At 28.2% G+C, this 144,179-nt stretch overlaps 5 protein-coding genes, 1 non-coding gene and 3 pseudogenes across 10 annotated transcripts; 5 read left to right on the forward strand and 4 right to left on the reverse strand.

Moving 5' to 3' along the window:
* Positions 1-4,409: 4,409 nt before the first annotated feature.
* Positions 4,410-18,449, forward strand: LOC111276387 (acetolactate synthase 1, chloroplastic-like; annotated as a pseudogene).
* A 7,165-nt stretch (positions 18,450-25,614) lies between these two features.
* On the forward strand, positions 25,615-27,529 carry LOC111276386 (cytochrome P450 71D10-like; annotated as a pseudogene). The gene is made up of 2 exons (XR_016333598.1): positions 25,615-26,556; positions 26,639-27,529. The product of XR_016333598.1 is annotated as a cytochrome P450 71D10-like (transcript).
* A 799-nt stretch (positions 27,530-28,328) lies between these two features.
* Positions 28,329-31,409, reverse strand: LOC111276075 (DNA ligase-like protein). Of its 3 annotated transcripts, XM_022861847.2 has the most exons (9): positions 31,269-31,409; positions 30,455-30,508; positions 30,023-30,147; positions 29,832-29,920; positions 29,663-29,758; positions 29,344-29,438; positions 29,223-29,263; positions 28,995-29,078; positions 28,329-28,635 (listed from the first exon to the last, which is right to left on the reverse strand). In XM_022861847.2, the coding sequence occupies exons 1-9, from the start codon at positions 31,282-31,284 to the stop codon at positions 28,486-28,488; spliced, it is 750 nt and encodes a 249-aa protein (XP_022717582.2). In that variant the 5' UTR covers positions 31,285-31,409; the 3' UTR covers positions 28,329-28,485. The 3 variants fall into 3 exon arrangements, with proteins under 3 accessions (XP_022717582.2, XP_022717581.2, XP_022717583.2); XM_022861846.2 differs by lacking the exon at positions 31,269-31,409 and having other exon boundaries at positions 30,455-30,542; XM_022861848.2 differs by lacking the exon at positions 31,269-31,409 and having other exon boundaries at positions 28,635-28,764; positions 30,455-30,618.
* Positions 31,029-36,186, reverse strand: LOC111276074 (ATP-dependent zinc metalloprotease). Its single transcript, XM_022861844.2, has 8 exons — positions 35,646-36,186; positions 34,294-34,353; positions 33,789-34,037; positions 33,462-33,538; positions 32,622-32,698; positions 32,051-32,183; positions 31,771-31,969; positions 31,029-31,686 (listed from the first exon to the last, which is right to left on the reverse strand). The coding sequence occupies exons 1-7, from the start codon at positions 36,115-36,117 to the stop codon at positions 31,814-31,816; spliced, it is 1,224 nt and encodes a 407-aa protein (XP_022717579.1). The 5' UTR covers positions 36,118-36,186; the 3' UTR covers positions 31,029-31,686; positions 31,771-31,813.
* Positions 36,187-55,805: 19,619 nt separating this feature from the next.
* LOC111276073 (phosphoglycerate kinase, chloroplastic) lies at positions 55,806-59,198 on the forward strand. The gene is made up of 6 exons (XM_022861843.2): positions 55,806-56,550; positions 57,078-57,155; positions 57,252-57,512; positions 57,736-58,053; positions 58,230-58,388; positions 58,748-59,198. The coding sequence occupies exons 1-6, from the start codon at positions 56,119-56,121 to the stop codon at positions 58,955-58,957; spliced, it is 1,458 nt and encodes a 485-aa protein (XP_022717578.2). The 5' UTR covers positions 55,806-56,118; the 3' UTR covers positions 58,958-59,198.
* A 4,392-nt stretch (positions 59,199-63,590) lies between these two features.
* Positions 63,591-63,859, reverse strand: LOC149511564 (RNase MRP). Its single transcript, XR_016333912.1, has one exon.
* A 20,191-nt stretch (positions 63,860-84,050) lies between these two features.
* On the forward strand, positions 84,051-88,941 carry LOC111276072 (phosphoglycerate kinase, cytosolic-like). The gene is made up of 7 exons (XM_022861842.2): positions 84,051-84,086; positions 84,199-84,436; positions 86,792-86,869; positions 86,953-87,213; positions 87,535-87,852; positions 88,145-88,303; positions 88,518-88,941. The coding sequence occupies exons 2-7, from the start codon at positions 84,242-84,244 to the stop codon at positions 88,710-88,712; spliced, it is 1,206 nt and encodes a 401-aa protein (XP_022717577.2). The 5' UTR covers positions 84,051-84,086; positions 84,199-84,241; the 3' UTR covers positions 88,713-88,941.
* Positions 88,942-113,891: 24,950 nt separating this feature from the next.
* Positions 113,892-115,897, forward strand: LOC111276635 (hypothetical protein At1g04090-like). Its single transcript, XM_022862384.2, has 2 exons — positions 113,892-114,108; positions 114,237-115,897. The coding sequence occupies exons 1-2, from the start codon at positions 113,997-113,999 to the stop codon at positions 115,790-115,792; spliced, it is 1,668 nt and encodes a 555-aa protein (XP_022718119.2). The 5' UTR covers positions 113,892-113,996; the 3' UTR covers positions 115,793-115,897.
* A 2,202-nt stretch (positions 115,898-118,099) lies between these two features.
* On the reverse strand, positions 118,100-120,592 carry LOC111276634 (rust resistance kinase Lr10-like; annotated as a pseudogene). The gene is made up of 2 exons (XR_016333687.1): positions 119,255-120,592; positions 118,100-118,284 (listed from the first exon to the last, which is right to left on the reverse strand). The product of XR_016333687.1 is annotated as a rust resistance kinase Lr10-like (transcript).
* Positions 120,593-144,179: the final 23,587 nt, after the last annotated feature.

Here is a 144,179-nt window from a genome sequence, read left to right on the forward strand (position 1 = left end):
ATTATTATTATTATTATTATTATTATTATTATTATTATTATTATTATTTCTTTTTTCTTAATCTATTTTGCAACAAGGAAATCAATATGCATAATTAAAAGATTTTTAATTCAAAATAGAATCAAATCAGGCAGACTTGCAAAACCTAGGCCTAAATCACATTAGATAGAATCCATTCCCAAGATTTAAGCATGGTTGGTTCTATTCAGGCATAATCCAATCCTATGATTTAAGCCTGCAGTGGTTCTGTACGAGCCCTAAAATCTCTACTAAGAATTGGCTATAAATTGAGTGTAAAATCGCAAAATAAGGCAAGGTTGACTTTTGGGGAAACTTTTCTAGGTTTGAAGTTTATGGGATTAAGGGTTTCTAGTGATTGAGAGTGGTTTGAATTTCTAGGTTTTGATTTGAAGTTCTACGATTGAAAGTTCAAGTTTCTAGGTTTAGGTTTCAATTTTTTGGTTTAGGTTTGAATTTCTGGGTTTGTAGTTGAATTTTTAGGAAATCTAAAAAAAATATTGGTTTGGGTTTGAATATTTGATTTTTTTTGTTGAATTTTCCAACGGAGTTTGAATTTTTTGGTTGGATTCTGGCTAGTTTTCCAAAAACCAATAATCAAACCCAATTTCCAGTGACTTGTTCTAGGATTTCTAGAGAGAAACTAGAGAAAAAGGGAAGTTAGAGAGAGAAGAACTAAAGGCTTATGAAGAAAGGCTAAGAAGTTTGGCCTTTATACTTGTACCAAATGATGCCATTTTAGCTAGCCCAGGATCCGCGTGAACCTGTTTTAAATCTACATGTCACTCGTGGAGCAACCTAACCTAATTGCAGGTTTTTCTTTTTCTTTTTTATTTTTATATTTTGTTTTTATTTTTGCAATTTTCATTTCTTTAGCTTTTTCTTATTTTATTTTATTTTATTTTTTCTTTAATTTATTTTATTTATTTATTTATTATTATCATCATTATTATTTTACTAATTTTAAATTAAGCAATTTATTACTCTTTTAATACTTTTGTAAACTTCTTTTTTATTATCTTATTTTTGAAAACAATCTAAAAAAACTTTTCTCTTTTCAAATAAATTCATAAATCCTACCAAACTATTAGAAGATTTTTCATGAATTTAAACTTTATGAATTTTATCAAACTATTGAAGAATTTCATAAATAAGGTAATCAATAAAATATTTTATATTTTATCCTACTAAGCTATTTGAGGATTGTATCCTAAGTTAAATCTTACCAAACTATTGGAAGATTTAATGAATTTTCTCAAAAATAAAATTTTATAAATATTTTACAATAAAATCTCATCAAACTATTAGGAGATCTACATAAAAGTAAATCCTACCAAACTATTGGAAGATTTTATTAATTATTTTCTTGAGTAAAACACATTAATAAATCCGATGACAAAGCCTCTTCAAGGTGGTACATTAGTCTCCATGAATACTCCTGAGGTGAGAAAATTATCTTAAATTACTACCAAACTATTGGAGTAATCTCAAGATCAATTTTCAATAGTTAATATTTTGGTAAATTACAAATATAGTTAAGGCTTGGATAATTTGAAATCAAACAAGTACCATTTTCTAGATAAACACTGTAAGGGTGCTATAACCTTCCTTACACATAATTGCACTCCCGAATCTAAAATCTGATTTTGTGGACTAAAATTTACTATTTAAAGATACCTAAGCCAATTTTGAAATTTCTCTTTAAATAGGATAAATTAAATCAGGTAGCCAATTACACCTAAATAAAAAAGATTAGAGGCGACTCCTTTAATCTATGTCTAGCAGTAGGTCCATGGATCTATATATTATGACAAATGTATAAATTCTATATATTGTCAAAAAATCAAATGATAATATTTCATTAATGAGTAAATATCAATCCTTAAAATAAAGATAAAGAAACTTAGTATTTTTTAAAAAAGCTTACTCATTTATGAGATAAGATCATCTAATTCATCTTATTGATGATGTAATATTATCTAATTCACTTACAGTTATCAAATATGAACCCATTAATAAAATCTAGAAAGAAAGAAATGTTATATAATATGTTAGTTAAATTATACCATTTTGAGTCCATTCAAGAATGGATCAATCCTGAATTAGATTATAAAAAAAAATCCAAGGTTGGTGGGGATGGAACAATCAAAGGTGGTTGATCAGGAAATGCCAAGAAACAATAAGGAAGGAAAAACAAATTAATAATTCCAAGGCTTTATGATTTCACAATAGAAGACTACACAAATGTTTTCCTTACAACAATTTTTGCCTTAGGAATTATCTCATAAGCCTTTGTTGAACTTGGTTGAGTAAAACATCAAACTTTAAAGAAAAAAGCATGCCAAAACAACGTAAACAAATTTTCAATGAACACTTCAAAGTTCTATAATAGTTTAAATACATATAATCATGGAGCATAAGTTGGTATATGTCAAAATCATACACAGAATTAGTTTACTCCAAGGTGGAAAGGATGACAAGGCTGTCTTTGAAGTGTATTCAAATTAATAATGGTGGAGAATACACATTCAAAGACTTTGAAGAGTACTATTTAAAGCATGAGATCAAACATGAGATGACAAAACCTGAAACACCACAGTATAATAGTGTAGCTGAAAGGATGAATCACACTATTGTGAAAAAAATTAGATGTATGTTGAGAATGGTAAAATTACCAAAGTCATCCAGGAATGAAGTAGTCAACACAACTTTTTATTTGCTTAACAAATCACCATTAGTTCTTTTAGGCTTTGATATTCCAAAAAAGAATGTTGATAAGGAAAGATGTTTCATACTCTCACTTGAAAGTTTTCAGGCATAAAATATTCATACATGTGTCGAAAGAGCAAAGGTCAAAGCTTAATAGTAAAGCCACACAATATGTGTTTGTAGGATATGGTGATGAGGTATTTGGATATAGGGTATGGGATCTAGTGAAGAGAGAGACATTCAAAAGCAAAGATGTTATCTTCCATGAAAAAAAACTATAGCAAAGTTTGAGAAAAATAAGAAGACTACACTAATTACTATTGAGTGTGATATTTCAACACCGATAAGAGTTCCATAAAAAGAGCCACAGATGGTAGAATTAAGCAAGAGACAAAACTTAGAGATATAAATAAGCCAACCATAATTAGCGATGAGCCAAATACAATCAGTTTTGAGTAGAATGAGCAATACTCTCTACCTAAAAATGTTGAACAGGGTAAATAGTCTTCTCCATCAGAAAGTGTTAAAAAAGAAGAGCTACCTTCAGCATCAAGTGGTATAGAGTGTCAAAATTGAATATCTACCAAAGAGCATAGACCATTCACCAGATATCTAAGTTTAGATTTTATTTTAGTTACTAGTGAGGGGGAGCCAGAGAACTTTCAAAATGTGTAGACTATCTCAGATAGAGAGCATTGGTTAAAAGTAATGAAAGAAAAGATTGAATCATTACGATACATATGATCTTGTTAAACTTTTAAAAAAGAGGAGAAAAATAAATGGGTATTCAAAAAAGAATGTGATAAACTAGTAAGGTTCAAAACTCGATTGGTAGTAAAAGGTTTTTCTCAAAAATTTGGCATCAATTTTAATGAGATCTTTTCTTCAGTTATGAAGATGAGTTCTATTCAAGTGGTATTAGGATTAGCAACTACTTTGAATCTTGTGCTTGAGCAACTTGATGTCAAGACTGCATTTTTTCATGGTGACTTGTAGGAGGACATTTATATGGATCAGCCTGAGGGTTTTGAAGTGAGAGGGAAAAAGAACTTAGTTTACAAACTAAAAAAAAAACTTGTATGTCTTGAAACAAGCTCCGTAACAATAGTACAAAAAGTTTGATTCTTTTATGGTGAACCACAGCTATAAAAGAATGACAACAAATCCTGTGTGTATATTAAAAAATTCTCTGATGGTAACTTCATTATTCTCTTATTATATGTTGATGATAGGTTGATTGTGGGATAAAATGTTCGTATAGTTTATAGGTTGAAAGAACAATTGTCTAAGTCTTTTAACATGAAGGACTTATGTATAATAAAACAAATTCTCAGTATGGATATTATCTAAGATAAGAAAGCTAAAAAGCAATGGTTGTCACAGGAAAAATATGTTAAACGAGTGCTTAGTAGATTCAACATGCAATACACTAAATCAATTAGTAGTCTTACTAATCATTTTCATCTAAGTAAGAAATCTTATCCAGTGACTAAGGAAAAGCAACTAGCTATGTCTGGTATTCTTTATTCTTCTGTAGTTGGTTATTTGATGTATCTTATGATTCGTACACAACTTGACATTACTCATGCAATTGGTATAATGAGCATATTTCTTTCTAATTTGGGAAAGGTTTATAGGAAGCAGTGAAATGAATTTTCAGATATTTAAAAGGCACCTCAAAAATGTGCTTGAGTTATGAAGTTTCACAACCAATTCTAAATGGGTTTACTAATGCTGATATGGCAAGTGATCTTGAAGGTAAGAAATTTACTTCAGGGTATTTGTTCAATTTTGTAAGAACAGTGTCTTGGTAACCTAAGTTGCAAATGTGTGTTGCTTTGTCAACTATGAAAACTAAGTATATTGCAACAACCGAAGTAGGTAAAGAAATGCTTTGGATGTAATGTTTTCTTTTTAAATTAAGGTTGAATCAGAAAGAGTATGTGATATTTTGTGATAGCCATAGTGCTTTAAATTTTAGTAAGAATATCATCTACCATGCTAGAATGAAGTATATTGATATTAGATATCATTGGTTACATTTGGTGATAAAAAATAGCAGATATTGTTGAAGAAAGTCTATACTCATAAGAATATAACAGATATGTTGACTAAGATACTTTTCAAAGAAAAGTTTAAGCTCTGCAGTAACTTGGCCAGAATGAGTTCCTTGGCCAAGGTAAGTTTCAAATGAAACTGTTATGGAGATCAATCTCTTCCTAATGGGGTTAGAAGGGGAGATTGTTTGGAATATGTGGGGTTTAGCCTCATATAATTGGTTTTGGCCACTTAAAAAGGCCTAAAATACTTTTTTTCCTTTGACCTAAAAGAACCCTACTTAATAAAAAAAAGAGGGGGTTGTGTTTAAAAAGTGAGAGATAGAAGGTGGCACTAAAACTAAGAAGAAAAAGCCAAAAAAATAGAAAAAGAAAAAGGAAAAGAAAGAGTTAGTTGAACAAAAGTTGATTCATGATCTGATTGAGTTAAAACTTTGTCAATAGAATTATGATTTAGAGTTCTACATTTTGAATGATGAGGATCGGGTTAAAAGCTATCTAGGAACAAATTCATGGTGTATTTCTTAAATCAACTATTTGATGAGATTTTTTTAATTGTCTCTCTAGTTGTTGATTAGCTCTAGTTTTATCTAAAAAAAACTTTGTATATCTATTATTTGATAGTAGAGATTTTTTTGGTGATCTATAATTTTTTTCCTATACACTAGAGGGTTTTTCACGTAAATCTTGGTATGTTTTATTTTTTATATTTTTTTATTGTTGATTGTTGTCTATTGCTATAGGTTTATTTTGATATATTGTTTCTGCATTATTGTATTTATTTTTTCAAAGCCAACACTATTGCCATCACTAGACAAGTCTTTTGTACAGTAATAGACACTAATGCTTTCCAAGAAATTCCACTTGTTCAAATAACAAGGCCTATCACGAGAGATAATTTCCTTGTGCTTGATGTACAAAACATTCCTAGGATTGTTAATAAAGGTTTTTTCACAGCCACCTCTGGACAACCTGGTCTAGTTTTGATTGATGTGCCTAAAGATATTCAACAACAACTCATGGTTCTTAATTAAAATCAATTAATTGATTTAACAAGTTTTATTTCTAGCTTACCAACAACTCTAAAGAAGACCCTTTTATACAAAATTATGAGTTTAATATTTAAAGCAAAAAGACTAGTATTGTATATTGGAAGAGGATGTTTGAACTCAAGACATGAATAAGGAGATTTGTAGAGCTTACAGAGATACCAGTTGCAAGTATTTTATGCTAAGAATAGTGACTCTAATCTCATAAGAGATTTGTTTAAAATTGGTTAGATATTACTTGATTGACAAAAAGACTTGCAGAAAAAGAATTCTAACAGAAAAGAGATTCTTAATCGGCAAGTTTGTATACTTATAAATAGGTGAAGTCTCTATAGGGTTAAATATGAAAAGATGTAAGAGAGTTGTGAAGTTTTTATAAGATAGAAACCCCATAAGAATACTGGAGATTTATACCTTATGAGTGTATATGTTTGAATGTTTATGAATGGACTAGAAACTACTGAGAGAGTCCATATAAATATGATGTATAGATGCATATGGGTATGTGTTTGTTTAAGTTAAGAATACTCCATATGACTATAAAAGATTAAGAGGGTCTTTAGATATTGATTGTTTAATGTTGCTTGATATAGATTGTATATTTGTAATTCTCTACAACTAGTGGATCTTATTTTTTATCCGTAGACATAGGTTGGTTGAACCGAACCATGTTAAATTATTATCTCTTATGTGATTGATTCATTTTTTTATTTCTCTTCTACTGACCTAATTAATTAGAGGCCTTTTAGCCTAGCAAGTGATATCAGAGCATGGTACAAGCCATTAGAAGAAGCAAATCCAAAAGAGCTCAACTCAAGGAAGAAGTTCAAGTTCATGCTTTGATAATCAATTTGCATGAACCTTGAAAACACACAAGAGAAGATAATTGTGCGACTTCCATTACAAGTGGAGCCAAGCATATCTAGCATGATGATAGATGATTTGATGAAATTTGAGTCAATATGAAGATTGTTGAGAATAGTAACTCAAATCCCATAAGAGATTTATTTAGAATTAACTAGATATTGCTTGATGGATAAAAAGAATTACAAAAGAAGAATTATAAGAGAAAAAGGATTCTTAATAGACAAGTTTGACTTATAGAAGAAAAATTCTAATAGGAAAGGGATTCTTAATAGGCAAGTTTTATGCTTATAAATAGGTAAAATCTCCATAAGGTTAGGTATGAGAAAAAAATGTAAAAAAGTTATAGGGTTTTTATGGGATAGATACCTATAAGACTACTAAAGATTTACATGTTATGGGTGTATATGTTTGAATGTTTGTGAGTAGACTAAAGAAGATTGAGAGGACCTATAAGTATTGATTATTGAGTATTGCTTAATATGGATTATATATTTGTAATTCTCTACAACTAGTGAATTTTATTTTTTATCTATGGACGTAGGTCAATTAGACCAAACTACATTAAACTATTATCTTTTGTGTGATTGATTAATTATTTGATTTTGCTTTTGCTGACTTTGATGGATTAGGACTTTTTGCCTAACATTTTGATGGGTCTTGGACCTTTTCCCTACTTGGATAAGTTGTCATTACAAATGCTTGGGATGTTTGAAACTAATTATGTTGTGGATTAATGTGATTTATTACTAGTTTTTGGTGTAAGGTTTGATAAGCAGGTGACCATTAAGATCAAGGAATTTGCTAGTCATGCTAAGATTGTTCACATTGATATTGATATAATTGAGATTGGGAAGAAGAAGCAGCCTTATTTATTAATTTTTGTAGATTTGACATCAACATTGAATGGGGTAAACAGGATACTAGAAAGCAAAAAACCAAAGCCTAAGCTTGATTTTTCAACTTCGAAGAAGGAGCTAAACGAGATAAAAATGAAGTTTCTTTGAGTTACAGATATATGCAGGTGCTATTCCACCTCAATTTGTAATTCAAGTTCTTAATGAATTAACAAATGGAAATGCTATTATAAGTACAAGGGTTGGACAACATCAAATATAGGTTGTTCAATTTTACAAACACAAGTGGCCTCACCAATTGTTGACCTTAGGAGGAATGGGCACTTTGGGCTTTGGATTTGACACCAGAGTATCTAAACATCATACAATCTGGGTTGAGACTAATGCAGACTTATCCAAAAATAAGATGGGCCTATCTTTGGTCTAAAATCCACTAAATAAATGCATAAATAAGGTGGGTTAGAATAGGGAGATTGTGTTTATACTAGCTTAAAAAGAAGAACATGAATATGGATAGGATTGTGATCAAATTCACTATCATGTAATCTACATAAGTAAATGGGCAGATTATGTTCAAATGCAAATCCCTTGATTTTAGATACAATTCTAGCAATACAATATGAAAGTTTTTATATTTGGAGGAATGTTCCTAGTCTATATATTTCTATTATTCTTTTGTAGAAGGCAAAATAGAGTTTTCTTTATCCTTAAGCAATCTTTTAAATTGTTCTTCAAGTTTTATATCTTTTAGGTAGATTTCTTATAATGGTGAACTTCTATTATTCTATATCCTCGATTAGAATTCTTAGAGTGGTATTTTTGTATGCCTTAGTTTCTAGTCTTGGAGGTGAACTTTTATCCCTTTTAATCTAATAATCATATTCTGCCTTGATTCAAATTCTTGTGAGTTATTTTCTTTGTAAGTTTTTTTGTTTGCAATTAATCTTCACATCTCAAACATCAATTCTCGGCATCAAATCAATATCAAAGCTATGGTAGGTCATCATCAATAAGCACTAGCAGAAAAGGTTGAAGCCAACACTGACATTGCAGCAACTGTCAATGTTGACCTAACAGATGCCCTCATAAAGGAGATGCGATAATAGATCTTTTAAGTACAACATTAGCTGTATATACAAGAAAAGAGAAAAGAGATAAGGAGGCAACGAATGAGGAATGAAAAAAATGAAGGAGAAACCAATCCATACCATGGAAACAACAATGATTATGATGATAGCACTCTATTTCACCCAAGACAAGTCAGAGACTATCTATATAGAAACCAACTTTAACCTAGCAGATTCAATCTAAAGATAGAGATTCCTCAGTTCAAAGAGAAAATGTAACATGAAGAATTCTTAGATTGGCTACACATGGTGAAATGCATATTCAAATATCATGATACCTTTGAACATCACAAGGTGAAGCTAGTGGCCATCAAACTTAAAAATCATGCATCATTTTGGTGGAAAATTTTAAAAAAGCAAAGGGAAAGAGAAGGTAAGAGAAAAATTACAACTTAGGAAAAGATAAAAAGAGAGTTGAAGAAAAAGTATCTCCTAAATAACTTTCAGCAAGACATTTTATTTAGGCTCTATAACTTGAAGCAAACGGATCTTTCAGTGGAAGAATACATTAACAAGGGAAACATGTCAAAGACCAGTGTTTCTACTAAACCCCCTTCAAATTTACACCTAAATAAGGAATGAGCAATTCCTAACAAACCACAATCTAGTACTATCAATACTCAAACCCAAAGAGACTCAAGTGTTAAAGAGTTAGGCATATACATTTTGAGTATCCAAATGTCAAGATAGATGCGTTGGCTAAAGATGAAGATCTTGAAAATGCTGAAGGAAAACCTATTGAAGTACCTTAGGATCTTGAACAAGGTGTTAAAAAGACCCATGGTGATCTTGAATCCTTACTTGTTATATAATATAATGTAAGTGATATGCATGTAGAAGAAAAAAACTAGTTGCACAAGAATAAATTCCGCACTAAAAGTACTATTCATGATAAGGTATGTGATGTTATGATTGATAATGGAAGTTTTGAAACTGTTGTGTCTACTTTTATGGTGCAAAAATTAGGTTTCAAGGTAGTAGGTCACCCCCAACCATATAAGCTATCTTGACTGCAAAAAGAGAATGAAATCAAATTTAGCAATAGGTGTTTCGTTCCTTTTTCATAAGAAAGAATATGTTAGTTTTATAGGTTAGATGGTGATCCAAGAGGTGGGTGAATTGGATCTCTCCAAATTCTTCCCAAATAAATGATTTCAATATAGTTGAATGGAAATTAAAACAATAAGCACTTTTGATAAAAATATAATGCAAACAATAGAAAAACCTCTTTAAAGCTAAGTGTTTGCTAAGTTTAAGTACAAGAAAATGATGAATGAACAACAAATAAAAATTGGATACAATAAATACAAAGATATGGACTTTGAAGCTCTAAAAACTCTTGATTCTTTCAGAGAAAGAAAACATGGCTTATTGGCCCTTGCTCTCTTGATTCATAAATCTTTTTGGTGTGTTGGAGTAGCCAATATATATAGAAATTGAAGAACTAGCCGTTGGGAAAGCTTGGAGTGAAGAAATGCCCGTTGAAAGCTTAAAAAAGTAGCCGTTGGAGCATTCTAGGTAAGAACCGATTGATCCCTTCCATGAAGGGATCGATTGGTTCATGTTTTGAACCATTTTTCACATGAAAATTGCCCAACCGATCAATCCCCTATGTGGGGGGATCAATCCCTTTTCTAGAAATTCAGTCCTGGGGCATTCTGGTTGAAAACCAATCGATCCCTTCTAGAGGGGATCGATCATGTCCATGCTGGGCGGTAGTTTCCTATTTTGTACTCTACTCACTAATTTGATCATAACTTGAGTTATACAAATCCAAATTACAAACCATTTGAAGATTTATAAACTATACTTAAAAGCTTTCTATCCATATAAAGTTTATTACCTAATTCACTGTGTACGAATTATAGTGAATTTTCAAAATTACCCCTTGTGCAGTTTTTCTAACAACTGCAGAGTGTCTAATAAAAATTCAAAATCTTTTCTTAAAAAATTTGGATTTTGATTTTGTTGGATCCATTAGAAAGTAGACTCAAAGAAATTTCCAACCATATAAAATTCAAATATTAAAAATTTGTAAATTAATACAAAAAAAAAAAAAACAAATTCAATGTTAGAAAACTGTATTCTTGTAAAACAGCTTTCTTAAGTTAATCTATTTCTCAAAACCAATATTGTCAAAATTGTATTAAGCCCAAAATGAATAAGTTCACTTTAAAAACAACAATTGGACTTTCATTTAAGCTCAAATAAATAATCTTTAAAAGTAAATTTGGTTTGAGAAATATGAAAACAAAGAAAGGTTTGTTTAAGCTTCGAAAATCATATCATTTATTTAGTACCAAAATATAAAACTTAAGAACATGTACTAAATAAATCTTTTTTCAAAATCTTGATCAAGTTTATTTAGCTTTAATGTTTTCTCATTTCAAAATAAGGATGAATTCAAGGCCAACAATCTCTCCCTTTTTGATATGATAAAACTTAAAGATAAATTTGTTTGATAAAAGACTTTCTTTGAAACATTTAAGATTTTGAAAAATATTTTGGAAAACTCCCCCTTAAACAATGCATGGAAAAACTCCCCTTCAATTTTTGCATCTTAATCCAACACAACTCAACAAACATATGTTAATCAAATATATCAAATAAGCATAATCAAACATATGCATGTCAAGCATAAGCAAATTTATCTATATGATATTTCTCCCCCTTTTTTGTCATAGCAAAAAGGCATGAGCAATTAATGAGCAAATAAACACAAAGAGACATCATTAACAAATATATTCACAAAACATTTCTCTTCCTTTTTGTTTATGCTCTTTATACCAAATGTTTAAGCTCTTATATCAATTTCAATAAGCATACAATAAGAAATATCTCTAAACTTTCTCTCCTTTTTTGTCATTTCAAAAGAAAGAGAGATCAATTCAAGGCATAAGACAAAATGCTTAATACCAATAATATCAAGAGTATTTTGAATGCAAGTAATCAAGTGTAATATGCACAATGAAGTTCACATACATGTATTCAAGCACAAAAGTATAAGTGTATCCAATTTTAGCATTTTAGCACAAGTCATCAAATTTACTACATAAAATTTATGAGCAAAGGATAATGAATGATATGCAATCTACTCATAAATTATGTTATCAGAAGATGTGCTTAGAACCTAAAACATCAATAGCAATTAAGCATAAATTCAAGCACATACATACAAGTCATACCAATTGTTATGGATACCAATTGTTAAAGATATGTCATCAAAAAGCATACCAATTGTTATCACCAAACAAATCAAGCAAAATTGTATTCTAATATTGCTTCTCATTTCAAAATAAAGATTAATCAATTTAAGGCACACACAATTTTGCATGAAAGGTATAAGCTATATCAAGGATAGGCACATAAATAAGCATCTATGAAAGTTAAAAAATCTTTAGCAATTTTGATACCAATTGTTACCAATTGTTAGCAATTTTATTCAACTTTCATAGAACAAACATACTTTAAGCATATGAAAGATTCATTCAATACATGGATAAATGATAATAGTAATCTTTCATAAGCTATCATATCCAAACAAGAACCAAAAGCTCATATGTATATAATAAATCATAAGTACTAATGAGCAATGAGGTTCAAATATCATCATGTCATAACAAAATTTATATAAGCATGATTTTCCAAACATGATGAGCACATATGCTATAGCAAAGAAATAATGAATGCATAATTGTTCAATTACAATCCAAATTATTTCAATGCATAACAATGTACTTAATATAAGCATATGCAAGTAATCAAACATATATTTATTTCAAACAAAATCACACAAGCATATGCAAGAACATTTCAAAACATATATAGCAATATACCAAAAAAAATGCAAACCTTTAGACACAACATGGTACATGCTATCTCAATGGACTCAATCAATGAACATGTTCAAAGAAATCAATCTATTTAACTCATGTCCATGTCCAAAGATTCAAACGAATATTCATGCAATTAAAACTATTAATGAAAGCAATCAAGAACTAGGCATGAATATTAATAAAGGTGAATTAATCAATCCAAGCTTTAAAAAAAATATTAAGACAAATTTTATCAAGTAGCTTGGTGATTAATTTGTGCAAAGTGTTCACAAATTCAAACACAATATCTCATTTTTGCACACAATGAAAGCAAGCATTTATCAGATCATGCATTAATCATTATAAATCATAGGCACATAGCATAGATTCAATACAATTATCTCCATCCTTATCAAGCTATGTTGTTGTGCTCATTGTAGTTGAGTGAGGCTTTAAATCCTCTAATCCACATCATTTAAGCTAGCCTTTTATGTATTTGAGCTTGATTGATGAGGATGACATGCTTTGCTTGCTATACTTGAAATTCCAAAAATGTAGGCTCATCCATGCTTATTTCAAGTTCTCCTAGCATAGACTTAGAAAAGTTTTTTGACAAAAGATTTTCATTAGAAGCATCAAGAAAATCAATTGATCAAAATTATACCAATTGTTAAAAAATAATTCTATATTCCAAGTCATTATAGGCAAAAGAAAATTTATTCACTAAGCATAAGTTGCCAATTGCAAGGGAGATATATACTTAAGCTAGAGGCCATATATTAATTTAAACATCAAATAACACAAGAATGGCACTAAAGCAAAAGTTCTCTTGTAATGTACAAAAATCAAATCTTTTAGATCATTCATGAACACAAAATAGACATATTCAATATTCATGTATATTCAAGAACTCACCAAAGAAAATGTCAAAATAAATTTTAGGCTATATGAAAACTAAAAACTCAAGGAAGACATATTTATCATCAAAAACATATTCAAGAAAATTTTAGCACAAAAGCATAAATATGTCTACACAAATTATAGGCCATAATCAACAATGACTTAAGCTAAAAGTAAACATCATAAGAAAATCACTCACTTAAGTCATGTTGCAAGCATGTCAAGTATAGATAAATTATATTTACCATATATGCACACACTTGACAAGAACAATAGATGAACTAACAAAATATATCATTAAACACAATTATACTTAATCCCAAACCAAAAGATAAGTCAATTAAACACAAGTTCCAAAATATTTTACAAAATTAATGAATCAATTTAGCACAAGAGCAAGTAAATTTAAAAATATTTTAAAAATCAAGAGATAAAAATTTTAAGTATTTTCAAATCATAAGCATTAAGTTCAAGTTGAACCAATCATCATATGAGCACATATCTTGACCAAAAATATAGATGAACAAAGAATCAATATATATAACTTAAGCACAAGGTGTTCATCAATTCATCAACCCAAGAGAAGAAATAAATCTTGAATTAATAAGGATAAAGAATTAAATCATATTTCAAGATTATTTCATAAGAAGTCAAGAGATGAACAATTAAACATCAATATATATGATTTAAGCACAAGATGATCATCAAAATAAAAAAAAAATTTAAATCACAAATCAAGAGTTAAAACAATTTAGAATATAAAATCAAGTTAAAAAAAATATTTCACACTATCCAAGCATTAAAAACAAATTGAGTAATTTTAATCAACATGGTCATATAGGCATATTCAACAATTACAAATCAATATGTATAAAAAAAAAAAACACAAAATTATTTCCATTATGCCAAAATTATTTAAGCAAATATATTTATGCAAAATAAATACATGTTCAATTCAAGCTCACATTTTCTCAAGTAAAATCGGTATATTTAAAATATATTAATAAAGCATATACCAATATCCATTAAGCATCCTATGTCCAACAAGAATAGGCAACTAAATTTTCCATAATCAATCAAGCATCCAAATTTCATCAAGAATAGGTAAACCAAATTCAAATCTTTTTCAAATAAAAGTTTAAAGGTTAGCCATCTCCACGGTGTATCTAGAGTATTTAATCTTCAATCTCACATTGTAGCTCCTTGCTCTAGCACACCTACAAGAGACAATCTCATTTGATTTTTGGTACCCAAATTGCTTTGGGTCCTTGAGAGTTAATTACCAAGTCTTTTGTTCCTTTAGGAACCCATACTTGCCTAATTCTAAATGAAACTTTTCTTCTAATAGGATAAGTATGTATAGTATGACCATGAAAATTACAAAAATTGCATTTAATCATTTTAATACTTAAACTCTTGCTTAAAAGCTATTGTTTTTCATTCATCAAAACTCCAAATTTCTTTCTCAATTCTAAATTCTCTTTTTCTAGCATTTCATTTCTCTTTTGACAAGCTTCAAAATTCATTTTCAATTTATCATTTTCTTTTTCCAAATCATTCTTTGAATTCATTAAAAATTTATTTTCAACTTTTAATTTTGAAATCATTTTCTTATGTTTCAAATGCATATTTTCAAACTCAATTACTAAATCATTGTAAGCATCTTGTAACTCATCAAAAGTATAAGAGTTGAATCACAAGAGTTAGAGGTTACCTTTGGTTTCTCAATAGCCATGAGACATGGTGCATGTTAGTTGGAAATTTGTCTTTCATATAGCTCATCCAACTTTCTCCACATCTCATTTGAGGTTGAGCATTTTGAAATCAAGTTGAAGTTGTAATCATCTAAAGCTTCATAAAGAATGCACTTGGCCTTTGCATCATCTATTATTTACCTTATGTAGTTTGCATCATTTGAAGAAGTTCCAAGCCCTTTTTCAATCACATTCCAAGCTAATCTTGGGCCATAATGAACACCTTCATCATTTTTCTCCATTCATAAATTTTAAATTTATTAACCATAGGAGCTTTGAGGACTTCCTCACCATCTTGGAACCAAAATTGAGCCATAGGATCTTTTCTAAAGGTGGTTAAACCTACAAAAGAGACCAAAGCTCTAATACCAATTGTTAGCTTTATAGGTTAGATGGTGATCCAAGAGGGGGGGTGAATTGGATCTCTCCAAATTCTCCCCAAACAAATGATTTCAATATAGTTGAATGGAAATTAAAACAATAAGCACTTTGGATGAAAATATAATGCAAACAATAGAACAACCTCTCTAAGGCTAAGTGTTTGCTAAGTTTAAGTACAAGAAAATGATGAACGAACAACAAATAAAAATTGGATACAATAAATACAAAGATATGGACTTTGAAGCTCTAAAAACTCTTGATTCTTTGAGAGAGAGAAAATGTGGCTTACTGGCTTTTGCTCTCTTGATTCATCAATCTTCTTGGTGTGTTGGAGTGGCCAATATATAGAGAAATTGAAGAACTAGCCATTGGGAAAGCTTGGAGTGAAGAAATGCCCGATGAAAGTGTAAAAAAGTAGCCGTTGGAGCATTCTGGGTAAGAACCGATCGATCCCTTCCATGATAGGATCGATTGGTTCATGTTTTGAACCATTTTTCACTTGAAAATTGCCTAACTGATCGATCCCCTATGTGGGGGGATCAATCCCTTTTCTATAAATTCAGTCCTGGGGCATTCTGGTTGAAAACCAATCAATCCCTTCTAGAGGGGATCGATCATGTCCATGCTGGGCGGTAGTTTCTTGTTTTGTACTCTACTCACTAATTTGATCATAACTTGAGTTATACAAATTCAAATTACAAACCATTTGAAGATTTAGAAACTAGACTTAAAATTATTTCTATCCATATAAATTTTATCACCTAATTCACTGTATACGAATTATAGTGAATTTTCAAAATTACCCCTTGTGCAGATTTTTTGACAACTGCAGAGTGTCTAGTAAAAATTCAAAATCTTTTCTTAGAAAATTTGGATTTTGATTTGTTTGATCCATTAGAAAGTAGACTCAAAGAGCTTTCCAACCATATAAAATTCAAATATTAAAACTTTGTGAATTAATACAAAAAAATAAAACAAATTCAATATTAAAAAACTGTGTTCTTATAAAACAGCTTTCTTAAGTTCATCTATTTCTCAAAACCAATATTGTCAAAATTGTATTAAGTCCAAAATGAAAAAGTTCACCTTAAAAACAACAATTGGACTTCCATTTAAGCTCAAATAAATAATTTTTAAAAGTAAATTTGGTTTGAGAAATATGAAAACAAAGAAAGGTTTGTTTAAGCTTTGAAAATCATATTATTCATTTAGTACCAAAATATAAAACTTAAGAACATGTACTAAATAAATCTTTTTCAAAATCTTGATCAAGTTTATTTAGCTTTAATGTTTTGTCATTGCAAAATAAGGATCAATTCAAGACCAACAAAATATCAACCAGTGGGATCTTATTTTACCTTAAATAAAGTTTGCCTATAACCATTCGCCAAACCAAATCATTGGTTGCAGTCCCTTTAAGGTGGTGTATGGTAAGAATCCAAACAGTCCTTTAGATTTAGTTCCTCTCCCTACTAATCAACAATTTAGTGGATATGCAGAGGAAATGACTAAGGGTATTAAACGATTGCATGAACAAGTCAGAATTAGAACTTTGTAAAAAAATGAGAAATATAAAACGGTAATAGTCATGCATCACATACATGTGAAGTTCAAAAAACATGATTTTGTGTGGATTAACTTGTGCAAAGAGAGATTTCCTCCAAAGAAGTTTGGCAAATTACAACCTAAGATAGATGTTCCATTTAGAATTCTCCAATGCATTAGGGAGAATGCCTACAGAAAAGAGCTTTTTGACACTTACGAAATATCTTCCACCTTCAATATTGCTGATTTGTTACCCCACCATGGTGAGAATACTAGTTCAAACTTGAGGACAAGTCTTTTCCAACTAAAGGAGATTGACACCGGAGTGTTTGCACATCATACAATTTGAGCGAAGACTAATGCAGACTTATCCAAAAATAATATGGGTCTATCTTTAGCCCAAAACCACTAAATAAATGCAAAAATAAAGTGAGCTGGAATAAAGAGATTATGTTCACACTAACTGAAAAAAAAAGAGCATGAATATGGATGAAATTGTGGTCAGATTCATTATCATCTAATCTGTAGGAGCAAATAAGCAGATTATGTTCACATGTAAATCCTTTGATTTTAGGTATGATTCTAGCAATGCAATCTCAAGTTTTTATATTTGGAGGAATGTTCCTAGCCTATATATTTTTTATTATTCTTTCATAGAAGGCATAATAAAATTTTCTTTATTCTTAAGCAATCTTTTAGATTGCTATTTAAGTTTTGTATTTCTTAGATGGATTTCCTAGAGTGATGAACTTCTATTGTTCTGTATCCTCAATTTGAATTTTTAGAATGGTGTTTCTGTATTCCTTAATTTCTAATTTTTGTGGTGAACTTTTATCTTTTTTAATCCAACAATCATAGTTTGCCATTATTCAAATTCTTGTGAGTTATTTTCTTTGTTAGTTTTCTGTTTGCAGCTAATCTTCACATCTCAAATATCAATTCTAGGCATCAGGATTCCCAGCTGCCATTGGAGGTGCTTTGGCAAATCCATGCACCACTGTTGTAGACATTGATGGCGACGGAAGTTTCACCACGAATATCCAGGAGATGGCGACAGTCCACGCAGAGAATCTTTCCATTAAGATATTGCTATTAAACGATCAACATTTGGGGATGGTTGCGGAATAGGCATATCAGTTTTGTGAAACAGGTAACCACACTCCTATTTGGGTGACCCCTTGAACAAGTCTGAAATTTTCCCAGACATGCTAATGATTTCAGAAGGGTTCAAAATAGCTGCTGCCAGGATTACAAAGAATAAAGAAGTTAGAAGAGCTACTCAAAGAATTTTGGGCACTCCTGGACCTTACTTTGTTGGATGTCATTATTTCTCCCCGATAACATCTCCTAATCTAGAACAAGGACTAGAATGAATTACTTGCCCTTTTTAAAAAGAATTTGTTACTGCATATTGATAATTAAATAAATAAGTAATGTATATATTCATAAAAAAAAAATGAATTTATGTCTATTCCCATTTTATTTAAATTAATTAAAATTCGGTGTACAAAACGAGCTGATCAAATTTGTCTTTAAAAAATTATTGTTATTTATTCATTTATGTTTTTTTCACATCTCATTTTACTGAATGAGTTAGTATTTGATGTATAATTTTTTAATTTCTCAAGCTAAGAGACACATATTCTGTTTCTTACCGTATATAATATAAAAGCATTTGATATGAGGATAAATAAATTATCTGACCCTCTTCTCATTCTTACTACCACGGATTAATAAATATAAATTTATTATTTGATTTCTTCAATATTAATAAAGTCAATGGTAGAGTACAACATTGGCCTTTTTAACGAGGAAACTCATGCTTAAGATAGATTCCCTACCCAAACATTTTGATTTATTCGTTGTAGTTGTTAAATTATTGAACTTCATTATATTTATTGTGATTAATTTTTATTTTGTATAAATTACATGCTTAGTCATTTTACATTAAGTGATTTTTTTTTATTTTGATCACTCAATTATAAAAAATTATAATTTAACCACTAACGTTTATGAAATTTTTTTATACCTAGACTAACGGATACTTATGTGGAATTGCAACATCATCTATCAGAAATCATGTGACAATACTATGCCATTTAATATATATTGTGACATTACTGATATTTTAAATTTAAAATTTTAAAAATAAAAAGATAAAATGCATTTTTAGCCTTTTAACTTTTTTAGAGTTTCTATTTTTATCATCAACTTTAAAATTCTCACAATTTGATCATAAACATTCGTGAAATTATTAATATTTTGGTCTCATGATGTGGCGTCGTAAAGATTTAATCATAAAATATTTGTAAAATTTAATACAATAAATTATTTTACTATTTTTGTCATATATATTTCTTTTAATGTTTTAGTACACCAAATTAGCAATATGAACATTCATTGTAATTATAACTGGGATTTAAATTTTCTTGTTCGGTTGATGTAATTTATATAAAAAAAAAATACTAATTTGAATTTATTTGGATAATGAGCTGAATGACAGATAATTGAAGCAATGTTTTTGTAATAATTTTGGCAATTAAATGTATTCATCCACTTTTAAATTTAAAGGATATAATTACGATTACTTCAAATTAAAAAAGATATAAATACAATAACATTTAAGTTTATAGTTTTAATTTCAAGCAATAAATATATCCCAAGATATTTTTATATAAATAAGAATAATAAGATAAATTTTACAAACATTTGTGATAAAAAAAAAAAAGATTATAAAAGTGCGTCGACAATTAGCTATTGACAATGGAGAACAAATATTAATAAATTTCAGAAACGATGGTGATCCAATTGTGAAATTTTCAATAACAAAAATAAAAATTTTTAAAAAAGAAATAATAAAAAATATTTTTTTTATTTTTCATTTATTTATTTATAATATCATATTAGTAATATCACATAAAATGTCAGATAAAGTGATAATGCCACACGTCATCTAACAGATGATATAATAATGCTTAGTCAATATATCATTAAAGACTAACAGCTAGATAACCAAAAAAAAAAAAAAAAAAAATTCATAAACCTTAGCAACTAAATCATAATTTTTCTAATTGAATAATCAAAATAAAAATTGCCTAAACTTTGATGACTTAACGTGATACATATAGTAAGAGAGAGATTAAATTACGCCAAAATAAGACTTATCAGATTTACATGCTTTTATAATTTTTTAACGGAATAATGTTTTGAAAAAAAAAATCATTCATTGGATTTAATAATATCTTTATGCTTATAGTGCACATAAATTTTCAATTCAATATTATATTTATGTCGTATCAATTGATAACATTCTATTTTATAATATATGTGTATCAGTTAAATTTTGTTTTTTATCCTAAAAAAAAAAAACTATGCTTTTTTAATAAATTAATTGTAAATTTTGTTTCAGCTTGTTATGTCTGTTGATACATTTCACGTTTATCTAAATCCAATATATTAAGAAAAGCTTTTCATACCAATATTAATATCGGATTATTTTGATTGATTTCAGATGTTTCAATTAATTTCGTATCGTTTCATCGAAATTATAGATTTCAGTCGGTGTAAAAGTTGCTTATTAGAGACCTTTGTTTTATACTATGATATTCTTCAACTTTTATAATGTTCATTTTTCTTTGGGTTAAATAAAAAAATATTTCTTGTACTATACATTTTTTTGTCAATTTAAAACCTAAAGAAATAAAAATTTTAATTTGATATATAAACTTTCATTCTATCAAACACTTTAATACTTCAATCTAACATGTTAGTCAACTTACTTACGTAATAATAATATCTAATAAAATGATGATACAAGACATAACTAATTCGGTAATCGGTGCATTATCTTTTTTCTACATCAACATTTATATAAAAAAACTCAAAAATTTTTAAAAATATTTTTTAATTCAAAATAAAAAAGAATAAAAATATCTTTAAAAAAAAAAAGAGAAAAGGAAAGAACCCAAAATTTAAAAAAAAAAAAATTTACTGACATGATAATAATTAATGTAGTGATAACTAAACATTTATGACATATAATATGATTTTATTGTGTATTCATGTAATGTTAGTCACTTAACTAACGATAATAATGAAAAGTACTAAAATGTTTGATAAAATTAAAGTTAGAGTACTAAAATAAAAATTTTATTTTTATAAATATCAAATTGACAAAAAATATATATATAATACATGTAACATTTTAAATATTAACCCTGCTTTCTTTTCTCTTTTTTTTTTTTTTTTGGTACTTTACTTTTCCAACACCATTCCAAAAGTTCAAAGCCAAACTCATAGTCTTTTCAAGAAAATAAATTCTCAAAAAAATCTTAAAAGAAAAACAAAAAAAGAAATATTAAAATTAAGTAAAAATTTTGGCAATTGGGCATTGGCAGTGAAGATTTGAGGTCTTAGATAAAAACAATGGAAAACGAGGCTGTGGGGTATTGGAAAATAAAGGGGGATGGAAGAAATAATCATGGCTCGAAGGAGAGATGGCAGCAGAACTAAGGAAAAGACAAGAGGAACAAGGAAGGGACAAACTTTGAAATAAAATAGCTATGGTAGATGAGGCGGTGGGAAAGAAAAACTTGAAGAGAATGGATTATTTCTATTCCCATGAGATTAGATAGTAGAGGCTTACAACCTACTTATTTTACTTTTATAAGTATATTTAAAGTTTGAGTTAAACATTTAAGAAATTTACAAGTATCATTATTTAATTAGGTAATTCAAACTATTTTTTAGTTTTTTTCTTTTCCCTTTTACCGATTTTATTTTTTTTTATTTTTCTCTTTTTGATTTTTCTTTTTTTACCTTATTTTCTTTCTTTATTTTTTTCCACATTTTAATTATACTAGATTAAATATTTTTGAGTTAATAATTCTTAATTATTAAATTTAAGTGGTTTTATTTCCTTTTTTAATTTTAATTATTAAAAATTTATATATAATTTTATATTCTCCTATCATATCTTTATCTTGTGCATAATCCTAAATATTTAATTCAATGAAAGATGCACATTTTCCATATTCGAAAGGTTAAATGGTTGAATATATATATATATATATATATATATATATATATAGAGAGAGAGAGAGAGAGAGAGAGAGAGAGAGAGAGATTGTGGTTGCCTAGATTATGGCATAAACTTTCAGCAAGACTTATCCAATGAATTGGGCCTTTGATAGAAAATTTTAAATCCTAATATCACCTGACATGACCGGTATTATTAGTTTATTAATACAAATTATTTTTATTTAAATTTAATTTTAAAATATATTTTAAAATTAATATAATAAATTTTAATATGCATAAAATAATTAAAATTTTCCCAGTTTTAAATTATTAGACAAATCATATGTGTCATAAAAATATTGATAAGGGTAATTTAAGAATTTTATCCCTAAACTTCAATTTGTTACCAAATTAGTAATTTCCCTGTTCATATAAATGCCAACTCAACAAAAGAAATGAGAAGACGCAAGAAAGTGAGGGGATTAGGTCTTAGAAAGGAGGCAACTGCGGGAAAATTAGTGAGAGAGAAGAGAAAAAAGGGTGTAGGATTTTGTTTTTCCGATCTTATTTTTCCAATTTTGTTTTTTTTTTTTTGGAAAGAAATAAAAAATAAAGAAAATGGGCCATTTAATGCATTTAATCAATATTTGTTGTCATGACTCAATAAAAATGGTCTACATTAATGGACTTATATATTACATATTTATTTAAAAAAAGCCACACCAAAGGATATTTTGATTATCATTTACTATGTTTTTATTGTTCCTTGCAAGTTAAATTAATTTTTTATTTTTTAAATAATAATATTAATAAAAATAAATTTTAAAAGCTTTTCAACAAAATAAATTTTTAGACAATTTATGTGACATGTTACTAGACAAAATTTTTAAAATAAAAATAATATAGTAAGTTAACTTCAAAAAATAACATTATAGTATTTCACTCAATTTAAATAAAAAATAAGCTAAGACTTCATGCTTGACATATATGATTAGCAATCAAAAGTATAAAAATATATATTAAATTGAGAGAAGATTTTATTTATTTATTTATTTTTAAATTTTATGCATGAATTAAGATTTTTAAATCTCAATAAAAAGAGTCAAGAATAAAATATAAATAAAATTAATAATAGAATAACTTAACTATTATTATTTTTAAATTTTAAAAATTAATATTTTAAAACAATTATCTTGATTCATTATTATTGTTATTAGTATTTTTATTGAATATTATTATTATTTATAATTTTTTAATTTAATAATTGTTTAAAAAATCTCACGAGCAGCGAAGGCATCATTCTAGTTTTTTGATAGTAACTGAACCTATTTGGACTTAAATGGGTGAGTAAGGGTTAACATAGGATAAGGCTTTGAAAGTGACAACATGTTTTAGCGTGGCCATCAACACCTTATCCTCAAACTCAACACATTATAACGAGGGATATCAATAGGAAAGGTAAAATAATTTTTATCTTTATTCTCAAATTTTTATTTTATATTTATCTCTATATTTATATTTAATAAATATTTTAAATTTATCTTTATTTTTATTTTTATGAGTATTTAATAGATATAAATAATTTTTATACCCATAACTTTTGAAAAAATAAAAATAAAAAAAAATTTTTTTTTAGTTTTTTAATCTTATATATTTAGATAATTTTTTATAAATATATATTAATATATTTTTTAAAAAGATATATTAATTTTAATTAGTCTAAAATAACAATTTATATTATAATAAAATTTTATTTACTAGATATATATACATATATTTATAAAGTACAAGTACAAAATGAATGTTATATTATCCATTCCTATTTTTACACCTAATAAAAATTTAAAATCATAGATATATCTATAATGTAATAGGATTTATATTCAAGTTTCAACAATTCAATCTTACATTTTTTTAATTGTAATGCCAAAAAAAAAAAACTAATAAATAGTATTAGTAAGGTACATACAACAATAATATTAGAATGAATTATTGAAAACATCTCAAATCATATTTTAATCAAATATTTACTTTTATGAATTGTCTACATGCATTCATATATTGTTTTTTTATCACTAAAATTTGACTATGTAATTAAAGTAAATTTTATAAAGGTTTTTTAAAGTGATTTAATAAAAATTTCAATAAAAGTTTTAAATCGATAAATTGATAGAATTCAACATAAAAATCAAAAATACGTAAAAAAAATTATTAAAAATATCATTTATAATTTATATTTGATAAGTATTTATTTGACGGTAAAAATTTTATCAAAATTTTTATTAATAATGTCTATTTAAAAATTTATATTAAAATTTATTAAATTCTTTTTTTCAAAATTTGCACTCAATATATATAACAAAAACTTTCAATTTATAGGTTTTATTTTCGGTTTTAGCTTTTACTTAATCATTTCTTGCAAGAATTTTATGAACTTCACCTAAAAACTTCATCTAAATTTTTTCCTATAAAAAATGACAAAAAAACCAAATTTAATGAAAAAGGAACAATTGGACTAAGAATAATGCCCCTTTACGCAAGCCACACTTTGGGCTGCAATCTAAGGATAAAAAAAGATATTATATGTATTGAGATTCGAACTCAAAATTTATTAGATATTATTTCTTTTGAATTGCTATATATATATATATCAAATGAATTAAGTTTTAGATTCAAAATGTCCTATTTGATCATGCATTGAATCCATAGTAAGGAGCTTCAAAGCAAAATTAATTATAATAATTATTGGAAAATAATTGATTAATTAAGATTTTATATTTAATGTACTATCAATGTATAAACTCTATACACTGTTAGTAAATCAAATGATAATATTTCATTAATAAATAAATATCAACCCTTAAAATAAATATGAAAAACTTACTATTTAAAAAAAAAAAACTTGCTTATTAATGAAATAATATCATTTTATTCACCTCATTAATAATATAATATTTGATTTACTGATAATGTATCAAATATAAACCCATTAATAAAATCTAGAAAAAAAGAAATGTTGGGTAATATGTTAGTTGAATTATACCATTTTGAGTCCATTCAGGAATAGATCAATCATGAATCAGAAACAAAAAAGTCCAAGGTTGGTGGGGATGGGCGGCTGATCAGGAAATGCCAAGATACAATAGGGAAGGAAAAACGTAAGCAAATTAATAATTCCAAGGCTTTATGATATCACAATAGAAGACTGCACAAGTGTTTTCCTTACAACAAGTCTTGCCTCAGTAATTGTCTCACAAGCCTTTGTTGAACTTGGTTGAGTAAACCATCAACCTTTGAAGAAAAAACAAGCCAAAACAACGCAAACAAATTTGCAATGGACACTTCAAAAGTTCGGCAACAGTAGAAACACATATAATCATGAAGCATAAGTTGGTTAATTGTCAAAATCATACACAGAATTAGTTTACTCCATATGAAAATAGATTTGACATTCAAGTCTTTGAACAACGCAATCTAAAAACTATTGAAAAAGGAATGATCCAAACAAGTTTTTGCTGATATGCTCGTTGCATTTTCTGCAAACCCTTCTTATTTATATTTTATGCAGTTCCATATACCCTGCTTCCAAATCCTCATAGCTTCCATCATTGTTCTGTTTATGGTAATCAGAGGGCTAAGATAAGATCAAAAGCCAAGAATTCAAATCAAAGGTTGATTCCAGGGCCATGGAAATTACCTGTAATAGGAAACCTGCACCAGCTTACTGGTTCCCTACCCCACCGCTCTCTATGGGACTTGGCCAGGAAACATGGACCATTGATGCACCTGCAACTTGGTGAAGTCTCCACAATTGTAGTTTCTTCACCAGAAATTGCAGAAGAGATTATGAGAACTCGTGATATAATCTTTGCTTATAGGCCTGCTCTTGTTGTTCCTAAGGTAACCACTTATGACTACAATGATATTGCCTTTGCACCATATGGAAATCAGTGGGGACAACTGCGAAAAGTTTGCTCGACAGAGCTTTTGAGCGCAGCTCGTGTTCGATCCTTTCGATCAATAAGAGAGGAGGAGGTGTCAAATCTCATCGAAACAATAGTTACAAATGATGGGCTGCCTGTCAATCTCAGTGAGAAAATTTTCTCAATGATATATGGCATTACAACGAGGGCAGCATTTGGTAAAAAATGCAAAGACCAAGAAGTATTTGTAGCACTGATTTCAGAACATTCGAAGCTGTTATCAGGCTTCTGTTTAGCTGATTTTTATCCTTCAATCAAGGTGCTTCAACTTGTTAGTGGTCTAAAGATGAAAATTGAGAAACTTCATAGAAAGAATGATGAACTGATTGAGAACATCATTAATGAACATAGAGAAAGCAGAGCAAGAACAAAAGGCGAGGGCAGGAAAATGGAGGAAGATCTTGTTGATGTTCTCTTAAGGCTTCAGGAGCAAGGTGACTTTAAACCGGCTGACAGCAACATCAAAGCAGTCATCATGGTAAGTAAGCACTGATCTCCAGTATTTAGAACCATTAAGAATTCCAGTTTTCATTCGGAAACTCTTTTTATTATGGTTTCAGGAGATTTTCAGTGCAGGAAGTGATACTTCATCAGCAACTATAGAGTGGGCAATGTCAGAAATGATTAGAAACCCAAGGGTGCTGAGAGAGGCACAAGCTGAGGTAAGGACGCACAAGCTGAGGTAAGGACGGCTTTTAAAGCAAAAGGAATTGTTGATGAAACAGAGTTTCATAAACTCAAGTACTTGAAGGCGGTTATCAAAGAAACACTGAGGCTCCACCCTGTTGCTCCTCTGTTGCTTCCAAGAGAATGTAGCAAGACATGTGAGGTCAATGGATATGAGATACCTGCCAAGACAAGAGTCATTGTAAATGCATGGGCAATTGGAAGAAATTCTAGTTACTGCCTGATCAATCTGAAGGTTTCTTCCCAGAGAGGTTTCTCAATAGTTCAATGGACTACGTCGGGACAAATTTTGAATTTATACCATTTGGTGCAGGAAGGAGGATATGTCCAGGCATATTGTTTGCAATAGCTAATGTTGAACTCACACTTGCCCGGCTATTGTTCCACTTTGATTGGAAGCTGCCAAACGGAATGAAGCATGAAGATCTCGATATGATTGAGTCCTTCGGCTTGTGTGTGAAGAGAAAAAATGCACTTCTCCTAATTGCAACTCCTTACCATGCTATTTCATCTACTGAATAAGAGCACATATATATTGCACTCTTCAATATCATGTATAAGTCACCGAGGAATAATAAGATGGTTAAGAAGAATGTCAGTTTCCAGCCTGATTTCATTGATTATGAGTTTTCTTTCAACTTATTTTCTAGTTTGATGGGTTGAACTTGAGTTACATTCATTTTATTTTTTATATATTCTAAAAACTTCTCTTAGAAGTTCACATTGCTAGGGAATATTTTAGCAGGAAGTGTAATACAATTAAATAGCATATGAACACATATAAATTTTTCATTTATCTTACATATGTATACTATCTCCATCTCAGAAAAATTCTCACGATTTGACTTTTTGTGATCAGTTTTATCAACTTTGACTTAACTAATTTTAAATATTTTAATGAATTAAATTTTTAAAAATACATATCCAAAAACTACTTTATTCAAAGTTTTTAAAAAGTATTTTTTTCATATTTTAATCAATAACAAATTTAAAATAAAAAGAAGTCAAATCTATAAAAATTTAATCATAAAAAGTCAAACATTGACAATTTCTTTTGGAACAGAAGGAATATTATTAAGGGTGACCCATATATGATAGGTATAATTGACCCTAAAAGTTATAGATTCATTGATGATGTAGGCATCTAAGTTTACATCCTAGTTAGTACTTAATGTCTAAGAGATTTCCAATTGATTTGGATGAAATTAACCTTCTTTTCCATAAATTTAGGGGTTTAAAATACATTATTGTTCCACATTTCAAAAATTAGGGACTAACTTTATAAATGGGATTTTGATAAGGTTTCTATTTCACCTCTCCTAGTTGAGAAATAAGTTCTAAGGATGACACTGTTAAACTTTTAAAGTCGAGCTGAAACCAAGCTACAAAGACATTGGGTAAAGATTTTTTTTTTTTTTTTACAGGTTGCAAATAATACAAACATAAACCGAATTATTTTATTTTTTTCTTTAACATAAAAAACCATAATTTGGAAATAAAAAAAAAATTACAAATATTATGATTTAAATCTTACATTTATTAAATGTCACTTACTAAAATTAATTGCATGAATCAATTTCGAATTCAATATAAATCGAACATTGATAGTGTGAATTTTGAAAGTAAAATCCAAGAAAAACTCCCTAAAGAGAATCACACATGTTTTAAGTACAAATTAAATCAACTAAAGTTGATTTGGAGGGGATCGTTGTTTCTTCTCTTAATTGATTTTAGGACAGAGATAAAACTTTGAATCTCTGAAAAACCGTACAATTGTCTCAGCTTTTTCAGCAGAAAGATCTGTAGCTTCCAAAATGAATTCCTTTGATGCTTTAGCAATCCCTTCAATTGAACCAATTGCTTGATTTAGCTGGAAAGATAACCAAGGAGTTATTCAACCAAGAACACTTAAGATTTAAGCCCTTTCCTTCTCCGACATGGATGAAGTTTTAGTAAAATGTTTCTACCATTTCAGACAATTTCCACCAGTAAATCACACCTTGGAAAAAAGAAAAAGACAGAACACTTAAAGATCTAAGCCTTTTCCTTTTTGTCGTGGATAATGTCATAAATAAGAATTGCATGAACCTAGGACCTCAGGCACAAAGATGCATGCATGAACCTATGAGCACAGGCAAGAAGTTTTTTCCAAAACACAAACGAAGGAAACTAGAAAGAAGGGGAAAAAAACACTGAACAAGGTGGAAGCATTAAGGTCAACTTCAATACCGCATTTGCATCATGGTTATCGATCCCTGGTATGGATGTGACCACTCTAAGGAAATTTTCCATCCCCTGCACTGATTGATTCCTCTTCACATGCAAGAACACAAAAAAAAAAAAAAAAGAAATAAAATTTAAATGGAAAATGCAGCTCAAAACCTTGTCAATAGATTATGCTTCAATATATAGATCTTAATATTGATAATGAAAACAAGTTATGATCCACCAACAAACCTCAGCTTTCAACTTTGATTTAACCTCCTGCTGTTTGCAAACTGTAGTTACATAGTAATTTATCACTTAATCACTCTAAAGGGACCATTCAAGTGAAGTTCAGTGGATAGGATCTTCTTACCTCCACAAGAGTGGGCTATCTTCACAATCTTTTCAAATCCCATCTCAATGTCTTGAACTGGCACAAATGTTGGTCTACCAAGCTGCATTTCATACCTTCACAAAATCGCAAAAGCCATTCAAATTAGTTCTTTGAGAATTATATAGTTAAAAAAGTTGGTATTTGATACACCGATAGTAAATCTGAACATTCGCTAATGGAGTCTAAAGCCTTTACTGATAGTGAAAGAAATAATTTCTCTAGTTAAAAGAGTTAGCATATGAAACACCAAAGAAAAAACAAAAAAAAAAGAAACAAAAAAGTAGTTTCATGAAATTACTTGAAGTAAGAGCGGACAAAAGAATCATTTTGGTCCCTAGTTGGAAGGTTAACAACAACATAAAGATGAGCAAACTGTCCCTTTAGTTTTTTTGCCCTGTACAAATCAGATCAAATGAATAAGAAGATGATGATAGAAGGTCAAATAAGAGCAATTACAAATGTTGCACCTGCAGAAAATTGTTTCAACATTGCAGCAATCCCATTGTGTAACAAAAATAAATGCTACTGACAGTCCTCCACAATTGAAAATGAAGTCCTACACATGATAACAACTTGCAGCTGATGAATGAGTAACAAAGCAGTAATCATTAAATGAAACAGTAGTAATTAGGATGAAAAGGGAAAGAAAAGTAAATACAGGGGAAATTGGAACGAAGTTGAGGCGGAAAGAATTTGCAGTGAGGAAGGAGGAGATGAAATTGATGAAAGATGTGTGTTGTTGGTCCCTCCAGGAATTGTTCATCATGCAAACACCGGCAGTAACTGAAACAGCAATTATATAAAACAAACTAATTCATACAAGTGAAGAATTCCGATAAAAGCAATTACAAAGCTGATAATCTCCATATATAATTATATATATATATATAGATAAAAAATGGACATTGATCGAGCACTTGTTGAGCAAAGCAACTCTCTGCTCACAAACACAAACAGCAGCTGCATTTTCTATGAAAAGATTGATTCCTCGAAATCATTATAGCAATGCATAACAAATGATTGAACGATCAAAATCCGGGGTACAAACAAAACACAAGGAGAAGCAGAAGCAATCAATCTGAGTTTCTACCTGAATTCCTCTTAACCTTGGAAGATAGGTTTTCAACCATGGGATCTCCGTAGCCTGCTTTCAAATTCGCCATTTGCAAACGATTGCACCATCAAAATTTTGAATCTTCCAATTGAGAAATAAAACAAACAGGGCAAAACTTGGCGGGAATTCAAGTAGCTACCCTCCGGGTCCAACCAATTTTTGTCCTTTCTTATTTTTGCTTTTGACCCATAAAAACAATTCGAAATAGGTAATAACGGATAATTCGGTTTGGTTATTTAAATTAATGTTATAGCATTTTTAATTTTCAAATTTCAAATCTGAATCAAAATTTTTTTTAGTAAATCTAATTGACCTGAATCAATCGATTTGATTTTATCCATTTTTTAAAATTATTTTTTTAAAATTTTCGTATTTTTTTATATTCTTTTAACTATATTTATATATATAATAGTTTTTTATTTTATATAAATTTAAAATTTATATAAAAACTAATAAAAATATAAATCAATTTAACTATAATTTTTTATTTCGTGATTTAAAAATTAGTTTAAAACTATATTTTAGTATATAATATCCTATTCAAATTAAATTAAATAAAAAAAATCGACTTAATCCGATTCAAATTAAATATTACATTTTGATTTAGTTTTTTCACCAACCCTAAAGATTAGGCAAATACTTCGGTTAGATTAAAAAGTAAAATCCCATAAAACAAAATACTTAATACCCAAAAAAGAATAAAAAGTAAACCCCCCTCCGCTTCTAGGCTGGAGCCCTTGCCCTCTTATGAACAAAAAAAACCTAAACAGAACAGCCAGATAACTGATACCTTCAGCCTGTCTCATTTAGGGTGACAGCCAACCTATCACTTTGACCCAACAAAAACACGACCTTTCTTGGGTTTCTCAGAGCTTTATTTAAGTTGATTGCAGAGAGATAAAGGCCATGGCTTTCGTCTCTCTAGACCATATGCATGTCGGCAGCACACGGCGCGACTGCACGGGTCTGCATTCTTCCTACAAGAATCAGAGTTCCACAATTAAAAAGTCCCATTAGAATAAACCTATGAAGATTATTTTCCCCACACCAGAACTCCTCACAACTCTTTACTTCTTGAAGTTCGTTTTGATCAAAGTGCAAATCAACAGCATTCACGAGGAAGAACAAATTATAATCACAAAAATGACTGTTGTAACTCATCATTATTGCTTGCTTCTGATGTTTTATGACTTCAGTTTCATTTTGCCCTGTCAGACAAAAAGAGTATTCAAGTTATTCAAACTGAATGTCAACAAAGAAAAGTCAGAAAACAGGTCATACTGAATCATTACCTCTTGTTAGAATGTAAACAACAAAAACCAATACGTTCAAACTTCATCTGCTCGAAGACATCACTTCCTCAATTTTCATAATTATGACACTAAGACTGCCACCACTTTCCATAGCTTTGTAAGCAGCTCGATGAGCATGTCTATGCCATTTAAGCAGATTGTAAGACTGTAGCACTGACCACCTTGCTTGATTTGACATCTTCTCAAAGGTAATGTGGACACTCAGTCAATATATATCAAAAGAATAACATCACAAATCCATGCAAACTCAGAGTGGTACCTGCGCTACAGACAGTGGAGGTTGCAGAAGAACACAGATGCTTCTAAACAAGTTTTCATCATTCTCACCACCCTCAGCCTCACCATAAACAAGAGCTTCAGCTGCAATGCCAGCAAAAAGTACCATGCAGTATCTGAACATTAAATCATACCCCATCATAATTATTTCAGGCTTAAGCCTTCACAAAACACTTAATTAAAATATAAAAAAAAAAAAAAAAGATACTACTGCATAGATGCTGATTCCAATAATGACTTTAAAACCTGCCATAAGCAGGTGTCCAGGCACAGAATTGAAGATCATGGGCAATCTAAATCAATCTGGTTGTGAAATGATGAATTACAATGGAGAGCTAGTTATATAGAATAAAGTAATGCTTTTTGAAGGAATCATCAAGAGAGAATATGGTTAACATTTCTATACATAAGCTGGAAAAAAAATTCCTTTTTCAATCAGTTTGAACAGAATATTTGACATGAAACATTTCGTAATGAGTTTAGGAAAGATGAACATTACAAATCAGATGACCAGCTAAAATCAACAGTTTTATCTATGAACAACAGAAACCAACCTGTCAAAGGTGGAACCACTCAAATGTCCTTCTGCCATTTCATTATTCATTTTTTCATCCCAAAACTGAGTTCCAGCCTGTACAAAAGTGCACAATTTGAATTCTTATCACCCCAATAACACTGACGTATAGCAAGCCAAAATAATCTGATTCCTAAAAATGCCATCCCAAAGAAAGACAAGAGGGATTACAAAGGCAATGCATTATCAGGAGCCATTGCCTGGAAAAAGGAAAAAACCGCCCAGGCTTAGAAACAGAAGACCACAAGTTTGACTCAAGAAGGCCACCAGCCTCCAGCTTCATTTCATGTAAAAGTTATCTAGTGATAGAACCATATCCAGCTTAGCGGCTCACAACTAGCAATAGGAATTTAATTTTTCTTTTTCAAGTGTGATAACTAATACATAATTCAACATAGTATAAAGGACAAATTAAAATGAGAGAAGATTTTGAGATACCAGAAGAACTAACAAATCCAAAGTCAAACATGATAGAAATATCCCAACGAAAGATATTAACTGATTCACTATATAACATATAAATGTCAAACAACCAACTAATTTCTGGACTCATTCCTTTGATTATTCATCTTTATCTGACACTGGAAAATAAAACCTCTAAATCTTTTGCTCAGATATAAAACTTGACCTTTCAAATTAATATTCATTCAAAACTACAGCCTTATGTTAACACTATTTTTGATAAACTGTAGCCAAAAGTAGTGAAATTTGATCACATGACCATGAAGGATACAGTGCACAATAGCATGTTGCCAATGTTAAGATAAAATAAAAAACAGAGAAGAAAAGGTCCATGAAAAACAAATGATAACATAAATACCTGCCCTTGAATGCCCATTTGCATTGCAACAATTGGGTCTAAAATCACTCCACGAATAGGGCAACCCATAAGATATGCTGTGAACAAACTAACAAACAATTAATTATGCTGCTAACATCACAAAAGCAAATATAAAGAGCAGTATTGCAGAACCAAAAGAAAGCATAGTAGGTGTTAAATGTGAGAAAAATCATCTTCCAAGCATGAATACAAGACATCTAGTGATGGAACAGGCATAAAAATTTCATACGTACAGGTTCACAGTCAATGTTTTGTTTTGTATGCACAAGTTGCTCTGATGTCAAAAGCAAATAATCGATCACATACCTACCAGCAGATGCCCTGCTTCATGAACTAAAATTCGACGCCTATATGGAGGCCAATAACTTGAGATTTGAGCTAAACAGGTACCACCAAGTAAGATAGAGTCTGTGAAGGCTAGCCCCAATATGATTGCAAGTTGAGGCCTGATATCAATTCCTTGTTGAAGTAAATAGGACACTCCACCAAGAAAACCGACCAATACAACACTTGAGCTTCCAGAAAGACCCCACTTCTTTGGAGAAAATTTAGAAGCTGAATATGAGAAAGAGAACTTCATAAACAACTAATTTAATGGGATTCTTTTTTATCATTTTATGGTAAACAGAAACTGCAATGTGCCAAACATGAGTACAACTTTAGCTCATAGGGAAATCCATGACAAAGAACCAGAAACAAATAGTAAGATATATACATTTCCACACATGTAAGTGCAAATTCATTCAAATTAAAATGAGGTGAGGTCATATAGAACAAATTAGACCAATTCGGGAAATTAATATAAATATACCTTCTAGGCCAGTAGAAGACTTCAACACAGACGGTGTAACATCCCTAGTCCCCTCCAAAACTGCAGAATGTAGGGAATAATTTAGGGACCATCTTATCAGAAATAAAATAAAATGTAGTTATTATAAATAAATATATAGAGGGATGTCCTCATTAGGCTGTAGCTAGTCCTAGTCACAGAAGGATGTAGTTGGGATAATATTGCACAAATATTATCAGTAAAAACATGTCCAGTAGACTATTTATTGCATAGAATGATGAGAATCAATGCATCCTTTCTAAGAACTAAGAAATATAAGAAAAGAAGAAACTAAAACAAGGAGCATATCACCTACAAATCTTTTGGCTACAATCCTACCGTTGTCTAATCACAATAAAGAATTTATGTAATTGTCCACGACTTATTAGTGATTGGTTATTTGTACCACAATGATTGTAGGTGAAATGCTCCCTTTAAAACAACAAGAAATATACATCAACATCCCACACATAATAACGACCAAGGCATTAAGCTTGCATTTTGATAGTCAAGCATGAAAATAATGGCTAATTGGGAAGACCAACAGATTTGCAGTAAGATAAATAAAAAAGTTGTAAAATACTAGTCCACCCACCCTATCACCCGTTTCACTTAATGACATTTATAAAGCATAGTTAGCATTAGAAGCCTGGTATAAAGCATGGCTCTTTAGAAGCAAGGAACCAAGCAGTGAATGGACAACCAAGCCAACAAATACAAGGTTGCAATGTTAATTTATATAAAGAATCAAATTTATTTAGTTTATTATTCATTAATAAAAGGGTTAATGTCACAAATGGACCCGGAACTATGGTGTAATATTCAATGTGATACTTGAACTTTATAAATTTCTAAAATGATACCTAAACTATTAATTTGAACTATGAACCTGTTAACTAATATGAAACTCATCTCCAACACCATTAGCTCTAATAGATGACACATGGTTGTCAAAAAGCCCTCTAAGTACCACATTAGTTAATAGATTCATAATCCAAATATCACCTTAGAGGTTTTTAAAGTTCAAGTATCACATCAACATTTCCATATTTTTCATAGTCATTCGTGACATTATCCCATAATCCATCAATATGACCAAGATGTAACACAAAATTATGCATATCAACAATACTTAAGTTGCTAAAAAGCAAAATAAATTTATCAAAAGCTTAAAGAGAATCTTTTAAATTCTCAGGCAATTTGTCTATATTTGCCATTCGCACATGTTTCTTTGACTTATTTTAATATCTATACCATTCAACAATCAACAAAATTAAGACAGCAAATTATCAAACGAGCATCCAAAAATTTCTGAAAAACCAATATTGATTTACCAATGCTATTGAATCTTCCATAATTGGGTAAGAATCCTTTGTCCTTAAGGAAGCCGTAAGCAGTGCCTACAAGCCTCATATCATCAGCATTAAGACACGTGTCTAACACCACCCAATCACTCATCGACCCTCTATCACCAACAAAACCCAAATCGCCGACTTGTGACCGAGTGGACTCAGTGGGTAAGGAACCATTTTGCTCAACTAGGTTGTCGCTGTTGTTTTTATCAATGGATATGAGGAACCTTAGAGCTGTAGCTAAGTCCTTTCGCTTCACTGCTTCCTCGTATTCTTGCCATTCCCTCAGAGCTCTTGGTCGGTGGTAGTAGATATTTCTTGATGCTGCTGATAGTGGTGTTTGGAAGAAAAGAAAGGAAATTGGATAAGGGCGAGAAAGAGGAAATGATTGGGAACAGAGAAAGTGTTGTAAAATTTTGGGCCAGGATAAGGAAGAAGAAACAGAGAGAGCCATGAAAAAAAAAAAATTTAAATGCTTAAAGAACTCTTTAGCTTAAGAAAAAATGCATACAAACCAAAAAGATCCTCGTTTGCTGATGAAAAATTACTTAAATAGAAGCAAAAGGAGTTACTATTACTATCAGATATTTCTATACAGAGGACAGATATTTTATTCCTTATTGTCCTATACAGGTGAAATAAATAAATAATTAAATGCAAAAAATTAATAAAAAATTAATTATTTTTATTAAACTGAAAAAATATTGAAAACTGTGTATTTTTAAAATTTTAATCTATAAATAAAATATATAAGAATAATTTTTTATCCACTATGTTTTGGATTACAACTTTTTGTTTTAGAATAATATGAATAATTTGTTATGTTACTATTTTCATTTTTTTTATATTTAAGGACCAATTTTTAAAAGTAATAAAATATTATCTTTATTAAATACATGAAATATCACAATAAAAATAAGATTACATAAAAAAAAATTAAAACCTAATATTTAATATATTATCCATTAGTTTGTAGTTTTTTTTTTTTTCCTATATATAAATAGAGGCAAATCTATGTTATTAGGCAAGGAGGTAAGTTATCTATAGACAACTTTAAAAATAGAAAAACAAAAAAATTTGAGTGAAATTTTTTTTTGAAGTTTTTTTTGGACACTTTAAAAAAAATTTTGGATAATTTTTTTTTTTTGAAGAATTGATAAATCTGTTAGAATAAATTTGATACTATTAATAATGATGTTTTGTTGAATAATTATTTAGTTATATATATTAAACATAATTAATTATATAATATTAGTAATAATACAATTATGTATTTTTTTCAAGACAAAAATTTATCCTAGATAATTATAACAATATAGCAATAAATTATTTTAAATTTATGTTTACAGTTTTTTATTTACATTATAAATAAGCATCCTCTGAAAAAATTTTGAATTTGTCACTATCTATAAACTATTTTATCATAAATTATAAAATATGAAAAAATAAAACAAAATAAGAAATTATTTTTATTTTACTATAGATCAATTTCATCATTAAACTTAATTTGTTACCCATGATAAGATAAAATAATCTTATGTTTATTGTGTGGTTTGTTGATTAACATTTATTTTTTATGTAATTTTTATTATTTTGAAAATTTTATGATATGTGAAATTGTTTACTTTGATTTTATATTTTTTATATTTTTTATTTATAATATTTGCAATTGTTTATCATAATTTTCTTCTTTATTTTTTTTATAATATTTAAATAATTCGTTTTTGTATTTTATAATTTTTGACAAATTTAATTTAATTCCGATGCATTATTCTCAATCTATCTTAGATGCATGTTAAGAAGGAAAGAAAGTAAAATAACAGTACTTACACGTTTTTTTGGAGTGAAAAAAATAGGAAGAAGTCAGTTTAAAAAATGATTATAATTCTTATTTTAAATAAAAAATAAAATTACTTATATGATCTTATTAATATATGATTATTTTATAATTTAAATTTGATCTTTTTTTAATTAAATTTGTGCCATTTGACGCATAAAACAAATTTAATCAAAGGCTTTTATAGATGTATAAATTAACTTTTGCCAATTGAGATATTATGAAATAATAAGAGAAGTGCTACTTATAATTTTCTTTTTTTCAAATCTCATCCCTTAAAAAAATTTGGCTGAATAAAGTATTTAACTTTTACTTCCAATAATCACATTTAATCCAAGTCTCAATTATAAAAAAAATAATAAGAGAAAAATGTAAAGATAAATTATAGCCAAGTCCTCGAATGTTACCCCCTTTAACCTTCAATCTCTTAATTTTAAATCTGATAATTTAAAATACGATAAGGTGATACAATACGAAAACGATATGAATAAAGGACACAAAAATAGCACAACTTAAAATTTTAAAAAAATCATAAATAAGTATAATAAAACCAAAATTGTATTTTATATTTTTGTGTCAACATAAATTATTGTTGGGATTTGCCTTGAATCTCAGAATCCCACATCGAAAGTTAAGTAAGTTTGAATTTGTCTTGTATCCCACATCGGGAGTTTAGTAAAGGTATAAAGGGTTTCACTCCTATAAATAAGATGTTTTGGTTTTAGTTTAGTAACTCCAGAGAGTTAGACACCAAGAGAATAGCTAAGTGAGTAGGCTATTAAAAGGGTGTAATTGGGTTTTGGGTTAAGTTTTGAGTAAGGAGTTTTATGAGACTTTTCTCATTCTAAAAGTCTCACAATTGTAAAGATTTATTTGATAGTGGATTAGGTTTGGAGTAGGCCATTTTGAGTTGGGCCGAACCAAATATATTTGTGTGTTCTTATTCTTGATTTGAGCTTATTATTTTGTGTGTGGTTGCTGCGCGTGGGTGTTGTTTTTTCCCAACAAGTGATATCAGAGCGAGGTTCGAAGTTCGAGGTTTAAGGTTCGTGGATTCAAGAGATCGTGAAGCAGTGTTTGAAGATGTCTGAAGAAAGTATGTCTGGTATGTCTATACCTAAGTTTGAGATTCCGTTATTTGATGGAAAGAATAATTTTATGTTATGGCAAAGTACGATTCAAGATCTGTTAGTACAACAAGGGTTGGATCAGGCATTAGAGAGTAGTAAGCCTGAGGGAATGTCTTATGCTAATTGGAATAGGATTCAGAAGAAGGTTGTTAGTACTATTAGATTGGCGTTAGCTCTAGAAGTAAAGTACAGTGTGTTGACTGAGAGTACTCCGAAGAGTTTGTGGGATAAGCTTGATGGTATTTATGCTTCGAAGTCGTTAACCAATAGATTATGTTTGAAAATGGATCTGTATTCTCTGAAGATGGAAGAAGGTATGAGTCTTCATAATCACCTGAATGAGTTTAATAGATTGGTTTCTCAATTGCTAGCGATTTCTGTTGATGAGTTAAAAGATGAAGAGAAGGCTTTAATTTTGCTGTCATCTTTGCCCAAGTCTTATAGGCCTTTAGTTCATACTGTGTTAGTAGGCAGGTCTACTTTGAAGTTAGATGATGTGACTGCCCTGTTGCGTGAGAATGAAAGGTTTATGGGAGCTCAGAACTCATCACCTGGGGGGAGTACACTAGCTGTAGAGGGTTTTGATCGAGGGAGGACTCAAAAGAGGATTGATAGATCAAGATGGAGATCTAAATCAAGAGACAGAGATTACAGTGATGTAGAATGTTATTATTGTGGTGAGAAGGGACATATCCAAATATGCTGCAGGAAGCTGAGAAGGGATATGGCTGCTTTTAAAAGGGCAAATGATGAGAAGAAATCAGATGAAGAAAAGAGTGATACTGTTGCTGTTGTGTCTGATGATGATGTTGTTTTGACAACTTGTGTGGATGAGACCCTGACTTTGAAAAGTGATAAAGGTTGGGTTTTAGATTCAGCTGCTACAGTTCATGTTTGTAATGATAGGAGCTACTTTGTAGAGTTGAATGAGAATGAAAAGTATGGGGATATTATGGTTGCTAACAAAAAAAAGGTGCAGATTCAAGGCATTGGGAGTGTTCGCCTTAGATCTCACAATGGTGTTATTAGGACACTTCGTCATGTAAGGTATATACCAAATTGTCACTACAATTTGATTGCTTTGGGTGAGTTAGCTTCTCGGGGGTACACATTTTATGGTAGTAATGATTGGTTAAAAGTGTACAAGAATGGTAGTGTGATTCTACAAGGGAATAAGGTCAATCACTTGTACATGTTTGATGGAAGCTCAGTTGCTGGAATACCTGTAGTGAAAGAAAAGAAGAAAGGTAAGCATGTTAGCTTTGCAAATACTGTTGAAGTGTTCGGAGATTCAAGTCAAGGGAGGATTTGTTGGGATTTGCCTTGAATCTCAGAATCCCACATCGAAAGTTAAGTAAGTTTGAATTTGTCTTGTATCCCACATCGGGAGTTTAGTAAAGGTATAAAGGGTTTCACCCCTATAAATAAGATGTTTTGGTTTTAGTTTAGTAACCCCAGAGAGTTAGACACCAAGAGAATAGCTAAGTGAGTAGGCTATTAAAAGGGTGTAATTGGGTTTTGGGTTAAGTTTTGAGTAAGGAGTTTTAGAAGACTTTTCTCATTCTAAAAGTCTTACAATTGTAAAGATTTATTTGATAGTGGATTAGGTTTGGAGTAGGCCATTTTGAGTTGGGCCGAACCAAATATATTTGTGTGTTCTTATTCTTGATTTGAGCTTATTATTTTGTGTGTGGTTGCTACGTGTGGGTGTTGTTTTTTCCCAACAATTATGACACATGATCTTCGTATAAAATATAACATGAATATAATATTTTACATGACATGATAACACGAATTACTAAGTCTACCTAATTCAACTCCAATCCTTTAATTTATGAAATATCTACCCAATCTCATGTTATTAAAGAAAGTTAAAAAAAAATTGTAAAATTATCAAAATACCAATACAAAGCCACCTTCATAACAAGCAAAAGAAAATTGATGGTTTATGTTAAATAATAAGCAAAATCGATTAGAAAAAAATTTCTTAATGGCTTCATCTTATAATTAGGAAAAAAAAATTGATTGCAATGTTGAACCAACAACAAGATTGGAAATGTAGAATAAAGTGTAATGCGAGAATTAGAGAAACAAAAGAAAATCAATTTACAAGTACAAAGTGTCAGAAAATATCTTCTCAAATTGCAAAAGATTCAAGAACAGAAAGAATTTAAGATTTTCTCTTAGAATCTTATTTGTGGGTATGTGATTTTTATATTTAGTTCATGGATATCTTATTTTTAAAATAATTTTAGATTCTCAATAGTATCCAAATGTTTCAAAATAAAAAAATTCATCTCTCCTTATAATTTTGTAAGATTTCAAGAAAAAAGTTACTTTTGTTCCACATTTAATCTAAAGAAAAAATATTTTTTCTATTCTACATTTTTGAAAATCAATGTATGGTAAGAAACTTAATTATTATTATTATTATTATTTTACAAACGTTGTATTGCAAACAAATAGTACAAATATTGCATTTGTTAAAAGCTTAACATAGTTTTTTAAAATTCATCTCTCCTTATAATTTTTTAAGATTTCAAGAAAAAAGTTACTTTTGTTCCACATTTAATCTAAATAAAAAATACTTTTTCTATTCTACCTTTTTGAAAATCAATGTATGGTAAGAAACTTAATTATTATTATTATTATTATTTTACAAACGTTTTATTGCAAACAAATGGTATAAATATTGCATTTGTTAAAAGCTTAACATAGTATTTGAGCTCTTTTTTTTAATGTCTAATACGATATTTCTAAAGAGCAAAACATAGTAATTGTGATACTTTTTTCCCTAAAATTTTTTTTAATTGAATACTATTCTTTTTTTGTTTTCCCACTATAATATTGTGTCTTTAAAACGCCATAATTTTGATTATTTACTGCGTTTCTTTAAACAGAAATGTAATATTTGACAACTTGTTTTATTTTCTTTATATTCTTCCACTCGAATACTATGTTTGCATGATTTGAAATGCAGTATTTATTATTACTTATTGCATTTCTTTGAATAGAAACTCATTATTTGAAAACATATAAAATTTTGAAATTTTTCCGCTCTAATATTATGTTTAGAGGCTTAGAAACGCAATAATACTTGTTAAATACTACGTTTTCATTTAAGGAAACATAGTATTTGACAACTCGTAAAATTTTTTTAATTTTCTCACTAGAATATTGCGATAAAAGTCTTTAAAACGTAGTAATTATGATTATTTACTGCATTTCTTTGAATAGAAACACAATATTTAAGTACTCATAAAATTTTTTTATTTCCGTCTCGAAACTGAGTTTCTGACACAATAAACATTCTTATGTCTAATCAAATAAAAGCCAAATTTTTAATAACAATTACGATGTTTCTAACATAAAAAACATCATATTTGGAGTCTTTAACTTTGTTGAATAACAAGGACCATTTCTTTTAAACCACATCGCAGATCTTTAAGCAAAGGCTTTTCTCTTTCAACCAACCTCAGCTTCAACCTTTAAGATTTTATCTTCGTGCTATTCAGTTTATCTTCTATTTCTCAATAAATGGTATGTCTACTATTTGTTAGATCATGATCTATTCTGCATTATTTGTTTGATTCAAATGTGTTCTTGTTTTATTTATTTAGATCTTATTTATATTTTAATTAAAAAGATGTAGATCTATCATATATGTTTTTCATTTTAGTTTTAGTCTTTGATTCGCAGATGTTTTGTTATTGGTATTTTTTTTTTTTTGGATGTGTTTTAGATTCCATCTATGAAATGCAATATATTTGCTTTAGACACATGTTTTCAACATTATCTTTCTTGTAAATAATTAAGACTCGTTTACCACTAAAAAAGAAGATACATTTGTTAAAAGTATTTATTTTACAATTGAACTAGATGGAGATTTTGTTTCACCTGCTACTTATTGTTGCTATGACATTTAGTTGCAATGAAACTTAGTAAAAGACAAACTATCTTATGCTGATAGCATTAATGATAGGGTACAGATTAGAAAGTTGAACTTAAATGCAATGGTTTTTTATAGCAAAAGATAGTGTAGATAAATGTAGAATGGATAAGAGAACTTTTGTTAAATTATATCATTTACTTCAAACACAAGAAAGATTACAGGCATCTAAGTATATGTCAATAGAAGAAACGATTTGTAGCTTCCTTCACACTATTGCCCATCATACAAAAAATAGAGTTATGAAACGTCAAATAACTAGATCTAGAGAGACAATTAGTAAGCAATTTCATGTTGTGTTAAATTTTGTTCGAGACTCAATTCCTTGTTATTTAAAAAAACCAAATTAATACCGAAGAATTCAACAAATAATAGATAAAAATGATTCAAATGTTGTTTGGATGCCGTAGATAGTACATAAAGGTGAATATAGACTCAGTTGATAGCTCTAAATACAGGACTAGAAAAAATAAAATTATTACTAATGTTCTTGGTGTTTGTACACCATATGTGCAATTCATATATATTTTACTGGGATAAAAAGATTCCATAGCAAATGGCAAAACGCTAAAGGACGCAAGTTATCTATAGACACCTTTAAAAATAGAAAAACAAAAAAATTTGAGTGAAAATTTTTTTTCAAAGTTATTTTGGACACTTTTAAAAAAAATTTTGGATAAATTTTTTTGAAGGATTGATAAATCTGTCAGAATAAAATTTGATAGTATTAATAATGATTTTTTGTTGAATAATTATTTAGTTATATATATTAAAAATGATTAATTATATAATATTAGTAATAATAGAATTACGTATTTTTTTCAAGATAAAAATTTATCGTAGATAAATTATAATAATATAGCAATAAATTATTTTAAATTTATGTTTACAATTTTGTATTTACATCATAAATAAGCATCCTTTGGAAAATTTTGAATTTGTCACTATCTATAAACTATTTTATCATAAATTATAAAATATGAAAAAATAAAACAAAAAAAGAAATTATTTTTATTTTACTATAGATCAATTTTATCATTAAACTTAATTTGTTACCCATGATAAGATAAAATAATCTTATGTTTATTGTGTGGTTTGTTGGTTAACATTTATTTTTTATGTAATTTTTATTATTTTTGAAAATTTTATGAAATGTGAAATTGTTTACTTTGATTTTATATTTTTTATATTTTTTATTTATAATATTTGCAATTGTTTATCATAATTTTCTTCTTTATTTTTTTATTTTTATAATATTTATAATATAACTTTTAATTCCAATAATCACATTTAATCTAAGTCTTAATTATAAAAAAAAAAAAAAAAGAAACATAACAGGAGAAAATTTTAAAGAGAAAATTTTAAAGGTAAATTATAGCCAAGTCCTTAAGAGTTACCCTATTTAACCTCTAATCTCCTAATTCTAGATCTGACAATTTAAAATATAAGAAAATGATACAATATGAAAATGATACAAATAAAAGACACGAAAATAACACACTTAAAATTTTAAAAAATCATAAATAGGTATAATAAAACCAAAAAATTATATTTTATATTTTCGTGGCGATACAAACTATGACATATGATTTTTGTGTAACATATGACACAAATACAATATTTTACATGACACGATGACACGAATTATTAAGTCTACCTAATTCAACTCTAATCCTTTAATTTTTGAAATATCTACCCAATCTCATGTTATTAAAGAGAGTTAAAAAAATTGTAAAATTATCAAAATACCAATACAATGCCACCTTTATAACAAGCAAAAGAAAATTGATAGTTTACCTTAAATAATAAGTAAAATCAATTAGAAAAAAAATTCTTAATGGCTTCATCCAATAATTAGGAAAAAAATTGATTGCAATGTCAAACCAACAAGATTGGAAATGTAGAATAAAACGTAGTGCGAGAATTATAAAAATAAAAGAAAATCAGTTTACAAGTACGAAGTGTCAAAAATATCTTCTCAAATTGCAAAAGATTTAGTACCGAAAAGAATTTAATATTTTCTCTTAGAATCTTATTTATGGGTATGTAACTTTTATGTTTGGTTCATGGATATCTTATTTTTAAAATAATTTTAAATTTTTAATAGTATCTAAAAGTTTCAAAATAAAAAATCCACTTCTCCTTATAATTTTTTAAGATTTCAGGAAAAAAGTTATTTTTTTTTCACATTTAATTTGAATAAAAATATTTTTTTTTATTTTACCTCTTTTAAAATCAATGTATGCTAAGAAATTTTTTTAACAAACGTTGTCTTGCAAACAAATAGTACAAATATTATGTTGTTAGAAGCTTTAATGTAGTATTTGAGTTTTTTTTTTTTAATGTCAAATATGATAATTATAGAGAACAAAACGTAGTTGTGATACCTCTTTCTCTAAAATTTTTTTTAAATGAATACTATTCTTTTTTTATTTTCTCACTTTAATACTATGTTTGTAGGCTTTAAAATGCAGTAATTGTGATTATTTATTATGTTTCTTTAAACAGAAATGTAGTATTTGACAACTCGTTTATTTTTTTAATATTTTTCCACTCAAATATTGTATTTGCATGATTTAAAACACAGTATTTGTTATTATTTACTGCGTTTTTTTTAACAAAAACTCATTATTTAAAAACTTATCAAATTTTGGAATTTTTCCACTCTAATATTGTTTTTAGAGGCTTAGAAATGCAGTAATAGTTGTTAAATATTACGTTTTCGTTCAAGGAAACATAGTGTTTGACAACTTATATTTTTTTTTATTTTCTCACTAGAACATTGCCATAAGAGACTTTAGAACGTAGTAATTGTGATTATTTACTGCGTTTCTTTGAATAGAAATACAGTATTTGAGTACTCCTAAAATTTTTTTATTTCCCTATCGAAACTGGGTTTCTGACACAATAAACATTCTTATGTCTAATCAAATAAAAGCTAAAATTTTAATAACAATTACGGCGTTTCTAACATAAAAAATGTCATATTTGGAGTCTTTAACTTTGTTGAATAATAAAGACCATTTTTTTTCAAACCACATCGCAAATCTCTAAGCAAAGACTTTTCTCTTTCAACCAACATCAGCTTTAACCTTTAAGATTTCATCTTCGTGCTATTCAGTTTATCTTCTATTTATCAATAAATGGTATGTCTACTATTTGTTAGATCATGATCTATTCTACATTATTTGTTTGATTCAAATGTGTTTTTGTTTTATTTATTTAGATTTCATTTGGATTTTAATTGAAAATATGTAGATTTATCATAAGTGTTCTTCATTTTGGTTTTAGTCCTTGATCCATAGATGTTTTGTTATTGTTTTTTTTTTTTTTTTAGATGTGTCTTAGATTCCATCTACGAATTGCACATATTTCCTTTAGACACATGTTTTCAACATTAACTTAAATATTTCTTGTAAACAATTATGACTCGTTTATCATTAAGAAAAAAGATACATTTGGTAAATTTGCTTATTTTGCAATTAAACTAGATCGAGACTACATTTCATCTTTTTTTTTTTATTGTTGCTGTGGCATTTAGTTGCAATGAAACTCAGAAAAAGATAAATTATCTTATGATAGCACTTATGATAAGGTACAAATTAGAAAATTGAACTTAAATGCAATGGTTTTTGACAATAAGAAATAGTGTAGATAAGTGTGGAATGGATAAGAGAGTTTTTGTTAAATTATGTCATTTGCTTCAAACACAATAAGGATTACAAGCATCTAAACATATGTCAATAGAAGAAATGGTTGTTAACTTCCTTTACATCATTGCCCATCATACAAAAAATAAAGTTATGAAACGTCAAATAACTAGATCTAAAGAGACAATTAATAGGCAATTTCACATTATGTTGAATTTTGTTTTGACACTCCATTCCTTGTTATTTAAAAAACTCAAATTAATATCGAAGAATTTAATAAATAATAGATGAAAATAGTTTAAGAGTTGTTTGAGTGCCTTAGGTGGTACATAAAAGTGAATATATACTCAATTGATAACCTTAGATATAAGACTATAAAAAATGAAATTACTACCAATGTTCTTGGTGTTTGCATACCAGATATGCAATTCATATATGTTCTACCAGGATGAAAAGATTCCATAGCAGATGGTAGAATGCTAAGGGATGCTATTCCATGCAAAAATAGGTTAAGAATCCCCCAATGTATTAGCTTTAATATTTTGGTTTTAATTTTGCATGAACCATATTTTTTATGTGTATTAATGTTGTGACACTAGAATAGATTATTACTATTTGTGTAATGCTAGATACATAAATAAGAAAGGTTTTTTGTCACCTTATAAAGGTTAAAGATACTACTTGAATGATAGGAGGTCAACACACCAACCAACGACAGCCTAGAAATACTTCAATATGAAACACTCTCAAGCAAAAAATTGTATCAAAAGATGTTTTGATTTATTGAAAGCTAGATAGGTAATTTTAAGGGAGAAGTCATTTTATTCAATAAAAATACAATGTAGAATCATTTTTACTTACTGTCTTATCCAAAATTTTATTAAGTTTGAAATGGTAGTTGATCCTATTGAAGTTGATGTTATTGATGAGTAGTAGCTAACCAAATAGATATGCATATCAAGATTTAATTAGACATATTGAGCCAAATGATACTTGGACTCAATTTATAGACAATCTAGCACAAGAGATGTTCATGACCTAGTTGTAATCATAGGGTTAAGGACATTATAGGTTTTTTTTTATTATTAGTCAAATTGATGTTTGTACGACATTTTTTTTTTATGAGTGTATGATGCATTTAATTATTATTTGCAATAATATTTGTTAAAATGTGTAGATCCATGGACTTACCACTAGACATGAATAAAAACAGTTACCACCAATCTTTTTTGTTTAGGTGTAATTGACCACCTGATATAGATTCTGATCTGCAAAAATAAATGTTAGGTTCGGGAGTCGGTTATGTATAGGGAAGGTTATAGCACCGTTACAACGTTTATCCAATGGACGGTATCAATTTAATTTTAAATTATCCAAACCTTGACCATATTAGAAATTTACCGAATTAATTTAATATTGAAAATGTATTTTAAAATCTTCTCAATAGTTTGATAGTAATTTAAGATAATTTTTTCACCTCAAGAGTATTCATAGAAACTAGTGTCCCATTCTGAAGAGACTCCGTCATCGAATTTATTAATTTACTTTATTGTGAAAAATTTGGCAAAGCCTCCTAATAGTTTGGTAGGGCTTACTTCAAAGCAATTCTCCAATAGTTTAGAGGATAAAAAAATTATTATTATTTATTTGAAAAGAATTTGTTTTTGTATTGAAGGGATTTTTTTTATTTCTTTTATTTTTTAAAAATTTTATTTGAAAATATTTTTTTTATTTAAAAAGACTTTTTTTAAAATATATTTTTTACTTTCAGAAACAAAATGATAAGAATAATATCTTTTTTTTTAAATAAAGTCAAAAAAATAATATATAAACAATAATAATAATAAATAAAATGGTTTAAAAATCAAATCAAATCAAAAAATAAAAATAAAATAGAAAAAAAAAACTTACGATCGGATCGAGTTAAAACGCGAGTCAACACTCAGGTCGTTGAGTCTGCACACAGATCCTGGCTTATCCAAAATGGTGTCATTCTTTGTTACTATATAAGTCACCTCCAATGCTTTTGCTTCAAAATCCTCTTTGTTCCCTCTCTCTCTAGACTGAAAAGCTATTTTTTCTCTCTAGAATTTTTCGAGCAATCTATCGAAAACTAAAAATTCTATCAATTTTTGAAAAAGTTATCAAAAAATTCAACTGAAAATTAAAAACCCATCAGTTTCTGGAAAACTTACTTGAATTTGATCGAAAAATTCAATCGATTGTGGAAAAACTCATCGAAAAATTTGTGCTCATCCCTAAACCCAAATTTTTGCTAAAAATCTCAAAATTTTCAAATTTTTTCAAACATTCCCTAAATTCCTCCAAAAATTTGCCCAGATTACTCATAGAATTTTCTTGAGCCCTAATTCTAACCCAAAAATCTAAAATCAAACCCACAATTTTAGATTAAACCTAAAATGAAAAAATTAAACTCCCATAACCATTTCTGCCAAAATTTTCCAAACCATTTTTCTCTAATAATTTTTTGTGTCCATTTTCTGTAGAATTAATCCAATTTATAGGCAGTCCTAAGAATAATTTTAGGAAACGGACAGAATCAATCCCAGGCCTGAATCTTGAGATTGCATTCTGTCCAGCGTGATTTTTGGGTCTAAACTTCCAATTGATCATATTGATACGATTCTGTGTTTGACCAAGGGATTCTGATCTTGATTCCTCTTTTCCATCCACATACAAATTGGAACAAAAAAAAGAAAAGAAAAAAAAGAATGGAGAAAAATAAAAATAATAAAAATATAAATGATAGTATTGATGCTAGTATCCTATTTTATAATAACAAAATATAAAAGAAACCAGCCCAATTAGGCTTGGACACAAATGGGTGTATATAATATTTGTTTTATTTTCAGGTCTATTAGTTTACTTTATACATTGATTATATGTTCATTTTCATTAGTTTTTGATTTGATATGCATGGTGGTGCATGGTGTCTAACTATATGATTAGGATATCAATATGTCTTTATGTGGTGCTACTTCTGGATATCTTGTAAGAAATACATCCGAAAAAAGAACACAAAGCTCATCAGTAGGTAATCACTCATGGACAAAACAGAAGAATGCATATGTGGTCCAATGCCTATATGTTTGTCAGATGATTTTAAATAGAAAGCTGATAATGCAATGTTCAGAATTGGATATCTAGGACATCTTGAAAGGATGTTGGAGTCATTAGTTCCTTAATCCCAACTTAAAGCGAACTCATACATTGAGTTAAGGGTTAAGCTACTAAAAAAATAATATCATGCTATTTGTGATATAACAGATATTAGTGGATTTGGTTGGAACAATCGAAAAAAATGTATTACTCTTAAAAAGTCAATTTTTGATTAATGGGTTCAAGTAAGTAGTTTAGCATAACATATAAGTTACTTTTAATGTTGATTTCTATTCAAAATATTTGATATGTATTTAATTTAACTTTTGTGTAAATTTATCCATATTCTAAAGGGTTAAGGAACAAACATTTTTTTAATTTTGATTATTTTGTAACTATATATGGAACCAATACAGCAATTGATCAGAGAGCTGAAACAACAGTTGATACAGTTGAATCATTAAATGTTGGTAAGGATGTTGACTTTGGCTCTCAAGAGATTAAGCCTTATATTGCAGATAGGGAGAAAAAGTAGATGAAGATAGAGAAATAGTTCAACTTGTGCACCAAATTTGTCCACCACTAGAATGTTGTCAAGTAAGAATCGTTCTAGAGGCGATGACGAATTAGTTGAATTAGTTAATGAAATAGTTAATATAAGAGTTGCATATTGTGAGACTATAATCGAAATCAAGGGCATTTTATCTTTTTTCAAAAAATAAGCTAAAAGTAGTGATAGAAGAATGTTGTTTTTCAATGAAATAATGCTACTCGATGGTTTCTTAATTGATAAAATGCTCTCTGCTTGTGAGTATATGTAAAAAGATACTTATAAAGTAGATATCTTCTTTGTACTATCACATGCATTTAGAAAGGATTAAATACGAAAGTAGTTACATGAATGTAATACCTATTGTCCATCTTTTGACTTTTCTAATCTTCGACACATGTAGCTTATTTGTACTATTGACAACATGCATATATTATGTATTGTTAAGTTACAATTTTTAAATTTGGATACGACAAATATAGATTGATTTTGAATATGAGTCACATATGAATAACAAGATTTTATCTTGTATAAATAACCATTTGGTTATTTATATTAATAGAACAAATTTAGACTTGTATAAATGATACAATTTAAACTTGTATATACAAACAAATTGTTCATAGTTATATAAATGAAACAATTATGAATTGTATTAATAAAAAAATATAGATTCATATAAAGTACAAAAAATTTGGGGTTCTATACATAAATTTACAAGTAACTTATTATCCCCAATCCACAATATCCAAATGTAGATACGTTGTTACACCATTCATGACAAACTTCATCAATTTCATTTTGCATGAATTATTCTTTTTGAGTACACTATTAACAAAATAATGAATGAATGTTTATCAATTTGCATTTCATAATTATGGTTGATAGAAATATGTATCAGTAGTTTAAATTTAAGCTAATCTTATATGTCGTTCTCATAAGATGTTAATAATAATCTTTTTTATAAAAAAAAGGATATAATATCACATTCTGTCATTTTTGGTTGACGAAGAACTTTGGTTGACGAAGAATTTGCAAAAAGGTTGTTGGTAGTTAAACTGTTTTTAAACAAATAAAAAAAATTGACATTTACCAAAAATGTAATCCAATTTATTCTTTTCTTTTTATCAACAATACCCAATCCCCTAAAACAATAAAACAGAACACAAACATAAATTATACTTATAAAAAAAATTTGTAAATATAACAGATATTAGTTTATATAACAAAGATGAATACCTCTTTATTATATTGACTAACTTAGGTTTAGGCTTCGACTCTTTTTTTTTTCAAGTCAAAAAAGTAAATCGTAAATGTTGTGTACTTAATAACAATTAGCTATCGATGACCCTTGCAAATCATAATCACATCTCTAATGTTAGAATGTAATGCTTGTAACAAGTATAAAATTTGTATATTAAACATAGTTAAGTAATTAACAAAGTATTAACATATGTAGGATTATAAGGCACCATAAAGTATTGGGACTATTTTTGTAATGCTTGAGCCAAAGTACTAACATGAACATTTACAGAGCTAACACCATGACTGATACAATTTGGGTGAATGAATCTGTAAGTATTAGCCATTCGTCTTTCCTTTAAACCTTTGCAAAGGAGGTTGAATGATGAAAAAAATTCAATTATTATACCATTAATACACAATATATGAAAATATATTCATCATATATATTTAAATGAATATATAAGCTAACCTCATGTGTATAATAATTTTAGCAACTGATATCTCTCTCATATCATAAAATTTAAGAATCTCCTACTACTTAATCCACAATATTAAAGGATAATCAAATAGTCCATCATCAAGATCGATGTTAATAATCAATCTTTTTAGTAAATGTTGATGTGCATAATTGGATAGTGCATGTATACTAAATTTCATAGGTGAGATTATCTGAGGCTAAAAACCTGTTACATACAAAAATCAAATAAAAAAATCAAATAAAAAAATAAATTCACAAATATCACAAGAATAATGATTATCGAAGAAGGGTTTGCTCAAACACTTGATCCATGAATTCATTTCCAACATTGTTGATAAAAGAATGACCCAGAATCGTGTTAATTTGCTTTAATGCTAATTGTACCTCTATTTCAGTAATTCGTTGTTATTGTTACTTTATTATAGCTTCATATTTAACAATCTTAAAGGTGCAGGTTTAGGTTGAGTTTTGAAATAATTTGTTGGAGAAACAAAGCTCACAACCCCCTTAACACGGCTAGGTACATTTTTTGAACCAAAAGTTTAAATCATCATATTTTCACCAAAACCAATTGAAATTTCACTAGATGTGAATCTCATAGCAATGTTGTCTTAAAATACAACATGCAAATATAAATAAATACAATATATTAACATGCATAAATGGCGATGTAGTAAACGAGATATAAATACTAATTGAACATACAATCTTTTTACTCATTTGTTTAGTTGTTTCCTTCTCATAGTTTTCAAATTTTGACTTATGTGCATTTTTTTTTAAACATCTCATCTTGATATTTCGTTATTTGAGCTAGATGTTTCTTGAAACCATATAAAAATATAAATTGGTAACTTCATTAAATAAATTTTAAAATCATAAACCATGTGCATAATAACTAGTTAAAAATACTTACAAGTTCATGCTTCCTATTTGCATACCATTTTTTCACTGCTCAATGGTGATACACTTTTTGGACTCGTATTTTTTTTGTCTTTTTATTTTTTGCAAAAAAAAATCAATATCAAAAGAATAAAGATCTCATTTTAAATAATGTATTATAAAAACAAAAAAAGATTGCTATGCATATAATAAATTCATCTGATAGATGAGCTAAAACAAACTTTGTCTATTTTTCATCACCGATAGCATTTGAATATGTAAATAGTGGATGATCCAACAATTCAACAATGTCAGTATATGTTAAAATATATTTTGTTGTCAATCTACTTTTAAAATTTTTGAATTTTAACACAGCAGATTGCAATATAAACTTCTTATACTTAATTGGGACGTCAAAACGTTCTTATAAAATATTAAATAAAGAGATCTCAACAAGCATAATTGCATTTCATACACAATAAACATAAATGATCAATAAGTTTCTATTTGATTATTTTAACTTACTATAACAGAATCCTATATACGATTTTTTGAATCTGTTAGAACCTTTCTCCAACTATCATAGTTTATAGTTATTATCTATCAGACAACACATCCAATATGGCTAGCCATCTTCGATGCACCACTTAACACAGGCTACCCATCCGTATTGAAGTCAACATGTATTTTTTTTTTCAATTGCTTCAAGCAACTTTCCATATCCCCTAATTTTTTTTTTCTTTAAAAAGAATATGTCAACTAAATGATCTTTCTCATGTTCAGTAGAGGTTGACATGTGTTTTTTTGAAATCATAATATCAAATAATCTATACAAATTTAAATATTAAATGAGATTAACATAAAATAATATTGAATATATCAATTTATTAAGGAAAAGGAACAAACAATGAGCAAGCATCATCAACCAAAAGGTAATCAAGCAAAACAGAAGCATCAAACAAAAGCAAAACAAGGAAGCATTCACTAAGCAAACAACTAAAAAAGCAGCATACTACAAATTAAAGTAACATATTTGATAGCATCGAACTTTCATCCCAACGACCATTTAACACTAATTAGTAAACATTCTTCATAATTTAATGTATTTAAATCTCCATTCAGAATTAAATGAGTAAGGGCATACTTATAATTAAGTTAATTATGAATTGATATTGATAAGCTTTGTTACAACCTAACTTATAATATACAAACACAAGATACATTAATAATCATAAAGCATGTTTGCATGTTCTTTTTACCACATGTAACTTCGATGATATAATTTAGGGATGCATTATTACAATTTAGCTTGTATATGACTAATCAGTTATCGAATTTGAAAATGATCAAATGTACACAAAAGTTGAGAAAAGGATTTTGAACTTAAACACATAAATGCTTATGTTACAAGTATCCTTGTTTGGACTATTGAAAACCATTTATCCATGTACTGTAAACTAATATAAAACTATGTGTTGTTGAGTTATATAAACAATGGGAAAACTAGTAGCATTTATTATTCATAAAAGATTCAGAATCTTACAATGATGCTCTTTGAATTAATTATATCAAGTAAAGTACATATAAATTAGGTTATTCCATCATCTATTTAATGAATAAAACATAATAGGTAGATTGACAATGTTGAAAAAGTAAAGAAATTCACTCATGATTAAAGAAATAGATAACAAAAATAAGCTATCAATTCAAGTTTATTTACCTCAATTGATGGAAAGGGATGAAAAACTTGGTTGCGAAATAAGGTAGCATGTGGTATGGTGACAACAACGGCGACAAAAACAAAGCGGCAAGAGAGTTCTACCAAAGGTTGTGGGGTTTAGGGTTAATCCTCTGTAGAAAAGGTTAATTAAATAGTGAGTTCAAGGTTTCTCTTGTATTTGTTAATTAAAAAGCTCAATTACTATATTTTTGTAAGCTAAAAGCAGTAATTGTTCATTGTAATTTTTTAAAGCATTTAAAAAGCTCAATTACTACGTTTCGTTAAAGATAAACGTAGTAATTGATCATTGTAATTTATTTAAAATAATCAAATACTGCATTTTTTTGAAGCTAAATATAGTAATTATTCATTGTAATTTTTGTAAAATAATAAATTTCTACGTTTCAATAAAGCTAAATGCAATAATTGTTAATTGTAAATTTTTTAAAATATGTAAAAAGCTCAATTATTGCATTTCTTTGAAGATAAACGTAGTAATTGATCATTATAATTTATTTAAAACAATAAGTACTATAACTTTTTAAAGTTAAAAATAGTAATTTTTCTTTTTAATTTTAAAAAAAAATCAATTACAATGTTTATTTAAAACTTAACGCAATAATTGTTCATTGTAATTTTTTTTAAAACATGTGTATAATCAATTACTACATGAATTAACGCAGTAATTGATGGCTATTTTTTTTTTTTTAATTTGACACTCGAATAATGTGTTTCTACGATTTGAAACACATTATTTATTGATTATTTTTGTTAACAAATTGTTGTGTTTGTTATGTAATGAAGGATATTATAGTCAAAATACATGATTAAGTAATCTGACTCTCCTCCCAACCAAATACAAAATTCTAATAATCTTATGCCATGAAAAATCACCTCTTGCCAAGAATTCACATTTTTTTGAGAATCATATTTTTTCATAAAATCTAAAATTTCGTAAATTAAACGACTTTAAGAGATTTGTTCATAGACATTATTTGATAACAAAAAATACTTAATAAGGTTATAATTCCAAAAAAAAAATGATGTTTGGTGGGCAAAACTTATAAATAGTGAGAATTTTTTTAATAAGATTAAGTAGGAGAAAAAAATGTAAAAAAGTTATAAATTTTATGAGTAGAAAGATTAGGATAGAATGCCTAAGATTATCAATGTTTGAATATCTGTTGTGACGGATATTTTATAAAATTAAAAAAGAATGAGAAGGTCCATAAGTATATATAGTGACGGATCTTGAATTTTTTTCAAGAAGTGTCTACTATAATATATAAAAGATTGTTATAAAATTTATTAATTTTATTGATAGAAAGAGTGCTCATGAAAAATTTTAAGTGTGTCCAAGGAAAATTTTTGTTCAAATTTTCTTATTTTCAGTTTTTGAGATGTCTAAGAAAAAATTTTCCTTCAAAATTTTTTATTTTTAAATTTTTTGGGTGCCTGTAAATACCCTACATCATAAATATTTAAATTTAAATTCAAATAATGAAAAAAAAAACTTTCTTCTTTTTTTTTTTTTTTGTTTTTTTTTTTGGCTTTAAGTGCCTATTGAGATTGAATTAGTTTACTAATCAAAACAGGATAGAAATTAGAAATTTACAAACAAGAAAAGGAAAAATGTAAGTGGAGGAGAAAGAAGAGTCCGACGAAGAAAAGAGTGAGGGAGTATGGGGCAAATCTCAAAAGCATCGAACATCTTCAACCTCTCCTCAACGATAAGAGAAATCTGATTTCCCCACACTCACATCCAATCGTTTCCCCCTATGCTCTATACGTCCACATCTTTCCCCCATTCTTACCCACATTTACATAAACACCCTTCCCCACCATCAAAACACAACTTCTGAGCGCCTCTCTCTTTGGGACATCATTTTCTAACGCGATGGCTTCAGCCACCACTTCCACCACTCTCTCCCTCCTTAAAACCACCGCCTCCACTCCGACTTCCTCTGCCACGCGCACTTCTGCAAACCTCATCCCCACGCGCCACCCCCACAAATCCGTTTCTCTCCGTCAGAGCCTAGGCTTCTCCTCCGCTGCTTCTGGGGACTCTTTGCTTTCCCTTCATGTCTCCTCCAAACTCCGATCTTTCAAGGGAAAAGGATCGAGATTGGTTGTTTCAATGGCGAAGAAGAGTGTTGGGGACTTGAGTGGAGCTGATTTGAAAGGCAAGAAAGTGTTTGTGAGGGTTGACTTGAATGTTCCATTGGATGATAACCAGAACATTACAGATGACACCAGGGTTCGTGCTGCTGTTCCCACCATCAAGCATTTGATTCGGAATGGAGCTAAAGTCATTCTCTCTAGCCACTTGGTAAGTTGATTAATAACACTATAATTCTTATATTGTTGAGCTTTTTGTCATTCCATGGCTAATTGGCTTAATTGAATCAATTCTCATCGCTCAATATATAATTGGATGAAAAACTAAGTTTCAAAGTTCGATTGAACCAAATAGAGTTCAATGGCCTAAGTGCATATGTTGAAAAAGTTTGATGGCTAAATTAAGCTTTAAACCTTCAAGGTTAGTGACCATATAGTTTATGTAAAGACTGTGCTTTTAGTGAAATTTCTATTTCAGCTCTATTTCTTTTCTTGTATACTTCTGATGCTATGATGTTCTTTTTTATGTATACATAAACTGTTGGTCAGGATGTGTGCATTCACCGTGATATTGTAACATTTTGTTTGAAGCAAGAATTATCGTGGTCATGATATGCATGTGTTTAGTTTTCCTCATAACTATGTTTGCATTTCACCCTCCTATGTGCAGCATATTTGGTACTTAACCATTGGGCCTTGAGCTGTAAGAACTGAAGTAGTGGTTCATTGATTTTTCAGGGACGGCCAAAGGGTGTTACTCCAAAATTCAGCTTGGCTCCCCTTGTTCCCCGGCTCTCTGAACTACTTGGCATTCAGGTAATCATTTTCCTGGAAAGAAAGCCTGAAACTTTTTCCAATTATAAGATGTGTAGTACATCTGTTATATGACTTTAACCCCCATTAACTGAACAGGTTGTTAAGGCAGATGACTGCATTGGTCCGGAAGTAGAAAAGTTAGTTGCTTCACTTCCTGAAGGTGGTGTTCTTCTTCTTGAGAATGTTAGATTTTACAAGGAGGAAGAAAAGAATGAACCTGAATTTGCAAAGAAGCTTGCCTCCATAGCTGATCTCTATGTTAATGATGCATTTGGGACTGCACACAGAGCCCATGCATCAACTGAGGGTGTTACTAAATTCTTGAAGCCATCAGTTGCTGGTTTCCTTTTACAAAAGGTAGGATTCCAGCATTTTATTACCTTGTGAAGTTGTTGGAGAAGGTTTGTTTATTTTCAATTGCTGTGTTCAAATAGACATCTTTTCAAGTAAATTATCATTGGTTTAATTCCGAAATTACATTAAAACTACTATGAGGTTTTCATTTATTTATTTATTTATTAATGTTGTTGTTACCTTTTTAGGTTTTAGCTTCCGCTTATATTCATTTGCTTTATTTCAGGAACTGAACTACCTTGTAGGTGCAGTTTCAAGCCCAAAAAGGCCATTCGCTGCCATTGTGGGTGGTTCTAAGGTCTCTTCCAAGATTGGAGTCATTGAATCACTCCTCGAGAAATGTGACATTCTCCTACTTGGTGGTGGTATGATTTTCACATTTTACAAGGCACAAGGTCTATCAGTTGGTTCATCCCTGGTAGAGGACGATAAGCTTGACCTTGCAACATCACTCCTTGCTAAAGCCAAGGCAAAAGGAGTGTCTCTTTTGTTACCCACTGACGTGGTTGTTGCAGACAAGTTCGCCCCTGATGCAAACAGCCAGGTTTGTTTCTACTTTCTACTCCTGCAAAGTTTGTAATGCAATCTGTGCGAAAGGAAGCCCAGTAATCACAGTAGCTTGGAACTGTAATTGGAAAGAAACTGTACTTATATTACGTTTTATCCCCTTGTCTTTTTAGTAGTATTATGAGCAAGGAACGAAAATTTTGCTTCTTGCAGATTGTGCCAGCATCTGCCATCCGTGATGGCTGGATGGGATTGGATATTGGACCAGATTCTATTAAGACCTTCAATGAAGCTTTGGATACTACTCAAACCATCATCTGGAACGGACCGATGGGAGTGTTTGAATTTGAAAAGTTTGCCACTGGGACAGAGGTATGCTTAAAATCCTTGACTATGGCTTTAGCACTTGGTGGTTATTGCAGGCATAGATTTAAAGTATCTCTTTTCTACTAGTTATATACAGTTATAAGTTAATATCTACTTGCTTTCTAGACCAAACTAGCTGATGCAATGCCTTCATCCAATTACCTTTGTAAATTATAAAATTACATTTACTAACCCTAATTTGAAATATTGATTTAAGATTATGCTTAGAAGTTGCCAACCTTTAATGAATATGCTTCCGATCCCTCTCAATCTCTAGGGGAGTGGCAGGGTTATGACATGACTACTTTTCCTTTATGTTTTCATTGAAAATGTGGATGGATATTAAGACTGCTTTCTGCTTGTAGGCTATTGCAAAGAAGCTAGCAGAACTTAGTGGCAAGGGAGTGACAACAATCATTGGAGGTGGAGACTCTGTTGCTGCTGTAGAAAAAGTTGGAGTTGCTAGCGTGATGAGCCACATATCAACTGGGGGTGGTGCTAGTTTGGAATTGTTGGAAGGGAAGGAGCTTCCGGGTGTCGTTGCCCTGGATGAAGCTATCCCAGTTGCTGTGTAAGATCAAATCAATTTTCCCCGTTGTCACTGTTTAGTGATTTATTCGGTTTTGTAATCAAGAAATGAAATGTTTTAGGAAGAAATGAGTAATTAATGTGAATGTACACATTACTTCAATAGAAGGGCCCATTTCTGCCTCTTCCTTTCTTGCTCCTTCCTAAAAAGTTGCCAGAAGAGTGTTATGAATGGGCAGACAGAACCTTGTGAACGATTTCAAATAAATTGGTTCATTTTTATCAAAACCATTTTCTTGCATTATGCTTATATTGTTCTGAAAGTGATGCAACATATCCTTCCTATATGTTTTCTTCTGTAAGTATCATAATATACCTCCTTTTTCTTGCCCTTTCATTTCATTTTTTATATTCTTTGTATTACAAACCCATATAAAAGCATGATTCATGCTTATGCTTGTTTACCTCCATGATGATACTGGTATTTTCATGTGACAAACGCTTGCAGACTCACAATTTGAATTTGATATCATTGTAGTGCCAAACTGTGAGGTGAACAGGTCTGCAACATGAAGACTAGAATCATGCCTTCTTTGTTACTTGTTTCAGTTTGACCTGTTATAAATCAACCTAAATTTTCAATCAAGAAGTTTCATGCTAAAACTACCACCGGAACCAGGAGTTTACTTTGTAAGCATTAAAATGTTACTTTTGCACCGGAATAACAAATATATATATATATATATATATATGGTCTAACTAGTCTCCTGTAGGTGGAGAAATTATTCAATTACAGTTACAGAAAATACTTCATTTGGAGCATTATCCAATTCATGGTGAATCAATTTAATTAAGCTTCGATTTTTCTTTTGACAATGTTTTGCTACAAACTTTGTCTGGTTTCAGCTTTGCAGTGCCGCTGTTTCTCCGTCTCTTTCGTTGCCAATGGTTTTGGACCTTTGGTGGTTTTATTTCAACTGCCTCGGACATTGATATTGAAACTGTAGAAAGGTATGGACATATCAAATCTGATCACAAATCTCTCCTCAAAAAGCTAAAGCCACATAAAAATGAGGGGCCTCTGCTACTTGTGAGCACCGACTTTTCTTCTAGTCACGTTATATGTCCTGCACTTGCAAAGACAAAAAGCTATCGAGTTAGGACATGTAATACAAGTATAATACAGATATAATAATACGAATATTTTTTAAAAAATAAAAAAAATAGATACGACAGAATATGGTAATAAAAAATTATCTTTTATAATTTTTTTAATGTGAAAAAAATTTAATATAAATATAAATTTTGATATTTTTCATTAATATATAATTAAATTCTTCACAAAACTCTCTTGCCATTACACAAAATATATCATAGGCTACTCAATGTAATTAGCTATCAATGTTTCATGTATAATATAAATATTATATATTTCTTTGTATTTATCTATTAATTATTTATTTATCTTAATAATGATTATTTATCCATTAATTATTTGTAAAATATTTATATATTTCTTTGTATAATATTTATATAATTGTTATTTTTTCAAAAACTAGAAATTTCACTATTTAATTTTTTAATGATGATTTCTTTTTCAATTTAATTCATTTTAAGATGATATTTTATAATTTTTTACATATAAATATTATTAATTATGTAATAAAAGAATTCATTTTTAAATATATAAAATATATAATTATCTTATGTAATTATTTAAAAAATGTTAAGAGTCATGTTTGACTCAATTACTTAATAAATTGTCTCCCATTAGAAGCTTTATAAAATTGAAAACTCTTCCCCAAACATGTCTTTCTCAAAATCAAGACAAAAGGGATACACTTTTTTTTTCTCTTGCTTTTTCCATTTCCTTGCTCTTTCCTTTTTTTTTCCCTTTCTTTTTCTTCTTCTCTCTTCTCCCGCCCTTTACACAATTCCCGTCATCGGCCGCCACTTCCTTGCCATCCTCCACCATCGGCTGCCGTTCACCAGTGTTAGAATGGCTCCAAAAAACTCAGAAAACTCGTCTTAATCTCCTCGTTCTTACTATTCAGTTAAATTATCCAAAAAAAAGGAAAAGCTTCGATTTACAAAAATATATGCAAACCTCCATTTTTTTTTCGGCGCTTAACCATGTCCAAACGTGTCTTGACTGTTCGGGACCGTGTCCAACATGATTTTTATTTTTTTGACGTGACCCGACATGTCCCATACATATTTCGGCATGTCGATGGTGTGTTCGTGGCGGATACTAGTACGACACCGGTATGGAGAGGTTGAAGCCATGTTCGTGCTTCATAAACAAAAAGATTTGACATTTGAAACTATCCAATTCCGTAGAGCTAAATTGAGTAGGAGTTCTAGTAAAATACAGGTGGAACTTATAACCTACCCAAAAAACATTAGGCATTATTCATTTTCCGTCAATTTTCATTCACAATTTTTTTTGTATGAAAGATAATGTAATTTGGGATCGAAAAAGGGCTGCAACCGTTAACATTTGAACCTTAAACCTAGTGAACGTGAATATCATCTAATAATTATATGAATTAATTAAATTAAATTTTATATTTGATTTTCATTCAATTTGTATGTTAAAGAAGAAAAATGATCTTGAGACAAAAATGGTTATCCATGGTCGTGCTTAATAAAAAATTTGCAAACTAAAGAGAGTTAAATGGTTTTGATTCAAAAAAATTCCCTAACGGTCAAAATAGGAAAATAAAATAATAATGATAAAATTAAGAGTTTGTAGAGTGTGTAAAAGGTCAAATTTTATATGAGTTTGCCAAAATTTGAAATTTAATTCTTATATTACAATCATAGAAATTTAGTCTTTATCATATTTTAATTTGATAATCTTAATCTAATCATTAACTCTGTCATCGTAAAAATTTAGTCAATATACGATAGTTCATATAATTTTAATTCTCATTATATTTTGATTTGCAAATCTTCATTCAATAATTAATTCTATCAAATTTAGTTGTTAAAAAAGTTAATGTTGTTGTTGATTTGATGAAATAGGCATTGATTTTGCTAACATGATAATTTGGATGGATAAAATCAACTGTCAAATTATGAAAATGGTTTTTGTATTCAAATAAAATTTAAACTTTAGTCCTTTTACTATGATTCTTAAAATCTCATATTCATACAAGTAAAATTTGATAATATTGGTCCAATTACTAATTAAACTAATATTTTTTGAATTTTTAAAATCATATATTTTAATTTTTTTTAATTTATTATTCCAAATTTTTTTACAATTTTTTTATGTTTTTAAAAAATTAAATTAAAATTTTTTAATTTTTTAAAAAATAAATTTCTATTATTTTAAAATAAGATTTTTTTTTTAAAAAAATTAATATTTAGATGTTTAGAAAATTTTAAGATTTTCCAAAAATATTAATTTTATTTTTTTCAATATTTTAAATTTTAAAATTTCATTTTTAAAGGTTTTATATTTTACAAATTTTATTATTTTTATTTAATCAAAATATTTAATTTTATTGTTTTTAATTTTTTGGAATTTTCATGAAATTTTCTATATTTTTAAATTTATTTTTTTCAAAAATTTTTATATTTTTTTGTTTTCAGAAAAGCATTTATAAATTTTAAAATTTTCAACATATTTTTTTTATATTATTCAAAAGAAGAAGATATCATAATTAGAAGTTTTTCATGCTTCACCATTGCTTTATTTCTACCCAAGTTTTTTTTATATTTTTTCACTTCGAATATACCAAAATAGAATAAATTTGGAAGACTCGTGTCTTCTCCATACTTTATTGATTTTTTTCATTTAAATTTAAAAAAATAAAAAATTTCTAAAAAATAAAACATATAAATATATAAAATTTTAAAAAAATTTAAAAATAGAAACAAAATATTAAATATTTTGATCAAATAAGTGTTAAATTTTGAAAAAGTGTAAAAACTAAAAATGAATTTTATTTAAAAACATTTAAATTATTGAAAAAATAAATTTAATATTTTAAAAATCAGCAAAATATCTAAGAAATTTGAAATATTAATTTTTTTTAAAAATCTTATCTAAAATATGATTTTTAAAAATTTTAAAATTTAAAAATATATTAAATTTAATATTTCAAAAATATAGAATAATTCAAAAATTTTGAAATATTTATTTTAAAAAATTTTAAAATATGATTTAAAAAAAAAATAAAACATATAACTTTTATTAATAATTAGACTCATATTATCAAATTTAACTTGTACAAGCATAATATTTTTATAAATTATATTAAATAAATTAAAGTTTAAATTTTATGTAAATATTATGACCATTTGTATAATTTGATAATTGATCTCCTATATCTAAATTGCAACATCAGCGAAATTAATGTCACATTAACAAAATCAATGCCCACATCAATAATTTTAATAATAACAATTTTAATGAAATTAATAATTATATTAAAATTATTAAATCAAAAATTATAATATTATGAATTAAATTTATATGAATCATAAAGCAAACAGAAAAGACTTATTAAGGCATAATTTGTTCATTGTAGATCATTGTAGATCAAATCAAGAAAAAAGACTTATTATGGCATAATTTGACCATTGTAAATCAACTCATGAAATTGCTTGCTTAAAATGTAAATCAACTCATGAATTGCTTGAATCATTATCCAAAAAAAAAAAAAAAAACACCACAAGATCATAAGCCCCGTTCTGTTAGTCCTCAGGGAACCAAGCGAATAACTGTGTAGTTCGGCCACCTTGCTTCGGTGGATGGGGTCAAGGGCTCCACACTTGTCTCAGCCCTATCTTACACAAGGCAAGAGCAAACCCCATCAACTCGAAGATTCCTCGTTTCCGAGTGTGCATCTCTGCACTTTAGAGCCCAGGGACTTTCCTGGGTTTGACAGTGCAAGTGTCGCATCTGTTTTGGTCCCAATCTCTTCGTCTTGTGGCTGCTTGCAATCGACAGGTAAATGCCTCTTTTATTAAACCAAATTAGTATTTCTACATGGTCGATGTGGGATAAACGGCACTTTTAGATTAAGGACTAGTGGATTGCTTACTCACTCACAATTTTTGGGAGAAAAATTTCGACCCAAATATTTTTAGTAGAAATCATGTAATTAGTAGTTTTTTTTAATCTATTAAATATAAAATAATGGTTGCATTATAAATGCAAGCTTTTTTTGGTTGACCTTTGGTTGTTGTTGGCTTCATGGATCTATTTTCTGGAATTAGAATATCCCGTCATTATATGAATTCTATCATCGAGAATTATCCTTTTTATGATAATGATTAAAGCATCACCTTATGAGCAAGAGTCCTATAGTGTGGATTTGGCTTCCTTCTATTTTTTTCATTACTTTTTAACACATTTAGCAGCCATAATAGTCGCATATGTAAAGATATAGTGATGAATTGTAGACTATTTGCATTTGAATGATGATTAAAGATATATTAATAATAACAAATGGTAGCTGGAGACAATCATTATTGCTAACAATTTTACTTAAAATACATCTATCTACCCATAATTTTGAATTATTATACCAACTTTAATAAGCATAATCATATATCATATAACTATATAAAATTTAAATATTTTACAATAAATATCAGATTTTTTTACATAAATTTAAAATCTATATCTCTTAATTTTTGTTTTACATAAAACATAATAAATTTTTGGTTACTTAATATTTTTATAAATTTGTGACTTTTAAATTTCTTGTGTTCACATTCTTTAAGACAGTTATTTGTTAAAATTTATTGAAATTTTTAGTTTTTTAATATTTATATCTTTTACTTTTAATTTTCTTGTAACTTATGATTTTTCATTCTTTTAGGTGTGACTTATATGAGTGTCTTACATATCTTTATTGCATTTTTTCTTCCAATTCTTATTTTCATATTATTAATCAGAAAGTTTATTTTTAATTATGTTTTCATTAGTAAAATTTTTAAATATTTTTATCATGATCTTTTTTTTTTTTAACATTTCAAGTTTGTTAATTTGCCAATTGTTGTGTGTTTTTAAATGTTTGCATCTTCATATTTTTATTTTTTACCACTATCTTTTTTTTTTTTTTTTGGAGTTTAAGCTTGCTTATTAAGCAATTGAAGTATGTCACGATTGATAATTGTCTTTTGAAAAAGATAATTGAGGATCAAGATTCATGTTTGTTGATTATGGGGTGTTATCATTATATGACTAAACAAAATGTTAATGCATAAATGATGTTGATTGATGAAAAGGTATGTAATATATATCTTTTCTTTGTTTTTGTCATGCTATTTTATTATCTTTAATTTATTTTATTGTTTATTTGGTAGAATCATAAGCATGGGTGTTATTTTTTATATTATTTATTTGTGATTATCTAATTTTTTTGAACTATATAAATATTTTCAATGTTTCTACATATTTTTAGGTTCTTGGTATGTAACATGTTACTAATCATGAGATTTGTTAGCAATTTTATATTAGCTGTTTTATAATTTTTTTTATATGATCCATGATTGATTCTTTATCTCTTAATTTTCTTGCATAAAACACAATAAACTTTTGGTTACCATCATTTTTATAAATTTGTGATTTTGAATTTCTAGTATGCACATTCTTTAATACGGTTATTTATTAAAAGTTATTGAAACTTTTAGTTTTCTAATATTTAAGTTTTTTACTTTAATTTTATTATAACTTATAATTTTTCACTTCTATTTTTTAGGCGTGGGGTTATTTAAGTATCTTACATATCTCTATTACATTTTCTCTTCTAATTCTTGTTTGTCATATTATTAACCAAAAGGTTTATTTCTTATTGTGTTTTCATTAGTAAATTTTTTAAACTTTTTGAATCACGATCTATTTTTTTTACATTGCAAGTTTGTTTATTAGTCAATTGATGTGTGTGTGTTTTTTTTTTAATGTTTGTATTTTCATATTTTTTTAGTTTTTACCATTATCATTTTTTTGGAGTTTAAGTTTCTTTATTAGACAATTGGAATATGTCACAATGGATAATTATCTCCTAAAAAAGAAGATTGAGGACCAAGATTCGTATTTATCGATTATTGGATGTTATAATTATAAAACTAAATAACATGTTACTACATAAATGATGTTAATTGATGAAAATGTATATATTATGGCTTTTTCTCTATTTTTGTCATGCTATTTTATTATCTTTGATTCATTTTCTTGTTTGTTTGGTAGAATCATAGGCATGTGTGTTATTTTTATATTATTTATTTTTGACTTTTGATTTTCCTTTTTTGAACTATATAAATACTTTCAATGTCTTCTAATTTTTTTTTTTTGGATTCTTGGTGTATAACATGTTACTAATTATTAGATTTGTTAGCATTTTTTGTGTTAGCATTTTTATAATTTTTTTAAATTTTTTTTATGATTCGTGATTGATGTTTTTGCAATTTAAACTTATCTGTTGGGCATTTGAGAAATATTTAGAACCATTTTTTAAAAAAATTTTTCTTATGATTTTTGAATTTCTTCTTTTAAGTGATAAATTTATTGTTGTAAGAAGGGTTCAAAATTTTGACTTATTAACTACATTATATTTTTCATTTTGTTTTGTAGGTACATATTAATATTTTATTTATATCCAATATATTTTGATGGGGTCAAGTTATACTTAAACATAAAGTTTGCCTTTTTTTTTTCCCTTTTTTCTTCGTTGTGTTTATTTTTTACAAGAACTTTAAAGTTTTTGTTATGTATGATCCATTGACAATGGAAGGTGGTACCCAAATTTTAATATTTTGATTAATTTTTTATTCCTTTTCTTATCTCATATTTTTCTTTTTTTTTTTTCTCTTAATCTATTTATTGGTATTTTTCCTCCATTTCTTTCTTTTCAAACTTTTCATGTGGTTGTTAAACTATTGAATATAAATATTTTTTATGTTGTCACATGCATTTATATTGTTAACAAATTTATATTTTCTTTAAAATATGTTCTTTTAGATTTATTTGGTGGCTTCTTTATGTGATTACAGTTTTATTTTTTATATTAAAGTAGTAGAGTGAAATTCTTCAAAAATTTGAAATTAATGTGGTATTTTTCTATAAAAAAAGTATTATTCGTTTTTCAATTAAGTTATTTCACATTTTCTTTTTTTGAAACTAATTAAATTAATTAAAATGATAGATATAAAGGTTTACGAGGATAAAATTAATTAAACTAATTATAATATGACTAAAATAATCATATAATTCTTATGATTTTATAATATATCATGTACAATGTAAGTATAGAATTAATCAGTTTTGAGGAATCAATGCATTGCAAGATGATAATCTTTTTCTTTTAAAGTTTAAATAATTACAAAATAAGGTGTTTATCAATTATACTTGCAAGTACATTAATGGTATAAATTCATGTAGTTTATGTTAATTATTTTCAATATATTTAATATTTTAATTTTTTTAATCTTAAATTTAAAGTTATAATATCTATTGTATTGATTTTTTTTTTCCTAAAAAGGCTATCAACAATATAGTCATTTTTATGGAAGAAATGACGAAAAAGGTTAAACCAATTTTATATATTGTATTTGTGGAGTACAAATAAAATTTTTTTGAAATTATTATATTATTTATGGTGCTATAATTTCAAGAGATATAAAAAATGAGCCTTCTTTTTAATTTGAGATTATGAACATTTAAAAATTCATGTTATTTTCAAAGTTGTTACCTATTTCTTAAGGATGTTTTTACATTAGATTATTATTGATAAAAATAGTTAAAATTTTTTTTGCCATCTACATGACATCATGATGATGATGATGATGATGATGAAAATGATGATGATGATGATGATCATAATAATAATAATAATAATAATAATAAAGATTGGCAATTTCCACCTAAAATATAAAAACCTTAACTAAAGTTTTCAAAAATATCCAAGAATTTGAGTTTTATTTTTTCTACTTAGCAATTAGAACTTAAGACTTTTAATTTAAAGGTCTTGACTGAAATCGAAGGGATGAGTTTTGTTGGATAGAAAAGAATTACACCAAATTATTTAGTTAAAATATTTATGGTTATTTTACTTAAATTTTACCATACTCCTTTCTTAAACACGAGTATTGAGTGGTAATGGCTTGTACTAATAAAACTTTTTTATAGATTTTTTTTTAAAAGACACAAACATACAAAAAAAAAAAAAAGAAAGTAAAAATTGTTGGTAGTTTAAATATAGTGCATCACACATTGGATAGAAAGATTTAATTATTGATGAATAAAATTAATTTTTGTATTAATTTTATTCATATTTTAAATAATTATGTTTGAACAGAAACAATTATCTTATAACAAATGGTCGTAACTATTTGAATATAAATAGATTATTATTCATAAAGGTCATGATTATATAGAAGGTCATAACCATCTAAATAAAAATTTATGTCTCTTTATTCATATAAATAAATCTTTTAGTATAACCATTTTCACTACTTTTGATTGGAAAGTATGAGGCTTTGTTGTATCTTAAAAGTATAATTGCTTTTAAGAAAATGTTATTTACACCTCAAAGCCAAAATTCTTTTTATTATTCCTCTTCTCTTATTTATTTTTTTAATAATTTAAAGGGAATTATGAAAAATTTATATTTTGAACAAAAAAGATACAGGAAAAAAATTGGCATGATTTGGAGATCAATATTAGAGAAGGCTCAATGTGTCAAAGGATTAATGTTTCTATAGACCAAAATGTTGATTTTCGTAAAGATATTCATTAGAGGTATGTATTTTATTTTTTGCATAATTACTGATAAAAAGATTGATTGAATGAGATAAATACGTTAATAATTAATTTCATTAGTGTGTAAAGTCAAAACACAATATATAAAATATTGATTATATTGCATAATTTTATGCATATACTGAAATTGGCTCCACAATTAGGTTTAATGAATTGTATTATATTTATTTGAAAAATCGATGCTTATAAAGATTAAGATGGGAAATAGCCTGAAAATATAAAAGAGAAAAACATGAATTGGTCTACAATCAAAAGAATTATCAATTGTTATCAAGTAACGAATTAGATTGAGTTATAATGAAATGATCGATTGTTTAATTGTCATGTCTTGGTTATATATAGAATAGGCAAATTTTCACATAGTTTCTATGAAAAATAATTGGAAATGGGTAAAAGAATTTACTATGAAAAATTATATGTAAGTGGAGAATATATGCAGAAAATAAGATTTGGTTGCAAGATTAATTTTATTTTTAAATCATGGCACTAAAATTGAGATAATAAGTTGAGTTAAGCTATTTGTTTAGGTCTATTTTTGTTGGTTATTTATAAATCAAAGGTTGATATATATATTTTTTTAAATTTATTATTAGTTCAAATTTTGACTAGTGTTCAATTTTTGTGAAAACCAATTAAAATTAAATTGATGTATGCAAATAATTATTATTAAGATATGGTGTTTCATAGATTAATTGGTGGATAATAAACTAAATAATTGTTATTATCATAAATATCGACAATGTGATATGTATTTTGTTTGCTGGATGTATTACACTAGAAGTAATTTTACAAAATAAAATTTTATTGTGAACAATCACAAAGGAAAAGTTTAAGGTACAATTCAATTTGTGTTTGATGGTTAAACCAAGTAAGACAAATAAACAAAAGAATTTGGAATATAAATATTCTTGTTGTATAACTATGATTGATGAAATTGGTTTACGAAAGGTAGGAGATTAAAGAGATGCCTGTTTAAAAAGAAAATATCAAACTATTATAACTATGAGATTTATAAAGGTCTGGGTTTTGAAATATTATTCCCGTTAATGATAGCATTTATAAATGATTTGAATTTATAATATAATAAGTTAATACAAGTTTATTATATGCAATGAATTTATAATTTCATGAAGAATTGTGGCTGGTGGTAATGTAAAATACATTAAATATGTATATCTATGGCATCCCTATATTTTGTAAATTTTATGTTAGTATCACTAACTAAATTTTGGCCAACAATTTGGGCTAATTAGATGATTGATTAAAAGAAAATGCATATTATTAAACAATATTGAAGCATTTGTCTGATACTAGCATTTTGAAGGATGCTTATCAATGTCTAATTAGGCGTGTTTATAAATTAGAAAAAAAAATACAAATTCAATGTTCCAAAGGCACCAATACATGTATGTGTTTAATTTCATTTTACGTTGGCATGGAGAACATTGGTACAATTTGTCATATATTATGAAAATGAATTGAATAGGATGGAATTTTCTTTCTTATACATATAAAAAAGATATAGACTATGGAGATAAAATGCCATGATCCAATTAATACATTATTGGTTAAAGACAATGAAGGTATTTTTGCTTTTTGTACCTGAAAAAATGACCTTTTGTAGGTTGTTAAAATGAAAAGTGAACAAGTTTATGAGATTTTCAAAATTTTCACGACAATGGCAAGGATGTGGCTAGTAATACACCAAATTAACATATGAGTTTAGATAATAATATTGGTTTGTAAAAGTCCTAAGCCTTGGAGTTAGCCAATCAATGATTTAACCAATGCAAATTCATCATGAGTTTTTACATGAAATATGTATAGAACTTATATTATAATTATTGTTTATACTATTTTATGAAAATGATTCTTGGGATTTATTTTTCATGACTTGCATTGATATGGTGATCTAGATATGAACATATTGATCACAAAATAATTGTGAAAGTTTTTGAAATTGGAGTTAAATATACTATGAACTCTTATTGTATATAGGCATATTGGTCCTATGAGCAAAGTTTGAATTTATTACATATCCAAAAATGTTATGATCAATTAAAAATGGTAAATAACAGAGACATATAAGCTACATAATGGTGGAGAAATAAAGTTTCCATAAAATTTTGAAATCAAGTTTAGAGGTTTCATTAATCATGAACTTGGAATTGACCATTAGGTAATTACTATATGCATTGAAAACTCATGATAACATTTGATATAGTTGGTTTTCACTAAAAGCCATCACTATAAATAAGATAACTTAAAGAGCCAAATCTACATGATTTGTAGGTATGATGTGGATTATTATGGTTAGCTTAGAATAGCCATAAGCCAAAATTGATGCCACAATGTTGATCACGTTGTAGTAATTTTTTGTTATGTATATGGCCTAATTCATAGATTCTTCAAATGATTTATCATCTATGGTTTTATATAGTGAAAATTTCAAAGTATATTTACTTTGAAAGCCATGAGTGATTCTAAGAACGTGTGAATTTGAAAACTTTTGTAATAGCAAAAAAAATGCTATTTGATCAATTTGGGTGATGGAAATGGTTTTGCTTATGATAATAAAAAAATTATTATCAATAGTGTCCATGATGAAATAGATTCATATAAATATTTATGAATTGACATAAAAGTCTTAAAAGGAGACTATAGAAGTATGATTATATTTAAAATCTGTTTATTGATGTAAACTCTTATATTGAGTTAAAATATAAAAGTTTTGAAATTTTTATTGAAATATTAAGTTATCAGCTAGTTATCTTTCACTAAGGGTGGATTTGGAGGCCTCTTATTTAAAAAAAAATCACCAAATAATGAAAAGATAAATGAAATTGAAACATGATTAAGTATATATGATATCTTGACAATTGAATGAGATATTCTTTAAAAAAAAGAATGTATACTTACATATGCTGGGGGTGATAAGAATAAAAAGAAATAAAAATTGCTATAATAATGTTGTAAGATTTTAGTATAATATTATGAGCAAATTATACAAGCTAATAAGTTTAGACACTTATCAAAGTAAAATCATAAAAAGTCTTTAAAAATCTTAAAAGGACTAAAATGATTTGGTTTATTCATTGAATTTATCCAATTGTACTAGAAGTATAATTGTATTAAAGATGTATAAAAGTATACAAATAGAATGGTTGAAATTTATGAGTATAGATTTGTGGCCACAACTAAAACCAACTATTTCTTAAAATGATAAGAATAAGCAATAATGTCTAGGGCATATAAATGATAAGCAAAATAAAAAGTTTGGACATATTAGCTTGAAGTGATTATATTAGAGATTCAATCTAAAGTGGGGATAATTACCATAAAAAAAATTAGATTCCAAGATATTTGGTTAATAGTACTACAAGTAGAATGGATTTAAATCCTTATTGTTAGACACCAATAATGGGAACCCAACTTTGAATTAGTAACCTTTAATTACAAAGTTTAATGGGTAAAGACAAGTTATTGTTATGTGTCTGTTAAACACTAGTAAAATCCATTCAAATTTTAGAAACTAGTGTGACCCATTACATGAAGAGGATGAATTTTTATACTCTTAATGGAGTTTTAAATGTCTAAAGCAATAGAGACATAATGGAAACTCTACCTATATATAAACATAAAAGTGATGTCGTTTCAACAAGAAGAATTGGGGTTTCTCTTGTAAATGTTTATGAATAGGATAAGCACATAGCCATTATAGTGCTAAAAGTAATTATAAATCTCTAATAGAAGAATAAATAAGTATTATATGTGTTATATATTCAATTCTAATATTAGGAGTTGAGGTTTAATCTACAAATACCATCAACTTCGTTAAAATTCTAAGATATATACGCTAATTAAAGGTTTAAATTGAGAGATACCTTATTGTATTCATAATATTTATTTGTGTGAAAGGTAAAAATTAAACACCAACATTCCAAACTAGTGGGGGATTATTGGTAGTTTAAAATTTGGTGCATCCCACATTGGATAAAAAGATTTAATTATTGATGAATAAAACTAATTTTTGTAGTAATTTTATTCATATTTTAAATAATTATGTTTAAACAAAAACAATTATCATATGACAAATGTTCATAACTATTTGAATATAAATAGATTATTATTCATAAAGATCATGATTATACAGAAGGTCATAACTATCTAAATAAAAATTTATGTTTGTTCATTTATTATAAATAAATCTTTTAGTGTAACCATTTCACTATTTTTGATTGGAGAGTTTGAGGTTTTGTTGTATCTTAAAAGCATAATTGCTTTTAAAAAAGTGTTCTTCACCCCTCAAAGCCAAAATTCTTTTATATTATTCCTCTTCTCTTATTTATTTTTTCTAACAAAAATGTTAATATTAAATACATGTAGGATCCATAAATTTTAAGACTAAATTTATTTACTTTTCTGTTTTTTAATCTATACCTTTTTATCTTAACTTATTTCATTAGCTTAGATAGTGAATTATGGTTACGTAGGATTGCTGATGAAATAAAAGCAATGCATCTTGGATTTTCTGAGTTGATGCTTTGTTGTTCGGGGTTCTTAGAATGATGATATGTTGCTGTCGTATTGATTTCCATTTTTAGGATTGGTTATTGGCAATATGAAGCTTAAACATGTGGGGTATTCTTTAAACTATTTTGAATGATTTTTGGTCTGGTATAAATTGTTTCTTATTTAATTTTTTGGTGAAAATGTTGTCGTTTAGAGTTTTAAAATTTAGCTTGAAACAACATTTAAAAGTTTGTGGATCACATCAAAATGACTTGGGTGGAATTCAATTCATCGTGCTTTTCCAAATTACTACAGCTAATTTGTTTGTAGTTTCAGCAACATTGTTTGATTCCATTCGTGTTGTTAATTGGTGTTACAAGGAGAATGATTGACCATGGTAGTTCTAGTTCCCTTTTCTGATACTAATATTCTCATAAGTTGTTTTGATGCTATTTGTTCGGTAATCATTCTCTATGAAACAATGGTTTCGCTGATGCCTTAGCTTAAGTTGGTGTAGTTAGAATGGAGTCCCTTATGGCATGGTAGTGATCATTGTTCTGTATTAGTTGGCAGTATCTGGCTTTCCAGTTTTTATAACCTAAGGCAATGTGTATGTTATCCGTTTATTTTATTTTTTTGGGTGATTGTTTTCCAAGAGTTATACTTGTTGGTGTTCTGATTTTTGTTTTTAATTTGACTCTATTTCTATTGGGAGAGAACTTTGTACCTTTATGAGGTTTTTGATAATTTTTTTAATAAATATTTGACTTAGAAAAAAAAATCTTAACTTGATTAACAAAAATGGATATATTTGTTTTCTTTTACATCAATTTGATTACAACATATGCTTAATTTAATAATAAAATTTTATATAGTTCTTTTGCTTCTAAAAAGAAAAAATGCAAATAAAGACCATCTTTAAAAAATATTCATATAACATTTGAATTTGTATCGAAGTTAGGGGTTTAATATAACATTGATAAATCTTATACAAATCGTGAAAATTTTATTTATTTTTTTACATAGTCTTTTTAATATACTATTCATAAACACATCTTAACTTGGTTAATAAATGTTTTTATTTCTTTTCTTTTGTACCCATTTTTAATTAAAATACACATTAGAATAATGATTTTAAAATTAAAAATTTTATACAAACAAAAAGTGGATAATGTTTATATTAGATATATGTTATAAACTCGATTATATTCTAATTAAGGGTTTAATATCAATTGTAGATATTTCAGGGTTAATAAATTAAGAAATTATTTGATATATTGTCAGTAGAGTTTTTTAATTTTACAAGTGCAATTAACATGGTGGCATATGTCTCATTTCTTTTTTAATTAGCTTTTTTTTTTTATTTTTAAAATACCTTAAAAGATATTTATTATCATATTAATTTCACTTGTAAAGTTAAAAACTTCCACTATTAGTGTATTAGATAATTTCTTTAATTAAACTTTTTATTTATATTTTTCACATTTCTTGTGTAAATCAATTTTTTAAGATAACATCTTAAACAGTTCTTTTTTATTTCTTCTTATTTGCACTCATAGTTGAAACAATAGTGGATCTTGAAATTTGGTTTTAAGAGGCCAACTTATATTGTACTTAATCTTATTTTTATAAAATGTGTCCTGTTATATTTATTAATATATATACATATGTGCATGCATATACTAGCAAAAAATTCACAAAAAATATAAATTTTATTAATTCATAAATAAATATATAAAAAACAAAATATAATAAATAAATAATTTTATTTAAAATTGTGAGTGGCATTTTTTATAAATAAATCAATCTTTAAAAAATGTATTTTTTTATCAAAAAAGGGAAAATATAATATATATATATCTTTAATGGAATAAAATTAAAATTTTGAAATTAAAAGTTAGGTTGTTTGTTTGACATGTACAAATTGCTCTCCAGCTTTTGTAAGATAACAAGAGAAAGAGATCTAGAGTAGAATTAAAAGTAATTTTTATATGGAGAGAAGTTGTAGTTTGCTAATAAGAAAAAAAAAATGTTTGATAATTGGTTGGAGATTTGGAATCTAGTTGAGAAAGTTGGAGAATCAATTTGGTTTTTATTAAACTTAAATGATTGTAATTAAATGCTTGTGATAAATTTATTGATTTTAAGGGTTTAAAAATATTGATTGGTGAGTATAATAAATAAACAAATAATAATATAATTTTAATCACTTTATAATGTATAAAATTAGATTATAAGACCACATATAAAATATAAAAAATTACATAATTTTATCTTAAGGGAACCAATTTAAATTTATTTAATATAAATACATTAAAACTTTTAGGGAGGCCAAGGCCCTCTTATGCTCTTTAGATGATCTGCTAATGAGTTGAAAACATGAACTTAAACAAGTCATAAAAATCACAATTGAAACCAAGACTAAATTTATTAAATTTTTTTATATTTCTTTCTCAATTTAATTTTTCAAAAAACACCTTAAATTTGTTTATGAGAATAGTTCTCTCTAATTATGACACTGATTAACGGGTCTAAGATCAAGTTTAAGATCTCACATTCTTAGACAATTTATGCTTCTATTAATTAGCAAAGAGATAATTGTTTTGTATATTCTTAGACAAGTTTAAGATCTCACATTAAAGGGATTCCTTCTTCTTTTGAAAGATAAATAAATTTAATAATCAATATTAAATAATAAATTTCTTACTTTTTCATATTCTTTAAGTATAGTTAATTTATTAAAATCTTTTTTATTTTTTTAAATTTGTTTATACCTCATTTTAGAAATTGATCAATCTCTCAATTAAATCACAATGTTAAGAATTTTAGAAATCCACTAAAATTTTTTAAACAAAATTTGTTATAGCAAATACAAATATAACCATTTAGAAGAATATTTTTAATGATTATCTAACGTTTCAAATGTTTTTCTTTACTTAACCAGATTTTTTAACCCATGTGTTGCACGATTAATTTTTTAATATATTATTTAATATTAAAAATTAAAGATATCTTTACAAATTTTTCAATACCATACACTAACTAAACTATTATAGTGAAATTTATATTTGCAAGAATTCAGTTGTAAATATATCTCTATATTAGTTAAAAAGTTTATACATATTTTTATTTGAGTCATGAAATTTATTAAATACATATTAATGTAGATTACATGAAAATCTCATTAAATAAATAAAGGGTTTAAATAGATATATACACACACATGCCTATATATTTTTAAGCTTGTCAAAAATCAAAAGGTAAATAAAGCAATACACAATCAATTTAATATGTATAATATATATATATATATTTAAAATGGTGAAAAATCAAAAGATAAAAAACCCAATTATCACAATTTTTTAAATAGATATTATTTTTATGAAAATAAAAAAAATTAAAAAACAAAAAAAAATAATGATCACAATTAATCCAATTTAAAATTAGTAAATATTATATTTAAAGCCATAAAAAAATAAAAAGTACAAAAAACAAAATCAATGATTAGAACTAATAAATAAATATTATTTTTAAATCGAAGAAAATGAAAAGGAAATGAAAGTTAAAAAGCTATAATTAATAGATAAATATTATTTTTAAAACCCAAGAAAAAAAAAGGTAAAGATTACACCAATTACTTATTAAAACTTATTTTACATAAATATATCTATTATATAAATTCTATGATCATTAATATACATATTTATTGCTCAAAATCCAATTATATATATTTATATATGAGTTTATATTTGATATATTATCAATATGTTGATTTTATAAACTATTAATGAATACGATGATGTCAACTTATTAATAAGTAAATATTAATCTTTAAAATAAATATATAAAAAATTAATATTTTTTAAAAACTATTAGTAAGATGGCATCATCTAACTTAACTTATTAATGAGATGATATCATCCGATTTATTAATAATATATAAAATTTATATACTGACAATGTATTAAATATAAACATATAAGAGCTAGCATACTTCACATTTTTCTAGAAGTTAATAAGGAAAAATAAAGGAGGTTCCCACTAAACATTATAGTTTCAAATATCATTTACAAAGATTCAGCATCTAGACGTATACAGATTACACGTAAATCAAGGATTGATATGTATGCACTAAACCAATATATCTACTTTAGTTTAGCTATTGTGGTGCTCACCACTTTAGTTTTTCAACTACATATTATAATGAAAAATAGATTTCACCAATTGGAGAGGTGTCAAATGATCAAATTGAGTTGAGACTTTTCCTTAGAGTCTTGAAATTATTACGCATTGAATAAAAAAAACAAAGGATGTATCTTGTACACAATTTTTTGATAAGTGCATTGAAATTTTAGTAATACACTTCATTTGTCCTAAGTCATTTGTTTAAGTTGGATTCTTTTGTTAAATTAGGTCATTTTTTAAACTTTTTTTAAAATATCAATGAAATTGTTAAAAAATATATATCTAAAAATTTTTAAATAATGATTAATCTTATTTCTCAAAATTTTCATAAAACAATCATTTGACATCCATTTAGTTGATTACTTTTTAATGGTAATTTAGGATAAAAAATATGACACTTTTTAAATTGTAAGAATTTATAATGTAACTTATTATCCAAATTAGTGGAATAATGTTCGACCATAAGAAATTTTTACTAGTATTCTCTACACTTAGTTTTGCATTTGTATTTATCAATATATAATTCGTATCATTTGAATTAGAAATAAGATATTCTCTTTCTCTCTTTGAACAAATAAAATACATTGTTAATTTATCCTAAAAGTTGAATTTAAATGGGATAAATATGTGGTTCAAATAATATCTTTTTCATTAATAAAAAAATTAGCCTTTGTATTTTAATTGTTATGGCAAAAGGATAGTTTAATTCATATTTACTATAAGGATTTACATGTTTCTATTTAAAATTTAGGTACAATATTGATAAAAAGAAACAAATATGATCTTGATGGTACAATATATAATCATATAATTATCAAAATTCTATAGATTTTGATACTATCTAATTATGAAATTAACTATCCAGAGCACATGCATAAAAATCCTGGTGTTAAAGTGATATTTATTTCAATTTAGATGTTATCTTATATAGTATCATTCATGGCCTAAAACCCAATAATTTACACATACATAGTAATTTTTGTGATGTCATTTTGGTGAGACCGTTTGCCATAAAAAAGCAATCTTATTTCTTCATATCCCAAACCAAAACCAAGAAAATGTCTCCTCCCTTTCCTCGAACAGATATCAATGGTCATATCCTTTTCTTCATTCGGTATTTCTTCAATTTTTTTAACAAAAAAAAACTAAATTCTTTTCGCTTGCTTTTACAAGCAGCAATAAAGATGAAGCTCCTCCTTCCTCCAAAGTAAAGTCTAGAAGGGGAACTTAGAAGAAGAAGAAGGTAAATATATCTTTATTTGATTTTCTGCATTTTAGAATTAGATGAGTTTCTTTTTCTTTCCTTTCTTTTTCTTTTTCTCTATTATAGGTACAACTTGAATTCGATTATGTTATCAAGGGAAGTCGTGATGGTCTATACCATGGTCAGTATGAGTCATTATTGATCCCTAAATGGAAAGATGCCATTTTCATACCTTGCTATGAAGAAGAAGCAGCCAACATTTGCCAATCCTTTAATACTTTTTGAAATTCGTATATTATTAACCACTTAGATATGGTTTGTCGGCATGAAAAGTGGCTCATTGCTGTTGAACCATGTGAGAGGGTGGTTTATTTCTTAAAAAAAAAAAAATGAAGGAATGAAAGGTTATCTCTTATCGAAGAACTAAATTAAGCTGGTGGAATTATATCAATGAGGACTATGTTAATATTTTTCGGGATGTTATATGGGCATTTTTCAGTATCCTTCATGAAATTGAGAAAATGAGGGTATACATTAACATAGAAAAGTCTTTAATGATTTCTCTTAATAATAAATGTGTGGAGCTGCTGCCAGCTTGGGAGGTAAATATGTGCATAGGAATCAATGTGGACAAATTACAAAAATACATGTCTCGGATAATCGAGCTTTCCTTCGGGCTGAAGGAGGTTGTGGCATATCATGATTTTAATTTATCGAACGATCTGGTTTCTCTTCTTCACTGTTTCTCAAATTATAACCTGTAAGTTGTATTCCCTTTCGCTATTTTTGTCACTGTTTTCTGTTTTTCATTTTTTAAATAATCATTATAATCGTAACATGTCCATCAGTTTGAGAAAGGCTGCATGGTATCCTCGTTTTAACAGTAACAGTTCCCTATTAGCCTGTTTTAAATAGTAAGCTCTGTAGACACCTAATCAATCTCTCCGGGTTTTAATTGATTTTATTTTTGTTAATAAAAGATTAAAAAATAAAAAAAAAATTGCCAGGTTGAGTTTGTGTGAAATTATATGTATGGATTGAAGAGTTTAAGTTGAACTTAAAATTTAAAGTTAAAAATAAAAGAGGATTAAAACCCTTTCTACTTTAGGGTTCTTTGAATTTAAGCCGTATAAATATAAACATGCATCAAGCTTAAGAAAACGCACATAGAGAGAAAGAAACAAAAAAAAAACACAAAAAAAAGTTAGAGAATACAAGATTTTTTGGAGATTTTTTGTTTGAAAAGAAAATTTTGTAATTTTTTTTTTTAAATTTTCTAGAAAATTTTCAAATTTTGGTGCAATTTTTCAGTGACATTCATCTTTTCTGACAAGATTCTTAGTTTCCAACGAGATTCTCAATTTTCAATGTCAGTTTTTTAGAAATCGATGAATTTTTTTGTGAATTTCTAGTGATTCAACCCAGATTTCAGTGAGATTTTCAAAATCTGATGAATATTCAATCAAAGTTCATCTGAGTTTTAGAGAAAAAGGGAGAGAAAATAGAAGATGAGAGAGAAAGAAAAGAATTTGATCTTTTATACTACTATTAAACGACATCGTTTTGGGCATTTAAAAAATCCAAAATCCATGTGTTTTCTACGGGTGACCCGACCTATAGTGCTTAACCTGTTTTCGACTTGCATCCCTGTCCTTGGCTTGAGTTGAGTTGTGTCATGAGCCGTGTCGTTTCAGTCGTTTCCCCTGCCTACAGTTGAGTCGAGTTCTCTAGCCGAGCCAAGCCATTTTCTTACTTTGGTATTTATTATTTTATTTATTTTTAAGTTTTTTTGCATGATTAAATTTTAAGAAAAGTAAAAAAAATATAAAAAATAAAATATATATTTTTTAGAGTATATATTATATAAAATTTTTATAAAATTCTTAGATGAGAAATTTTTTTCTAAATTTATCCCAAAATGATAGAATAATTTAGAGAAAGTTACAATGATAATAATTAATATTTATTTTTAATTTAAAAAACATAAAAAAATAAAAAAAATAAATTTTGAGAATAAATAATAATTACCCAATGATAAGAAATTTTTTTGAATTTCTCCCAAATGGTGGAATAATTTAAATGAAATTTTAATAAAAGTAATTGTATTCCTTTTTAAATAAAAAAAATTTTAGTTGAAAATATTTGACAATTATCCAATGATGAGAATTTTAAAATTTTCAAATGGTAAATTTCTTAAGAAATCTGTAGGTGAGAAATTTCTTTAAATTTGTCCTAAATGGTAGAAGAAATTAAATAAAACTTCAAAAAATAAATAATTGTCATATTATTTTCTTTTCAAAGATTAAGAAACTAACAAAAGTTTTTTTTTTTTAAATAGACCTAAAAGATGAAAAATTTAGAAATAAAACTTATAAAAAAAATTTCTAAATAAACTCAAATGGTAAAAAATTTAGAAATAAAAAAACAAAAATATTTAAATTAGCCCAGATGGTGAAAAAATTAAAAAAAAAAAAATTTCGATGGTGAAATTCTTATTAATCGCAAATGATTGACTATTTAAAAATTTTTAGGTGAGAAGATATTTTTAATTTTGGTCCAAATTGTGGATAAATTAGATATATTTTCAATAAAAAAACTAAAAATAAAAAATGATTAAACCTTTTTTCGATGATGGAGCTCTCTAAGAAAACAAATAAAATTCTTGAATGTACTTGAAGTGAGAAAATATTTTTAAGAATTTTACTAGATTAATGGAGAAATTTTAAAAATTATTTTTAATATTCAACATTAAAATTTAAGACCATTAGAATCAAGACCTTAAGATAATTTAAAATAAAACGGTACCATCCTTTGGATAGGCTTGTAAAGGTGCTAAAACATTTTTCATATGTAATTGAACTCTTGAACCCTGTTTTGATTAGTAACCCAAAACTTATTCTTTTATGGACCTTTAGTAAAGCTTATGATTTCCTTAAAAGGATAAATTCATTAGGTGACCAATTACACCTAGTTAAAAAAGATTGATGGCAAGTCTTGAGGTTAAGTCTAGCTATAGATTTATAAAACTATATGTTATGACAGTTTGACGACTCCACTGGAGATTGCTATAGATAGTCAGATCGTAAATTTTAAATTTATTCTATCTTTTGATATAATGGTTTTAAAATTGCAATGATTGTGTTATCTGTTTACTAATGTTTTTATCTTTTCTATCTTTTATTTTTGAGGTTTGAAACTTATATGTTCCTTCACATACACTATCATATGTATTTTCATTATATGAACTTTGTACCCAAGCTTTATCTCGCTTAGGAGGGAGTAAAGTATCTATGCTCTCGTAAGATAATAATATCTATAATGGCTAGTGAAAGACTCTCACTCAAATTGAATCTTTTTTGTTAATAGCCTATGTTTGTGAAGATTGGAATACCATACTAGTATGTGAGGAACCATAATGTAAGGAACAATTTGGAAACCTTTGATAGTCAAAATCACTTAGCCTACTATATACTCTACACTTAAGAGGCTAGCCTTAAGATAAAGTCATTCCTACCCGTTCTTACCTGTTGATAGACTTAACCCAAAATTAGGACATAAGAATGAACAATTTGTTTGATATATTGATTATCTAATCATTTTATTTGTTTGACTTTGTGCATTTGCATCATTCTGTGAAGAACTTTTGTTGTCAGATTAACTTAAAATTTTATGAAAAAGTTTATTTTATTTTTATTTTTGATTTTACCAACCTTTTATTTTTTTACTAAATATTTTATGAAAAGTAAATAAATATTTTTTTATTGGAATACTTCAAGAATCTTTTCCAATACTTTTTGTAAGATTTTAAACAAATTCCTCACATAGGAATTTCTAGAATAACTTGCAATTATCATTTAATTTATCATTGGAAGAATATTAATTTATTTCCAAAATTTTTTAAAATTTATATGGTACAAATAAATAAATTTTAAAAAAATTCATAAATTTATTTGTCTAGCATATATTTTAAGCTTTTTTTTTTTAATATTTGTCAAACAATCAAAACATGTTCCTAATCTAAGAATTTAAATAGTTATGTAAATAAAAATAAAAAAAATTAATAAGCAAATTAATAAATAAAAATAAAACTAAAAAGAAAAATAAAATAAAATAAAAATACCAAAAAAAAAAAAAAAACAAAGAAAAAAATTGATTGCCATATGTCCAAAACAAAGAAAAAAAATACCAAAAGCTTTTTCTCCAAATCACCTAACCAGTTTATTTCATGCCTTAATTAATTTTCTAATAATTTTTTATATTTCATATTAGGTGTTATTGAAATTGAAAAATGGGGGTAACTTTAAAAGGTATTTGGTTTACTGAATTTAACTTTTCTTTTGAGAATTTAATTTTTTTCATTATTTAATTCTTTAGTTTGGTTTAGAAACTTCCCCATGTTAGTCTAACAATCCCAGTGTCAAAAAAGGAAAAAAATAAAGGAAATCTAAAACTCTAATTTCTCTGAGATTTTTTAGATTTTTGAAGGAAAGTGAAAATTTTGCATAATTTACCTTTATTTATTTATATTTTCAGATTATATAAATAACGTGATTTACTTTAGAAACAAAGTAATTTTATATGTTACTTTTTATTTAATTTTTAGAATTTAATAAAAATAATATTTTTAAAATAAAAATACAATCTTTGTTTAAAGTATAAAAAAATATTTTTTAAAATTAAATAAAGATGATATTTTTATGATAAAAATATAACTTTTATAAAAAATATGAAAAAATTATTTTTCAAAAATTTTAAATTTCAACAAAAAGGATGTTTTGTAAGATTGAAAACATGATTTTTATTAAAAATATGAAAAAAAATATCATGATAAAAATTTTATTATTACATACAAAATTTATTATTATATATATTTTATGTGTAATAAAATCTAAAATACTTTTATTTAAATAATTTAACAAAATATTAAATAAATAATTTATATGTTGAATAAATAAAAATTTAAATAAATCTTATTTATTCACTGTTTTTCAAGAGTCACATGTTATGAATATCACATATTATAATATAATAAAAATTTTATTAAATAATTTTATATTCTTTTAATTAAATATAAATATTTTATATTTTATATTTTTTAAGATCAATAAAATTAAAAAATCAAACATTCCCTTTCAATAGATAAAAAAACTAAATACGAAGCAAAGTGCTATTTGCTTTACGGATGCTTTTGTTATTTATATTTTAATAAAAAGTAAAGTAAAAATAAAAATAAATTGAAATTAAGCAACAAATAATAAAAAATAAAAAGTAAAAGCACAAACTGAGGTAAGGGAAAAGTAAAACCAAAACCAGATGCAATAAATTCCGGCAGTTTCGAAGCCCACGGAAAAAAAAAAACCCCAACTGGAAGCCCAACGAATAATCTTTTCCGAATCTTCCTCTCACCGTGAACTGTTTCGCTTCTATTAAAAACCTTCACGAGCTTTCCTTTTTCTTTACTGTCTTGATCTCTCCGCCTGTTTCTCTCATCTTCGTAAGCTCTCTCTCTCTCTCCCTCTCTCCCTCTCTCCCTCCCCCTTCGAATAGTTCCATTTCATCATCAATTTTTACGATTGTGTTTTGATCATGTCTTCATTTCTTTGTAGGTTTGTTTTCTCGTTTGGTTGTTGTTGAACAAGTGGTAATACTATGGCTACAAAGAAGAGCGTTGGGGATTTGAAGGAAGCTGATTTGAAGGGAAAAAGAGTTTTTGTAAGAGTTGATCTGAACGTTCCATTGGATGATAACTTAAACATAACTGATGACACCAGAGTCCGTGCGGCTGTTCCCACTATCAAGTACTTGATGGGTCATGGCTCTAAAGTCATCCTTTCCAGTCACTTGGTACTTTTTTTTCCCATTTTATTCAGATTTAGTTTATTTTAAAATTTTTATAATAATTTGCTTCTGGGTTACTTGATGTACTTGTTTTACCTTACTGAGTTTTTTGGGTTTTTGTTTGTTTTTCGATTTATTTGCGTGTTCGAATCTGCTGTTTATTGAGCTCTGGTTTACTAGTTTTGATGGAGATATGCATTTTTTAAATCTGTTTTATTGGACTAAGCTAGATCTGTCTGATTCTGATCTATGCAGTTTCAATTCGATTTTTGTTTATGTTTTCTTTCGTTTCAGTCTGATTTTCTTCTCAACTTGTATATTTTTATTTTGAAAACGCTGTACTTATCGTGTATTTTTGAGTCTTGATAGATCTAAGAAGAATATCCCCTTGGCTAATGTTTTCATTGTTGCTATTAATTCTTTGATAAGTTTTCTACTATTTGTTTTTGACTCCCAAACATTTTATGATCTAAGAAACATTTGGTTTATTATTTTCATCGTTTGACAGCAATAGTGCATCTATAACTGTAAGATTGTTTTAGCAAATGTTAAGGTAGAATGGCTATCTTGAATGCTAGTCAATTTAGTCTACCTTGTCCTTAAAACGGGTTTCACGTGCAAATCCCTTGCCGTCATGTGTAGGAGTGTGCCATTCAATATCGAAAACGAATGGTAAATTTGAATCTTTTTAGTTTTAATATCATATGGAATGATTTTAAGTCGTAATATCATGCCAATTTGCAATTCAAAACAATGTCTTTAGTATAATTGTTATCTTTAGTAAAGCAAACAAGCCAGCTGAGTGCTAAAAAAATGAAAGCCTTTTTAAAACAATAAAGCAATGAAAATGATTTAATCGCTAATTGTGATTGGGTTGCCATGCACTTTTCTTGAATTGAACATTGGGTTTTAACACTCCTGCTATTGCTATTTTGTTGATTTTTGAATCTTACTGCCCTCCTTTGAATTATTTTGATTTGTTCTTTCTTTTATAGATGATGGCCTTGATGTCGTTTTTCTGCATATAAAAAAAGAAGCTTAAAGGATGTAAAAAGTAAGATGACTTTATAATTCTTTTTCGGGATGAAGTTTGTAAAATTTTGATCTATGTTTAACCTTTTAAATTGTTCACATTTTTCTGCATACAAGGCTTAAGTGATGTAAAAAATAAGACCAACTTTGTAATTGTTTTTGTACTTAACAAAAATATAGTGAAATTGTTTTTTCAGCAAGAACTCGGTAATTACCTTAAGAAATTTTGAACTATTTTATAATTTACTCTTGAAGGTAATCCAGCACATATATTAGTGTATAATCCAGCATATATATTAGTGTAGATTCTTGTTCTTTAGTTGGTTCTTTAGTGATCTCTATTTTCTGCCTTATTTTCTGTATCGTAGTGGATGGATTGGTAACATAAACTGCCTTCGTATGTTCATATGTCCCTGAGCTTTTCTTGGAAGCTAGGATGGCCTTATTATCAGTTCAGTTTCCTTGTTTTTAAGTGAGTGATTTCATTTTGTTAAGGCCTGTTTGGTTATGAGGCATCTTTCTGTCTTTTTGTTCACCAATTTATCTATTTGTCTGTTGTAGGTTTATGAATGTCTTTACTGCTTACAATATATTACCTTTTATTCTAGATTTTTGAAATAGATTTGTATCCTTAGTTTTTATTAACATTTTAGTTTTTACATTTTGTTTTATTCCATGTACTTCTTAGATTGCAAATGACTTTATAAAATGTTTGGCAAAAGATCTGAAACATTCTATCATTCACTAATCCTTGTCTAAACCTGTTTTTGTCGTAATATAGAATGATATTTTTACGGTTTCGTTTTCCCTGAACCTTATCTTCATCTTTTGTTAGTGTCCTTTTAGTTGGCTTAAGACACGTTAATAAAAGTCCTCTTCAGGGCTAGTAATTTATTAGGGGTCGTTATCCAGCTTACAACATGAAATTGAGATATAAAAATTAAACCAATTATCCAAATTTGATGGAAAGAATGGAGGTTACCACTTGATGTAACCAAAATTTAGATTTTATTTTAATTTTTTTTTATTTAGTTTGTAAATGCAAGCAGTTCTGCTTCCTTTGATTTCAAGGATGATTTGTAGGGATGAGTGGCTGAGGATGTAGAGTGTTTGAAGTGCTGATAACATAGGGAGTGCTCTTTTTTAACTTTATTCTTTCTAGAAGTGTATGACTTGCATAACATCATTTGCATATAAGGTTTATACAATATTATATGGGCCATTGTTGAGGTTTTCTTGATTTTTCATTTTGCATGTGTTTTTTTTTCTCCCCATCTTTTTTTTCCTCAAGTTTAAACTCTCATAATATGTTTCTGGTTGCTTTTTCAGGGCCGTCCAAAGGGTGTCACTCCTAAGTACAGCTTGAAACCTCTTGTGCCAAGACTATCTGAACTCCTTGGAGTTGAGGTTTGTCCTTAAAAATAACACTTTAGACGCCTCAGTATTCAATTTGCTTATTTTTTATTAAAAATTTGTATGTCTTGCGACAGGTTAAAATGGCAAATGACTGTATTGGTGCAGAAGTTGAGAAATTGGTGGCAGAACTTCCAAATGGAGGTGTATTGCTGCTTGAGAATGTGAGGTTCTACAAGGGGGAAGAGAAGAATGATCCTGAATTCGCAAAGAAGCTAGCATCTCTTGCAGATGTCTATGTTAATGATGCATTTGGCACTGCTCACAGAGCCCATGCTTCCACAGAGGGGGTGGCTAAGTTCTTAAAGCCTTCTGTTGCTGGTTTTCTTATGCAGAAGGTATTGTGAATCATAAGTTTGAAAATAAGGTGTCATTCTTGTATGATCCAGTAGGTTGGTTTACCATCGATTTGTTGTTATTAACTTAGATTGATTATTTGAAAATGGTGTCATGTAAATTTTATCTGACAGCATGTGATTTTTGGGATCTGATAGATGCAAATTATCTGGTATGCTGGCCTGTGCCAGTTGAAGCATATCCTCCAAAAAATCTCATCTGACACGGTTTTTCTTCAAGCATTTTGATAAGAACACTTAAAGAGTTATGTGGAGTTTTTTGTTGGGTATCTATTGACATGTGAAGTTCTTTTCTCTTTTTAGGAACTTGATTATCTTGTTGGAGCTGTGGCAAATCCCAAGAAGCCATTTGCTGCAATTGTTGGTGGGTCTAAGGTATCAACAAAGATTGGAGTGATTGAATCCCTCTTGGCCAAGGTTGATGTTCTCTTATTGGGTGGAGGAATGATCTTTACATTCTACAAGGCCCAAGGATATTCAGTTGGATTATCACTTGTGGAGGAAGACAAACTTGATCTAGCGACCTCACTCCTTGAGAAGGCCAAGGCAAAAGGGGTGTCTCTCTTGCTTCCCACTGATGTCGTTATTGCTGACAAGTTTGCAGCTGATGCTAACAGCAAGGTTTGTGCTGCTGCTGATCTCTATTATTTTTGGCCAATGAAATTCCTTGGGTGGTCTATATTGTAGTAACACCTAATTTTAGAGCTCTAAACCACTCCAACAGATAATACTGTTCTCTCTTTCTTCTCTGTGCCCTTCCCCAATCGCCATCTCTTAAGCAGAGTGTACATAGGTTTCATATCTAGTATATGGTAGTCGGATATGGAGAATTGCTGTATCAGCGGTTTTTTCTGTTGATGCTCTGTGTAAGAAATTTGTCTCAGCTTTTGAATTTTTTCAAATATATTTTCAGGTGGTGCCGGTATCTGAGATCCCAGATGGTTGGATGGGCTTGGATATAGGACCCAACTCCCTGAAAACCTTCAATGAGGCTTTGGACACTACCAATACAATTATTTGGAATGGACCCATGGGCGTGTTTGAGTTTGAGAAGTTTGCTGCAGGCACTGAGGTAAATTGTGGTTTACTTTGGGAAATTAGGTGTGAAATTTGGTCTTAATCTGGTTCTATTCCCAATATTTTATTGGCATTATGTAGATTAACCAATGGTTTGGAGTAGAGGATTTGCATGTTAAACTTGAAACTAAAATTTCATTTTTGGGGTTCATCTAGTTGAAATTCTAATTGTGAAAGAATAGCTTTTTTAAATACTATTTTCTATGCAGGCGATTGCCAAGAAACTTGCTGAGCTTAGTGGCAATGGAGTGACAACCATCATTGGAGGAGGTGACTCTGTTGCAGCTGTGGAGAAGGCTGGGCTTGCTGATAAGATGAGCCACATCTCCACTGGTGGTGGTGCTAGCTTAGAGCTTCTTGAGGGAAAACAACTCCCTGGAGTCCTTGCTCTTGATGATGCTTAAGCTTAATTTTGCACCTTTATGCTTTTTGTGCATTTTTTACTGCTGTAATGTTGCTGGTTTTGCAGCCAAGAGTGAATTAGTAGTAATAGCAGAGCTGATCGTATAGAGTCTTATATGGTGACTTAAAAAATAAAAATGGTTTCTCCTATGCAACAATCATAGATGCATTCGGATTGGATGTTATTTGGGACCATTGTTGATCCAATTGCATTAGTGCTTGTTTTGTTTATATCCTCTTGATAGCTTATCGAGTATTTGAGGCTGGAGTTGCATTTTTTGTATGTTGCTTAAACGAATACTTTTGGTCAGAGTTGCTGTTGCATTTTGGAAAATGAAAAAAATTTTTATGGGAAAAAATGCATTTAAAAAGTATGGTTAGTCTTTCATTGCTATTGCTATTGCTATTGCTATTGCTATTGAAAAGTGTGTTGAAGTAACTAAAATTTTAAAAAATATGTATAAAATTTTAAAATATTAAAAATGCAGAAATATTAAAGTGATTTTCCATCTTAAACACAATATATATATATATATATATATATTACTTCAAAACACTTATTTAGGAGTTAATTTTGTTAAGTTTGAAAATCAAACTTTTAATAGAAAGGTTATATTTTTTGTTTAATTTTGAAGATAAGTAAAAAATAGTATCTGCAGGCAAATATTATTTTAAAACTTTTGAACACATTATTTTGAGCAGTGATGCAAAATTAGGCTTAAGAAATGATGCAAAATTAGGCCTAAGTAATGATGGTAATTAATTAATCTTGAAGATAGGGTCTTTTCTTACCAATCAACTGCAGCATTGTTTTCTTTTTAAAAACCATTGAATTTATCTAAATCTTGCCTTCCATCAACCTATGACCATATTATAGATGACGAATGGGCAAGTAAGATCGGATTGAGATTGAATTATTTTGGATTGAATTATTTTGAGTTAAGAAAAATTGGTTTAATTCGAGTTTGAATTATGTCAAGTTTGAGTCAAAAAATAATTGAATTATTTCAAATTTGAATTATTTTGATTTCAGATTAGGTAGGGCTTGCATCAAGAAAAATTAAGTTATTTCGAGTTTAATATATTTTAATTTAGATTAATTCAAGTTCAGATTAATTTAGGTTTGGATCATTTCATGTTCGTGTTAGATTTTTCTAATTTGACCCATAAAAGTTAAATAATTGAAAAATAATTTGTTAATAATATGAAAATTATATTAGGTTAAATATAAAATTAATTTTGTTGATCATAAAAATTTATTAATGATTTTTTGTTGACTGATATTTATTATTTATTTTCAATATTTCATGTATTAACTATTAATTTATTATTGGTAATTCAATATTGTTAAAATTAACGAATTAAAAATGAACAAATAATTAGATAATTTTAAAAAATTCACCATTAAAGCTATAATTAAATAGTACATTAATATAAAAAAGAATATTATTGGTATTGATTACTTAATTGACATAATGATCTAATTTTAAAACTTTAAAAGTTTTTCTAAAATATCAAAATTACTTATACATAATAATAATCTAATTTAAATAATTGACCCTTTCGATAGAAAATAGTGCAAATGTACAATGAAAAACAAAGATAACATAACCCTTAGTTGAGACTAAAATATCAAATGAAATTATTATAAAAATTTAAAATTAAGGATGCATGTGTGTATTCACTTAAAAAAAATTAACCAACTTTTTACATGTTATTCTTTTTCAAAACACAAATATTTTTAATATTATTTTTTTTCACCCATATAATGGATGTGTCAAATTCTAATTTTATTAATTTTAATATTTGTATAGAAATGGAAAATTAAAAAAAATTTATAAAAGGCTTAAACATTCTTCGTTTGTGTAAGACCAAAGAGTTAGATGGGAAAAGCTCTCAATTCCTAGTTCTCATGTAGCTTGAACCTCTGGAATTATGAAAATCTTTAGATAGAATGAGATTTCAATTCCTCACCTTCTGAAAATTTGAGCGTAGCTGTTCCAAAGCATAAAACAATAAAAATTGTAAGCTATGTATAGAGGAGGGGGAGTTATTGTCTATTATCGGCCTCTACAATAGAATCAGTCAAGGACCTAAGAGATTGTGCTTTACCTTATGATAGATATCAGCGTTTCAAGTCCACTGATTTCACACTCGTGAACTTAGCCGAACAAAGCTATATGATAGCATCCAACTTTTTTCATTTGTAAGTTCAATATATGATTTATTATTCATGGACATTGATAAATTCCCTTCATTTCATTTAGCAGAACCTTAAGATGGCATAGCCTTAAAGTTAAGTGTGAGGTCAAAGAGGAATTCCTTTGTATTTAAGGGTTGTTTGATTCGTGGATTCTTAGATTTTGAGAAAAAAAAAAGTGATTTTGGGATAAAGTGATAGTGAAGGGGAATGTGTGATTATTGGTTTCATTAATTTAACGAGTGTAAGAATTTTGTATTTAATTTAGAGGAATATAATATTATCTAATAAAATCTTTTACTATATTATTCTTGATGATAAGTGAATAATACATTATATTTATAAGATTGATATGTGAACAACACATGACACGTGAATAACACATTATTTTTGTTGAAATTAAAAAGTTTTGAAAAATACTATATATATATATATTTTCATATTTTTAATACAGATAATTTTACAATCTTAATTACTATCCTAACGTTAATTGTTCCTATGTAGAAAAAATATGCAGACTACGTTTATTATAATATGTAATAATATTAAGTAAATGTATTTTAGATTTTATATGTAATAATATTAAGTAAAAATATTTTGTGTTATTTTAATTTTGTTACGAGTCGTAACAAAGATTATGTTTTTTATTTAAAAATACGGTCTTTCTTAAAATTTCAAATTTTTGAAAATAAAATTCAACATCTACTATATTTTTATCTTAAAAATACAATTTTTGTCAAAATTCAATAATTTTGAAAAAAAAAATTTCAACATCCAATATAATTTTTATCTTAAAAATGCAATCCTTGTTAAAATTCCAGAATTTTGAAAATATAGTTTTAACATCCACTATGTTGTTATCTTAAAAATGCAATACTTATTGAAACTATAAATAACAAAAATCTTATTTACTTTGTAATTTTAGGAGATTAGAAATAATAATATAGTGTGACAATATGATTAAGTAAGGGCAAATGGGGAAAAATTTTCTCTTTCTTCTTCACAATCTTAAAAAAACCTCAGAAAGAGAAAAGTTTTTTATTTTCCATACTTTTTCCCTTTTTGAAACTATTAAAAATCTCAGAAAAAATTAGAAATTACATTTCATGAACCAAATTAAAAAAAAAATCAAATATCAAAAGTAGGATTCCAACCAAGATTCTTATTTTCCTTGAATCAAACGCTTCTTAATGATATAAAATAACAGTACAAGAAAAATGAGTAAATTTCACCAATAGTCACTGAACTTGAATTTTATTTAGGTCATTGAAGTCTAATTTATCCCAATCAAATCATTGAAGCTTTTTAAGTATACCAAAACACTCTAATAGATTTCATCCAAATTTTGATAGAAAAATAACATGACAACCACGTCATCAGCCACATCATTTGTCATATCAACTAACTAAATCCATATAATTTTATGAAAGGTTATTAAACTTTCACTCAATTTCCAAATAGGTCACTAAACTGTAATTTGTCATTATAAGGTCACTAAAATTTGTTAAGTTTACCAAATTTTGTTACTTTAATAAATTTCATCTAAAATAAAAAATTAGATAAAATTTAATTGTTGAACTCAATCAAACAACATTTAGATTTTTTATATAACCTAAAATCCTTTCATATCCCATAGAAAATAAAAAAAAAAATTAAACAAACCCAAAGTAGACACACCTTTAATGAATATTTATTTTTTTTGAAATATTATTACTTTTATTTAAATTAAAGAGCATAAATATTAAAATAACAGTTAAAATCCTTACAATTTAATTAAAGCATTATTTATTAAAATTTACACTTTTTATTGTTGTTTGAATTTGAATTCAAACAACTATGCAAATGTCGATCCCCTTTCTATAAAAATGGCATTCGACCATATTGAATAATGATGTGAAAAATTGTCAGAAATAAAATAAAACAAAAAATAGGAGAGTTTGGTAGTGAGGAAGAAAAAAATTTCAAGAATTTCTTATATTCAATGTTTAAGAATTTACATTGTGAATAATAAATAATTTTTGTTTTGTGATTTTATTCTCTATTAGTGAATTAAGTTGACAAACTCCTACATTCATACAAGTTTTAATTTGACATTTGATAATTCGATTATCTCAATGATTCCTACAAGTATGATATTGTGAATCCAAGACATACAATGGCTTTTTGCTAGTTGAACTAAGAACATATTGTAGCAATGTTACTAGAACAAGTAATTACATACCTATATTAGAAAATAAGAGAAAATGCATTTTGATTTTGATGTTAGATGATGCAATTTTATTTTATTTGAGTTTATGATAACTTCACTAAGCTTACCGTCTCATATTTCTTATCCATGCTCCATTATAGGTTTTGTCTTTGGTTGCAGTTTGGTTATCCCTTTCATGAACAATTTGATTTTGGAAGCAAAAGTGAAAAATCTTTAAGTTTTATCTTTGTATTTGGAGCTAGCATTTGCAAAACCAACACTAACTCTTAATGGATGGCCTCTAAAAGTCAAATTTTGTATAATATCATGAAGTAGTTTCACGATACAAGAAAGAGCAAAGCAATAAAAACCAAAGAAAAAGAGCTTGATGTTGAAGAGAGGTTGAACAATGTCCAAAAATATGTTAAAGGCAGTTGGGTTCCTTGCACATTACATTCATTGCCCTTTCTCAAGTGTTCTTTTATTAACATAGCTTCAAATTCCTTTTTTGTCTTTCACAATACAAAATACGCTAGCTTTATTCTTCTTGTAAGTTTCACTTTATTTTATCACATATATCTTCACTTTCAATCTATATACCTTTGAAAAGTGAAAGGCTTGCCATTTTACTTAATGTCAAGTTCTCAATTTAAGTATTTTTTTCTCTAATTTTTTTTGCTTTTTTTGCACTATTTTTTCTTTTTCTTCTCATTTGCTTTCCCCTTGATCAATCAATAACATTTAGATCAAAATCTCAAACAATCTCAAGTTTGCCTTAGTTTAATTCATGATTCTTTACTTCAAGTATTCTCATTTGATTAAAATATACTTTTAAGAAATGTAAAGTAAGATAAGGTGAGGGGTTATGAAAAAAATTGATAAGATAAGCCTAAAATGTCCTTGAAGGGTTATAAACCAAAGAATCATTTCTCATTGTGTGAAACACCTTAGCCTTTCATCAATTCTCTCATTCTCTTTTCCTTTTCTTCATTTTTTTTTTTCATTTTTGATATTGTATTTTTTATTATTTTTGAAGAAAGATCTAAACATCAAAGAGTTTTATCCTTGAAGTCATAAAAGACTTTCACTTTTCTTTTTTTCTTTTTTATTTTTCTTGTGAACAAGCTTTTTTCAAACTTTTGCCCCTCGATGTGGAGAGTGATTCCTAATGCGTTTCTTTCAAATAAATTTTCAATAGGCTCAAAAGCAGTAGCAAATGGATAATTTTACTCATTATGTGAAAGGTAAAAGAAAGATGGCTGTTTCTTGTTTCAAACATGAATACTTTCAATGAAGAATATTTATTGACTAAAAGTAAACTTGTGATCACAAAAACCACATGTTGTATTACTTTCATTAGAGAAACTCCTTGCCAGATTTGACTCATTTCATAAAAGTTATCTTCTTTTACTTTAGTAATCTCAACAAATTAAAAGTTTCAATCTATCAGTTTCACCAATATGAATGATGCTTTTAAAATTGAATCTTAAATTATTGTCATGACTATCTGAACATTTATTACTTAAAACATGGAAGTGGGTGAAATATGAAAGACATATATAAAAGGTAATGAAATAAGTGAGGACATGTAATGAAAATACATCTATCATTTAATTGAAATGATGAAAGATAAATAAAAGATTGACATAAAAGACTTTCAAATGTTTAAGGCTTGCATTAGTTCTTAATGTGACAGGTATTCCTAAAACTTCCTTAAAATTATGCCCATATGTGGTTAATGTTCAGCCCATTTAGCTCATCAAAACTCACCATGCCTGCATTAACCAAACCTTGACCTTATGCTTGAAAGCATGACAATTTTCTATAGAATGACCTACATTCTAATTATGATAATCACATGTAGCTTTGGCATCATACCATCTAAGATAGGATGGCTTTAAAGGCTTTAGCTGAACAAGTGTTACCAGGTGACTTTTAGTAAGCTTTGAGAATAATTTAGTATATGACATGGTGATAGGATCAATACAGGTATTTACAGATTTCCATTGTTTCATAAGTTCCATAACCAGGGTGCCATTATTGATGAGATCTTTGATCTTTTCCTTTAGTTGCCTACATCTTTTAGTTGAGTATTACTTCTATGTAATAATCGTATCTACCATTCGGATCACAGCTAATTGTTGATGCATTTGGAGTTGTTTTCAAAGGCTTAGGGGTGAGAAACTAGTGCTTTATTAGTAAAAGCAAAAGGTCAAGAATTGGAATTGGAATTAGAATTCTCTTTTGATTATTCCTTGATTTTCTTTGATTGCTTAATGGTTGGGTAGCAGGTTGAGTGGTAGTTGTTTAAGGATAGGGATTTGCATGAAAGCCTAACTGTTGCACGGGTTGGTAAAGATAAGGATTTTAAGAATGGTTGTTTATAAAAGGATAATAAGGTGGGTACATCGGATAAGATTGATATGGGATGAAGCTTCTTGTAAATGGCATTTAATGTTAGGCCCTTTAAGATGCTTGTTTTAAATGTAGGCTAAAACTAGAAGGATATAGTGGATTTTGGATCCCTGTCTCTTCCACCACTTTCTTTTTGTTGTTCATGTTTTTCAACAAATCAACAATAATCCCCAGTTGTTTTTTTGTTCTTTTTGTGCCTTTTCCACCTTTTGAATGTGAAAAGCTAATTCTGCTTCCATACTCTTTGCTTGATATCTAGTGTTGTAGTGATTCAGATTGTTTAAAGATTGGGTTATCCTTGAATCTTGACTTACCACAATTAGGGTGCATATTTAAAGAGATATTCATGAAATCATCCTATCTTTAGTTTATGCATGAATGCAATAAGGAGGATTTAATGATGTAAATGCATGCATATATAGTAAAAAAAATGGTTAGTAAATATATAATATATAAGGAACAATATAAAAAGTTAGTATGCACATAATATATGCAAGGAAAAATTTATAAATTTATAAATAGAATAATAAATGTCCCATCATGTATCCTATTTATGGTTTTTTAGCAAAAGGAAGGATAGGGCTTTAACTTAGGTTTAGATCTTTAGGATTTATTTACATGATGGGTTTAAAAGTTTGATAATCTAATGACTCCAAAATTATTCTTTATGTCATTGTTCATTATAGACTAGTAAGACACCCCAATTTTTACCCACCATTATAAGCTTATACAAAAAGGGTTTAATTTGAATGAGAGTTTTGCTAGCTTACACGAAGGTTATCACCTTACAAAAGTGTAGGTATTTGCTTCCTTCCAATAAACGATAAAGTTTAGATATAGAGCTTATGCATTAATGCAAGTGTGGTGTGTGTAAAGGACATGCCAAATAATTAAATAAATTGGTGTACATAAAAATTAAAATCTGCAAAACAAACAAATAAGTTAGTCTACATGAATATAATAAATAATCACAATAAGACCATCAAAGCAAGGCACATAACTAACTAATGGCTTGACTTTCATAGTTTCTCGATGTAGTTGCCAAACTGTCATAACGTTTAAGCCTAAGAACCTATCCATTAGACACAAAAATCATGGAGTCACAACCATTTTTTTTTACCTAGATGTGATTAGTCACCTATGTGAATCTATTTTTTTTAAAAGCTATTTTAAGTGTAAACTAAAGATTCCTAAAAAGAAAGGTTCTAGTCTACTTCAATAAAACTAAGTTCGAAAGTAGATTACATGCAGGGAAGGTATTAGCATGCCTAAAATTGATACCAAATTAATAATTTATTATTTGATTTAAGCTTTAATCAAAGATGGTTTTATATCATACAAATAAATCAACTCTAACCCTTTTATTTTATTGTCATACAAAAATTTTATCAAAAATCATGCAATCATATTAGAATATATAATAAATCATACCGATAATCATACAAAGATATTATGCAATAAATTAAATTCATAAAAGCCATCATATAATAGATATATAAAATTATCATGTAATAAGTATAAACTCATGCAACAATCTTTCCAAAAATATCATACTAAATCATGCAAAAATAAACATGTAAAAATATCGTGCAAATATTTAATAAATCATGCAAATAACAAATCATACAAAATAATAAAGCATGCCGATATATCAATAATCAAGCAAATATATTAATAATCATGCAAATATATAAATAATCATGTAACTATATACATAATCATGTAAAGTTTTTTCTTTTTTTTTTTATTTTTAAAATTCAATCACAATTAAATAACAAAAAACTGAAAAGGGACAAAAACTAAAAATATCAATTAAAAAATAAGAAAATAAAACAAAAGTAAAAAAATACAAACCTGCGCTTGGGTCAGATCCTAAGTATGTTAGCACATGGGTCTTGATGAGTTGCACATGTATCCTGGGCTCCTTTAAACGGTGTTGTTTTGGCTTTGATATAAAAGCCAAGTCCCAACTTCTGTCTTTAGATTTCAACTCTCGTTCTCTCTCTAACTTGATTTTTTCTCTAATTTCTCACCAAATTCCAATGAAAAAAACCAACAGTCTAGCCAAAATCCTAGATTCCGATGTTGAAAAATTTAAACAATGCTGGAAAGTTTCAAGCCAAACCTAAAAACTTCAAAGAACCTTGAAATTGACCGCTATATATCCTTCCGGTCACCATGAAACTCATTAAAAAATTCATACAAAACCTAGAAATTCAAAGCCAATTCTAGAAAACCACAACAAACCTAGAATTTAAAACAATCACAAAAATTCAAAGCAATTCCAGTAAAAAAAACCAGCAATTCTAAAATTCCAAAACTTAAAAAAATTTAGATTAATTGAAACCCAAAAATTAACCAAGACTTGAAACCAAACGAGAATCAAATTAGGATACCAAAAAATTCCAAATTCCAAATTTAAAGAATCAAAGAAAAAACTTGAAAGCCCCAACTCAAAAACAAATTTCCAAATCATAGAAACTAGAACAGATCCAAAAATTGAAACCTTTTGATATTGAATCCCAAAACTATAAACCAAACCTAGAAAATTTTAATGCTTTTAAATATTATTATTGCTTCTGAATTACCAATTGTTTTCTTGATTATTGCCTCATTCCCCTTTTGATTCACAAGTTAGGGCTCTTTATATAGAGATTCAACCCTTTCTAATTTGGAAAAGTTTAAATCTTATTGAATTTAGAAAAATTTTCATGATTTGATTTTCTATAATCTTTTTCTTTTCAGTGGATTAAGCCCCAAGAATTTCCTGTGCATGATTAGTTAATAAATTCCATAATCTGAGATTGCATATAGGATTTGGATCCAAACACTACAAGAAAATGGCATATTAGAGGCAGTTTTGTAGTGGCCATTCACTTACAAATGTTGTTAGCTTCTGTGTTTTTATAAAACTTAAGGCGTTTATTATTAAAATGTCACTAAATATTCAAATATCGGTGTTGTTACTTATAAACACTACCCAAGACTTAATATCAATGGCGTTTTCGACTAAAACGTCTTGAATAATCCTGCCTTAAAAATTTAAGTGAATAGGAAAGGCATTTTTTTAACAGACAACGCCTTCAATAATCACTTAATAAAAAATTATATGAGATTATTAAAGGTGTTTTCTACAAGAAACGCCTTTAATAATTGGACAAAAAAATTTCACAGGTCTATTGAAGTCGTTTTTGTTAAAAAAACACCTTCAATAAATATCATATCAAAATGTTTGGATCATATGGATATTAACCATAAGTTTGTAGGTTCGATCCCTCCCTTTAGCCTTTTTTGAGATTTTGTAGAGATTATTTGTAATTGATTATTGTAGGCATTTTCTTGGCAAAAACGCCTTCACCAATTGCTTTAAAAAATTTTGTAGAGAATATTGAAGGCATTTTTCACAAAGAAACGCCTTTAATAATCCATAGAAAAAATATGGAGCTAATTTTTAAAAGTATTTTTGTCTGAACTCACCTTTTATACTCCAATCAATAAATTTTTGTTGTGATTATTAAAGGCAATTTTTGTCAAAAACGTCATCAATAATCTATAGGCAAAAGTTTGAACGGATAATTGAAGGCGTTTTTGGCTCAAAACGCCTTTAATATTCTAGACGATAACTTTTAATGGTTGGATTATTGAAGGTAATTATATCCATAAACGCCTTCAACAAAATTTTTTTAGGGATTATTCGAGACATTACCCCTAGGAAAATGCCCTTCATAATCTATTTAATTAATTTTTAATTGGCATTATTGAAGGCGTTTTTTTAAAATGCCTTTAATAATTTATACAAAAAAGACTCGACAGATTCTTAAAGGCATTTTTTGCCTAAAACGCCTTTAATATTCCACACAATAAATTTTTGGTTGGATTATTGAAGGCAATTTTGGTAAAAACACTATTAATATTCTAGACAATAAATTTTGATGGTCGGATTATTGAAGGCAATTATATCCAAAAATGCCTTCAATAACATTTTGTTAGGGATTATTCAAGGCATTACCCATAGGAAAATGCCCTTCATAATCCATTCGATTAATTTTTAGTCAGTATTATTGAAGGCGTTTTTTTAAAATGCCTTCAATAATTTATACAAAAAAGACTTGAAGAATTCTTAAAGGTGTTTTTTGCCCAAAACGCCTTTAATATTCCACACAATACATTTTTGGTGGGATTATTAAAGGCGATTTTGATAAAAAAACGCCATTAATATTTCAGACAATAAATTTTGATGGTCGAATTATTGAAGGCGGTTATATCTAGAAACACCTTTAATAACATTTTGTTAGGGATTATTTAAGGCATTACTCGTAGGAAAATGCCCTTCATAATCCATTCGATTAATTTTTAGTTGGTATTATTGAAGGTGTTTTTTTAAAACGCCTTAAATAATCCATACAAAAAAAGCGTGACGGATTCTTAAAGGCATTTTTTTCTCAAAACACCTTTAATATTTCACACAATTAATTTTTAGGGTGATTATTGAAGGTGGTTTTGGTTAAAAATGCCTTCAAAATTTTCTATTAGGGATGATTCAAGGCATTTTCTTACTAAAAATGCCTTCAATAATCCTATTGAAAAAACATATTTGATATTGTATATGTCAAGTCAATTGTAGGTTTATGCCCATAAAACGTTTGCTATTAGTTGTATATTAATGCTCAGAAAACATTTAGTTTTTATATGTGATACTACGAATTACATTTTAAAATTTACATAATGAACATTATTGTATTTCAATAAATTGACCACACATCCAAAATTAAAACTAATAACGTTGCCATATTAATATATTTTTTTGAAATAATTGTACTCAATAATTTATTAAGTACACATAATGTATTCATATTAAGTATAACAATAATATTAAACCAATACCCCAATGTACAAACTTAAAGTTTTCATTCAACATGGCATGTTCAAAACTTTATAACATTTTGTATCTTATATATTTACAATCAACCAACAATGTCTAACCTGAAGGTTTATCAACATTGATAAATGATAGTTAATAATCACACCATTCTTTACGGACTTCATCCACTTTCTCTTCCATGAAGCTTTCTTTATTCTACCACTAAAAAAAAATCAGAAGTAAATGCAAAAAAATGAGAACATAATGTACCTTTTTATTTTTTTGAAGATATAATAAGTTTATGTGATTTATACTAACCTTGAATGGTGTGGTCATAAAATCATGCAACACTATCTCTCGCATAAAATGAAGGACATAATATCCACATTCAGTATTATCGGATTGATGAGGTACTTGAAAATTATATTGAGTGGGTTTAAGAAATATTTAACTACACAAACTCATTTTTTGAAGATATAATGAGTTTATGTGATTTATACTAACCTTGAATGGTGTGGTCATAAAATCATGCAACACTATCTCTCGCATAAAATGAAGGACATAATATCCATATTCAGTATTATCGGATTGATGAGGTACTTGAAAATTATATTGAGTGGGTTTAAGAAATATTTAACTACACAAACTCAACATAAAAGAATATATTTCACATTTACTGGTAATGACACCTATTTCAGTTTCTTTATCTTCTTATTGAATGTAGATCTTACCCTAAATTGAAAAGAAAAAAATTACTTAATACATAAATAAAATTACTTATGAAGAAATAAAAGATATATAATATAATAAAAGTGTAATATCTCTTTATAAAAATTTGAATATCGGTGTTAGGCATCGTCGTTGGATTAACTGAATTAAGTAAGTATGGCATTAAAGATTTGGTGTCAATAAAATAAGCACCAATGACGACTGTAAAAAAATAACAATGATATACTCAAATTACGCATCAGATCATATTTTGGTAAGGTTAGAGTAATTAAGGTTGGAATACAGCTTACTACACATTATACGGGAGCAAATAATAATCAGTCGATGTTTTCATGCATAGGATCACATGATTAGCACGATAAGCGACTGTCTCACATTTCTCACTAATGAAATTGGGGTCAATGAATCTAAATTTGTTGATCAACTGTCTCCCCTTGAGCTCTCTATATAGGAAGCTGCATGATAACAATCAATATTGCTAGTTAGTATTACAACCTAATATAGATTACTACATATTGAATGCACATATTTGTATTTATAAGCTAACCTTATATAAGTAACAATCTCAGCAGCTGATAATTCATCCAGTTCACAAAATTCTTTAACCTCCTTTACACCAATGAAAGAAAATGATAGTTTATCAAAGAACCCTTCCTTAGACTCAAAGATTATGAAGTTTCCTTTAGAAAAATGTTCCAACGAATATTTGGATAACTCATCCATGAAAGCCTGAGCAAAGGTCATACTATGAGTCTGAACATCCTGTTACAATATTTAATGAAATATAAGTATTAAAACCAAATCAATCAATATAATAAACAAATTAATATTAAAATTATAAATAATATCATACTTTTTGGGTGGTAGCTGAGGATGGAACGATTTCCTTACTTGTAATAAAAGCTTCTCCTATAGGGATGATGCTATCAGACAGGTATACTAGCATGTTATGCTGCATTGCTATCAACATGGACTCCAAAGCAATAATTCTTTGTTGTTAGTAATTGAGGCATTACTCCTGGTCATCAATTCATTGCTGTTGTTGCTCAATGATTGCTTCATATTGTACATTTATCATTCGTAGGATTTTTTGTTGATTACCAAAAAACTTTGATGGCAAGACAAATTTATCAATCCAACGAACTTGACTAGGCCTTTCTTTACCGCCTAATCCTAAAGACAAAAGATCTTCACTATACTGGATTGCTAGTTCACTAGATTGGACTTTGGCAGCATAATCATCCTAAAAGACAATAATAAGATGGGCTGTAACAACAAACTATACAAGTTACTATACACTCATACATACAACCACAATGCCAATCATACATTATATTAAAAAAATAGTTATACATACAAATTTTTTTACCGTTTCCTCAGTTGCTGCATCTGTAAAGGATCCATCCTTTTGTAGATATCCTTGTTTCCATACATTCTATATGAAAACTTTTGTACCAGAGCTCACTGATTCCTATTAAATTATCACAATAAAAGAGTCAGAATATATGAAATGAATATTTATAAATATTCATTAATAATTATAAAACAAATATGCGAATACATACAAGCTCATACTCTACATTTGTATATCCTTTTTTTGCTGTCCGATGGTGATATTGTTGTTTGGCCAAAATGTCCTGTTGTTGTTTTTTGATTTTCTACAAAATTAAGAAATTACGTCAATCACATATGAAGATCAAAGGCTATATTGCATAAAGACTTACAAATAATTTTTTTGGTAAAGGATTTGCGTACTGAGAAATCTTTTGAAAGTCGATATTGAACAAAATTTATCTAATCTTCAACACTATCACATCTGCATATGTCGCAAGTGGAATAACCAATACATCACCTTCATCAGCCAGTGATAAAATATATTGGATTGTCAATCTGCTTTTAAAGTCTTTGAACGCTTTCCTAGTAGATTGCAACATAATCTTTTTACAGCTAATTGGGACGTCGAATCATTCCTAAATAAGTTAACACAATTAGTATGAACACATTAAATTTCAATAAAATGATCATTTAACAAATTTTACGAAATAGTTGAATAAACATATCATAACCGACTGCCATATCTCATCTTTTATATCATTAGGAACTCATCACCAATCGGTGTACGTAATGAAAATCGTACGACGGATGATGGCTCCAATATGAGTAGCCGTCTTGGCAGCTCCTTCAGACATAGGTTGCCCACTTTGATTGAAGTGAACATGAATTTTTATGTCACTCACTTTAATTTATTTATTTAGGCCCCTTCTCTTTCTTTTTGGCCTACAACTATGTCTTGTGCATGTTCATTAGAAGGAGAATGATGTTGTTCAGAGTCCATGATACCTGTAATATTGATTATAATTATACGAATTACACAATATGACCATTTAAATTTAACACTATACGTTATTAAATACAATCAATACCATACTATGTACAGAAACACCATTCAACACACCAATCAACAATGTGCTCAGACACACCCTTCAACAAACCATTTAGAAACACCATTAAGCAAACCATTCAACATACGATCTAGCCCCCCAATATCATACAAAACCATTTAGCAAAATAATATTAGACAACTAGGCTCAACAAACCATTCAGCATATGATTCAACCCTCCAAAATCATACAATACTATTCGGCAACACAATATCATACAACAAGGTTCAAAAACCATTCATCATATGATTCAGTCCCCCAATATCATACAATACCATTCAGTAAAAAAAATCAAATAACAAGGTTCAGCAAACCATAATATTTAAGGCGTACTACATAAAAATAACATATATGCAATGAAAGGTGCTTGGAAGACTTTGCTTACAGTGAAGTTAATGAAAATATATAAATGCATATGTAAAATTAAAGAACCAAAAAAAAAAAATCTCTATCGAATATTATAAATAATACAATAACCAAAAAAAAAAAACTTACCAATAGAAAGAGAGGTGTGCACCGTTGATTTGTTGAGGGTCGGTGGTGATGATAGGGGTAAAAAAATGAATGGTCTGATATAAATGTATTTAAAGGTTTGGTTTGGTTGAATAACACAGCTTTTAATCATTCTGTGTACTAGCAGTTTGTCATTCCGATGTTCAAGGCAGGAAAATGAATATATAAATTATTATTAAAGGCATTTTTTACAAAAAGACACCTTTAGTAATCCAAAAAATAATTTTTCAGTGAAATTATTGAAGGCGTTTATCCTTAAAAAATGCTTTTCATAATTCTTAAAAATTATTGAAGGTTTTTTGAGTAGAAAATCGCCTTCACTGATATGCTCGTGATAAGGATGGAGGGAATTATTGATGACGTATTATGTAAAAAACACCTTCAATAATTATGGACTTTAACAATTTATAACAAATTATTGAATGTGTTTTATAATAAAAGACGTTTTTAAAAACCCCAAAAATTTTTTTTATAGGAAAATTATTGAAGGAATGTCTTGTCAACAAACGTCTTCAGTAATTATGTACTAAGTTTAAAGGAATTATTAAAGGTATTTTTCTGGAATAAACGCTTTCTTTAACCATAGTGGTATATTGAAGGCCTTTTTTAGCAGAAGACGTCTTTAATAATTTTAAAAATTTTTTTAAAAAAATTATTGACGACGATATCTAAAAGTGCCTTCACTAATTATCTAAAAATTTAAAAAGAATTATTAAAGGTATTTTTCTTGAATATATGCTTTTAATTGCCGTGTTAAAATTTGTGTTGTTGTATATTGAAGGCGTTTCACAGTGAAAGACGCCTTTAATAATCCCAACAAAATTTAAAAGGCATTTATTATCAAGAAACACATTCAATATTTATGTAGATAATTTATAATAAAAGATATTTTATTGAATATATGCCTTTATTAACGGTGTTAATATTTGTGTGGTGTTATATTAAAGGTATTTTACAGTAGAAGATGCTTTTAATAATTCTAACAAATTCTAGAAAGAAATTATTGAAGGTGTTTATTATAAAGAAACACATTCAATTTTTATGAAGATAATTTAAAATTTATTTATTGAAGGCTTTTGTCAATAGAAGATACCTTTAATAATTTCAAAATTTTTTTAGAGGGAAATTATTGAATGTGTGTGTTATTAGCAAACACCTTCAATAATTATGTACTAAGTTTAAAGAAATTATTAAAGGTATTTTTTTGGAATAAACGCTTTCTATAACCATAGTGGTATATTGAAGGCATTTTTCAGTAAAAGACACCTTTAATAATCCCAAAAATTTTTTAAGAAGAAATTATTGACGGCGGTTGTTATTTAAAAATGCCTTCAATAATTATCTACAAAATTTAAAAGGAATTATTAAAGACGTTCTTCTTGAATATATGCCTTCAATTACCGTGTTAAAATTTGCGTAGCTGTATATTGAAGGCGTTTTGCAGTAGAAGATTCTTTTAATAATCCCTAAAAAATTTAAAAGGCGTTTATTATTAAGAAAGGCCTTCAATATTTATGTAGATAACTTAAATGGAATTATTGAAGGCCTTTGTCAGTAGAAGACACTTTTAATAATCCTAAAATTTTTTAGAGAGAAATTATTGCAGGCATTTTTATGGAATAAATGCCTTCTATAACCGTAGTGTTATATTAAAGGCATTTTCTAAGAGAAGACTCATTTAATAATCCCAAAATTTTTAAACAAAAATTATTGAAGGTGGTCGTTATAAATAATGCCTTTAATAATAATTACATAATGAAATGTAGTAAGTGAAGGCGATTTTCTAGAATAAATGCTTTCACTAACTGTTAAAAATTTTAAATTCTCAATTATTGAAGGCATTTTTCGTTAGAAGATGCCATTAATAATACCAATAATTCTAATTAGAAATTATTCAATGCATTTGTACTTAAAATAAAATAAAAACATTTAGTAATGGTGTTTTTCTACAATAAACGCCTTCACTATCTGTCTTAAAATTTGAGTAGTATGATATTGAAAGCATTTTGCACTTGAAGATGCCTTTAATAAATTGCTTCAAAAAATAAAATGAATTAGTCAAGGTATTTTTCTGGAATAAAAGCCTTCAATAACCTTTTAAAATATAAGTCCTATAATATTAAAGGTGTTTTCAATAAAAGATGCCTTTAATAATCCTAAACAAATTTTAAAAAGAAATTTTTAAAGGTATTTTTTTTTGTAGAAAATCGTCTTCACTGATATTGTAAGATAGAAACAAAGGAGTTATTAAATGTGTATTATGTAAAAAATGCCTTTAATAAATACATAAAAAAATTAGATGAAATTAGTGATGGCGTTTTTGTGGTGTAAACGTTTTTAATATTACACAACTTTTCTACTACAACTCTGTTGAATGTGCCTATAATATATTAAAAAAATATTTAGGATGGAATTATTGTAGGCGTTTTTCTTAGTAAACGCCTTCTATAATCTAGTCCAATAAAAATCTTTCCAAACTTAGCGCATCCAATCGTCAACTTCAAGCTTCATCTTCATTATTATACTATTTCTCTTTTCAAACCAAGTATAATTTACTTTCCCTTTCCTTTTGCTTTTAATATTCGAGCATTGTCTTTTAGAACCCTATTTCGACTATTCAATACTTATTTACTTTAGCTTTTACTTCATTCGACTATTCCTTCAGCTTTTGTAAATCAAGAATTTATTTTTGGTGTAAACAATTTTCTCCAAAACCCACCTTATTTCACCTTATTTCAACCCCAACTACAAATACTCTTGGGTACTGTCTACGTTAGTACTAGAGTTTTAACATTCATAATATCTGGTAGCTAATAAATTACTCCACAATAAGGAGTTCTCATTTTGTGTAAATACAGGTCTTGTTATTATCTTTTGTTTAAAACATAGTAAACTTAAGTATTGTATATGTTCATTTTCATATAAATTATTTATATACATTTGGTTTGATAATATAGCAAGCACTAAATGGATAAGAGTTGGATGCAAAAGTCAAGATTAAGTCAAGAGTACAAAGATGAAGAGGAAAATTTTCTTAATTTTGCATTTGAGAATACAAGTGAAGATAATATGATATTATGCCCATATGTGAAGTGTGCTAATATCGAGGGGCAAATGCATCAATTTATTTTTGAACATTTAATTTGTATTAGATTTCTTTTAGGATATATTAATTGGTATTTTTATAAAGAGTCTATACCGTTAAGGTCTTTCACTAGAGTTCTTTCAATTTCATGGGCTCTTCAACACCAACATGATCCTTTTATAGTAGATAACATTGAAGGCATATTGCGAGATGCTTTTAACATTCATAACCAACATTTTCATAATCCTTCTCCCTAAAATGAAAAATTTAATTAGTTCAATGTTAAAATGCATGAATTTGGTGAACCTGGGATAGGTGTACGTGACCAACCTAGAGGAGAAGCATCAAAGTTTTATAGGTTGCTTGAGGATATGAATGAAAAACTTTGTGAGGGATCGAAGCATTCAAGGTTATCTTTCTGTGTTCATCTTTTTCACTTGAAATCTTATGTGGATGGATAGAAAACTCTCTGACTTTATTATTAGAGTTTATGAAAGAAATGTTTCGTTTTGCAAAAATCTTTGAATCTTGTAAAGAATCAAAGAAGATGATCAAGGATTTAGATCTTGGATATGAGAAAATTCATAGTTGTCCCAATGATTGCATGCTGTATTGGAGGGATAGAAAAAATCAAGAATCTTATCATTTGTGTGGTATTTCTCATTGGGTGGACAAAACTTTGATAAAAGATTGAATGAGGATGGTGATGAGGTATATGTAAAAAAGAAGCCTGTTAAGGTTTTACGCTATTTTTCATTAATGCCAAAACTTTAACGACTCTTTATGTCTTTCAAAACTACAGATTCAATGAGGTGACATCATGAGAAATAGATGAATGATGGATCATTGAGGCATCCTGTAAATTCTTTGGCATGGAAATTATTTCATTCTAAGTTTTTAGACTTTGCATCTGATTCTCAAAATGTTATGCTTGGACTAGCATCTGATGGATTCAACCCGTTTAAAATGATGAGTACTTCTTATAGTACTTAGCTAGCTGTATTGATTCCTTACAATTTACCACTATGGATAGTTATGAAGCAACAATCATTTATATTGTCTATGATAAATTTCAGGGAAAAAAGTCTGGATAATGATATAGACGTCTACTTACAACCTCTTATTAAATAGTTAAAGCAATTATGGAAAGGAGTTGAGACCTATGATGCATCAAAAGAAAAGAACTTTAATATGCATGCTGCTTTATTATAGACTATCATTGATTTTCTTGCTTATGCGAATTTATCTGATTGGAGTACAAAAAGTTATTTTGCTTGTCCATGTTATGCTGTATAGATATGTTCGATGTGATTACCTAATGGTAAGAAGTTTTGTTATATAGGACATCATCGATGGTTAGATAATAATCATCGATTTAGATTCCAAAAATATCTCTTTAATGGAACTGAAGAGTTGAGGAGATCACCTTTACCCATTAGTGAGTCAAATATCTTGTTTAAGTTAAAAGATATCAATTTCACTTATGGAAAAATGACTCTATTAAGGAAAAGAGTGAGGGATATGTTTGAAGGTGTATGGCCTCGTATTACGTAAGTTGGTGACACTCATACTCAAGTTGACGATCTTGATGTTCAAAGTGATGAAGAAGATGATAAAATAGATGACCCCAATGAGTTTGAGTTGTGAAAAAAAAGTATCTGTTTTGAGTTACCTTATTAGGAATATAATTTATTATGCCATAACCTTGATTTGATGCACATAGAAAAGAATGTTTGCGAAAATTTTATCGGGACAATTCTTAATGTGAATAAAAGATTCAAGGATGACCTAAAGAGTCAGCTTGACCTAGTTGATATGGGGATTTGCTCAAACCTTTATCCGAAGTTGCTTCCTAATGGCAAATATCGATTACTTGTTGCTTGTTTTGGGATTTCTAAAGTTGAAAAAGATGTGTTTTGCAAGGTTTTAAAAAATGTCAAAGTTTCAGATGGCTATGTGTCAAATATATCAAGATGTGTGAATTTGAAAGAGCAAAATATTTTTCATTGAAGTCACATAATTATCACATTTTGACGTAAGATTTACTTTCGATTGCTTTACGTTCATCAATGTCAAACCAAGTCACTCTTTAATAATTGAATTGAGTAACATATTTAAATCTCTATGTTAGAAATGTATGAATGTGGAAGAGCTTGACAAACTTCAAGATCGAACCGTGATTACTTTATGCCATTTAGAGAGATCTTCCCTCCAAACTTCTTCACTATTATGATGCATTTGGTTATCCACCTTCCATATAAAGCAAAAGTTGGTGGGCTGGTTTATTATCGATGGATGTATCCTATTGAAAGGTATTATTTGTTAATATATTGATTACATTTTTTTTTATGATCAAGCCACTTTACTTAAAATAACATATGACTAATTTTTATGCTATAGGTTTTTGGGGAGGTTAAAGTCTTATTGTCTAAACAAACACTATTCGGAAGGTTTTATTATTGAAGGATATTTAGCAGAAGAGCGTATGACATTTTATTCTTGTTATTTAGAAGATATTGAAACGAGATTTAATACACCATCAAAAAATGTTGGTATGCAGCATACAGACTCTACCTACAATTATCTTTTTCAAAGTTTTGGACAACCAATAGGCAAAGCTGAATTGGTGGAGTTAGATGATAAATCTTAGACATAAGCACATCAATATGTTCATTTTCATCATGGCTCAATTGAATCATTTCGCACGTAAGTTTTTTTAGCATGAAAATTATTCATTACATTAAGCATAATTTATTGTCTTTTATTTTTTTTTTTGTTAATACTTTATCATGATACTTTATAATGAGTATAGAAATAATTTGAGAGATCCTGCACATTATTGACGATCAAACCCTTGAGAGCTTGATAAGTTGTTCATTGAAAACTTTCATGAATGGTTAGGAGCAACTGTAAGTAATGCCATACTTCCCATTATGAGAAATCTACATAGAATGCTTATGGTATAAATAACATTAATAACATCTATATATTTATTCCACTTTTATAGGTTTTGAGTGGAAGGCTTGTTAGTGAAGAGGTGAAGTGTCTTTCACATGGTCCAAACTAAATTGTGAAATGATACAAAGGTTTCATTATCAATGAATTTAGATTTCACACTAAATCCCGTGAGAGATTTAAAAGTACACAAAATTTAGGAGTTGATGTGACTTTATCAACTACTAGCTATGCTAGTGCTAAGGACACAAAGCCTTTAGAGGGAAATGTTAACTATTATAGCATGATTAATGATATCATTGAGTTAGATTATTATGGCAAGTGGAAAGTTGTCTTATTTCGGTGTGATTGGGTTGATGTGAATAGTGCGAGGGATATTAAGAAAGATCAATATAAATTTACACTTGTGAATTTTTCTCGATTAATTCACATTGGACAACAACTCATCGATGAACGTTATATTTTTTCATCTCAAGTCAAACAAGTATTTTACATTATATTTGTATTTTTATCATATATTTGTATTTTCCAAGTATGTTATATTTGTATTTTTATCATATACGCAATTATTTTTTATGACAGGAAAGAGAATAGATTGGGATTGGTAGCAGAAAGCAATAGAAATATTCCCACACAAGTGGATTAAAAAGTTTTGTAAGAAAGCAAAAAGAAATAGTAAGTTTATGATAGTAAACTTATTCCAATGAATGAACTTTTTCTATCGTAAAAAGGTAAATTTACAAATTAACAGTTATTTTTTTGTTTTAATAGTTTTGATAGTTTCAATACATGATACTAAATTTATCAAAAGTTTTGAACTTAGTTGACAAGGATGATATGTATGAAAATGTTATTGTTTACATATATTTAGGTAAAAATACAAATTTGTTGTTATTGTTGTATTTTAATAGTTTGGATAGCTTCAATACTTGATATTAAACTTGTCCAATTGATTGAACTTGGTTTCTACAGTTAATATGGGAGAAAAAGTTGTCGTTTGTTTCTATTTGAGACTATTTTTGCATATAAAAGGCAAATATACAAATTAAACTGTTGGATGGCTTTCAACATATTGAATGGCTTCAATCCATGATATTAAATCGAGAGAAAATAATTGAATTTGGTTTCCATGATTTATATGTGTGAAAGCCCAAAATGCTTTTAGGTGTGATTATGTTTAAGACTATTGTGTTATTATGGGGCCAAAATATAAATACATTAGATTAAAATTATTCGAAATGTTAATACTTGATTGACAAGCTTGATATGCATGAATAAGTTGCAGTTGATATGTATCCTATAAAATAACATATGTTTTTGTATAGGAGAATGAGATGGGCGGTACAATTAGACATGTGAAACTTTTTCGCATAACACACATAAAAAAAGATGGATCTTACATGAATGTCAAAACACAAGAAATTATGATAATTTGTATTTTAACAGAAAGTAAATATTTACTCTTTTTAATATACTATCAATTAATCATTAAACTTGACAGTTGTATATGACAAATTCACATGAGAAAGCGAAAGAGAAAATAACTACTGAGATTGAAGTAACATCTGATGATTCTCTCAACATGTAAGAAATAAAAAATCGGATATTCATAGAAGTTGCTAGAAAAGAAAGGCATGGATGGGTTCAAGGCCTTGGATTGGGTCCAACACCATTTGCCTACTATGGACATAGCTCTCGACAATTTACATCCTCAGCAAGTCAGTATTGGCAAGACATTTTAATATTGAGAGGGGAGTTACAAATTATGCAACAACGTTTTCAGCAAATGAAAGCAGAAAGAGAACATGAGCGTGCCAAAATTGAAGAAGAACGTGCTAGAATAGAGTAAAAGCATGCAAAATTTTCAGCAGTTGCATGATCAATTTAATCATCTTATGAATTTTGTGCAACAATAATTTTCAGGAAATGATATTGGTGCTCCATCAACTCAGGTATTATATTCAGTAAATATTTAAATTTTTAAATATAAAAAAAGCTTATAATGAAGTGTTAAAAATTATATGATATTATTCAGTAAGTTTTTGAGCACGCTAGTGACCAAGGTGGAAAATTTTCTTCATCAATTGGCAACTAGCAAAATGTATGCAGTCATTTATTTCATACATTTTAATTTTTATTTTCTTAATGTATTAAAAATATTTGAATGTTATTATACTAATTATTAAACTTTGTATTAATTATATGCATATTTAAATGTGAATTAAGTTTATATTAATTTTAGTTTTTTGAATTTATGCTCTTTAATGTAATTAAAATTTATTAACAGAAATTAGAAAAAAAATACATTTTTACATAATAGTGGCGTTTGCGTTCAACAATGTCACTATATGAATAATTTAGTGACATTTGTATCGTAAAGCACCATTAAAAGTAGTGGCACTCTTATCAGCAAATGCCATTAGTAAGTGGCATTTTTGATACAAACGCCACCAAAGCAACGATATTTTTCTCATAAAAATGTCACTAAATTAACGGCGTCTCAAAGACACAAATGCTGCTAATATAAAGGCGTTTTCATATACAAATGCCTCTAAAGTAGTAACTTTTTCATTTACAAATGCCACCAACGCAATGGCGTTTGCTCATAAAAACATCACTAAATTAGCGACGTCTCAAAAATACAAACACTATTAATATAAAGGTATTTTCAAATACAAACATCTCTAAAGTAGTGACGTTTTCAGTTATAAATGTCACCAAAGCAAAGGCTTTTTTCTCATAAAAATGCCACTAAATTAGCGGCTTCTCAAAGATACAAACGCCACTAATATAGAGGTATTTTCAGATACAAATGCCTCTAAAGTAACGATATTTTCAGTTACAAACGCCACCAAAACAACGACGATTTTCTCATAAAAACTTAACTAATTTAGCGACATTTCTAAGACAGAAACGCCGCTAAAATGACGACGTTTTTTTGAAAACGTTGTTATTTTTCGCAATGTGTGTATAACCGGTACTCTGAGTGGTATTTTTCGCAAACATCGTAAATCTGTTAGTATCGTTTATAAACGTCGCTAAACGTTATAAAAAATGCTACTAAAAATCTAAACCCTTGTAGTGAAAGCAAAACAAAATCACACATTTATCTTTTTTGGTTTTGGACCCCATTTTTATTTTATATCTTACCAATTGACTTTGATTAGATGAAAGGTAAAAATAAAATTAAAACTAAAATCAAAATTAAACGAAAATCAAAATTAAAAATCAAAATTAAAATCAAATTAAAATTAAAATAATGAGTTTTTAGTCGTTGGGTCTGAAATATATTTTTTAATTTAAGGCCGAATTTAAGATTAAAATCTATTTTAGTATGAGAAAAATTTTTAAACAAAATGAGGCGGCTATAAATTATGCAATTTTATTTTATTTGAGTTTATGATAACTTCGTTACCGTCTCGTATGTCATATCCACGCTCCATTATAGGTTCTGTCTTTGGTTGCAGTTTCGTTGTCCCTTTCACGAACGTTTTGCTTTTGGAAGAAAAAGTTAAAAATCTTTAAGTTTTGCCTTTGTATTTGGAGCCGGCATTTGAAAAACCATCTCTAACTCTTAATGGACGGCAGCTAAAAGTCAAATTTTGTATAATATCATGAACTAAATTCACGATCCAAAAAAGAGAAAAGCAATCAAATTCAAAGAAAAGGAGCTTGGTGTCGAAGAGAGGTTGAACAATGTCCAAAAGTATGTTAAAGGCAGTTGGGTGCCTTACACGTTACATTCATTGCTCCCTTTTAAGTGTCCTTTTATTCGCATAGTTTCAAATTCCTTTTCTTTCACAATACAAAATATGCTAGCTTTATTCTTCTTGTAAGTTTCACTCTGTTTTATCACATATATCTTCACATTCAATCTATATACCTTTGAAAAGATCGTAATGGGGAATTGTCCTAGACTCTCTTCTCGAACAGATGTCTCCAAAAGAAAGAAGGCCTTGCCAATCGAAACCCCCTTCAAACTTCCCTCTCCCTTACCAACATGGCCGCCAGGTACCTTATTTGATCTCTACCAAGAAAATATTAGTAGACTTTTAGTTTTAGTGATCTGACAGTTTCAAATGAAAAAGAAAAAAACACTTCGTTTCTTGACGTTTGATTGACTTCATGAATTGCCACAGGTGAAGGGTTTGCAGGTGGGACTATTGATCTTGGTGGAATACATGTGCGCCAGATATCATCTTTTACAAAAGTATGGGTAACTCACGAAGGCGGGCCAGATAATCTTGGGGCTACTTTTTTTGAACCATCGTCAATACCAGAAGGGTACTATATGCTAGGCTGCTATGCCCAACCCAACAACAGGTTGCGTTTTGGGTGGGTTCTTGTAGCCGAAGATGACACGGGTGGGGCTTTACTAAAACAGCCCATTGATTACATCCTTGTTTGGAGCAGTGAGTCTTTGAAAATCAAGCAAGATGGCAATTGTTACATTTGGTTGCCCATAGCTCCAGAAGGATACCAGGCTGTCGGCTATGTTGTCATGAACACTAAGGACAAGCCTTCCCTGGAGAAAATACGTTGCGTTCGATCTGATTTTACTGATCAAAGCGAGAATTCTGTGTGGATTTGGGGACCCGGTAAGGAAATCAATTCAAAAGAATTCAATATTTTCAGTTTAAGGCCCATCAATAGAGGATCTCAAGACATGGGTGTTTGGGTGGGCACATTTGTAGCGCAAAATCCTAATAATGGCTCCCCTGCTCCTCTACCTTGTTTGAAAAATGTTAAGTCTAATTTATCTTGCATGCCTAATCTACGCCAAATTGAGACATTATTTCAAGCTTACTCTCCTTGGATTTATTTCCATCATGATGAAGCTTACCTCCCATCGTCCGTCAAATGGTTTTTTGTCAATGGGGCATTACTGTACTCAAAGGGAGAAGTGTCGAAACCAGTTTCAATAGACCCAACGGGTTCAAACCTTCCCCAAGGCGGTTCAAACGATGGTAACTATTGGTTGGATCTTCCCATGGAGGATGCAACCATGGAAAGAGTAAAGAAAGGAGATTTGCAGAACTCCCAAGTTTATTTGCATGTAAAACCAATGTTGGGAGCAACCTATTCGGACATCGCGATATGGGTGTTTTACCCCTTTAATGGACCAGCAAGGGCTAAAGTAGAATTTATCAACATTTCACTAGGAAGGATTGGTGAACATGTTGGCGATTGGGAGCATGTGACTTTGAGGGTCAGCAACTTTAATGGAGAATTACAGAGTATGTATTTCTCGGAACATAGTGGAGGTTCATGGGTGAATGCATCAGACCTAGAGTTTCAAGGTGGGAATAAACCTTGTACCTATTCATCCTTACATGGTCATGCCATGTATTCAAAACCTGGACTAGTTTTGCAAGGAAATGGAGGGATAGGAATCAGAAATGACACTGCCAAGAGTAAGATTCTCATGGATACTGGCCTCCAATTTTCTTTAATTGCAGCTGAGTATTTGGGTTCTGCTATTATTGAGCCGCCATGGCTCAACTATTTCAGGGAATGGGGTCCGAAAATTAGTTATGACTTGGCAGATGAGATCAAAAAGGTGGAAAAATTATTGCCTGGAAAGCTTAAATCTGCTTTTGAGAGATTTGTGAAAAGTCTTCCAAATGAACTATTGGGGCAAGAAGGGCCTACGGGTCCTAGGATGAAAAGGAACTGGACTGAAGACGAGGTCTAAAATGTTGCTTATACAATTATGCAGGCATCACTGTTAAATGCATATAAAATGTCAATGGGGATGTTAAAAGTATTGTTTACATTGTGTTAGAATATTTTTAAAATATAGTGAAAGATAATTGATTAAAAATATTGTTTTAATCAATGGATTGAGAAACTAGTGATTAAAAGTTATAAAATAGCCTTGGAAAGGTTCCATAACAAAAGGAAATTCATTTAAGACAAAAAAGAATTGAGACTTCCAATATAGGCAGTTGAATGCTCATACATATGGTTTGATTCTGTTTCAAATTTACATAATAATTGTTTTTTGTTTCACATTTACTTTATGGCAGTTGAATACTTGACCTATGGTAGTCAACTATCATGCCATGAATAGTTAGCCATTCCAATGATCAACTAGGAAAGTCTGTTGCCATGACTGGAAAAGTATTTTGTTTCAGTTTTACCTAAAACAATCGAATGCCTTGGGCAAAAATCTCGATTGCTATGTTAGGAAAAACTTACTATTTCAAAATTATACCATGATAGTCGAATGTCTTTTATAGAGAAAACGATTGCCTTGACCTTGAAAAGTGTTTTTGAACAAAATTATAAAAGGAAAGTCGAACGCCTTCCACAAGCATTCAACTGCCCTAGTTCATAAGTGATAACTTTTGATTGCAATGCTTGTTTCATTTCATTTGACTTCTAACCTTATCATAAGGTGATCTTTCACTTGTAAATTATTGTCATTGGCATCTATTGAGCTTCAAAAGATGTGAATATATTGAAAAGACAACTCAGTTGAATGAATCAACAAAATTAAAGAGTCATAACTCTGAATTTAAATATCTATAAATAGAGATGTTAGAAATTAGTCATAGAACAAAATTTTGAATGCTTGAACCTATTCTTTATTCTCTGTTATTTTCAATCAAGAGCAAGTCTCTTAGACATTCAATACAAAGGTTTTTGACAGCGGTTTTTTATAAATTTAACTGCATTTGATTAACACCGCAAAACAAAACCTCAACTATTCTGACGTCAAAAAATTAGCATCCTTTTTAATAATGTAGCAGCGGTTTTAAGTATATTTAGCGATGTTTCTAAACGTCTTAAGATGCAATTCTAAGCTGAGGTTTTCTTTTTTTTTTTTTTCTTTTTGCATTTAGTGGCCATTACAGTATACAAACGCCATTAAATTTGTAAATTTAACAACATTTATCTCACAAACACCGGTAATGTGCCACTTTTAATTTTTTTTTTATTTTGTGAATATAAATGAGAAATTAATATTTGAAATAATAATTTGTTTCCATATTTACTGCTATAACTGCATTAAATATCAAAATATATTATTGAAATGCAAAAAATTTAATTCAAATTTATTAACTTAATATTATAAAATATTTAAATACATCAATTGTTCGACTAAATTAACAAGTAATAAACGTACAATAAAATTTAACTTATTTTCAAACTACATAAAATAAAAATTCAACAAGCATGAAATTCATGAATGTCAGAGTTAGAATTCTAGAATTAAATGATTGATTTTTTGCACCAAGATCACTTTGTTTGCAACAATCTATTGAAAAAGTAAACAACGTATTTAATATGATAGTAATCTAGACGGATAAAAAGAACACTAAATCATCGATATAAGTCTAGATTGAAAATTTCACACATATTAAGAGTGGAAGGCAGGCTTAATCATTTGAATAAATGTAATATCATATAATTGAGATATTTAAATCATTAAATCAGAAATATATAATCAGATTTATGTTTTTGCCTTTAACGGTAAAAAAGTCCATCAGAACACTAAAACCATAATTTTTTTCAGACATATCAAAAGTGACAACTAAGTTAAACCGTTAAGGCAAGTTTAATATTATAAAATTGAGATATTCAAGTCACTAAATAAAAAAACATATAACCAAATTTACGATTTTGTCATTCAATGGTACAAAATGTCCAAAAACACTAAAATCATAATTTTTTCACACATATTAAAAGTGACAGTCAAGTTCAATCATTCAGATAAATTTAATATCATATAATTGATATATTTAAGTCATGCCACATGGATATACAATTCGATTTATGATTTCATCCTTTAATGACACAAAAAGTATAACAAAATATAAAATTATAACTTTTCACACATATCAAGAGTGATAGTCAAGTTCAACTATTCTACAAGTTTAATATCACAAATTCGAGGTATTCTAGTTACCAAATTAGAAATATAATTAGATTTATGATTTTGTCTTTTAATAATACAAAAATCCAAAACATATTAAAATTATAAATTTTTCACACATTAAGTGACGGCAAAGTTCAACAATTCAGACAAATTTAATATAAACGATTATAATAATCTATGATATACAAATAGATATTGTTTTATGTAATAGATATATCCAAATAATATAAACAATAACTGTAATACCTCGTCGTACTCTTTTTTATCAAATTTGGGTCGCTTTAAAGGCTTCAATTTGTCACCTAAAAAAATCCTAACAATTATTAAATGCCATCTTTATTTTTTAACAATCAATTATACAATAAGGTTATAACAATCATTTAAAATATTAGATAAATAATAAATAAAAAATTAAAATTAAGGAGTAAAATGGATATTCTGTAAAATTGGATGGATGTCTCATGAATCATTGTAATATGAATGATGAATAATGGTATAAAATAATTTAACAATATTAGACATATGTCATAAGAAGAATCATTATGGGATACTTTTAATCTGGTGTAGTGCTATTGCAGTATGGATTATGTTTTTATTTATTTTATTTCCAAGGTCTTACCATTTTCTTAACTTTTTATACATTAGTTTTTTTATGTTGAAATTTGAATTTTTTTACGTATATATTAAAAAATTATAATAGTTTAATTACATATAATATATTCGAATTAAGTCGAGTTGGATTCGAGTTTTAATTTTCCTGTTTAAAGTTACAACATTAATTTTAAATGGCTTTAAAGTTTTTGTCTAAGTTTATCCAACAAATCCTAATTTTTTTTCAAAATTTTTTAAAAATTTAAGCGGACCTTTAAATTTGAACAAATAGTTTAATTTTTATACAATTCAACTTACAACTAAGAAAATTTATTATTGTAATTAACTATTTCAAATATAATAAATTGGGTTTTATGAATAGCGAACTAAACATAATTTATTCTGAATCGTTTTGAAGTCTTGCTAAAAAGAAGAAAATAAAATTGAAAACATTTCAATAAATAAAGTTTAAGATTTCATCTTTCACAACGTAAGATCTATGAATTGCAGAAAGAAAAATGAAAACTTCCTTCGTTTAACCCAATAAATATCACATGTTAAAAAAAGTATGTCATATGTGACTTGCAATTATGTCCTAGCCATGATCCTAAGAATTTGTATAGTTACCCCGTAAAACATGGAAGATCTCTTGCATTAATTAGGCTATGTTTATAAACTTACTCAATGCTAAGAAGTTGCATATTGAATCGCATATCTTCTCATGATTGTGGTATCATCCCTGTAATCCTCATCATAATCTGTTGTTGAGTTTGAGCTGCTACCATGCTTGAAGGTACAAGAGCTGATGAAATCAAGTGCTGAAATGGATTTGTGGGAGTCGCAGCTTCAGCTCCACCTTCTAAAACCTTTACAACATTCCACATGGAAGGTCTAGCCTCTGGCAAGTATTGGACGCACTGCAGAGCCACTGTTACCATTGTCTTGGCTTTTTCCCTGTCTTTTTCTTCAATTTCACATTTGTCCCAAATCTCCTCCAATTCTCCGTTTTCAAACTTTTCCCATATTTGTTTCGGAAGCCACTTTTGACTCTCACCCAAATTCAAATCAAAATTCCTCCTCCTTCCAACAATCTCAAACAGCATCACCCCGAAACTATAAACATCGCATTTGTAGCTTACGGAATATGGCATCCAAACCTCCGGTGCAGCATAACCAGGAGTTCCTCCAACGTTTGACATGGTTACATTTGTGCTTTCCGGATTACACAACTTTGCAAGTCCAAAATCTGCAATCTTTGGGCAAAATTTAGAATCGAGCAAAACGTTTGCAGGTTTAATATCATAATGGATTATTCTCCTATGGCTGAAATGATGCAAATACTCAAGCCCTCTGGCTGCCCCAACTGCTATCTCATACAACTTGTCCCACTCAATTTCATGTTTTGTTTTCAAACAATAGCTTGTCAAGAGATCCATTTTCCATGTATTCATAAACTAGAGCTTTGGTCTTTTCTTCAAAGCAGAAGCCATAAAGCCTTACTAGATTCCTATGGTATGTTCTTCCAATAGTGTTGACTTCAGCCATGAATTGCTCGTCAACTCTCTCGTCTAGGCCATTGTTGTTCAGTACTTTAACAGCTATCTGATCTCCATTAGGAAAATATCCTTTGTAAACTGCTCCATACCCACCTTCACCTAATTTGGTAGAGTAATTTAATGTGAAAATTTCAAGCAATTGAGATGAAAACCTGGCTGGTTTTTCTTTGAGCACCTGATCTATGAATCTCTCTACTGTTTGTTTCTTTGTTAAACCTAATTCCTCATCCATCGTTTCCTCAACCTTTGGCCCTGATGGTTTTTCATGGTTATAAGCCTCCATTACCGTCTCTATGTCCTGGTCCTTATTCTTTGTCTTCTTTTCCTCCTCCTTTGGGTCCCCTATGATTCTAACAATTAGTAAAAGACCCACTAGCCCTGAAATTTTGTTAAGAGGACATCACGGCTTTTAGAATTCAATCATAAACATGAACAAGATGCTGTTTTGTTTAAAGAAAGAATGCTAAAAAATTAAAAAAAAAATGGGACATATATATTTGTACAACAATATATTGATTACACCAAAATTTCTCACCTCCTAGCAATCCGAGGAAAATTTTAAGGTCCTTTGACATAGATAAATCTGAAGAAGATAATTTCTTCCTTTTATCTTCCTTTTAACAAACGGCTTGGAGTAGTCTTGAGTGATTAGATGAGAACTTATGAATAACTAGAAATTATTTTAACTAAGAAACTGTACTCTATGACCATATAAAGTTATTACCCAAAAAAAAAAAATTATAAACAATATTTGGACAACACAAAGAAGCTTCTGATCACTAAGATTAATTATTGTTGTCACCATCGTGTTATTTCAATGTGATTTAAATTGGATCTTAACCACTTGTTAAAGATTTGGATTTGCCAATTGTGGCATATCGATATTAAGTATGAAAAGTATCATAAATAAAATAAACATTTAAAAAAAAAATAATTTTACGATCGAAGATAATAAAATCTCATTTCTACAATTTCTTACTCTATGAGATAAATTATCTACATATTTGAAAAGTCAGTAATACTTTTCTTTTTATGGAAATTTCTCTTCTTCTTCTTGTTGATAACGTACGGTTGTGCTTTCCCCAATGTTCCAATGGCAAAAAAATGAATGACATGAAAGCTACCCTTTTCATACAAATTAATAAACATTATCTTATGCAAAAAAATGTCAAAGGCTTAAGATAAGATATATTTTCCATCTCTACTAAAAAAAAAAATCTTTTATTTATTTTCTTTGTTCTTTGCTCTTACTGAAAAAATTATAATATATTTTTTCAAGAAAACTCCTTTTTTTCTGAAAAAAATTGGTATAATATCACAGCCGGCCTTCAATAAACCATATTAGGTTCATCCATGATTGAATTCAATTAGCAAAAGATCAAAAGTTAGTAATAAAACTTTCAAGAATTATTTTTCCCATTATTGCCGGCCTATCATTTTGACGTATATAAATTTTGAAGACCAATAACAATCGCATGGGAACAGCACAGCATTCAATAATTGATTTTAAAGGTAGGGGAAAAAGAAAACAAGTCAAGAAGCTGTCCATTATTCTTATTTAGCTTTCACAAAGCAAAGCACCACCTTTAATTTATCTCGAATGAATATATGTGTGTGCACGTGTATATTGTGTATATGTATATATATTATTTAAATATATTTTTTTAAAAAATAAAAGTTAATTGTGCAAAGTAAAAGTTAAAACACATAATTTGATCTAGAAATAAAATATTTTTATTAGATTAGGTTTTTGAACAGGTTTAATACTAATAACTTAACAGAGCATTAGCTTCAATTTCATATAATCTATCATAATTCAAGCAATTATATCAATCAATATGGTAAATTAGAATTGTATATAGTTATAGGCCTTATTATCTTTATTTTTGGTAAAGCTTACTGTATATAATTCTTACACTATAATGAGTAATATGTGAGTCTTCTCCTATTTCAATTAACCTATACATGGTATTAGAACCACATTGCTCCAACGAGCATAGCTTCCTCATCTTAACCACAACCCATCCCTTTTGAAACAACTTATGCCTGAGATTTTTACTACAAAATCTCAAAACACCATCACCAAATAAAGGTGAGAAAAAAAACGAAAAATTCAAAAAATTAAAAATCGATTTAAAATTGTAGTGTTTGATTTGATTCCGATTGTTTATTTTTTTATTTGATTTGTATTAAAGTCGGATATTAAATGTATATATTAAGTTTAGATTAGATTTTGGATCAAGATATGAAAAACTAAAAAAAAAATGAACCAAACCAAAATTATATATTTTTATTAGTTTTCATATATATTTAAATTTTTATAAAATAAAATAATTATTTTACATATAAATCTATTTAAATATATTAAAAATCCTATTAAAATAATATATAAAAAACAAAAAAGAATTAAATTTTAAAAATCAATAAACCGAATCAAATGTAACTAGTAGAATTCAATTTAGATCAATTTCAAAAGAAGATTGGTTTGGATTAGATTTTAAAAATTTATAATATTATATATTATCCAAAAAAACTGAATTGAATCTGATTCGATTTAAACCGTTATCACTCCTACATCCAAATAGCTAGCAACAACTCACCAACCAACACTTTAGTAACCTTCAATGTAGCCTCACAAATCCCTTTTAAACTCACAAGCAACAATACATACACAACTTGGAGAGCACAAATCCACCTTACTTTATGGATATGATTTAATGGGTTACATTGATGGCTCATATCTATGTCCAGCCGAACCAACCACTTCTAAATTCAAGTTATCGACTAGATAGAGTAGCCTCCTTTGAAATGCCATCATGGCCTCAGTCAACGACACCATCGCTCCTATAGTTGCGGCAGCAAAGATTGCTAAGCAGACTTGGGACAATCTCACCATCACATATGCCAAAAAATAATGAATTAAAATCTACGGTGCACGTGCAACCTTGGCCAACATTGTCAAAGACACCAAAACTGTTGCTAAATATCTAAAAGAAATACAAATCATTGCTAATGAACTTGCACTAATCAGATTTCCTTTCAAAGATGAAAAATTGATGATAAAAGTTCTTATAGGTCTTGGACCCAAATACAAGGAAATCAACGCTGTTACGTGCACGAGACTCACCAATAGCATATAAGGAATTGTTTGACAAACTTACTAATCATGAAACTTTCTTCAAAAATGAGGCCAACAAAAAGGAACCGGCCACCATCATAGCTCAATCCAACCAATGCTCCAGTAGTTCTAACAAATCCAAATAAGGTAGCAATAACAATAACAGAAACAGGAAAATTTTCTACCAAATAGGAGGATAACAAAACACCAACACTTAGTAAGGGAATTATGCTCTAAGAAACCGTGGCTTCAATCTCAACTGGTGTACCCATTCACCAAACCTCAATGGTGGCTATACTGGAGGCAAAATTTAATGCCAAATCTGTAATATGTTTGGACACTCAGCTAAAGTATGCAGGTCTCGAATGCCATTTGAACCTTAAGCCAACCTCTTAACTTGCACTCCACCATCACAAATTGGCAACTGGATTATGGACTCTAGCTTCACCTTTTTGTTTCCATTTTTCTAAGCTAAGCCATTACCAAGTAGATTTGGAGGTTAATAACTGAAATCTTAAAAAAATCCCAAACTCTAAACTTCAAACTGTCTATAAACCTAATATATTTCTCCCACTATGATTTTTTACTCACCTTGATTGAACCCCAAACATTAAAGAATCTAGCTAACCCGAGATATATCCATTTCCCTTATTTTCAATTTTCTTGCTTTTGTGTTGTTGAAAGATGTTTATGTTGATGATGGAAAATGGCTTGGCTTAATGAAATTAATTCAAGCCAAAGAGGCAAAATTGGGTATTTTGTGTATGTGTATCGGAAGAAGCTATAATGGCACTAATGGGGAATGATAAATGATAGTGGTTGATGGTGTAATTGATACTGATCAGGGTGTGGGAATGTTGTTCTCAGCTTGCTACTGTCTTTGTGTTGATTATTGTGTTGTTGTCTTCCTCTCTGGCAGTGAATTACAAATCCTATTTATAGGATTCTATAGGACTCAATAAGAATTTCATATGAACTCTAAGTAAAAACTAAAATTATCATGAAAAAATAAAATTTATCTGGACAAGTTTAAATCGTGATAATAATACCAAACTTATCTCCACATTATCAACATCCTTTCTTCGACTATCCAACATTTTTTCATTATCCTCTTTTTTTTTTTTTTGAAATAACCATATCAATAAATAAATAAATAAATAAATAAAAGGTGAAAGACAACAAATAAACAATATAAAATAAAAAAATCATATAAAAAGACAAATATTCAAAAATAAATGAAATTAAAGATAAACCATAATAGAAATAAAAATTTAACATAGATAAAAATAAATAGGATAAATAAGATAAATATGTACATAGATAAATACAATAAAAGTAAAATATAAAAATAAAAATAAAAATAAAAGAAATTCAACAATTGGTCATGGAATGGGTCTGAGCCCAACCAATTTGGGCTTGAAATTAAATCGGGCTTAATTGACTTAGACCTTGGACAAAATAGGGTGTCTACATTACCTCTATTGAATTCTTTCCATTTTACTTTGTGGTGTAGGATTTGAGCACAAGGGCATCACTCATACACAGTAGATGGAAAGGGAACCTTTATGAGTGGCCATTATCCACAAAAACAACTATCTTTCTTAATTGTAGGTCTATAATATCTCCATCAAAAATACTGCCAGTCGTCCAACCATTTCTTTCTGGCATCAATGCTTAGGCCATCCCAATAAAAAAGGCTTAATCTTATTGTTTCATCTCATTGTCTTCCTGTCTCACAAAATGTTTCTTTGGATCCATGTAACTTTAGTTTTTGCAATAAAAAGTCACAAACTACCTTTTGGTATTTCTTCTCTTCATAGCTCTAAACCACTTGAGTTACTTTACATAGATATATGGGGTCCCATTCCCATTACCTTTTTTTATCACTTCAAATATTATGTAATCTTTGTTAATTACTTTACCAATACACTTGGCTTTATCCTCTTAAACAAAAATATGATGTTACAAGTGTTTTTGAGCAATTTAAGAACCTAATCGAGAAATGCTTTTGACTACCAATTATTACCATTTATTTTTATGGAAGAGGAGAATATCAAGGTCTTCATCATGGCTTTCATAATTGTTAACATGGCATTCAACATCTTTACTATCCTTATCACACTTCTCAATGCGTTGGCATTGCAAAAAGATGATATTGTCATCCTTAAAATAATATTAACTCTTCTTCATCAAGCTTTTGTTCCATTCAAATTTTGGAGTCATGCCATCAAACTATAGTTTACCTTATATATTGCTTACCTACATCCATTATCCAACAACAATCCCCGTTTGAAGCTCTCTTCCAAGATAAGTCGAACTATCAAACTTTCAAGGTATTTGGTTGTTTTTGCTATCCTTAGCTTAAACCATATACTCACTATAAATTGGAATCCAAGTCTAAATCCAATGTTTTACTTGGCTACTCCACATTTAACCATTGCTACCAATATCTTGATCCTACCACATCATGTATCTACCTCTTAAGATATGCCATTTTTTTGGAAAATCCTTTCTTTTTCAATCTATGTCTTTATATGCTCTTGGAGTAATTGAAGTAAACCAATTTGCTTGGACTTCTTCTTATGATCCTATTCCTATACTATCTCTTCCTAGTGTCTCTCTTAATTCATCCATTACAAATCCATCACCATCTTCATTTGATCTCATCATCTCAACACCTATCTTAGCTTTTATTATTATAGCCTCTGTAAGTCTCAAATTGTCTCCTTTCATACCTTTAGACTCTTCATCTCTGGCCTTATATAATGTCTCTTCTAAGACATTTCCTTTCTCACAAGTAAGTTTTTCTCCTTTACCACCTCCCTATATTCTTACTAAATATAAAAACAACATTTTTAAACCTAAAAAATTTTTCAATTACCTTACAATTTTTGAAACTTTTGAACTCTCCACACTTAATAAAGCTAAAAAACACTCTCATTGGCATAATGCCATGTGTGACGAATTTGAAGCCCTTGTTAATAATCACATTTACAATTTGGTTCCTCTTTTTAACACACAAATCACATTTACAATTGGTGTCAACCTATTGCCTAATCATGCTGGGGGTAAAACAAATGTAGTAGAAAGGGACAAGGGAGTCAAAAGGTGCATAAAAGAGGTAAGGACCCCTTTGGAGAAGGTATATAATTGCTTGATCAAAACTAATATAATTCAATCGATAGTCTTTGAAATTAAAGATAGCCATCAAGATTTGGGTTTGATTGGTATATATCATGGAGCAAAAATAGGGCATTTGATTCAAGATTATGAACATTTCAAGCAAGTTGTACAAGAATTGATGAATTATGAGACAATGGAGTTTTATAATAAATGAGGAAGAAGAGAATGTTGTGAACATGATATCAAGTTAGCCTTGGATGCGATTCAGTCTTTCATTAATGCCGATCCTATAAGATTTAAAGAAATGGTTAATGGCTATGATAGTCGAATAATGTGAGAGTCAATGATCAAAATTCTAATGATAGGGCAGTCTTTTAAGTTTGCATATCTTTGAGAGTGTTGGAGGGAGGTTTGAATATTTGCACTGAATAATAGACTTTAAATATCAGTTATGATACATTGCATTGTCTCATAAATTTGTGAATATTTTCATTTAAGGCTTTTAATTTCTTTTAAGTTTTGGATTTTTAAGATTTTTCCTAAAAGAAAAAAACAGTGAAAAAAATTGTTGAATTCGAATAAAGCCCCATATAATTAATTTCAAAAATCATGAAAAAGGAAGAAAATGCTTTGAAAAAGAGAAAAAAAAAAAGAAAAAAGGAAAAAGAGAAAAAAAGAGAAAAAAAGTTTTATTTTATAATAAAAGGCGGAAAGAGTATAAAAAAAATTGGTAATCTCTATTAGAAATAAAACCACCAAATGCCTTCAAATCATTTTCAAATCATACAAATACTTTCATCAACCATAACCCTTTAAGAGACTTAAACTTGAATTCGTGAATCTTGCCTTTACTTGATAATATTGTGATATAATAAATGATAATCGTTTCTTAAGTAATGAACAAATGAGACAGCCAATTTTAAAAAAAATCCTAGAAGAATAAGCAAATACAACATTGTTTCTCAAGAATTTGAATGTGGCAATTTGATATGTCAAGGCTATACTAAAGCCCCAAAAATTTTCAAAATTAGAGCTGCCCAAATCTTTTAAAATGATCTCAAAACACCAGCCTTTCAATCATCTACCTTAAAAATTATCTTTATCTAATATCTTGGAGCATGTTATCCAAAAAGAAAAACTTTGTTCCCCTTAAAATAACCTAAATTATGATAAACCATTGTAGTAGAGTAATATGGATTCCTTGACACCTTAAATGAATTCACTCAACAAGACTCATTTGTTCACATTAACCTTCAATAGGGGTGGATTGCCAAAGCAAGGTATCTTTTTCAATGGTGGTGGCGGCATGTAAAGAAGAAAAAAATGAGAAGAAAAAAAGAAAAATGATGAAAAAAAAAAGAAAAGAGAAAGAAAGGAAACTTTTGATTATGACATAATGCATTTGAGACATTCAAATAAATCTAAAAATAAAAAGGTCTCAGAAAATTTATGAAAAAAACCAATGAGAGAAAATCAGAGAGCTCAAAGAGAGTTACAAGCCAAAAAAATCCTAAAAAAAAAAAACTTTTTTTCAAACCTTTTTTTTGAAAAAAATTGCTCTTCAAATTTGAGTAACTTATATTTAAGATGATAAATGATCATATTTTATCATTCCTTCATAAATATAAAAATTTATCCCTTACTACCCTTTTAAGCCTAGTAAAAATTTTTCCAAGATGAATCCTGACCGAAGATCACCCTTTACACTAGAAGGCTAAAAAGAATGTATCTAAAGGTTTAAATAAGGCAAAGTCTAAGGAAGGAACCTTATATACTAAAGGCAAATGTCCAATAAAAGGTTTTGAAGTTTTGAATCCACTCAAAAGAAAAAAAAAAGATAGGGTGAAGGAATGAGAAAGTAAAAAAAGGAAATGAAATAAAGGAAAGTAGGAAAGAAAAAAAAATGAAAGAACAAAAATAAAAAAGAAAAAGATAAGAAGAAAGAAAAGAAAAGAAAAAAAAAATAGAAAGAAGAAGAAATGAATGATTAAGTAGAGAACATGGGAAAACAAAAAACATATGCCTTAAAGTGAATCCTTCAAATAAAAAATGATCCTTGGGTTAATAGATAGGCTCAAACACTTATTTTGAGCCTATCTATCCTTTTTTTTTTGGCAACCCTAAGCCTTGGCTTATATTACATTCTTAAAAAGTTAATATTTGATTAAGTATGAATGCTTAAAGTTAAAGAGTTTTTTTAAAGAATGGCCATAAAACTTGTGAAATTTTTTTACCTTCTTTTATTATTTAATTACTTTTTAGACCTTTAATCCACTTTGGATAAGTTTGAATTTTTAAATGTATGGTGTAAATAATAAAAAAGAAGTAAAAATAAAAAAATAAAAATAAATGATGACTGTGACTCTAGGTGAAAATCCTACAAAAAAGCAATTTAAAGCAAATCTTGAAGGCCTGAAAATCACTTTTGATACAAACCAAAGGTAAACCAAACCCCTTTGAAAGAACTGAAGCTACCAAAGTCCTAAAAGAGTTGAAATGCATAAAAAAGAAAGGGTTTATTTTGAAATTTTGAGCCTTTTTTTCTCATGAGTTGCCAAAATTTTGAACCCACCATAGCTAATCTTGGCATCAATTAAAATGCCACATTCAAATACTAAAGAAAGTGCCAAACCTATTTGGTTTTCATAAGATTCATGCTTTAAAGAAAATTTTATGTCTCATTTTGTGAATCAAGATGAAAAAGTATACACCATTTTTATTCCCTTCAAATAGTAAAGTCCTTATGAATAAACTAAAATCTTGACCTGCTCAGCCATCCAATTCAGTTGAAAAGAAAACTATCACATCTTTCATTGCACTAGAAATTATTTTAACTAAGAAACTATACTCTATAACAATATAAAGTTATTCCTAAAGAGATTTATAAACAATATTTGGACCACCTAAAGAAGCTTTCAATAGACTAAATCTTCTGTTATTATTATTAGTTTTTTGATGCACTGATAAGACTAATTTTTTATCAGTAAAACATCTTGTTATTTCAAATTGTCATTATGAATTATAAATTTAGAAGGCACGACGAAATTGGCCGGTCAAGTCCGGATGACATTGGATTTTGGTTATTTGGGATTCGGGTTCTTACAATGATTAATTTGATTTCATTTTATTCAAATAAGTGTAGATGGATTTTTAGTTTTATATTACTATTATAACATAAAAATATGAGAATTTGATCATTAAATACAAAAGAATCGACATCAATTTTTTTCTTTAAATGCGATTAGTTATTTAATAAATTTATTTTTTAAAAAAAGTTTTAAACTTGACTCAAATTTTTAAAAAAATAATTTTTGATCGATTAAACATAAATGAATTCAAAAAATACAATTACGTTTAGAGAAGACATTAAAACCCTCACAACATCTATTCAAAGGACAATATCAATTGATTTTGAGTTATTTATTGTCTTAAACTTTTGTTAAAAAAATGTTATAATAATTTAATATGAGAAATTATTCTTAAATTATTTCAACATTTGATAACAATTTTAATATGTTGGCAACATTTTAAAAATATTTAGTCACCTTAAGAGTATTCAAAGATATTATTTTTTTCCTTGAAGAGGTTTTGTCTTCAAATTTTATTTTCAAAACGTTTTTTGTCAAATTAATAAAATCTTCAAATAATTTGATAAAATTTTAAATTAGATCAATACAAATTGCTAAAGGGGGTTTAAATTGGATATTAATCACTTCGTTAAGATTTAATTTCATAATTGGGGCATATCAATATTAATTATGAAAAATATATCATAAATGTGATAAACATTTTTTTTTAATTTTTTTTATTGAAAATAAAAAAATATCATATCTACAATTTTTTGTTCTATGAGATAAATCATCCTTAGGCCTTGTATTCTACATATTTGAAAAGTCCGTAATACATTTTTTTATAGAAAAAATATTATTGGAAAGAGAGAACAATGGATGGTTTGGTAGTCATCGTCATATGTCCTTGCGGAAAATATATACTACTAAAATAAAAAGATTACTTTCACACATAAGAAGAGCAAGGAGAAAGTAGCATGGAGATGGGCTCGTCATTTTCTTTGTGGAAACACAACTCATTGGTTCTGATCTCATGTCACTGAGTAAATTTTTTCTTTTGGCTGTTGGGGTTTGTCCAGTTTCAATTAATTAACTCTTTCTGTTTTGTCCCCTTCTACGCGAAAGAGACTGACTTTTTTTTTAACTCACAAATAAACAGATTTAATAGAGTTAATAAAATTCTTCCAAATAAAAAAATAAAGTTAATAAAATGATAATCATTTTTGAAAATAAATAAATAAAATATAAAAATTTGTTAAAAATAAAATATTTGTTAATCTCTTATTTTGAATATAAAGTTTAAAAATTAGACTAAAAAAATGATTAAAATTGAACTCATATATGAATATGATAATTTTAAGCTTAATATAATGACACAATATAAAAATAGTATATAAAAAAAATAAGAGTGATACGATTTAAAATTTAATAAAAATTAAAAAAAAATTAATATTATGAATGATTTTTAAACTATATCAAGATGTTCAATATGATATTTGAATTTTAAAAATTTTTAATGTGTTAATGGTCATTTCAAGTTATGGAACATGTATTAGTTATTAATTTCCAAATTAAAAGTTAAAATGATCATTTTATAATAAAAGACATGTGCCTACCTCTAATCTCTTTGATATTGTTTTAGTATAGAGTATATAGATTCTTCAAGAAAGTTTTGTTTTTTTGAAAAAAGAATGTGGTATAATATCACAGCCGGCCTTCAATAAAGCCTTCTTTCTTTTTTTTTTATTTTTTTTCATTTATCCAAAAAGAAATAAAAATAAAACCATATCTGAAAAAAAATGTGGTATAATGTCCATCCACGTTGAATTCATTTAGCAGAAGATACAAGGTATGTAATAAAACTTTCAATAATTAATTTTTAAAACAAGTTGAAAAGAATAATACTAATATATATAATGAGAAAAGTATAGATGAACACAAGAATTTAAGACAATATACAGATTTTTTTAATACATAAATTTAATACAAGAATACATGGTTGAACGACAAGGGAAAAGAAAAATCCTTTCCTACCATTCATGGTGGTAGTATGTTAGAGGATATTAATTAATGCCGATTTGACTATCTTGATGTAAACCTAACCATTAACTTTAAAAATGAAATTATTTTACGAGTTAACAAACAATCACTTGCAGAAACCTCTTTTTGTAATTAAGAGATTTATAAAATGGGAAAGGTATAGATGAATACATGAATTTTCTTTGTTAACAAACATACATGAATTTAAGACAATATATAGATTGTTATCCTTTTTTGCTAGGTATGAAAGTTGGGAGGTATAAGAGGAGAGGTGGGATTCAAACTTGGGATTTTAATCTTTGTAAAGAAGATGATAACCCCAAGTCAAATCAAGTTGTTCAAGCTAATAGATAATAGTCCAACTATAACGAACCTTAACTCATTTCTAAGAAGTTGCATACTGAATCTCATTTTTTCTCATGATTGTGATGTCATTTCTGTCATCCTCATCATCATAATCTGTTTGTCAAATTTGAGCTGCAAGCCATGCTTGAAGGTACATTAGCTGATGACAATAAATGCTTAAATGGATTTGGGGGAATCGCAGCTTCAGCTCCGCCTTCTAAAATATTCACAACATTCCTCATGGAAGATCTAGTCTCTGGCAAGTATTGGATACACCACTGAGCCACTGTACAGAGTCAAATTAAAACCGCGTTTATTTTAAGTGCTTTTCATTCTTGCACTATAAAAAAAATGAATAAATGGAGGTGGCAATGGAGCGAGTTTGTATTCGAGTCGCTTTAGATCACGTTAACTTCAGGATTCTACCATTTTCAAGTTACCTTCACCCTTAAGTTTAGGCGGATTTACTACAATTTTTTAAAATCTCAATTGAATTAATGTCAATTTACGTGTTCAGCCAATATAAATGATTTTGCCAGTTAACAAATGATGCCAAGATTAGTTAAATATAATAATATGAGATACAAAGTCTGATCAAATTAATTATAATGATTTTTAAAATTGAAAAATATCCTTTCTCTTTCCCATTTAAAATTTGGTCTAACACTGTGAAAGTTTTGGTCAATTTAAAAATTTTTTTTTTGGCCATTTCTACTGTTTGATGACATTTTAGAAAATATTTATACTATATATAACGTGTCTGGTATTCATTTGATGTCATGATTTAACTCATTAACTCAATTTGCAATTACTCAAAAGACCTAATGAAGAGATAACAATAATTTAAAATTAACGATATCTAACTTACATATATTATCCCTATTTGCCAATAATGAGACTGGACATTGCCATCTCAGCCTTTTTGATTTGGCATGTCAATTTCATCTTCTCTTTCTTACGTGTCATCCTCGTTTTATTAATAACGTTAATTTTTTTAATTCCTCCCATCGGCCCTTTCATATCTCTGTTCAAAGAATCTGTTACAATTTCAAGGTAATTTCTTTTAATCATGTCATCTTTTTTTTGGTTTACAAACGTTTTTTAATTTGTATAAAAACATTGAATCAAACCAAAACCGTTTGTTGTATCATTTAATGAATTATTAAATCCCGGGTTTAGGTTGAACATCCATACCAAAGGGAGAAGATTCATCAAATTTTGCAAATATAATCCTTTTGCATTCTTTTCTCAATTGATTTTACAGCACTGTTTTTTATTTTCTGAAAAATTAACGATTATGAACATTTATCCTCGTATCATGAAATAAATTTTAAAGTCCTTTGAAATCAAACCTAATCATCTACCCTTCCCCCAATTCAATCTGTTATTCAACGTTATTGGAGGAAAACATTTTATTCTCCCGTACCCAATCAGTCAAGACGAATTTGATTCGTAATCGAATCAAGTGAAAGCAATCAATCCTATTAGTATTTTTACTTCTTAAAGATTTTTGTATCTTTTAAAAAAATTTTCACTTAGAAATTTACAATGAAATTAATTGCTATTTGTAATGTTCTTAATAATTATATCATCAAATATTAAAAATTATATTTCATTTTTTAGAAAATATATTTTAATATATTGGTATGATTTTGTATTTAAAAAGCATTTTTCAATATGTTAGCAGGATTTTCTAAAATTGTTTTTTTTTTTTATTTTAATTTTTGTAAAAAATTAATAAAATTTTTCAATGTGTTGATAAAATCTTATTTTATATTTAAAAAAATCACAAACTTGCAAATATATTGGTAAGATTTTTATTTTTTTTCTTATTCAAAATTCCTTTAAAAATTTGAAACTTTTCAATTTATTGGTAATATTTTATTTATTTATTCAAAATTATTTTTAAATATTTTCTAATAGGTTAAGGTGTTATTTTCCAAAGTCAATAGTTTTTAAATTTTCAATTTTAAATTACAAGATCCATATATATTTAAATTTTTTATTTTAAAAAGATATATTTAATCTAAACTAATAAATAAGTAGAATAAAAAATAAATATAAAAGATATACCAAAATTTGACTTTGTCAATGGCTCGGAATGTGGCTTGGTTCAGCTTGGCTCGACTTAATTTTTACCTCATCAAGAACTGCTCGGCTTGGCTTGGCATTTAGCAAAACTACATTATTTTAATGAGGTTATATAAAGGCAGAATCACACTTTTTCTTATTTTCCTTTCATTTTTTCTGTTTTCACTCTCTCTCTCCAAAGCTTCTCTCTCTAAGGATTTTTTAGCCGTTGTGGCTATTGGTAGTTGTGCCCCATGCTGTCTATTCACCATTGAAGCCCAAAAGATAACTCCAAACTCTTCTCGACCTCTTTATCTCAAATCCGAGCTTGAATTTTCGTAAATTGTTCTTTAATGACCTAAATCAGTAAGTTTATTTTAAGGCTCCATTCTTCATTTGTTGCTCTAATGATTGTTAGCTCAAGGTATGCTTTTCATCTTTTTTGGATCTTCCTCTTTGCTAAATTTGGAGACTCAAATCTTTTTGAAACATCGTGGATAAAAAATCTAAGAGAAAAAATCTAAGAGAAAAAGTCCTTTTCTATATTTTGTTTGCTTTTTGTTTTATGTTTTTGATTTTTTTTTGTCTTGGATTATGCTTTTTTTTTTTTTGGATTTGTATTGGTGTGGCTTATGAGCAGCCGCTTGGTAAGAAATTTATGATGGTGGCAAGATCAATTTGAAAGCTAATTAATCAATCTCTGCTGTGATAGTAAACAAAGGTGAATGATTTCTTGAGTTTTTTTTTTTTTTTATGTTTTAGGATCTGATTATGAATTATTGATTAAGGTAGGGTCTCTAATTGTATTTGTTTCTTTTTTTGGATTATTATCTAATTTTGATGAAATTGTTGGGTATTGGTGATTTGAAGGTTAATGGTGGTAATGGTCAGTAGGCTAAGATGAGTTGTCTGAAGGTGTGGTTTGTGATGGTAACACTAGTGCTCTTGCTTTTGGTAATTAGCAGTTTTAATTGAGGCAGTGGTTCTTGTAGTGGTGATAGTGGGTGGATTGGTGTTAATCTCAACTAGAGATGACAATAAATGGTGGTTTTTTGTTTGATTCTTTTCTCTTGTGATTCTTGCTCCCCCTTTGTGTTCAATTGAACTTGTTTATATAGAGGGTCTTGAGTGAGATAGGATCCACCAAGATTGAGATTGCTTTCAAAAACTTCATCTGATAAGGGTTTCATTTCAATAATATTTGAATTCAAACTCATTTTCATTTCATATTTATCCCAAAATTTCTAGTTTTGTTTATCTAATATAGTTTCTAATAATAAAATAAACTAAACTAAAATCAACTTAAAAAAAGAGAATTGGGCTTCCAATTCAAGAAACCCAAAACACAAACAAATCCACAAGAAAATGGACTAGCTCAAGGCCTACCACAAATCCAAGATTATTGAGACTCAAAACACTTCCAAATGACACCAAACAAAATTTGGTGTCTACAGCTACCTTTCTTTGCATATTTTATATGAAATAGAAATTGTGTAAAGACATAGACATCTATTACATTCGGGTATGACCCAAAATGGAAACTTAGAGATTCGCAGTTGAAATAAAAACTCTTAATTTGAAATTCAAAGATTCTTAACTTGTTTAAGGGTTCACAATTTGAAATTTAGGGATTCATAATTAAATTCAAAGATTCGCATTTTGAAATTAAAATTTTTGCTAGATTTCAAAGATTTGCAAAGTTTCAAAGAACTCAATAATTCACAAGAACTCAATGATTCGTAAGAATTGAAGATTCACAAGATTTTCAAAGTTGCAATAGCTGAAGATTCATAAAATTTTTTGAATCGCAAGATTTTTAGATTCACAAGATTTTTAAATTCACAACAATTTAAGAGTCACAAGATTTTCATTTTTACAAGAATTAAAGATTCGCAAGATTTTTAGATTTGTGAGAATTCAAGATTTGTAAAATTTTCAAAATTTCATCATTGTAAAGATTTGCAATTGTAAATTTTTAGAAATCTACATCCAAAATTTCTAAATTCACATCCAAAATTCAAATATTCACATTTGAAAGATTTTTATTAGTGATTCACATCCAAAATTCAAAGATTGACATAAAAAATTTTAAAACACATCCAAAACTTAAAGATTCACATTCAAAAATTTTATAGATTCACACACAAAATTTAAAAAATTTCATTCAAAAAACTTAAGGGATTCACATCCAAGATTTCAAAGATTCTCATTTGAAAAGTTTTAGAGATCCACATCCAAAATTTCAAACTTGACATACAAAATTCAAATATTCACATTCCAAAATTCAAAGATTTAATGATTTGCATTTAAAAGTTTAGAGATCTCATCAAAAAGATCTTGTAATGAAAAAATTCCTCTCAACAAAGGTTCAACAACTTTAAAATTTTTGCAAAATATCTTTTACATCACAGTTTATTAACTCAACTAAAAATTCTTTTCAAACAAGTATAACTTTTTCTTATCAAAGGGTCAAAATCTTATCTTCAAAAATTTTCCTTATCTAAGGATCAACATCTTCTCAGAAAACTCCCATAACCTTTTATTAGGTTTAGCTTCAAAATCAAAACTTCCTATTTATGAAATGACTGTTATAAACGCAATGCATGTAATGCAAATGTCACTAAAATCAATGCCATGAAATTCCAACTGTGGTAATAAGATTCTCAAAACGCCACTATCTTATATTTTCCTATTTAGCTTCTAAGCACTAACAATTTTGAGAATTAGTTCACAAATTCCATCAATTGTTTTTTTCGCCATAAAATTCTATCTACTTATAAATTTCAATTATAGTAAATATATAAATTGTAGACATGCAATTTAGTCAGGGGTATTTTTTAATTTAATTTTAAGATTTTACTATTTTCTTAGTTTAAGGATTATTTATTTGGTTAATTAATTGATTTATAGTTTTTTTTAAGGAAAATAAAGGGAAGAGTTTGATTTGGTTTGAAGTCTAGTGTTCTAATTGAAAAAGGGAATGTATTGATTTGAGAGGTGGACTTGGATTAAAAATCTAAAATTGACTTTGATTAGGAGATTGAAACTATGAAAACCTTTTCCTATTGTGATTTGGATTAAAGACCAATAAAAAGATCCTATTAGGATCAATTAGAATCAATCAAATAAAATTAAAAGAGAAAGAGTCAGAAAAAAAAAGAAGCAAAAGTTAAAAGTTTTCTTATTTTTTTTTTCTATTTTCAGGTTTAGTTAATTAGGACTTTCCTTTGAGAAAGTTGGGATGGGAAAAGAAGTTGAGAAGAAACACAAGGAAAGGCTACGTTGGCATTGCTAGTAGGAAAACAAAGTGGTCCAGGCTTGAACAAAGGCATTAATTAAAGTGGGCAAGACCATTACAAAGATCCACATCACAAATCCCACCACTTTTTAACCAAGTAATATCCCACCCATGATTGGCTTCTTTGCTTTAGGTTTTTCTTGTCATTTATTTGACTCTATTTATTTTATTTATTTATTTAGTTTATTGTTTCATGTATATTTAATTTTTGTATATGATTTTAATTATTTGAAAAAGATAAAAGAACGTTTAATTTGGTAAGAAAAAATTAAATGTATATTTTTGGAATAAATAAAAATTCAACCAATGATGAATTCTAAAAAAGTTATGGGTGTGCAATTTTCTTAGGAATTTTTAGGTGAGAGAGCTTTTTCTAAATTCAATCAAAGTGTTGAAGGATTTAGAAATTGATCTTAATGTAAGAAATTTTATTTATTTTTAATTTGAAAAATTAAAATTGGAAACAAATTGTGATGATTTTATAATTGATTAAATTGTGATTATTTGATTATTGTATTGAATTTTGTATTTGATTGTTGTATTTGATTGGATTATGTGTATTAAATTCCATAAAATATTTAATAAATCCGATGATGGAGCCTCTTTAAGAAAACAAGTGTGTTACTTGAATACTTTTAAGGTGAGGAATATTTTTAGAGGATTGACCAAAGCATTAGAGAAAACAGATTTAGTTAGATAGCCGATCATACCTAGATAAAGAAGATTAGTGATGACTCCATATATTGTGTTTAATGGGTTAGTTCTAAAACATACACATTATGATAGTTTGGTGACTCTACTGGAGAGTTAATGAGTTGAGCTAGTTTTTAATCTTAGATTATTTTAAGCCTTATTTAGATATTTGGATGTTTTTAATGTACTTTTTTGTTTTTTTTAATGTTTACTAATTTGTTTGTTCTTTTGTTTCATTTATTTCTTGAACAAGAAAGTTTGTTTAATTATTTTTATGTTCCGTGACACACATTGCACATGCACTTCATGCATTAAGCTCTCTACCTGAGCTTTGTTCTTTTTAGGAGGGAGTAAATACCAACACTCTTGTGAGGTGATAACATCCGTGTGAGCTAGTGAAAACTCTCACTTAGATTGAATCTTTTTTGTTTGAAGCTTATCATGGGTGAGGATTGGGATGCCTTACTAGTCTGTAATGGACAATGATGTAGGGAATAATTTGGGAACTTTTAGATTATCAACATATCCTAACCCTGCATATAGAATAATCTAAGAAGTCAACACTAGGTTAAAGCCATGTCCACCAATTATTAAGATGTAACCCAAGTTAGGAGACATAAGGGAATTTTGGTAGTTTTATTTGTATGAATTTTATGATAAAGTTGAAAGTGTTTCAGTTTATTTAGCATTTCATATGTTGTTATGTGGAAAATATTAACACATTCATACATTTATCCATGTATTATTGAATTTTTATCATTCCATACATGCATTCATCCATTCATGCATCATGTTAACTTAGGTAGTCATTTATTCATTCATGCATCTAGGGGCAAAGCATGCATTCCTTCATTTATGCATTATTATAAAGCAAACATTAATGCATGTCTTCTTTCATTCTTGCATCATTACTGCAATGTATCAAATATCTAATGCATGCATTCATTTATCCACAGAGGCATATAAGAAGTTAGGATGATTCATGGCATCTAGTAACATGACAACCTAATTATGGTAAAAAGGTCCAAGGATAGCTCAACCATCAGAAGATTCTAAGTAGCCTACTTACCATCACTATAACACTTACACTAAAGCAGAACTTGTGGAACAAAAACAAGCTAGTCAAATTGAAAAGGTAGAGAAAGCTTAAATGGAGATTAAGAGGGAGTTAGAAAAAAATCATGGACATGCTCAATAAATTGAATAAGGGACATGCTATAGAGGAAACTCCTACTTTGCCAAACCACCCATCCTAAGGTGTTGAGGACCTTTTATGTCCATCTGGGGATAATCTATACAAAACTTAAACTTCTCAAAAGGCATAAGGATTACAACTTTTTTCTGGGACGTATCCATATGCTTACCTTAGAATGTCATATGTAGTTCCCTAAAGAATATTTTAAGTTTATACTAATCCTACCTTTACTGAATAGATATCTGATTATGTTTAAGTTTTTGATTTAGATTGATGATCCTAAAGAACAAAAAAAGCTGAAACTAAATACCTTTAAGGTAGTAAAAGACTCATCTTTTCAAAAGATGAATCTATTATAAGAGAGATGTTGGGCTACTGAAGGGATGGACTTTTATGGGTCCATGGATGCATTTAAATTGTGTTTAGTGCTTGATGTGGTGTTTCAAGTAAGTTTAAAGTCCCTGAGTTTGATAAATATGATGAGATTAAATGTTTTGTGACTCATGTCATAATATATTGTCAAAAAATAGCTACTTATACTCTTGATAAGAAGCTTATGATTTATGTGTTCCAAGACAGTTTAACAGGCTTTGTTGCTAGATGATATGTTCAACTTGATAGAAATTACATTCGTTCATGGAAATAATTAGTTAGGGCATTCATCACACAATATAGATATATCATAGATTTGACTTCTGATCGTTTATCTTACAAAACACGAAGAAAAAATCTACTGATAGCTTTAAAAAGTATGCTTACAAGTGGAAAGATATGGCTGTCCAAGTTCAAGTAGCTCTTATTGAGAAAGAAACCACTGTTCTATTTGTTAGTACCTTGGAAGCTCCCTACTACAAGCGAATAATTAGGAATACTACTAAAAACTTTGCTGACATGGTGATTTTTAGTGAAATTATTAAAAATGAAATTAAAAATGACAAGTTAGATGAATGAGAGAATACTAGTGTAAAAAAAGTTGGTGCACTTAATAAGAAGGAAGGTGAAGCTCAAGTTGTGAGCTATGAAGGGTAAGAATTTGAAATTTTCACCTTATATTATCATTACCTAATGCACCAAGCCCAAGTAGTAGCAGATTATGATAAACTAATGCCAACATCAATTTTTTAGCTAGCCTCTCAACCTTTCACATATATGCATGGCCCATCATTACACTAATTGTTAAACTTACCAACCAAATAAATGGTTTAAGGAGACCTCGAGATAATTAAAAAAGAGCCCAAATCGATCTTATCCCTATAACATATATTGAGTAATTCCTAGAACTTGTTAAAAATAACTTTGTAGCACTTGTTTAGCTGGAACCATCAAAGCATCCTTATCCCAAGTGGTATGATGCTAGTGCCACTTGTGATTATCATAATGGGAATGTGAGGCATTCAATAGAAAGTTGCCCTATTTTTAAGCACCAGGTGCAAAATTTGATTAGAGCAGGCTCTGTGAGTTTTGATAAGCCAGATGGGTCAAACATTGGTAAAAACCCTTTGCCTAACCACATAGAGCATAATTTTAGGAATGATAAAGAAAGTTGGAGTTGTTTGAAGTTACTTGTCATTTTAGGATTTTTTTTGGAGTAATGTTAAGATTTTTTTTTATGTATTAGGATTTCATTTTATTTTTTACCATTTTAATAAAAATAGCAAACAGGATGCATTTTCATGACATTTTTTCTTTTATGTGAATCACCCTTTATATGCTTTTATCTTCTCATATCTTCTCTTATACCCATTTTCATATTCCAAATGGTGAATGTTTAGACAATAATGATTATAATATGGAATTCAAATTTGAAAACTCATTCATATTGATAAACTTGATCTATAAAGATGTATAAGTTGTGTAAAGGGAGTTTAAAAGAAAGTTGTGAAGAGTATTTGATCATTCATTAAAAAGTAAAATAGAGATGTCCTAAAGCATGTGGTCCTTTATGATGATTTATCCATAAATAAGTCTATGTTTAATAAATGGTCTTCAAAGAAAGTATTTGTATTTGAGATGAGAAATGGCCATCTTTTTTTACTTTTTAAGAAAATGAAATATGTTCATTTGCTATCTTTTTTTAGCCTATTATGATTTTTTTTCTTAAAAACCCTAACTAAGGACCACCCTCCACATTGAAGAACAAATGATAATGTTCACAAGAGACTTTTGCATTCATTTAAAAGGAAATCAAGAATGACAAAGAGAAGAAGAAAATGGAATAAGAAAGATGAAAAAAGTTTGAGAAGATGATTTGAAAAGGCAAATGGGGTGCCAAATGATGAAAACAGCAATGGATTAGTCAATGGAGTTTGTAAGTTTGGAGCAAATGCTAAAAATGGTAATGGATCAACTGATGAAATTTATGGTTAAGTTTGAAATTATTAGTATTAAGAAGCTGGAAAAAGAAATCATAAATTATGAGATTGAATGACGAGATTAAAAAGAGATTTGGGGTAGTTATGATCACTTAAAAAATGAAAAAGAAAGACTTGGAAGTTGAAGACACTAAAATGATATTAAAAACCTTTTCTGCCACAATTAGAGTTGCATTCATTAACATTGCATTCATACAGTTGCATTAATGCATTGTATTCATAAACATTACACTCAGGTAATTTGTTTGGTAAAAAGTTATGATCTTGAATCTTAAAATGATGATTAATGAGAATGTGAAATATTTTTACTTGATGATAAGTTTTTCCAAAAATGAGATTTTAATCCTTGGTGGAGGATAATTTTCAAAGATAAGATTTTGATCCCTGATGGAAATTTTTTGAAAAAACGAGTAAGGTAATAATCCTTGATTGAGGAAATATTTGCAAAAATAAAGCTTTTTAATGAAATTTTGATCCTTGTATAAGAAAAACTTTGCGAAGATAAAGTTTGAAAGCTTTGGATAAAGAAAATGATTTCGAGAAAAGCTAGCTAAATCTTGGTTAAGGAGCTCTTTCAGTTTTTAAAATTTCATAGTCTCTATTTAGAGGAGTTTTTTCATCACAAGATGAGAATTTCTAATGCGAATCCCTGAGAGATTGTATTTTAGATTTGAACTTCTCAATTAAGAATCTTTAAATCTTAGATGCGAATCTCTAAGATTTTCAAATGCAAAATCTTTGATGAGAATCTTAAATTTTTTCTAAAAAGGGAAACCTTTGAATCTTAGATGTAAATCTCTAGATTTTTGAATGAGAACCTTAATCTTGGATTTGAATCTTTAAGAGTTTCAATTGAGAATCTTTGAAATTTGAATGTGAATATCTAAAATTTTCAAATGAGGATATTTGAAAATTTAAATGTGAATTTCTAAAATTTTTTAAATGCAAATCTTTGAAATCTTTGCGAATCTTGATCTCTCATGAATTTTTGAATTTTTGTGAATCTTGAATCACTTATGAATCTTTGAATCTCTGTGAATCTTTGAATCTCTTGCAAATCTTTGAATCTCTTATAAATATTTGAAATCTTTACGAATCTTGAATCTCTTATGGATCTTGAATCTTTTATGAATCTTTGAAATCTTTAATGAATCTTGGAACCTTTGCAAATCTTTACAATTATGAATTTTTTAAATCCTTTGCAAATCTTTGAAATCTTTTGATAATCTTTGAATCTTTGCGAATCTTGAATCTTTTACGAATCTTTGAAATTTTGCAAATCATGAATCATTTGCAAATCTTTGAATCTTTTATGAATATTCAAATTTTGAAAATCTTGAATCTTTTGCGAACCTTGAACTTTTGTGAATATTTGAATTCAATTTATTTTTGAATCTTTGATCTTTGGGAGAACCTTGAATTTTTTGCAAGCTTTTAAATTCAAATTGAGAATCTTTGAATTTAATTACGAACCTCTGAACTTCAAATTGAGAATTCTTGAATTTCAAAATTGTAAATATTTCAATTTTCAATTGCAATCTTTTGAATTTCAGTTAAGAATTATGAATATTTATTATAGATAAGGATCTATAAATTTTATGTGTATCAAATCCAAATGTAATGGAGGTCTACATCTTTGCACAATTCTTATTTCAGAGAAAATACGCAAAGAGGGGTAACTATAGACGTCCCATTTAGTCCGAGGTATTTTTTAATTTAATTTTAGAATTTTAGTATTTTGTATAGTTTAGGATTATTTATTTTGTTAGTTAATTGATTTAAGGTTTAAAAAAAAGGAAAAAAAAGAAGAGTTTGGTTTAATTTGAAGTCTAGTGTTCTAATTGAAAAAGGGAATATATTGATTTGAGAGCTAGACTTGGATTAAAAATCTAAAAGTGACTTTGATTAGGAGATTGAAACCAAGAAAACCTTTTCCTATTATGATTTGGATTAAAAGCCTATAAAAGGACTCCATTAGGATCACTTAGAAACAATCAAGAATCAATTAAAAAAATTCAAGAGAGAATGAGTCAGAAAAAAAACAAAAACAAAATTAAAAGTTTTCTTATATTTTTTCTATTTTCGGATTTAGCTAATTAGGACTTTCTTTTGAGAAATTTGGGTTAGGAAAAGAAGTTGAGAAGAAACATAAGGAGAGGCTGCGTTGGCGTTGCTAGTAGGAGAACAAAGTGGTCTAGGCTTGAACAAAGGCATTAATTGAAGTGGGCAGGTACCATTACAAAGATCCATGTCACAAATCCCACCACTTTTTAACCAATTAATATCCCACCGTGACTTGGCTTCTTTGCTTCAGGTTTTTCTTGTCATTTATTTGATTCCATTTATTTATTTAGTTTATTGTTTCATGTATATTTAATTTTTGTATATAATTTTAATACGTAGAAAACCTATTTTGTCTGGGGATTTTTCAAAATTTATTAGCTTTTGAATTTTAATTTTGATTGTGCAATTAGACCTTAATTGAAAAAATAAATTTTAGGCCCAAAAATTAACCTTTAAATTTTATTTATATTTTAATTTTTTTAGTTTAATTTGTGGTTTAACTTTTGTTTTTTAAGTTAAAAGAGTCAAAGTCAATTGGTAAAAAAACAAAAAAGGGGTAAAAATAAAAAAATATATGGGATTTTGCATGAAAAACCTTGGATTCAATTCAACTCTTAGATTCTATCTCAGATTTTAAGTTTAATGGTTGAATAATTTTGGAAAG

The sequence above is a fragment of the Durio zibethinus genome, chromosome 25, assembly GCF_047325235.1.
Source record: "Durio zibethinus cultivar Kanyao isolate XHJ-2024 chromosome 25, ASM4732523v1, whole genome shotgun sequence".
In the NCBI taxonomy this organism is placed as follows: domain Eukaryota; kingdom Viridiplantae; phylum Streptophyta; class Magnoliopsida; order Malvales; family Malvaceae; genus Durio; species Durio zibethinus.

What these genes read in the sequence shown, in the direction of transcription:
- LOC111276075 (XM_022861846.2), bottom strand. Translation starts at nt 30,527, where the DNA reads ATGGCGAATTTGAAAGCAGGCTACGGAGATCCCATGGTTGAAAACCTA. An exon ending in CAAGGTTAAGAGGAATTCAG is followed by an intron (nt 30,148 to 30,454) that starts GTAGAAACTCAG and finishes TTGCTGTTTCAG; the next exon opens with TTACTGCCGGTGTTTGCATG. An exon ending in TTTGTCCGCTCTTACTTCAA is followed by an intron (nt 29,439 to 29,662) that starts GTAATTTCATGA and finishes GATTTTGTGAAG; the next exon opens with GTATGAAATGCAGCTTGGTA.
- LOC111276074 (XM_022861844.2), bottom strand. Translation starts at nt 36,117, where the DNA reads ATGGCTCTCTCTGTTTCTTCTTCCTTATCCTGGCCCAAAATTTTACAA. An exon ending in AGCAGGGCATCTGCTGGTAG is followed by an intron (nt 33,539 to 33,788) that starts GTATGTGATCGA and finishes GTTTGTTCACAG; the next exon opens with CATATCTTATGGGTTGCCCT. An exon ending in AAATGGGCATTCAAGGGCAG is followed by an intron (nt 32,699 to 33,461) that starts GTATTTATGTTA and finishes ACTTTTGTACAG; the next exon opens with GCTGGAACTCAGTTTTGGGA.
- LOC111276073 (XM_022861843.2), top strand. Translation starts at nt 56,119, where the DNA reads ATGGCTTCAGCCACCACTTCCACCACTCTCTCCCTCCTTAAAACCACC. An exon ending in TCATTCTCTCTAGCCACTTG is followed by an intron (nt 56,551 to 57,077) that starts GTAAGTTGATTA and finishes TTGATTTTTCAG; the next exon opens with GGACGGCCAAAGGGTGTTAC. An exon ending in CTGAACTACTTGGCATTCAG is followed by an intron (nt 57,156 to 57,251) that starts GTAATCATTTTC and finishes TTAACTGAACAG; the next exon opens with GTTGTTAAGGCAGATGACTG.
- LOC111276072 (XM_022861842.2), top strand. Translation starts at nt 84,242, where the DNA reads ATGGCTACAAAGAAGAGCGTTGGGGATTTGAAGGAAGCTGATTTGAAG. An exon ending in TCATCCTTTCCAGTCACTTG is followed by an intron (nt 84,437 to 86,791) that starts GTACTTTTTTTT and finishes TTGCTTTTTCAG; the next exon opens with GGCCGTCCAAAGGGTGTCAC. An exon ending in CAGCTGATGCTAACAGCAAG is followed by an intron (nt 87,853 to 88,144) that starts GTTTGTGCTGCT and finishes ATATATTTTCAG; the next exon opens with GTGGTGCCGGTATCTGAGAT.
- LOC111276635 (XM_022862384.2), top strand. Translation starts at nt 113,997, where the DNA reads ATGGGGAATTGTCCTAGACTCTCTTCTCGAACAGATGTCTCCAAAAGA. An exon ending in CTTACCAACATGGCCGCCAG is followed by an intron (nt 114,109 to 114,236) that starts GTACCTTATTTG and finishes GAATTGCCACAG; the next exon opens with GTGAAGGGTTTGCAGGTGGG.